General features: G+C 42.6%; 1 protein-coding gene and 1 long non-coding RNA gene across 3 annotated transcripts; one reads left to right on the top strand and one right to left on the bottom strand.

Annotated features, from left to right (window-relative positions):
• Positions 1-15,680: 15,680 nt before the first annotated feature.
• On the bottom strand, positions 15,681-99,485 carry TBC1D9 (TBC1 domain family member 9). 2 transcript variants are annotated; one of them, XM_030564487.1, is made up of 22 exons: positions 99,309-99,485; positions 98,296-98,552; positions 81,556-81,666; positions 65,448-65,566; positions 62,863-63,091; positions 61,549-61,810; positions 60,374-60,581; positions 55,875-56,081; positions 53,548-53,718; positions 52,808-52,958; positions 48,575-48,789; positions 38,837-38,954; positions 37,483-37,768; positions 35,755-35,884; positions 31,931-32,029; positions 31,749-31,817; positions 29,973-30,213; positions 28,930-28,995; positions 25,947-26,033; positions 23,993-24,067; positions 23,766-23,866; positions 15,681-17,898 (listed from the first exon to the last, which is right to left on the bottom strand). In XM_030564487.1, exons 2-22 carry the CDS (start codon positions 98,420-98,422, stop codon positions 17,173-17,175), a joined length of 3,798 nt encoding a protein of 1,265 aa, XP_030420347.1. In that variant the 5' UTR covers positions 98,423-98,552; positions 99,309-99,485; the 3' UTR covers positions 15,681-17,172. The 2 variants fall into 2 exon arrangements, with proteins under 2 accessions (XP_030420347.1, XP_030420346.1); XM_030564486.1 differs by having other exon boundaries at positions 98,296-99,485.
• On the top strand, positions 83,558-101,560 carry LOC115652467. Its single transcript, XR_004000655.1, has 3 exons — positions 83,558-83,691; positions 99,266-99,272; positions 101,550-101,560. It is a non-coding gene; the product is annotated as an uncharacterized LOC115652467 (long non-coding RNA).
• Positions 101,561-116,983: the final 15,423 nt, after the last annotated feature.

Below are 116,983 nucleotides of genomic sequence, written 5' to 3'. Positions count from 1 at the left end.
CAAAGCATCCCTAAAATTAAAATTTTGGTTAAAGTTCTGTTGCTTTTATAATACTGCTTTATAGTACTCTCAATTACTATATGTATTTGACCATTCTTAGAAATATAACACAAATTTTTCCAACTTTTCTCCCTTACAGCATATTTTAAGGGACATTGTCAAGTAAAGTTTGGCCTTAAAGTAACATTTGCAAAAAGCCAATTTTTTCAAATGAAATTTAAGACCAACACAAGTGCTTGTATTTTAAATTTTCCATAGAACCTATTTAACAAACTTGCCACTACACTTTTTAAACATGGTGTTACTCCATGAGAAAGTTAAACTGAAGTTAACTAGAAGCTCACCAACAAAGAAAGGTGAAAATCTGTATTCTGGGGTAAGAAATTAAAGTAAACAATTTAATTGGGGAAGGGGGGAAGACACACGAGCTATTTTAAGTCTGCTTTAATAGCCTAAGGTGATGGTAACACTAAGGATATTTATTTTAAAAGTGCAGTTTAAGGTTGCGTATTCCACTTAAAATGTCAGTGTTGAAAGATGGGATCAGTTGCAGATCATTTGTGCAGACTTACCGTTTTAAACTGGAATTGCTAGGTAGAAACTTCTCATTAAGGTATGTCTTCATTTTTCTATGCTACTGCTGTTTCTGATAAACCAATATGGAGGATCATTGGGATGTACACTGCTCAAGCATGCTAGAGGAAACAAGCTAATGTAATATTTCCATGCACTGACATGCTTGGTTTCAGTCTCTGAACAAATGCACAGTTCTCAATTCTTCATATTACTCCAGCTCTTGCCTAATTGAAGAAGTCTGTTTTCAATAAATGTTCTATAAAACGTCAGTCTAAACTTTTGTTAAGATGTATTGTGATGAGAACGTTTTCTGTTTTAGTTGGAGGAGGTTTGCATCCTGTACCTCTGAAAATATTATTAATGTGATGAAAATGTAGTTCTTTTTTCACATCATAGTCACATTCTTATGGTCTATAATATAGCCTGAAATGGCATTTCATGTCCTGCCAATTTATGGCACTATCTGTTACTGGAAGCAGTAGACAGTAGGAAAGTTGGGCAGTAACTTCTCTGCTGTGCAATGAGATTACTCTGTACTAATAGAAATGTCAACATTGCCCAGTATAAAGCAATAATGTCAACTGTGATGTCAGTATGTTGGACACAAGTGTTAGAATGATAATAAATAAAGAACAAAATCTCTAGACATTCGCAGTGGCAAGATATGCATATTGCTTTGTAAGAGCTTTCTTTCCAGTTTGTCTTGTTTTCTCCTCACTGTTAGCTTGTAGCCAGTTCAAATCGAAGCTATAGTTGGTTGTCTTTCCCTAATGTTTTATATTGGTTACCTCTATGAGTGAGACCTAGTCTTAGCATTGCCTTAAGGCCATTCATACCAGTATTCCTTCAGTCATGGGACTTGATTTACATTTGTTTGTTTACCACACCTCTATGCCAGGCAATTTCATTTGCTGGTGTTTTCAACAATGTAGCTCCTTGGATTTAAGATGAAAAGTTACATTAGAAACCGGACAAATGTGGTCCATATCACAAATACAGCTGGCTCTAACTGGTGCCTGTGCTGGCAGTCTCAGCAGAGAGACCAAGAAACAATAGGCATTCAAACTAAAATACTCTCACACCAAAGTAATTCTTTCAAGTCAGGGATACGGAACTCCCTAGCTATTGAAGGAGATTCTTCATACACCTCCCCCTCTTCTGAGGAAATGGATCAAAACACTTTTTCCTCCTCACCATCTAAGGGAAGAAGCCTCCATCTATGCTTTTAGGAGGGGGCTGATTCAAACAATCTCGCATGGGGGAAATGTTTAGGTCACTGTCCTAGAGAGGGCTTCCTCCTAGATCTCCATGTGCTTCATGGCAGAGCACAGATGCAACAGGCACAGAGCAGGAGACCCAAAAAGGCTCTTTGGGGCAGGGCCTGTTTGTTCTGTGCATGTATGACTCTCAACAAGGGGCTCCTGATTCATGACTGGAGCTGCTAGTTGCTATGATGATACAAATAAACAATGAGCAAACATCAGCAAAAATGAGGAGAAACTGCCCAGCAGTAGCCACTAAAGAGACCAGTAGAGATCAGAGGGTGTGAAGCAAGCACTCCAGCTACTTGGTTACCTCAGACTGCCCTGCACAATCATTTGACATGTTGTTCTGCCAGACTTAGCAACAGTGGCCCTGGTAGTGGGTAGCAGTGCTCTACTTGCTTATGTACCTAACAAACTCCGTTTGAGTATTGTTTCTGATATTCAGCTGCCCAGGACAGCTTCTGAAAAAGTCTCTTTTCAAAGGCCAAGTACAGAAGTTATCACACTGGGGACTGAGAAAATCCTTTTGTGAGCTGGAGGAGATACTTTGGGTAGGCAGCTCCATCTTTGGAAGGAGTGTGTTTTTAAAAAAGTGCCATTAAATGCACCTCTGACACCTACCTGTCAAACAACTGCACCCTGTGTGAGTAGGTTTCTCTTCACTTCATATTCTACAAGAGGCTTAGCAATGAATCATGACAATGTGTGCATTAGCAGGCTACAGTTGCGCCTCTCAAATGTGTTGAGACACACAAGGCTGAAATGAACAAAGTAATGGATATCATATTAGAAAACTTCCAAATGATTTTTTTTTAAGATGGTAAGTGAAATATCAGGACTTCCCTCATCATGACAGCAATTTTCATGGAGGTTAAGGTTTGGATTGTCTTTGAGTGTCTGTCCATGTGGATTCCACCCTTCATATGCCCCACGGGCAGAAGACTGAAATCTTAACCAGCAGTGTCCATCCCTCCCTGTCCTGCCCAAGGGCGGACAGAGTAACCCCATCCATCATTCAGGTCCTTACTGCCTGTGGCGGTGAGATGGATCAACCTCAGTGTCCTTTGAGCTCTCTAGAAGTTCTTGTTACATCGTGTGATAATGTAGGTAGTTTTCTTTTGATACTTTTTTTCCCAGAGGGCTAAAGGTAAGTGCTTTAGTATCAGGGCTACCATCCCTTTGTCTGAATCTACAAATCACATTTCAAAACCTGCCCATCCTGCAATGCAGCTACATCTTTTAATGACTGACATGCCAAGTGGGCAGGCCATGTCCGTGAAAAATGTGTAGTTCATAAATCATTCTCAAAATGTACTCAAAAACTTTGAGGCATGCTTACAATTAATTTTGATAGAGAAGTAGATAAAGGAATTTGACTCAGTTCTTTCAAGGAAGAAATCTCCTATTTCTCCTCAAGACCACAGTTCACTAGTGCTTTGTCCTCTTGAGAGGTTACTCCAGGCTTCTGAGGGAGAAAGACCTCATGCAGCTTCTAAAGTCCCTAAGCATAATTGGTGTGCCCTTGGAGCAGTCAATGCCCCTGCTGTCGGAGGAAGAATATAGCACTGCTCAAAGCCTAGCACTTGGCATCAATCCGTGTGTCTGATGCATTCTAAAAAGAAGTCTGACTCATCAGTCTCTGAACAGTAGAAGTATTAGCTGAGTCAAGTGGCACCATGTGCTGCTTCTGCTCTGGCTCCACACTGATTAAAATTGGTCACTGATCTTCTATATCATCTGGTACTACATCAACAACTTTGATAGAGTCTGGGGAAAAGAGATCTGCATCAGAACCACTTCATTCGATGCAATACACCTTCTACTAGTGACTACTTTTTACAATTTACAGGGATTTGAGAATCACTCCAGAGCTTGAATCACCAATCCTAGATGTGTCTCCATTGTCAGTGGCCTCAAAGCCTGATTTGGTAGCAGAACCAGATATTTTTAAATTGGGGATTTCTGGTAGATCTGTTAGCAACCAACAAGAACAAGAAATGTCTCAAGTTTTGCTTTCAAATTTTGAATTAGGGCCCCATATCAGTCGCCTTTCTGATTCCTGGAGCAATCACCTGATGTATGCTTTCTACCTTTTCTCTTAATTCATGGCATCTTTCAGAAGGCAAGTCAAGACAACGCACAACTACTTTTCATAGTTCTAACTTGGTCACTTCAGTTCTGGTTCTTAGATCTGCTGCCTCTGAGTCAACCATTCATCAAACTTTCAGGACATAATTTCACAGAACCAGTGTCTAGTTCTTCATCTGGATCTTTCCTCTCTACATCTGACAGCTTGGATGCTGACTGGCTGCTGTGGATAGAAATTCTGCAGAGGTTCAGAATATTCATATCAGAATATAATCCCTCCACCAGACTGACTACTAATAAGTGAGAAGCTTTCTCCCTTTGGGTTACTCAGTGTCACCTTTATCTGGAGGAGACTTCCATTCTTGATATTTTGACTATTTATTGTCTTCTAAGCCCTCTCGTCTGTCATTTAGTTTAGGGAGAGTTCACTTGGCAGCATGGTCTGCCTATCACACCCTGCTGCATACATCCTAGAAGTGTTATCACTAAGGCTAAGATTTTGTCATGGATATTTTTAGTAAAGGTCACGGGCAAGACACAGGCAATAAACAATAAATCATGGGAGTCTTGCTGCCCAGGGCTGGGGTTGATGCTGAGCCCCACCACTACTATAGTTAAGGCATATTTCTCAGTGTTGCCATAACAACCCATGTTGCAAGACCTCTTACTGTAAAAAGAACAGGAGTACTTGTGGCACCTTAGAGACTAACATTTATTTGAGCATAAGCTTTTGTGGGCTACAGCCCACGTCATCAGATGCATAGAATGGAACATATAGTAAGAAGATTATATATGTACCCTTCTGCCCCTCTGGGTTGGCAGCAACAAGGGCCGGGTTCAGTATCCAGGGGTTTCGTTTCAGTAACACAATGCCAAACCAGTTCAAGCCCCCACCCAGTGACCTGGGAAGTCTTACACACACCCCTAGGTGCCTCAAGAGGCAATACTTCCCTCTCGCAGCACAGAGTCCTGGTATAGTAGAACAGGTTTAATTACATGAGATAAACAACAAGCATATAAATTGGGAAAACACCTTAACTAGAGTTCATAGATCAAACCGTGAGCAAAGACCCACCCCAGGAATTGGGCCGGGTCCTTTTCCCTGGGCTCTTGAGTCCAGCAACCCCCAAATCACCCACAGTCCCAAAAGACCCACATCCAAAAGTCTCTGTCCTGGGTCAGTGCTGCCCCAAAGTTTGAGAGTCTATCTGCAGACGTCCCTCCCCCCAGCCTGGGTAGAAGGGGCACCTTACATGGTCCAGGGCCAACTGCCCTGCCTCTCCGTGGGTTCTGCTTCCGCCTTCTCCACGAACTGTTCCGCTTACCAGCCACTCCGCTCTGCTCCTCCAGCCGTCCTCACAAACTGCTTCGCTCCACTCCACCAGCCACTCTGCTTCACCAGCTGTCCCGTGAGCTGCTCCAGCTGTCCCCGCAAACTGCTCGGCTCCGCTCGCATCTGTGGGCTGCTCCAGCCCTCCCCACAAACTGCTCCACACCACTCTGCCAGCTGCTCTGTTCCGCAGTATAGCTTCAGGCTCCCCCACTAGTTAGCACAGTACTCAGTGCTCTCAACTCAGTAATTCCAGCTCTTTAGTGATTTCAACTCTTAGTGATCTCAGCTTATAGTAGGGGAGCCCCAGTGCTAGTGCACCATTAGCCCAAAGTGAGTTCAGCTCAGTAACCTGTATCTAGATTCTTAAGGGAATAAAAAATCAACTCTGACATTCCAGTGGAGAGAGGAGTGGGTGGAACTGGTGCTTCTGGCTCCACAAGGAGACTACACAACCAGACACAGATACCTTCCCCAGCCTCTCTCAATTCACTGGGTTGTGGAACCCTGGCCCTTGTCTAGCAGTACCACCCCCACTGAGGCTGAGTCATTTCTGTCACAAAGCAGTCCCACAACTCGGCAGCCTGCGATGGGGTAGGTGTTCCTATTCAAATACACTCTCTGAAATTCTTTCCCCCAGATGTCAGGGTAGAGCTCATCCTGACTCTGCTTACATATATACATATACATACATACATATATACATACATACAGAGAACATAAAAAGTGGAAGTAGCCATACCAACTGTAAGAGGCTAATTAAGAGGAGCTAGAATCAGCAGGAGAAAAAAAAAAACACCTTTTGTAGTGATAATCAAGATGGCCCATTTTAGATAGTTGACAAGAGGTCTGAGGATACTTAACAAGGGGAAACAGATTCAATATGTGTAATGACCCAGCCACTGGCAGTCTCTAGTCAACCCAAGTTATGTATCTAGTTTGCATATTAATTCAAGCTCAGCAGTTTCTTGTTGGAATCTGTTTTGAAGCTTTTCTGTTGCAAAATTGCTATCTTTAGTCTGTTACTGAGTGACCAGAGAGGTTGAAGTGTTCTCCTACTGGTTTTTGAATGTTATGATTCTGATGTCAGATTTTGGTCCATTTATTCTTTTGCGTAGAGACCGTTTGGTTTGGCCAATGTACATAGCAGAGGGGCATTTTTTCTCCTGCTGATTATAGCTCACCTTAATTAGCCTCTTACAATTGGTATGGCTACTTCGACTTTTTCATGTCCTCTGTATGTGGTATATATATGTATATATATCTCTCTTACTATATGTTCCATTCTATGCATCTGATGAAGTGAGCTGAAGCTTGTGATTATGACATCAGACTGGGACACAGGAGATTTGGATCGCTGACTCCAACAGATTACTCACGTGAATAATGCTAAGCACTGCATAAGTGTTTGCAGGATTAGGGAACTCCAGTTCCCTATATATAAAATGAAGATAACATTTCCTTTCTCCCACCCTTTGTATTCTTGCCTGCTTAGGCTTAGCCAGCATCATGACAGAATTTCTGAAAAACCTTGGTCAAACCTGGCTGCAACTGGCTGACATGCTTCCTTACTGAATGGATACCCTTGGCCAAGCGTCCAAAGTTGGCAATAGGCAAAGGCCACTGCCATCCTGAAACCAGAGAAAGCAGCTGACAATCTGAAAAATTACTAGCGGATATCAATACTATGCATACCGTACAAGGTCTTGGAAGGAATGATATACCAAAGACTTATACCATCTTTGAGGACTACATCTCCAAAGAGAAATCCAGGTTTAGGCTGGGATAAAGCACCTGCAATAAGGCATTGCACTGACTACCTACATCAAAGCTAGCTTTCAATGCTAGCTCAAAACAGCAATGACCTTTATGGACCTGTCCTTGGCATATGACTTGGTTTGGCCGGACGGCCTGCTTCTAAAAGTGTTGAAAATAGCATGTTGTGGAAGAACCCACTGCACCCACTGACAGTTATGCTCACCAATTGCAAATTTCTGTAGATCTAACAGACCTAGCCTACTGAACAATGGGCTCCCACAGGGATCCATCTCATCACCATCATTCTTTAATATTTATATCAATGACATGCCATCGACTAGTCATGAAAATTTGGATACTCAGATGATCTCATGCTCGCCATCCAAGCAAGCACTTTAGCCAAGTGGAATGAATCCTCTCAGAAAAACTGAAAAAACTGGAGTACTACTATTGGTTATGCAACTCTAACTGAATCCTCAAAAAACAGCTGTCCTCTGCGTTCCACTGAGGAACCTGCACAGAAGAGCTTGAATGTCACCTTTGAAACCAACATCACGCATGAAGATTCCTGAAATATATTGGAGTGTGGTTCTGGATTTGTAGCCTCATGTACTGTCAACATCTGATGAAGACTGCTGCCAAGATAAAGACTATGAACAACATAATCCACAAACTAGCCAGATCCGGTTGAATAGCAGATGCTCATGCCTTGTGGACAACTACCTCATCCCTCATCTTCTCAGCAGCTGAATATTGCATGCTGGTATCTGCAGGTAGTGTACATACAAAACGTCTTGTTGTGCAATTTAACACTGTTATGAGAATTGTCACGAGTGCTGAAGTCAACACTGACAGCCTGACTTCCTGTCCTGGTGCATATCTTACCACCATCTCCAGGGAGAGGCACATGTATATCCTGGAACATTTTAAATAGTTTCAATATGAATCTCTCAATTAGCAAAGGCCTCAAAAAGTTGGGCACAGCTAACCCTCTAGAAACCATATAGGCCCCATTTCCCCAAACAACCTCCTGTTCCTTTCCCCCTTACCTTATCCTCTTGCTGAGTAGCTTGCAATTCTCCATTTTCAGGGAACAGCAGCAGACCCATTCTCCTCTCTAGCATCTCCAAAGGAGATTCTGCTGTTATCTGCTTCTCCAGGGTCCAAATTATTATTTTCTCCAGTGTCTGATAGCTGATGAAAATAGTGGCATAGATTCAGTCTTTGGTCTGAGGACCCTCCTGCCAGATGCCTTGTGTGTTTTCCCTTGTGTTCAGCTTTCCAGCTGTCCATAGCCCTCAATCTAAGGAGAAAGAGGCAACTCAGGTGCACTGAGCCTATCTCAGAATGCTTTCTCCTGAGGGGTGGGGCTGTGACTGCTCTCTTCTCTCAAGTGGCCCCACCTCCTTCTCAAGAATAGCTGAGAAATCACGGAAAACCAGGATATGGAGTGGAAAGAAAGTTCCAGAATGTTTGTGTCATTCTCCTTCCTGCTTCGTCAGTACTGTCCAGGTTGCGAATGGCAGACCACTAAACTAGTTCTTATACTCAGTCTTTTAACTGCCTGTTTCTCTTTCATATATCCTAAGACTGTTGGCAACTATGCACCACTGCAGTGCACAATGTAGTTTCCAGCTAGGCCAAACCCTACATCTCTTAAAAGTTCCAGAGCATTGTATGAGTATTTTGCTTAATATAAATTTATGACAGGAGTATGATAATAATGGTGTTAGTGTTGATATGCAATGGCCTGGGATTCTGTTTTTTTAAATAAAAATTTACAAAGAAAGTGCCCTTTCAGAAGTCCAACTGATGATCAGTAATTATTAAAGGATATAAAAAAGCTAGCGAAGAAAATGCTCTATTTCTCAGTAGTTGGTTATGGAGTAACTGTAATCTCAAAAGACCTGCCTGTGTTCTAATGACAACAGTAAAAGGACAATGGTAGGAACTACAAAGTGCGTGCTAAGATATAACAGGACATGAGGAGGCAGTTCTTAAATGTGACCTGAAATGAAAAAAAAAATTGAGCTTGTGCCCTCTTTGGCACCTTTATGATATATCTTTTATAAAACAGAAATAAATGCAGTTTGATTGCTGTCACACATCAGTACCTTCAGCTTCCCATACTGTTCTGAAGCTGTATGAGAGAGTATGGGAAGCTGGCTTTCTAGTGTTGAGGATTAGGTCCCCCTTCTTCCCAACTTCACTTAATAAAAACAAACCTTGTATCATCATGTCCAAGACAACCCCCGCCAACGGTCACCACCAGCCACGTCAGACGTAGGATCTTCCTCAAAAACAGCTATTAAGGAATCTGTTCATAAAAATCCACAAAAAAGCAGCCTCACTCTTCACCACAGCGAGATTCACCCTAAAAAAAAGCATCTCCGACCGCAAAGTCTGCCACAGCACTGACGGCACCAAGAGTGCTAGATTGCAAGGCACTGGGAACGTCTGGTACAGAGATGTCCTGAGGAGCTAAAGACCAGGTGCTGTCTAGCTCTCATGCAGGTGCATGTATCAAAGCCAAGCCTCCTAGCTGGCACTGGTGGAGTCTAAGAAACCCAGGCACCAGACAGCACAATGGCGCCACCTGCTGCGCTGATACAATGGCAAGTCTGCAGCACCAGCAGCCCTCACTCTGATTCCCAGCCTGAGGTGGACCTCCTGATTACTTCAACTCTAGGGACTCCGCTTTTCGGCACTGACAGCACTCCAGCCAGACTAGGACCAAGCCTGGCTACTACCCCTGCTGGCTCAGATCATCCTATTTCTAGCAATGAGGAGGAGGAAGAGGAGACAGGGATTACACCCTCGCCATTCCTTACCCAAACGTGGACCCCTCGTGGCACCAAACATCTCTGGATGGAAGAGGCAGGCAGGCTCCATAATGGGTGCCACTTTCCATGACCCTCCCACCAAGCTGGGCCTACTGGGACCCATGGCATTATACAGGACCCAGAACATCAGCCCCCCAACCTACCCATGTCCAGAACAATGCAATCGCCTTTGTCACCTGCCCCAGCTTCCCCAGAAATGCCGGAGGAGGTAGAAGAACCTGAGGATGCACCTGGGGGGTGATACTCTCCCACCTATCCACATTTCCTCTTTGTCACCAGATAACAATAATGTCGCCACCTCCACATCTAGAGATGACTTCCAATTCTTTCAGGATCTGTTAAACGGGTAGCTAACTCCCTTGACATGTCATTGGCAGAGCTACCAGAGACACAGCATAAACTAACATATTTCCAAGCTTCTCCATCAGTTAAAGTTGCAATACCCATTAAGGAATCTGCAAAAATTGTCTGGCAGACACCAGCCACAGCTCCACCTTCTATAAGAGATCCGACAAGAAGTACTATGTACCAGCTAAGGGGACTGAGTTATTTTTCACCCACTCTACCTCACCCAAAACTCATGTGTGGTAGAAGCTGTTAACAAAGGGGGAAGCACATCAGTTGAGAACCACCCCTTACGATAGAGACTGGAAAAAGCCAGACCTTTTCGAAAGGAAAGCCTACTCATCGGCTATCCTCCAATTCTGCATAGCCAATTACTTGGCCTTACTAGCGAAATACACACGTTTTCTCAGATGTCAACCTTTATTAAACATCGTTTTGGAGTGTTGGTCAAGGACACGAGAACCCCACATTCTCCAATCCCAGACTTACATCTGTTAGGGAACCCCCCCCCCAATCCTTTAGGCCTGAGCAAAAGTTATAAAAGCACCACTAAGCTTGCAGGCCTAAGGCTATTAAGCACAGCTATAAAGCAACAGCTAAGCTTGTTTATCCTGTACAAAGGGCATACATGTGGTCCAGGGCCCCAACTAAGAGGAACTGGAATTGGATAGAGGGGAACCAGGAGATCTGTTAAGTTACAACAGCTGAGCCTGCTGTCGGGACTACAGAAAAGGTGCTAGAACGGTCAAACCGCAGACTTGACTGGCAAAGACAATAACAGGAAAAGCCATAGATGGAAAATTGGGGTTTCGCCATAGATGGAGAATTAATTGGTCAGCTTGCTTGTTATCAACATTATATTCCAAATAAGGCAAATAATGTGTAACCAGCATGCTATGTTTTACGGTTTTAACCTTTATAAGCATGGTAGAATTTGTAAAAAGCAGAGCAGCCTGCCTCTTGCGTGGGGTCTATGCTGTCTCTCCCTGCATATATGCTTGTCTGAAATGAAGGTGCCTCAGGCTGTCTGATCTAAAATCAACCGTGTGGTCGATTTTCCACAACACATCCAATCTCCAGCCCATTTGGAAACCACCTGTCACCATTCTACCCAGTCTGGAAACCCATTACTCAGACAAATGGGTCCTGGAAATTACCCAGAAGCACTACTCCATCCCCTCTCTCTCTATTCCACCTATCCACCCCCCGGCCCCATCCCTCCTTCAGGGAACCCACTCACACACCTGCCAGAGCACGAAATGTACCATCTCCTACAATTAGGTGCTGTGGAACCCGTACCACCTCAGCATAGGGGCAGAGGGTTTATTCACATTACTTTCACACTCAGAAGAAACAGGTGGGTGGAGGCCCATTCTCAACTTGTGAAACTGAACAAGTTCGTGAGAACACAATGTTTCGAGACGGTGACTCTTAACATCCATAATTATGGCATTGGAGAAAGGAATTGGCTCTCCGGCCCTCGACCTGCAGGACACTTACTTTCATGTTACCATTCCCCTGGCACACAGGTGGTTCCTGTGATTCACTCTAGGGAACCTGCATTACCAGTACAGAGTGCTTCCCTTCAGCCTGTCCACTGCCCCAAGGGTGTTTTCCAAAGTTCTCGCCATCACAGCAGCATACTTTCGCAGTCAGGATGTGATCATCTTTTCCTACTTAGATGACTGCCTTCTAAAAGCACCAACATACCAGGCAGCAATCGACACCACTCACACCACTATAACCCTGTTTACAGACCTACTGTAATTAACATTCAGAAATCCGCTCTGACACCCCCCCAACAGTGAACTGTACAGGGGCACACCTTGACTGTATCACAGCAACAGCAGGACTGCCCCACCGCTTTCTTACCTTAACAAATCTAATTACAATAGTCAAAGTCAGCCCACAAACATCCGCCAGAGCGTGCCTACAACTCCTGGGGCACATGGCGGCTATGATTTTCGTCGTGAAACATGCCAGGCTCCACATGAGATGCCTACAGGCCTGGCTGCACTGTCTATATTCCACACAGGCAGTCGCTCAACAGACGTCTTGAAATGCTCAGCAGGGTAAAGGACTCACTCACTTGGTAAGCAGAGCATACAAACATTTGCTCAAGTGTCCCCTTCCAACAAAAACCTCCAACTATAATGATTACCATAGATGCATCTCTGGTGAGATGGGGGGCATACTTCTGTGACAATACCATCCAAGGCACTGGTCCCCAGCGGAGTCTAATTTTCACATAAATCTGCTGGAGTTATGGGCAGTCTGAAATGCCTGCCATCACTTTTTCTCTCTAATCTGCAACAGGACAGTCCAGATTCTCACAGACAACTTGACAACTATTTTTATATAAATCGCCAAGGAGGGGCCCGGCCCTATCCACTCTGTGCAGAAGTGGTCTGCCTCTGGCAATGGTGCATCTTCAACAACATAGACATCATGGCATCCTACCTGCCCAGATGCCAAAATACCACAGCAGACCAACTAAGCAGGAACTTTTCACAAACCCACGAGTGGAGATGGATCCTGGAATATTAAAAACTATATTAAAACAATGAGCATTCCCCTCAGTAGCTCTCTTTGCAATGGTCCACAATTCCAAGTGCCCTCAATACTGCTTCTGGGCTGGAATGGGATATGACTCTCTGGGAGATACCTTCCTTGTGAAATGGGAGGCCTCACTGCTGTATGTCTTCCCCCTCTATTGAGCTGTGTCTTTCACAAGATCAAGCAAGACAAATCCAAGATCAGCCCCATTGCACAATATGGCCCAGCAAACATGGTTTCCATACCTAAAACAGATGGCTGTGAGACCACCACGAACCCTTCCCCATGTGCCTTATCCGCTGACACAGGACGCCTCCATTACCCCAAGATTTCAAAACTATCTCAAGGCCTGGCTAATCCATGGATGACAGGACTCGAGACAGACTATTCCAAGGAAGTACAAGACATACTACTGAACATTAAAGACATACATGCACAAGTGGAAACAATTCTGTACTTGGTGCCAGGACAAGCAGATTATTCCATAGTCGGTCCCACTACCCATAATCCTCAGTTACATACTGACACTCAAAAAATCAGGCCTAGCTACTAGCTCGCTCAGATAGCACCTACCAGTCATCACCTCCTTACACTCTAAGATGGACGGAGTCACCATCTTCACTCACCTGCTCACTAAATACTTCCTCAAGGTCACAGAGAACATGTATCCCACACTACAGGATCCAACTCCCATGTGGGATCTCAATCTCATTTTCCATGCCCTCATGGACAAACTCTTTGAACCACTAGCAGCCTGCTTGTTGTTGAACCTATTCATGAAGGTTGCCTTCCTAGTACCTATCACATCAGCAAGAATGGTGGGAGAGCTGGGTGCCCTAATGGCACATCCACCAGTGTTCCCTCTAATTTTTCCTGTGCATGTGCAGAATGAATTGTTACGTGCACCAATATGGAGATGATGTGTCGCACATCATCTCCATATTGGTGCACATAACAAAATTAATGTGGTGGGGCCGAGGGGTTCGGAGTGTGGGAGGAGGGGATCAGGGCTGGGAGAGAGGAATGGGGGTGTCTGTCTGATGGCTCTGAGGTTGGGACAGGGATGAGGGGTTTGGGATGCAGGCTGCCTGGGGGCAACCGTGGAGAGAGAGAACGCCCCCCCCCCCGCTCGCTCTCCCCTCAGCAGCACCTGGGCTTGGGGGGAGAGAGGTGCTTCTCTCCCGGCCATGGCAAGTCCATGGTGGGTCTGGGGTGGGGCGCCTCTTCCCTAGAAACGGCAAATCCAGGGCAGGTCTGTGCTGGGGCCAGCGGGGAGGGGTGCCTGTCCCTGCCACAACAGGACCATGCTGGGGGTGGCGGGGAGAGGCGCCTGTCCCTGCCACAGCAGGTCTGTGCTGGGGGAGAGGTGCTTCCCCGCCACAGTCCCTGAGCCCCTGCGTGGGGCTCAATAGGCGGCTGCGCAGCTTAGAGGGAACTTAGACACCCATCTTATACCACATTCTTCAAAGATCCTGTTTCCAATGCCAGCTTTGTGTTGTGAGAGAGACCCGGGCACATGTCTATCTACAGTGTGCTAGGCTGCAGCCCCTCTTCCGGCTCATCTGGAACCTCTTGTTGAGTTTCTGGCTGCACTTTTCCCTGCACATTTTTATATATGCTCACCCCATCCGTGGCCCCATGAAGTCACGGGACCACCTCGTCAACCTCCTCCTAGCCATGGCCAGAGTGGCCATTTATAACACCAGGGACAGGCGGTTGGCTGAAGGGGTGAGGGCCTGCGACAGTGGGGCCTGTTTTTGTTCTTTCATCCGTTCACGCATCCAGGCAGAGTTCCTCTGGGCAGCATCTGGTTCCTTGGATGCTTTTGAGGAGGTCCTGTCTGGGGTTTGCTGCTCAAGTGTCCCCTTGTGGTTCCCTAGTTTTGGCCCTTTGACCCCCACACCTGTTCCTGTTTTTTTTCTTCATTGTCCCCCAACTTTGGTTGAGTTCTGGGCTAAATAGCTCCTCCTCAGGCTGGGGGAGGGGCCTTTCTCGGTGGTTGGGCTTACATCCACCCACTTCCCAACTTCCAGTAGGACCACCCTTCCAGGGCTCCTCATGGATCCATGAGCACGGGCGTGTACCTGGTACAGTTTATCCTCTTCCCAATGTCTGTCTCTTTTGTGGCGTGAGGGAGACCCTGGCACACACCTACCTTGAGTGCGCCAGGTTGCAGACCCTCTTCTGGTTCCTCCTGGACCTCCTGTGGTTTTGGCTGCACTCCACCCCCCCGATATATGGACATCCCATCCATGGCCCCACAAAGTCATAGGACCGCCTCTTCAACTTCCTCTTAGCCACGGCTAAAGTGACCATCTCTAACACCAGGGAGAGGATGTTGGCTGTGGGGGTTTTCTGCGACTGTGGGGCCTATTTCCATTCCACTTTCCGCTCCCATATCTGGGCAGAGTTCCTCTGTGCGGCATCTGCTGGCTTCCTTGACACCTTCGAGGAGCAGTGGGTGCTGTCTGGGGCTCTCTACTCAGTGTCCCCTTCAGGTTCCTTATTTTTGACCCTCACACTTGTCCTTGTTGTTTTCTTTGTTGTCTCCCATACTTGTGTCCTGGACTCAGTGGATCCTCCACATGGGCTGGGGGAAGAGTCCTTCAGCTGTGGGTGGGCTTGCGCCCACTTCCCGGAACCCAACAGGACTGTCGGGGCTGCCTTTGTCACAATACAGTAATGTCTATTTCACAATGCATATGCATACTTGTTCTGCTAACATTATAACTTTGGCAAGTCAGCTTATCTGTACCTTTTAAACAAAAAAAATCATCTTTTTTGTAATTTAAATAGAAGAGTGCATATCAAATTGTGCCTTAGAAATATACAGCAAAAAAATCACATCTATAAAATCAATCATATTTAAAAAAAAAAAACCACAATAATTCTAGCTAAGTTCAAACACAACAGGGAAAATGTTTAATGACATTCTGTAAAGTGAGAAACTTCTGCTGAATGACTGTTACATCACAGCATATTCCTGTTACAAACACACAAATATTGAATAAAATGAAGTCATGAAACAATTGACATTTTGTGTTCTGAAATCATTAGTTAGAGATCCCAAGTCATTTGCTTCATGGAATTTCCACTGCACAGCTGTGTAAAAATACAATCAGCTAATTTTCCATTTAGCATGGGTTTAATAGTTAAAAAAGAACCACATTCTTTGCAGAGTGTATTTTATTTGTTCACATTTATCTGTGGTTAAAGACCACATTGACAGTTTTTAAATGATTCTTTTAAAACAAATAAATTAAACAGCAGCTTTGGGTATCAAAATATGGAACAGTTACATGGACATAATGTACAGTAGTATAAAAGAAACCCAACAGTTTTCTGGTGAAAAGATTTTGAAGACAGCAAATAAAATGTAGGCATGTCGGAATGATCCTGAACTAAATAACTGAATTAGAAAACAGTTAGCAACATAAAAAAAATCTTGAATATTTGTATAAAAAAGCAAGGATTCAAAGTGCAGGTGCTCCAGCTTTCATTTTAACATATTCAGTAAATTGATACAGGATAATATTCATATTATATAGAGTGACAGTGTTCTCAATAAGACTTTAAAACATTCAGTTACATTATCTTGCAGATTTTTTTCAGTTTACATTATTTCTACTTTCCAGTGCTGTAAATGAAGACATATGCAATGCAGGTTTTTCATTTCTTACATTACTGAGGATATATTATTAGGTTGGTGGTAAAGGTTAGTTTTGCGAGCTGAATAATATTAACTACGCTGCAGATCCAGTTATAGAAGTACTTTTTATATTTAATGTTTAAAAACATCTTTTCCGCTTTAAAAAAGGGATACTCCCAATCTGTTGAGAAACCAGTCTATAACTTTCTTAAGCAAAGAAAGGCAGGTCCCAGGAAATATCTCGAGAGGATGTCTTTTATATATTTAAAAAACACAAAATCAAAGCATTCATTAAAACCATTAGTCTCAAAAGAAAAACAGATATCCCCCAGGGATGCTGCATGGCATTTACTTTTCTTTCAGGTCCTATACAGATTGAGTGTCCCCTTTAAATTTTAGAGATCTCCCATTTCTTGTCAAGAATCAGGCCTTTTTGATAGGTCTGTTTTTAAAACGTACACAAATATCTGTCATTCCATTTAGAGTTACGAATTGAGAACTAATCTTTACCATTTTTACACTGACAGCAGGGTTAATAATACACACATTTCACTGACAATTGTATTTTTTCTGTATGTTGAATAAAAGGTGCATTCTTGTAACATTTCTCACAAAAGGTGATTACAATTCAGGGGAGTTATGTCTGCACCCCACTATTTTCACTTTAGTGAAAGCTACCATGTTTAAAATACCAGGACCTGTGTCAGGTACTAATAAATATGTAATAAAAAATCTAAAATAAAAGACTCCCTGACTGCCCTTTCATCCCGACATAGTAGCAATCTCATAGTCACTTGTGGACGTTACTGGCTTGCCCATCATTCGTATGTTCTTTGCATTAGTAATTCTAGCCATCATGGACACAGGCTTGTCAAAGTACCTCACCAGCGCTGGTTCAGTCAAGAGAGAGGCTAAAAATTGCTCAAAGGTGATGGCCCAGTCTCTGTCAATGCTAGTGCTTCTACGCAGAGAAGTGTTGTGGCTGCTTTGCACCAAAACCGTATCTTCACCTATGTCCTCACAGTGGAGCTTTTCCTCCTCGTGCGAGCCTGCACTCAGTACTGAATAGGAGGACATGGAGCTGTCATCTTTAGTATCATCATCAGAAATAAGCATGGAAGAACAAGCTCCATTGTCCCTGGGAGAAGAGTCTTCAAGCTTAATGTCTTCCATCTGTACACTCAATACGTTATCAGGGCAAACTGTCTCCTCCTCATTAGCAATGAGGCTGGCTTGAAAGGATTCACGCTGGTCAAAATCATACTGCTGGCTCCCCTTCTTCTGAAACAACATACTCTGAATAGCTTTGCTGCAGTTGTTACTGCTACTGTCTGTACTGTTTGGGGGCTGAACAGTGAAGAGCTTACCAACCTCACCAATCTCCAAAAGCAAACTTGTCACAGCAGCAGTGGCATGGTATAGATCTTGTTCATTGGGGTCTTCACTGAACATGTTATACATTGTCTTGCACAGTTGAATAAATTGCCCCTAAGTGTAGAGGATAGAATTAATTTTAATTAAAGGAATTCCAGCAAATATAGTCTTTGAGATTTGGGTATAAATCAGTTTAAAGAAATGTGTGTGGGACACTGGGGATCAAGTAGTTCATATGATGAAGTCAGAAGTAGTCTAGATATTTTAGAATATTTTCTAGTATTCAAGAAAATTATGTATTTCTCTAAGATGCTTCCACCAAATTGCTGGATTGAATTATTCTCCACCTCCCAGGCTAGTACAGGTTCCCCTGCCTTAGCCTTAAGCGACTGTGGTGGAGAGTCAGTGCTTCTGGTTGCTCACAATTACCCTTCTGACCAGAAAATAGTGGCCCCAATCTTAGTTCTCATCAAGCCATAAAGGAGAGAATTAAAAGTAGAGCATGTGTCCTACAGGATTCCAACAACATGAAGGTGTGGAGTGTCAGGGTTGCTAAAAATCAATAAATTATAAATATTAAAAATAATTTTAAAAAAATCAGATTTTTTTTAATTTAAATCTGTTGTTAAATTTAAATTAAATACTTTAAAAAAAAATAGTCAAACCACTGAGCTGGTGGAAGTTCTTGGCTAACCACCTGGAACTAGAATTTTCTGAAGTGCTAAACCAGTTTTGACAGTGATTGCCTCTTCTGCAGATGCAGAGAATTTTCTTCATTTTAATTTATTCAAGTAGTTCAACTCAATTCAATGTCTAGTTCACTGGAAGTTCAGAAATTGATTTTCTGAAAAAAAAGGAAAAGCTTTTCCCTTTACCAATCTATGAATAAAAACAAGGTGTGAGAGGATGAGATCTACTAGTTCTAAAAATCTTAAAGGACATTGTGACCAGAAACTTCAGTTCAATCACTAACTAAAGATAAAACTTTGTTTTCATTAATTAAACAAAACTATATTAAATATGGTGGATACATAAGGACAGAAAAGTAAGTTTATCAAAACATGCTTTGCATTTAAAATTACTGGTTATTAAACAATTTTAAAATGCTGTTTTAGGGCATTTTTAAACAATTCGAATTTCCATCCAAATGCAGCTTGACATAATACATGAGTACAAAATTAACCATCTAATAAATAACAAAAGCATCATTCACCATTTTGTAACATAAAAAAAGGAAAAATTAAGAATCTGATTTAAATGTGTTGTTTACCCAGGGTTTTTAGAACCACAGCAGGGGTAACTTAACTGTTTCACTCCATGAGGTGTCAGGAATAAATCAATGGGACCACACCAATTCCATCTGATAAATGATTAATGCAAGTAAGCATGCTGTATCTAAAACTGCAGTTTATTAGACTTAAGCACACACAAACATAAGCAATAGGTTTAGAACATTCCAGATATTTACCTAACATCTGGAACAGTACTGACCAATTAACAGCGGGTATGCAAGGGCCAGTTGCTCACCCACCGGGGAGAAAAAGTGTTAGGAAAAAACTCTCTCAAGATGGCTTCAGAGGACTGCTTCAAAATACACCATATTAGCTAGTCTTTTATAACCAACTTCTATAAAACACATCTCATGTAAAAGCAGCAAAGAATCGTGTAGCACCTTATAGACTAACAGACGTTTTGGAGCATGAGCTTTTGTGGGTGAATACCCACTTCGTCAGATGCATGTAGTGGAAATTTCCAGGGGCAGGTATATATATGCAAGCAAGCTAGAGATAATGAGGTTAGTTCAATCAGGGAGGATGAGGCCCTGTTCTAGCAGTTGAGGTGTGAAAACCAAGGGAGGAGAAACTGGTTCTGTAGTTGGCAAGCCATTCACAGTCTTTGTTTAATCCTGAGCTGATGGTGTCAAATTTACAGATGAACTGAAGCTCAGCAGTTTCTCTTTGAAGTCTAGTCCTGAAGTTTTTTTGCTGCAGGATGGCCACCTTAAGGTCTGGGAAATCAGTGGTGTCACGGAGATAGCTGGGAGTTATTCTATCTACTACCCAAGATCCACAAACCCGGAAATCCTGGATGCCCCATCATCTCGGGCATTGGCACTCTCACTGAAGGATTGTCTGGATATGTGGACTTTCTACTCAGACCCTATGCCACCAGCACTCCCAGCTATCTCCGTGACACCACTGATTTCCTGAGGAAACTACAATGCATTGGTGACCTTCCAGAAAACACCATCGTAGCCACCATGGATGTAGAGGCTCTTTACACAAACATCCCACAAACAGATGGAATACAAGCGGTCAGGAACAGTATCCCTGATGATGCCACAGCACAACTGGCGGCTGAGCTCTGTGCCTTTATCCTCACACACAACTATTTCAAATTTGATGACAATATATATCTCCAGATCAGTGGCACCGCTATGGGCACCCGCATGGCCCCACAATATGCCAGTATTTTTATGGCCGACCTGGAACAACGCTTCCTCAGCTCTCGTCCACTCACGCCCCTTCTCTACCTACGCTACATTGATGACATCTTCATCATCTGGACCTATGGGAAGGAGACTCTGGAAAAATTCCACCACGATTTCAACAGCTTGCACTCTACCATCAACCTCAGCCTGGACCAATCTACACGGGAAGTCCACTTCCTAGACACTACGGTGCAAATAAGTGATGGTCACATTACCACCACCCTATACCGAAAATCTACCGACTGCTATGCCTACCTTCATACCTCCAGCTTCCATCCCGGGCACATCACACGATCCATTGTCTACAGCCAAGCACTGAGGTACAATCGCATCTGCTCTAACCCCTCAGACAGAGACCAACACCTACAAAATCTCCACCAAGCATTCTCAAAACTACAATACCTGCATGAGGAAATAAGGAAACAGATCAACAGAGCCAGACATGTACCCAGAAGCCTCCTACTGCAAGACAAACCCAAGAAAGAAACCAACAGGACTCCACTGGCCATCACATACAGTCCCCAGCTAAAACCCCTCCAATGCATCATCAGGGATCTACAACCCATCCTGGACAATGACCCCACACTTTCACAGGCCTTGGGTGGCAGGCCAGTCCTCACCCACAGACAACCTGCCAACCTGAAACATATCCTCACCAGTAACTGCACATCGCACCATAGTAACTCTAGCTCAGGAACCAATCCATGCAACAAACTTCGATGCCAACTCTGCCCACATATCTACACCAATGACACCATCACAGGACCTAACCAGATAAGCCACACCATCACTGGTTCATTCACCTGCACGTCCATCAATGTAATATACGCCATCATATGCCAGCAATGCCCCTCTGCTATGTATATTGGCCAAACTGGACAGTCTCTACGGAAAAGGATAAACGGACACAAATCAGATATTAGGAATGGCAATATACAAAAACCTGTAGGAGAACACTTCAACCTCCCAGACCTTAAGGTGGCCATCCTGCAGCAAAAAGACTTCAGGACTAGACTTCAAAGAGAAACTGCTGAGCTTCAGTTCATCTGCAAATTTGACACCACCAGCTCAGGATTAAACAAAGACTGTGAATGGCTTGCCAACTACAGAACCAGTTTCTCCTCCCTTGGTTTTCACACCTCAACTGCTAGAACAGGGCCTCATGCTCCCTGATTGAACAAACCTCATTAATCTCTAACTTGCTTGCATATATATACCTGCCCCTGGAGATTTCCACTACATGCATCTGACGAAGTGGGTATTCACCCACAAAAGCTCATGCTCCAAAACGTCTGTTAGTCTATAAGGTGCCACAGGATTCTTTGCTGCTATAAAACACATAGGTCATAATGACCCCTACTAAATCATCACTTTTCCTAACTTTTAGCAAACTTCTATATCAAAAGCGCCCTTCTATCCACCAAGGTTTTCAGTCTCACTTGTTGACTTGCTTTTCCCCTCCTCCCCTCAGGGCCGGCTCTACTGTTTTTGCCACCCCAAGCAGCACGCTGTATTGCCAACGCAGACAGAATAGGCAGTCTGTGCGCCGTTAGGGCGGCTCACGCGTTTCTGCGGCGCGGCAATTCAACGGCAGCTTCTTTCTTCAGCTGGAAGACAGAAGCTGCGCCGCCGTGGACAGATGAACATAGAAGCTGCCACCGAATTGCCACCACCACGAAAATGTGCAAGCTGCCCTAACAGCACATGGACTGCCTCCGCCGTCCGCGGTGGCAGTTTGGCATGCTGGTTGGGGGCAAAAACACACAGACTGCCACCTCAAGCACCTGCTTGGGATGCTGGTGCCTGGAGCCGGCCCTGCCTCCCATTCAGATTAGCAGAAACGGCCAGCTAGTTTTGACCTTGCCTCTAAAAGCTTGCTTTTCAATTAACCCTTAACTACATGGTGTTCTATTTTATTAATTCATGGTGGCTGAATGCACATATGGTTGCAGTTGGCTTGATCACATACTAGGGTACACACACTGTTACTGTGGATCTGAGGGGTGTTTTAGGTCACATAAGTGCTTAAATAAATGTGTATAGATGTAGAGTATTTTTCTGGTTAGCAAAAGGAAGCACCAAATTTAGTGTAAAGACCATACTTAATTGCAAATCAACCCATATTTTAATAGTTACCAATGAGAATCATCTTTTAGGAAAGTAACTAAGAAAGTACCAGGTTTCCTGCTTGCTGGTTTAAATCATGATTTAAATTGGTGATTTTAATCACTTTGATTTGAAATTTAAATCGATCTTCCGTTGATTGAAAATGGTAATCCAGATAAACAGAGTTTCAGTCTTCAAAACAAAGTACTCAGACATGGAGGTAAGAAATATATTGCATAAGATAGTCTGAAGAGGGAATAACTAGAATTAATAGGATGAAAAGAAGTAGTATTTAGGCTATATGAGTGTGTGTACACTGCAGCTGGGACCATGCTTCCCACTGTGGGTAGACAGACATGCGCTAGCTCTGCTTGCGCTAGCCTGCTACCAACAGCGGCATGTATGTGGTGGCATGGGTGGTGGCTAGGCCTAGCTGCCTGAATCCATATTCAAGGTGTTGGGCAGGCTTGTACTTGGGCAGCTAGCTCATGTCACTGCCTGTGCCGCTGAGGCCACGTTGCTATTTCAGCACACTAGCTCAATCAGAGATAGCATGTGTCTATCTGCACTGGGAAGCATGTTCCCAGCTGTAGTGTAGACATACCTTTAGACTGTGGAATCCTCTCCCAATGGAAATGGCAGAAGTCTCATCTCTTTAAAAAATTAAACATGGATTGGACAAAAACACAGGACAATTTACTATAGAGAATAATCCTTCACTGCCCACTCATGAAAGGAACAGCTGCCCAACAAGGCTATGTCTACACGTAAAACACTATAGCGGCATAACTGCAACTGTGCCTTTTAGCGCTTCAATGTAGACGCTACGTCTCTTTTATAGACCTAGTGCCGTGTACACCGTGGATTACGTCACCTTAACTGCACCACTCAGGGTGTGGATTTTTCATACACCTAAGCAACACAGATAACTTAATTTTCTAGTGTAGGCCAGGCCATAGTCTTTACAATCTCTAACTTCTGTGGGTCTAAGGAATAAAACAGTCAACCAGTTTTTCCCCTCACAAGAATCTGTCAATAGGACACAGAGGATCATTATTTTTGAATTTCTGGAACTGGCACTCTCCTTCCAAAGCATTTTTTTTTTTAAATTCCACAGATATACATGAATGATGTACCATTTATTTTTAACTCCCAACAGAAGTTCGGATGGCCTCATACTGAATATCACCAACCTGCGCACTTTCTTCCCCCCATTCCTCACCCCAAAACAGCCATTCTAATATTTGCAATATTTTTAAATCAAGTTGTCATATGAACCTGCAATTTGAATACTAATATTTGATCAACCTACTATATAAGCCAAAATGAATATGGCCAAACTTCTGGCATTTATGAAAAATAACTAAATGTCAACAGAATTTACCTGATTCAGTCTGGGTAAATCCTTCGCATTCTTTGCTTTGGATTTATTCTCTTGACTCCACATTCTTAGGTAGTTTCGATTTTCTTGTGAGTTTTTCTTACCTAATGTCAGTGAATTGGCCAGAAAAGAGGAAGACAAAGTCTATCATGAGGTCCTGCATTAGCATTTATTCTTTCTTCAAAAGAATTCATCTTTCAAGCAGTAAAATATACAGAGAAAATATGTACCTTTGTCTGGTTTCAGGCTCACTGAAACAAACCCATCATCTGCCGCTTGTTTGTTCCTGCTGTCAATGCCAACAACTATTGGGAAGTATTTACAAAACGAGAGATTTAGTGTAGTTTCAGATACGCATGTGTACTGTATTCATGTTTACAGAGCAAAACAAAGTAGAATAAGCAAAAAGTTTTACATTTATGAAAGGACATAGTCAAGAACGAGAGGACTAAACTATGACCAATTTTTTGCTTATTTTTACATCTGCTTCCATGTAATTAATAAAATAAAGACATGTACAAGGGCCATCTTTGTGTACAATATAATGCCCAGGGCCAAGATTAAGGAATCCACCAAATAAATATCACTACCATCTGCTTACAGTGATATCCATATGATAGTACATTTATAATGTACACCTAATTGCTTCTCATACACACTGTCCACTAAGCAATCTCCCAGGAGACCACTTCTAACATTCCAATGAATCATCAGCTACAGTTTCAAACAACCTTCAGAAAAAAAATGTTTTCTTCTTTTCCCCAAAACTACAGAAACCCACTGTGCATGAGGGGCAATGTTCAGTCCTCAGAAACAGTGACATGTAACCTCCAATATCTCCAGGCGCTTCAGGGTTGGAACCAGAAGCTTTAAGCCACTGGAAAGCAGAGATTCTCTGCTTCCTAATGAGGGACACAGAAAGCTTCAGACTTCAGAAGTTGTTGTATTATAATGTATTAAAAATATATTTTAAGTAGATTTGAGAGGTTTCTTATTATAGCTTCTCTCTTCATCCAAGCCTGTACAGGGGTACACACTATATTTCATAGATTCCCAGGCCAAAATGGACAATTATGATCACCTAATCTCACCTCCTGTGTAACACAAGAGACAGGACTTCCCCAAAATAATTCCTAGAGCAGATCTGTTAGAAAAACATCTAATCTTGGTTTAAAAAATGGTTAGCGATATAGAATCCACCACAACCCTTAGTGAATTGTTCCAATGGGTAATTGCTCTCATTGATAAAAATGTACGCCTTATTTACAGTCTGAATTGGTCTAGCTTCGACTTCCAGCCATTTCATAAGCTTTTTTTTAGGCAGAGGATTTAAAATTTAATAGTGACAAAGGATGAACTTTTAAAAGTTCTCGGCATTAGCCTAAGTCAGCTCCTATTGACTTCACTGAAATCTCCACTCAAAGCATCTAAAGACCGATTAAAACACTGCCAAAATGGTTTATCTGTAAAATACGATGCATATGCAGATTAAAGAACGCATTTTATGTTATGAAATTTTGAAGACCCTAATATCTGCAGCTGCTGTTCCATCTTCAGCCCCACTCTTCCAAACGCATTGGGTGCTGAAGCCACTGGAACCAAATAAATAAGATCTGCAGGCTGGCAGTGGACCCCTTCCACAACACACACGGGATGCACAGGCACTATGCTCATGTTTATCCCCAATCAGCCCTTGTGAAGGTTCTGCACACCATGGAGAGATTATACCCTATAGCCAGATTCAGCCTCTCTCTCTCTCTCTCAGAGGGTACTGTCCATATGCATCATGAATTGTTTTGCCACTTTTGTCAATTCTTACTAACACATTTAAACAAGATTCTACTCCCTTCACAGCCCAACACACTCATGTTGATCCTCCACAAAGTCATACATGCTGAACTTGTGACATACCATCACCACCACACTGATGGCATTACCCCAAGAGGAATTCTTCATTATAGCATCTAAGGAAGGCCTTATTGAAAACACAGACATCTTCACAGATATCACAGATAACAAACACTAGTCATATACATTTCTTTTTACATAAAATATTTTATTTCTTCATTTTAATCCAATGAGAAAGTAGCCATTTAAAAGAAAGGTTATTAGTGTTAACCAATATTTAGGGTCTTAAAACAATGAAAAGACAAGATAATGCTCTTGCAGAGAAAAGTCACCCACCATGTGTATACTCTGGTGTGATGTCTTCAAAAAAGTATTGAGTTGCTTCAAAAGCAGAATCTGGCTCTTCTTGCTCAGGGGATGGATCTGTGTGATGAAAGAAAGAAATGACTGTGTTTTTAATAAAAAAATTTAAAAAATAAAGTAAATTTGTGTCAGGGTAGAGTTTCACATTTTAGAAGCGTAGTACCACATAATGAGGATATCCAAACTTGAGAAGGTTAGTAAAAAAAGCACTCAACCCCCTTATGTTTCAGAGAGAAGCCAACCACTACCTGATGTGGTTAGGAAGAAACTACTTCTGTGGGCAGATTATTTCATAACTGTCCACTACACAGATTTCTTGTACCTCTTCCTGAAGATTCTGGTACTGGTCACTCACTGGAAAGACATGCACTAAATGCATCATTGGCCTGAGTCACTAGGATGTTTCCGACCTATGTACCCTCAAAATCAAAGCACTTGTCGGCTGTACAGGGTCTTACACAGGAGATCCCTGTGGTCTTAGGGAAGGAATTGTCCTCTTCTTTAGGGTCCAGAGCAGTTTCTCTGAGCAGGTACTTCAGCCCGTAAGTGGTATGAGTGGCTGCTGTTATTCCCTGCCCTCTATGGGGGATTTGACCCATTGATTCAGAGTAATGGATCTTTGTCCCTCCCCTTCCTGCACTACACTGCTGTCATAAGAGAGCTATTCCAAAACACTACTCTGTGGCTCACAATGGTATGGATTCCTTGCACCCAATCCCACTTCCCCACCTCTCTAGTCACCACAGCAGAGTACGACTGTGGCAGTTCTGTTGTGTTTAAGGGATTCCATCTTTCGTTCTAATAAGTTCTTCCTGGGAGAAAAACCGAATGCTTTGCTTAATATCCTAACTTGTATTGTGCATCTGAAACTATTTCTGCATCAAAGGTTTGGCTTGTGCGCATGTGAAGTGAGCTTCTCAATCCTGGAGCAGTTGGGAGATGAGCTAGGTACCTCACTGAGGGATAAGACACCTCTCAGTTCATCACTTGGATAGAGGGCAATCCTCTCTCTTCAGTGGATACACGTTACTGGCATTGAGCCAGACTGCCTGCCCTTAGTTTGAGCCTGGCATGTGTATTAGGAAAACTGAGAGATGCAAGTTTGACTCCCACACCCACAAAAGCTTTTAGACTTATACTCACACCACTGATCCATCTAAACTGGTGTCACTTAGAGCCCCAAGAGACGGATCAGTTGGGCTATGCTCTATCTTCTTAGAGGACTTACCTGTCCTCCTCTTTGCTGCTTTTTTTTGATCGGTTCCCAGCAAACAGGGATAAAGGGAGTCAAGCAGGGGGGAAAGAGAGAGTCGGGGTGCACAGTAGGCTCACCCCAGTCCCATACTGCACACTGGGAGGATCCAGTCACAGAGTGTTGGGGTTCTTAGGATTGGCTTGTTTTGAAATGGGATTAGCTTGGTTTTTGGCTTATTGTGAAAGTCGGGTTGCTTATTTACCACATAAAAGTTGGCACCTGTGCTCCTGACTAGTAAGCAGCTGTTTATTTAGACTTTCCTGTATTCTCTCAGAGCCTTACTTGGCCCTTCATCCGTAAACTTTTCTTACTCTATTCATAGAATCGGAAATGGAAGGGACCTCGAGGGGTCATCTAGTCCAGTCCCCAGCCCTCATGGCTGGACTAAGAATTATCTAGACCATTTCCAACAGGTGTTTGTCAAACTTACTCGTAAAAATCTCCAATGATGGAGATTCCACAACCTCCCTAAGCAATTTATTCCAGTGCTTAACCCCCTGAACAGTTCGGAAGTTTTTCCTAATGTCCAACCTAAACCTCCCTTGCTGCAATTTAAGCCCATTGCTTCTTGTCCTATCCTCAGAGGTTAAGAAAAACAATTTTTCTTCCTCCTCCTTGTACAACCTTTTACATACTTGAAAACTGTTACCATGTCCCCTCTCAGTCTTCTCTTTTCCAGACTAAACAAACCCAGTTTTTTCAATTTTCCCTCAGAGGTCATGTTTTCTAGACCTTTAATCATTTCTGTCACTCCTCTCTGGACTCTCTCCAATTTGTCCACATCCTTCCTGAAATGTGGCACCCGGAATTGGACACAATGCTACAGTTGAGGCCTAATCAGCGTAGAGTAGAGTGGAAGAATTACTTTGTGTGTCTTGCTTACAACACTCCTGCTAATATATCCCAAAAGGATGCTCGCCTTTTTGTGGCAGCATTATTCTTTACATGTGTGTGAATTCTAAGCACAGAGTTAACTCCTTGCTTGCTGGAAACAAAGGACGGCCTCCATAGCCTATCACAGGCTGGAAAGGCAAACCAAGTGCTCCCACTTTCATAGCTACCAGGACTTCAGCCTTATGGTTAGTTTGATTTGATTTGTAGTTCAATAAAAATGTGTCCTAAATAATTTGAGCAACTAATGAGTATCTTCATTCAAGCTTGCCCCAGAGGCAGTACTTATTAGAGACGAAGGGCTCCTTAAGTATCCTGCTGCACTCATGCATCTTCAGGAAGGCACTTATGCATATGCGTAACTTTGACCACATGCAGCCAATGGGACTATTTGCATGCTTAAACTTATGCACAGGCTTAGGTACCTTGCTGACCTGGCTTCAGACAGGACTAGTTTCTTTGATGCGATACCCATAGTAAGTCAGTGGAGTTACACTACCCAACTTGATGAGCACAACAGCAGCCACTAACACCTCGGAAAACAAGCAAATGTCTATAAAAATGGCCCATTTATGATGAGCAGAGCAGAAGACTGAAGTGTGCATGAAGATCTCCTGGACTCATGGTGAGGGGAGGACAGAAGCTCTTCTGTTTGACTGCTGCATGTACTTAGTATCTAAAGGAAATTTCACTCTATTTTTAGCTGGGAAACCAGAAGTCTTTTTAATTGGGAAAATGGAGAGTAAGTAACTATATTCCAATTTTCTCTTTTGCCTGAAAAATCAGCTATTTTAAATGTCTTTTACTCACCAGGTAATACATGCATTTTATAGAGCAGCTTCAGTTTCTCTGTAAGATCTCCATGACATGCTGTACCTAAACAAGATCCCATTGAACATGTTAGTATTATTAGCAGCTTCTTAAGAGATTTACAAACATTTATGAATTAAGCTTTTAATAGGAAAACTGAAACAGAGAAAAGTTAAGTGACTTGCTTAAGATCACAGAGGGATTCTACTCTGTGGTAGAACTAGGAAAAGAACACAGACCACCTGACTCTGAGTGGTTTAAACACTAACTCACTTCTTTACTAGAAGAGTGTTTACATTTGCAGCTCTCAAAAATAGTCATCATCACATTACTACATTGATGGCCATAGGGTTTTCTGTTTAAGAATAACTTTTTTGTGTGAGCCTCAACTGCACAAACTGTGGCCAAATAAAGAGATCATAGGATTTAGCTCAATTAGATGTTTGCTAGAAAAGACCCAGGAAAACAAGATCATGATCAAAGAGTAACCAAGGGATAAAAGTAGTCTCTGCTATTATGTTAACCTCAATCGAAATGTTCTTTGGCTTGCAGAAAAACGAGTAATATGAAATTCAAGTACTCTATGGCAGTTCACTAGATGTTGGAATTATTTTATTAGAAAAATATTTAGATATTCTATATTATGTATCTTTAGAAAATTAGATAATTTCATTTAGGTGGAGCTTTATTTTACATTACAGCTGACTAGGAAAACCTAATGCCATTAAGTAGAATTAAACAGCAAATATTTCTTGGCAAATATCAACGAGTGCAATCTACTGGAAGCATAAAACCAAAAATGCAGAAAGATTTTTGGACAGAATACCAAGCCAGCCTGAACCTTTTCCTCTTTGGAAACCAATGTTAGTGACATCATATTATTATTCTAACTATAATTTTAATGTTTGTAACTCTCTAAACTCCATTTGTTTATATTAAACTAGTGCCAGTCACAGTCAGTATAACATCAGGATTTCTGACAGGCTGGCTCACCCTGAGTAACCCTGAGTATTTCTCAGGTTAATTCATTAAATTCTCCTTACTTAGCCCAGAGACAAATTCACGGAAGTTGATTAGAGAATCTCCATTTCCATCCAAAAGTCTGAATAAGCGTGCAGCTAGCACATCTGAGTGAGTCCCACATGCCCAAGGAAAGAGAAGCGCAAACATTCCCTTGAACTGCTCAAAATCAATCCGGTACTGCTCCAGATACGGCAGGCTGGGGTCGTGGCGGTCAAATGCATTGCTGTTCCCTCCCCAGTAGCAGCTCGTCAGATGTTCTGCCTGAAGAGAAGGCAAATGCTGCAAGATTGCCACCATTTCTGTAAACAGCTCAACAATATCACCAACACAGAAATAAATACATTTAAAACAACATCATCTGAGTTTAGCAGGTTCATTTCTGACGAGCATTGGCATTTCTTACAAAAAAAGAAAAGAATGCTTCATGAAACAGAAAAGAATTCAGCTCTGCTCCCCAGGAAAAAAAAATAGTAAACATTTTTTTGGTCAAAGAAGCAAGCAGATGTGACTCAAATATATATATACACAGATCTGATACGCTCAATCTTGTTTTTTCACAACTATGTATTGTTTCACGTTAGTAAAGTGGCTGATTACAAGATACCTGTCAAAACAGAATTTTGCTGTCTTTAGGTTAAACATTTACTTGGCATTTGCAGAAATACTTGCTTTATTTTAGTGCTTAATCCTGCTCCTACTGAAGTCAATAAGGGCTTTCAAATTGTTTTCATGGGGGGCAGAAGCAAGGAAATAGGGCCTGATCATGCAGTGTGATCCTGGACTCCTTCACTCTTTCGCAATCTCACCAATTTCACAGTCCTGAGAATACTCAGGGGCAAGGATACAGTCTAGAGAATCATATTGCACGATTGGGACTGTAGTTAAGTATTGAGACTAGTTACAGGAGATTCAAAGAGAAAATACATCCCTTTACCAGAATATTTAAGAAACTCAATCCTGGCCAATCAAGAGAAGACAACCTACTGCAGTGTGTGTCACTCACAGACTGAGCAATGATAAGGCATTTTAACCGCAAGGATAATTAACAATTGAAACAACATACGGCGAGATATGGTGGATTCCCTTGAAGTCTGTAGGATCAAGACTGAACATCTTTCTAAAGGATATACTATAGTTTAACCAGAATTTATGACCTGAGGCAGCAATTACTGCATGAAATTCTATGGCCTGTGGTATGCAGGAAGTCAGATCATAATGGTCCCTTCTGGCTTTGAAATCTATGACTCTATTCTTACTTCTCCCCAGCTTTTACTTACTATTAGAACACTACTTCAAGAGAGCCTCTGGGCAGCAAGACAAACTACAGAAGATTCAGTATAAATTAAAACCATCAATTGTAGCAGGTAGCAAGTACCATGTGACGTAAAGTTACGAGCTATCCAAAATTTAGCATAAAGAAGATATTTGGGGGCCAGATTTTCAGAACTATGCCCACAAATCAGGTAGACGGACAAAGAAGTTTTTGGAAGCTGGCTGAAACTGTGACTCAGGATTTTGTCTTTTCCTTACTTTTCTACTAACTGATGTCCTCAGGATAATACATTTTTTCTAATCAAATTAGTTAGCAAAATAATTATTTCTTTAGTTTTTAAAAATGGCTCTTTTGTATTTTCAATGATATCTAGTTGCAAATTCCAGTTTATGACAAGGCACACGACAACACCAAATAACTCACAAATTTAGATCAATTCATTAGCAGACAGCAGTTTTCATGTCAAATCTAAATGTTTATTTTTCCTGCATGCACATGATCTTATCTTGACTACAAGCTTTACCTTGAAAAGAGCGTAGAGTTCCTCCAGTTCATCAATAGTAAAAGAAGTCTCAGTCACAATGGTTCGCACCTTTGGAAATGTAACATTAACAATTAAAAACTTCCTATATATGTGCCATGTGAAAGATATTTTTATTTCAGAAATCAATTGATCTTAGCAAGCATGTTTTTCCAAGGACCTACCACATTGCGCTTAGTGGTGTCTTCCAGAGTCTGGATCACCTTCAGTCTTTGCTTAAATCTCATCTGTTCAATCAGATCTGCTCGTATACTTCCAAATTTCTAAAAAGGAGGACAAAATGGATCCTTTCAATTGTGCGCTAGTACCTGGAATACTTTGTTTTCTATTTATGCATAAAAAATAAAAAACCCAAACAATTCATTCTGTAAGTGTTCAGAAATGATGTAAGATGAGTATCTCAGACAAACATTGAGTGACATTAAAGACATTTTTCTAAACATATTACTTGCAAATAACTGAATTTTCAGGAATTTATTACTAGATTTTCTTTCCTCCACTATTTCATTTCCATTTGTCTCCCAAGCACTTCAGAAGGGATATAAACCCTCATGTTTTAGGGCATAATGCTCATCAGTTAGAAGTTCGCTTAGGAAGAAACTTCCCCTATAGGCAGGTTACTCCATAGCTATTAACGCAGGATTTCTTTCGATTTCCTCTGAAACATTTGTTATTTGCCGCTGTTGGAGACAGGATATTGGGCTACATGGGTCACTGGCTTGATCCGAGACAGCAGTTCGTATATTATCAAACAACTGTCTAAATCCAAATGTGAGAAATGAAATTCATACTATGGCTAAAAATTTCAAGAGTGCTTAGATGACTTAAAAACTTAAGTGCCATTTTCAAAAGTTAATACCTATCTACCTCTTTTATGGGACTCTGCATCTGAAGAGAGCAATGTGCTTTACAAAGGGGGTGAGTTTCATTATAGTCCCATTTGACAAGTGGGGAAACCAAGGCACAGACTGGTGAAGTGACTTGCCCAAGGTCACTCACCTGGTCAGTGGCAGAGAAAGGATAGACCCAAGATCTCCTGAATCCTAGTCCAGTGCTCTATCCACTAGACCAAAGTTCTCTCCTCAACATATGCATAACTTCCAAAGTACATTAATATGCTACACCTGCATGCCAGGTGAAAGAAAGTGAGGGCAAAAATATAATACTGAGAACATCGTTCAGTGGACCTACAGCACTGGCTCATGCTCTCACATCCATGAACCTCTGTCGCACAGATTTGTTTCTATGCACTTTCAATAGAGATTTTCCCCAACATGAACATCTTTGTAATATGTCCTTAGAAGAAACCCAGGGCCAGCTTTTAGCACAAGAAATAAAGCCAGCCATCTAGGGTGCCACACATAAAAGTCATGGAGGAGCCTGCTGCTGCCAGTGGATCAGATTGTGATATGCATTCCAGAGTGAGGACGTGGGGGGTATCAACTTAATACATTCTTAGGCAATCAACTAATGTCAAGCTGTGACATTCCTGTATCATCTGTACATCTATAAATCATGTTAGAAGTAGCAGGATGTTTTCCCTGCTTTATTTGTTAATTTTCCAATTACAGTTGGAAACCTTTTGAAAAACAGACAGTTAAGGAGCCTGGTTAAACAGTTACAAGTATTTTTAAACACAAAAGTGCAGGTGAAAGTATGGAAATCTTTAAAAAAAAAAAAGTCAAGAGTGAAATTTTCAAAAGCACCCAGTGAATGTGGAACCTAGGTCCCATTTTAAAAAAATGACAGGCATTTGGGAGCTAAAGTCCCAGTTTAAATCAATGAGTCCTAAGTCACTTTTGAAAATGGGACTTTAGGCAATTTTGGAAATGCTACCCCAGCTCTTTAATTGTGCAACAAGTTTGCAGGATTGCAATTCCTTTTACAGTAATGCAGAGTAATACCAAACACTGTGGATTGTGACTTTATTATGGGATCAGATAAAACGACATGCTGGATTTATTAAAACACAAAACATCTTCAATAATAGCAAAGAAAATCATTGGCAAAATAAAAAGCATTTGTTCATATTTTAAGTGCAAAGTCCCTCTGTAAAAACCCAAACACACCAAAATACCCCAAACCTACAATGGTACAATGTTCTATTCCTGTGTCATACACCATGCTCGGGCATTAGTTCAATACTGATTCAGGAAAGAGTTCTACCCACTGAATTGTCAGCACTATTTCCTGCAGCACCTGAGTTTTCACTAGAGGTTTCTTGTCCAAGTGTTCAACCCTCCTTAGCTTATGGGATTGGATAGGATCACAGCACAGTGTGGTAAATGGCTAAATATTATGCTTCAGTTAATAGTACTCCCTCACTGAGTTTTCAGATTCATCATTCCCTCCTCCCTTCCCCCAAGACAAGTGTCATGGGATAGTTGTTCAGATAGAGCTTGCCTTCCTTCTGGAACAAAAAGCATATCATATCCCTTATGCCAAAGCAGAAACAGTCACATTTCACAGTACATCTCGTTATTTTTATACAGCTTTTAATAAAGGGCAAGTGACAAGGGTTACATTGTTATCCATGTGCCTATGACAAGCTAAAATACTAAAAATGCAGTAAATAAATGTTAGCCCAATGGCAGCTGGAGATTTCCCAATATTTACAACAAATTTGTCTCTCTTATATTTATACCAAGCCCAATGCAATGGGTCCCCAATCCCAATTGGGTACAACAAACTTAGGGCCAGAAACGTAAGAGTCACAGAATAACAGAGGGCCCTCATTATCTCTTGAAAAACGTGGCAGTTTAATTCCAGGAAATAACACCATCAAAACATATATACTGCAAGCTGATTTAACAGCCTACATTCAAATAGAGTACAAGTAAAAAAGATGCACGGTTATCTCTGGTATATTCCACTGACTTCAGTGCCATTACACTAGGGATACATTTGGCCTCGTTCCTGTAAGTTTCTATTCAACTAGAAAGAGCTACGAACTTTTGTACTACGTATGCCCACAAAAGACAGATTGTGGCTATGCATGAGGCCAGTTTATTCATCTAAATATACTCAAGGCCATAACAGCTTTCTTAAATGGTGTTGGATTCAAAACAAGGCAAAAATGGGATGGCAGCTTTACATAAATGTCTACCCCTCCACTGCCAGTTTGTATTCTTACCCCATCCTCACAACCCTCAGATTTAATTCACCCTCAATGTGGAATTCACTATTGCTAAAGCCGGCAGCAGATTTCTGATGCCTTTTACATAGCTCAAAAAGTAATTTTTTCTTCCAGAGACGTGGAGGACATAGGGAAAAAATCTGAAATACTTGTCGGGGTTTTAAATGGCTAGGATCATCTTACATTTTGATTTAAAATATCAATTAGTTCTCCATGGCACACGGAAGAAAAGAACCAATGAATTTCCCATAAAGGAGAGTTTGCGCTCCTCTTGTTGGTCCGGAATTTGAAATCAGCATTTAAAAGTTAAGTGTCAGGGATATTTTCTGTTTTATTGTGTAAAATTTAATTTAAAGGATTAGACAAAAATCCTTAGTTTTTTGATATGCAAAGTTTAGTCCATTTTTTCTTGGACTTTACTATGCACTTTATGAACATTGACTAGTTATTCTGTTATTGGGGTTTTTGCCAGAAGTTTTCCAACTTTGAGTTATTTATGCCGATGTCAAAATTAGAACTAGTTGGAAAAAATGACAGAACCATTTTCTGTTGGAAAATTCTGTTTCAACATTTTGGGAACATAAACATGGATTTTTTGTTCTGAAACAATTTTTGTGTTTCATTTTTTAAAATTTTGTATGACATTACATGTTATAACATAAAATAAGTCTACATCAAAATGAAATACTTTGATTGATCCAAAACAATAATGTTCAGAATTCTCCTTTGGAGAACTTGCAAATTTTCAGGTTTTGCTCTCATTCAAAATAAAGCCAGATTTCAATATCTCAAAATCCTTCATGAAACAGAATTGTTGTCCTGAAGGCAGTTCTAGTCAAAATCCTAAATTACCTCATAGGAAGTTCTGATGAGTCTGAAAATATCCACCTCAGGATAAGGCTCTACATCATCGCTGAGTAGTGAGTGAAGGTGAGGGATTGGTGGCAAAGTACTGTCCTTATTAGTCACACTGTCCAAATACCTCAATGGGAGAGAAGAAAAAAATCTAAATGAGAAAAGTTGGGACACCTTTTTTCTGAGGATCAGTAGCAGTTACATATAGACTGACTTTACATACGTACGATCAGACCACTCTATTATTCCGTTATTTGGACAAAGAGACCTATTTTGCCAATTTGTAACATTCCACTTCTCGCCAGAGCTGCATTAGTTGTTAACCTAAATCACATTTATTAAGATATATATAAAATCCATCTGATCACAGTAAGATGTCCACAATTTGCCAATGATTCCCTAAATAGAGTCTTGAAATAATTTTTCTGAGCCGTCTTACACAAATAAAGATGTGTGGGGCACTATTCACCTCATTCCTGTTGGAACAAGGGATGGTGTACTTGATTCTCAATACCCCATGTCTCTCTCATTCCCCAAAACCTGGCTGAAAAGAGTATCAAGAGCATCCTTCCTGCTAGTGTAGCTGCTGTAAAACACCGTGCAGCCACAAAAACCTTCCTTTCATAACTCCTCAGCAAGGGTTGGGGTTTAGTTCTGAGAGGAGAGATGAGATGGCCAGGGCTGCTTTTTTTTTTTTCGTTGTTGTTGAATACCAAGTTAATTAAAAAACCAGCACACAACATACCACCACTCATGCCTGGCTATAAATTACCCCGAGCCTCACTTTAATTTTTTTTTTTTTTTTAAAAAGAACCTGATTCAGCAGCACCTTGAAATCTAAACATTGACACAAAATGTCACGAAATCAAATGAATCATTCTAAATCACATATAGTCTTAGTTCAGAATGAATGACTCATCCAGGTCTACCAACCTGCCTCGTGTTTTTATCCCTTCATGAGCCTTTCTAGATCTATTGCATTCTCTGGCAAGTCTATTTCCAACAATAGTTACCCTGGAATTCAGGTATTTTTCCTACTTGCTCTTAAAAGTTAACAGTCAGAAGATGAAGTAAAAAATTCTAGATATCCAACCAAGACTTGCTGAAGATCCCTGTAAGACAGGTTCAGAAGGATATTCTAGAAACTAGAAAGGACAAAAAAAATTTTTGTTGAGCCTGGCTAATAGGAACAGTTGTGCATAATTGAGGGTAACACTCCTAATTGCTTCACCTTTGTAGGCTTTTAAAGTGGCTGTCATTTTCTGAAACTTTGTCCCCCTAGGGGTATATCTACACTGCAGCAGCACAGATACAATGCTGCATCTGCATCTGTAGTGCTGTCATACAGATACTTCCTACATCAATGCAAGGGTTTTTTCCATCAATGTAGTTAATCCACATCTCGATGAGGCAGTACATCTTCCACTGACCTGAGTCTACAGTGAGGGTTAGGTCAATCTAAACACATCACACAAGGCACAAAATTTTTCAATGCCCTGAGCGATGTAGCTAGGTCGATCTACTTTTTAGGAGAATACCAGGCCTAGATAAGTAGATATGGTCACCCAGAAATATATGAAAAGCCTTTTTTGACGAAGGCACACATAGCTCCTGTTACAGACAAAAAGGACTGCAAGCATCTAAAAGACATCATCAACTTCTGTCTGTAAATAACTTAAATGCACTAAAACCAGAAGCAGAGCTTTGGTTTTGTTCAATAAATACCTTCCCAGAACTGTCATTGCTTCTCCATCATCTTTACAGTTCAGCAGCTTGTCCACATTAGCATCCAGCACAGCAAGAGCTAATTGGAATATCACCTTTATTCCTTCATAGAAGAAACAATCCACAACCACCACAGCACTTTCAAATGGCATTACACTGAGGAAAAGCGTGAGGAACCAAGACAGCGAAATGGTGGAGATAACACCCAAGTCCTGCATGCAGTCATAAAGCTGTGGAACATAATCCCGGGCCAGCTCTTCAAAAACACCTTGATCCACCAGAGCTCCTATTGGAAATAAGTAACATTGGGCACACATGAATTTAGGATCAAATGAATACACATTTATACCCTTCTGGGAAAAATATTGTAAGAACAGTCTCCAAGATGCTTATATGCATTTCCTTACCACTAAAGGACAGATTCTTCCCTTTGATTAAATTGTGATATGCACCAAAAAAATCAAAACACTGTTATACAGAAAACAAATGTGTAAAAAACACAGAGCCTAGAAAAAGCAAACAGGGTTTTTTCTTGTTCTGAAACCTAACCATTGGCACTTGTAGATAAGTTACCCACCATTAATGGATGAATTCTACTTCTCAGCATCACAGGAGAGGTGGTAGGAGAGGGATAGGAAGGAGAAGATTTTTTTTTTATTATTATTTTTAATTCAAATTTTGTGGTTGTAAAAAGTTCCCTGTGATGGCACAGAAAGCTGAAGAGCTTCTACAGAACACGCACACCACACAGGCAACAGCAAACACAAGCATCTCCACACCACTACCTCTAGGATTAAGTGGGTAAGCTCAGTCTTCGGTGCCTTTGCTAGCAAGGGGATGTAACACTGATTTTTGTGATGGAAGTGGATTGAAAGCACCAACTCATTTCACACAAGCCAACAGTCAGTCATTGGACAGAAAAGGCTTTCAGTTATTAATGTCCTTTCAAACCAACAGCCTAGGAGGTGAGTGGCAATACAACCTTCTCTTGTAACCTGCCCAACCCTGGCTCTCACCAACATTCCTTTGGTAATTATATTATATCCTCTTTTCTCCACACTTAAAATTCTAGCCTCCCACTTCCTTCTGATCTCTTTAACCTACATCAAGTCAAGTCGAGTCCATTGTAGAATTCTGTTTTACCTCAAGCAGGTGAAGAACTAACACTGAGCAGAATATCTACTTAGGTAGCAGCTTCGAAACTTCAGAATTATCCATTTCGTTCTCTAATATGTTTGCAACAGTTCACATATCATCAGTGCTGACCATTTGATTATTTCAGCATAAAAAAATTAACAGAACAGGCTTCTGGATATTTAAGGACTTTTTAGAAAAAACAATCCCCTTAACATACCAACAACTCTTGTATTGTAGTAGTCTGGCAGCATGCGTTCACACAAAGCCACAAGTAGCCAGAAAGCTTCCTCCTCTTTTGCATACAGAAGTAGTACTGAAGTGACAATATTCATGGCCTACAAGAATGAAAAAATAAATCACTAGATATATCATTTCTAAATTCTCTTGTCATATTTAGTGCTATAAAGTCTGAACAGATAAGAATTTATCCTAGGTCACAAATTAGCCATGGATCTACTCTGAAGAAATGTCACTTAAAAATGATTATATGTTCTGCTATATTCAGCAGTCCACATTCTTCTGTAAGTATAGCAAACAATGTTTTCCAAATGTTCCTAATGAGAAGTTTCTTCAAACCATCTGAAAAAAATCAAGATTTTGGATGTTATTGCTTCTTTGCACAATCAGTTTATTATTCATTCTTCAAGGGTTCAACTGTGCCTCTCAGTTGAACTGAGGGAGGTGCATTCTCTCAAGGGGAACTGCTGAAGGAATTGTGCCTCATTCAGTCACAATGCCTCTTGGAGCTCTGGGGAGTGTAGCTTCTACACCATTCTTTGCAAGAATGCATTCTGCACACCCCAGACCTTCTGCCAGTGCAAAACAAAAACAAAAAACTAACGGAAGTCATGCCCTCCTTTGATGAGGCAAATGTTTGTGGTGATGCCAATCTTGAGCAGCCTTGAGAACAATGGAGCAAAAGGACTGTAAGTGTGCCCAGTCTCTGTGTGTGGAAGGAGGGAGACAGGGGCAAGCTCCCTTGTGACCTATTTCCTCCATCTTACATAAATGGCCGGCACAATGTTGCTCTATGTTTGTTTGCTCTTGGTCATTTTAAGAGTTTGCCTAATCCTTTGTCAAGGCCAGAAGACCTGAAAAAATGACCTGCCTTGAAAATATATCCATGTCAGAGTTTGAATCTTGAGGAACAGATTCATTATTTTAAACCCTAACTCAAATAGGAGAGATGACAGATGGTGGACAGGTACAGTATTAGATTGTTTTCTGTGAGTGTCCCAGAAGAAAACATTTTTAAAGTTATTTTATTACATTTTAAGCCCCCCAAAATGAAAGTTAAATATTTTAAAAACACTAATTTAGTTCTCAGGTAAAAACTAAAATTCAGATTCAGACCCATTTTCAAGATCTGTCAATTCATACACACCGATCCCTTCCCAACACCCACCAATACTTCATTATGATGCTATCACACACTATCCTCTTCTCTTTAGTCTTGTTTACTATTTATATAAGCATTTCGAGTTTGGATACTTGCTATAACTGTCACTGTCTTTGAAAGAATAAAAAGTACTTTAATACCATGACCCAGGACAACTTATAATTTCACTCCTGACTGTGGGGATCAGGGTTACAAGTGCGTTCCTGTTGCTACCATTCCGGTGTTCATTGTCCTACCTTCCTTTTTTTTTCTCTTTAACTAAAAAAAAAAAAAGATACTTCAAGTAATGTTGAGTGATTTATTCTTTATGAATTAATGATGATGGTTAGAATACTTTGCATCTCCCTGTAGTGGGGTGAGCACCTGCTCCAGCCCTGCAGAGGGCTGAGGCTGGGGCAGGGAGCAAAACCCTGGCTGATTGGGGGAAGAGGCTGCAGCTGGGGCCATGCCCCAAACAGACCAACTGGGCCTTATAAGAAGGCCAGGGCAGCCAGAAGCTTAGGACTCTCTCTCTCTCTGCTTGTAGAGAGAGAAGGTCCTGGCTGCCAGGGAGCTTAGCAGGGTACTGGGAGTGGAGCAGGGCTGGGAGAAGGCTAGAGGAGCTGGGGAGCTCCAGCCTAGAAAACCCCCAGGCTGCGGGCCTAAGACCAGTAGCAGGGCTGCAGAGGGGCAGCCCAGCTATAGAGAGAGGCAGCAGGTCCAACCCAACCTTGTCTGTGATGAGTCGCATATACTGCAGTCTACTCCAGGGAGTGGGGCTAGATGGTGACTGGCAGCAGCCTTACACTGAGATGAGTTGGGGTTAGTGGGTGGGGGTTCCCATGGGTGGGGAGACCCACAGTGTGGGGGTACTGCCAGGTGGGGCAGCAACCTGGAGAAAGGCACCAGGGTCCTGGGAGCGACACCGGGGCCAGCGGTAAGGCAGATCCCCAGCCTGCAGGGGGTGCTCCAAGATGCTGGAAGAGCTAATTCCCATGGACGAACAGCAGGAGGCGTTGCAGGGTTGAGTCCACTCTACGCTCCCTCTGCATTTTTCATTCAGGGACACTGAAGTGCTTTACTGAAGTGATTGATTAAACCTCACAACACTCTTGTAAAATCAACAAGTATTATTCCCATTTTGCAATCAGGAAAGCTAAGGCACAGCGATATAAAAGGTGACTGCTCAAAGTTACTCATAAGTGAGAGAGCTGGGAGCAGAACCCAGAACTCCTGCCTCCCAGTCGTGTACTCTAACAATTGTAACCAGATGATGCTTCCAGCCTTTAACGAGAAACTGCTACTCAACCTTAGCTACAGCAGAGCCCACTCTCTGCTATAATTGCTTATGTGACACGTTGTTTTCACCTTAGCACTGCTTGCAACCATGGCAAAAAGAAGGTTTTGGAAGGTTTTGATGCAACTAATATATGAAGGAACATTTGAAGTATAAGTAGATTTTCCTTGAAATGGAATGCAAAGTTTCTTACTGATCATTTTCTGTTAGCAACTTCTCTCTGAATTCATTACTCATGGGCCAATGCCCCTTACATGTGGAGTTTGGAGGCAGTCCAATGTTGTGTTGGAGGCTCTGAGACTAAACTCTGCCCTTCTGCTTAGGCTACCAAGAGAGCTCCACAGCTGCAGATACACTCCAGCAACCAATTGTTAGTGTTAAGTTAACTTGATACACTATATTAATTTAACCTTAAGACAATATATGTATGAGTATCCCTTTGGAGAAAATTTACAGTTTATATTTTTCATTTACAAGACCACCAGGGTGGCTTGAATTCAGAGAGAAGCTGCTAACAGAAAGAAAATTGTCATGTAAGAAGTTTCTCATTTTGTTACACACACAGCTTCTCTCCTCATTCATTACCCATGGGAAGTAGTGAACAGTGAATCCCAGAAATAAGGACAGAGTTTAATTATTATAGTAGCATAACAGCCAGGAATGAAAGTTCCCTCCACAGAAAGCAAGAGCTTTATAAACTAAGAAGTTATGAGGAAACCAGCCCAGTAGCACCTTCCTACCAAAAGATGCATTTGCAGAGGAATGGAAATTTACTTTGCAAATCTTCCTTAGGCTCATACACTTTCTCCCTCTCCCCTCCAGTGCCTCTAGGAATTTCTGTTAATAGTCTCCTAGATGCCTAGCATTCCAGTAGGATTTTTACATCTTGGCTGCAGCAACCCTGAGTCCCTAAGGCCTTGGCATTTTGGACAGAATAAGATGAACAGGGTAGAACTGGCATATGTAATCTATATAACAGAGATGAATCTTCAGAGCTCTAGGAATGCTCATTTATGTCACAATCTTCGAAGGGGTACAACCAAATGATGGGAGAACTATTTGTCAGGAATTGTGGAAAGAGGAGTTTACCTTGAGCAGAAAGGTTTCTGGAGCTGTAAGAATATTTTTTCCCGTATGAAAAAGGCAATGTGATTCTTGTATGGATATGGGAATTAATTCCAAAACTTGCTCTTTTGAGGTAATGGTGACTAGAAAGGCCAGCCACAGACTTGTCTAAACTTGTCAGTGTGATTAAACTTGGCAACTGATATTCAAATAGAAGATCCAATGTAGTTGGCTACAAGGCTGGTATCCACATTTCTATGGTGTTTGGTTGCGGGACTCCAACCAAATCTCCTGGAAACAAACTCTATAGTGTAGCTGAGATCACCAGACCTTTGGAATTATCATCATATTTGTATTACAGAAGCCTCCAGAGATCAGGGTCTATTGTGCTGGGCAATGTACAAAGAGGCAGTCCCTGCCCCAAACAGCTTCCTGTTTCCCCTCACACCTGAAATGTAAATTTGACCAGATAAATGAAAGCAATATCCTGGCTGAGTTCTCTTTGAACACCAAACTGTATCAGAGGTTAAAGGAGAATCCATGTTGAACTACACTTCTCTTCTGATGCTCAGGCTATTAGCTGTAGATGTTCCTAGTCTGAATGAAGGAGTCCTAGCTTCAGAAGATCTGGTGTTTTTTATAGGTACAATGTGGGGGTCTTGGCTATCTAGCAAGTCCAAAGTGCCTTCTGGGCTGGTGGAATATTAGGAGGAGGACCCAATCTCTCCCTTTTTCTCTTTTCTGTCTGCTTTATGTAAGCTGTCTGGAAAGGCAGCAGATTCTTCTTTTCCCAGGCCTTAATTTCCATTGCCAAGGAGCAGCTTTGATCCCTGCTTTCAGAAGGGATATAAACACTTCTGACTCAATTCTAAGCCAATCTCTGATGGGAAGTAAGGAGACTTCCTCTGCGAATACTATAATTGCCTGCTATGTGGTTTCTTGCACCTGACTGGTCACTGTCACAGACAGGATACTGGACTTGATGGATCACTGGTCTGACCCCATATGTCCACATGACCATGCTTGTGCATTTTGCCTTGTCTTTTTTAAATTAAAAAGGCACATCCTGATAGAGATGTCGAAATTAACTGAAAAGATATGTATGATGAGATTTTGGAAATCTGTCTTCCAAGTGTGCTTGCTTCCATATGAGTACGCGAGAGTCTAGAGTGAAAGTTGGGTTGGCTTTCAGCATGTTGTTAGAAATTACCTGTCCACAAAGAGGCATTGGATGTTATTTGAGAATGACATTTAACTTTGCATTGCCTCAAGTGCATGGTTCTAAGTCCTCAGAAGGAATTTAAGCAGGTGCATTTTGAGAATCCCACTCAGGGGATGAAGCTGATGCACAGCACTCTAACCTTTGGGAAAAAACTGGCTACTGATGACCTTTCAGGAAATTATGGATGCAATGAAGTTTTGGATCTTTGCAAATCTTTACCATTATGATAAAATTACAGCCAGGACCATGACCTCTTGGAGAAAAATTCTCTGCATTGGGATCAAAAGCTCCTCTGGATTTTCAAGAGTTAGTGGCAATTCTTCCTTTAGGAATAGGTCTGTTTCTCTGGATGTGGAACTGATTGGTATGTTGCCTATGCATGGGTATAGATGCATTACATACAACTTGTGCCTACCACCAGCCACTTAAGATTCTGGGTGCAGAAGGTGGATCAGAAGGAAGAGTCCTGCACAGGAATTCTGAGCTCTCATACACAAATGCTCCTTGTCATGCTGAAAACTTTGTCAGTTTGAAGGAAAATTGATCTAGGTTTCTTTGAAAGCATCTTCTCCAGATTCTTCCCTCTGCCAGGGTAACAATCCTTTCCTGGATACCCCTGGTGTTAGAAACAACCAATAGTCGCTAATGCTGGTTTCAACAGTGAGGGCTGAGGCCTGTCCGCAATCTCAGGTACTAATTTCTCTAACATTTCCACCAATAGCTCCTCTGCACAACATATCCTTTTAGGACAAGCAACAGCAATCCAGGGATGTAACAAGGCTCTCTTGTAGCCACCTAGTTAAAATCCACTGCTTAGCACAAATCACAGGACAGAACCTGCGACGTCTTACTCCTAGCAAGGCTGCAGCTTGAAGGGCTTTCTTTGGGTTGCTGGGGTGTGCATACCCAGCGACTTGAGTGCGGCCCTCGAGTCCTTGAGGCTATGCAGATTTGCATCCGTCTGTTCCGAAAAGAGCCTGGACCCTTCGAAGGGAAGGTCCTGGAGCAAGTTCTGGACCTCAGGTAGCAGACCTGACTCCTGTAGCCACTCTGAGCGTCGCATGACCACACCAGATGCGATAGTCCTGGCCGCTGCATTCGCTGAATCCAAGGACTCCCGGAGAGAGGTCTTCACTGCGGCCTTGCCTTCGTCCACCAGTGCCGTAAACTCCTGTTGGGAACCCTGCAGGAGGTTGTCCTTAAAACTCCCCCACTGCCGCCCAGGAGTTGAAGTTTTGTCTGTTGAGGATGGCCTGTTGATTAGCAATCCTCAACTGGAGGCCCCCTGAGGAATACACCTTCCTGTCAAATAGGTCCAGGCACTTCGCTTCCTTGGTCTTAGGGGCCGGGGCCCACTGCCCATGGTGCGCTCTCTCATTTACTGCCAAGACTACCAGGGAACGTGGACTTGGGTGGCAAAACAAGAAGTCGTACCCCCTTTGACAGGACGAAGTACTTGCACTCCACAACCTTGGCTGTTGGAGCACTGGAGGCCGGGGTCTGCCATCTAGTCTTGTGGTTCGATTATGTGCTCTTAATAAGCGGAAGCGCTATTCTGGATGGACCCTCTTGGAGCAGGAGGACCCTCTGAGCCTAAGTCTCCTCGGCCTGCAACTCCAAGTTATGAGCAACCTTGCGCAGCAGCTCGACTGGGACCAACACCAGCAGCGATGCTGGGAGGATGTCCTTGAAAGGCGCACCATTGCCAGCTTTCCCCTCAACAGCACTGCAGGCCCGGGTACCAGAGGATTCTCCCTGATCGGTTGTTGGCGGTGAGATTCCTCCCAAATGAGGTCCTTTGAGGCCTCAAGGGTGTCAGGCATGGAGGGTTGACGTGGAGGCTCTCTCAAGCCTGTTGTCGTCACTGAGTTCACTTAGGGCTGGACTCAGAGGGACTCGTGGCACCAGTGCTGGCACCAGTACAATGTCCATCCGGCTCTTTCCGATGCCCGGGCCCTTAGATGGGGCCGGTCTCCTTTGTGGGGAACGTCCGTGCCCTTCTTTTGGTTTGGCCTTGGGTCGCACAGGGGAGGCTAAGCGGTGCCTGGGCCTACTTTTCTCCGAAACCGATGGCTAGCGGTGCTTATCCGGCACCAAGTCTCTTGCCGACTCCGGGACACTCTGCACCAAGGAGGCTGGAGCCAGCGTCAGGTCCTCCAGGCTCAATGGCTGCAGCGCAGCCTCCATCAACAACTGCTTCAAGCAAAAGTTTCTTTCTTTCTTTGCTCTAAGCTTAAACGCCTTGCAAATCTTACACCTCTCTGTTTGGTGTGCTTCCCCAGGCAACATAGACAGGAGTAGTGGGGGTCACTAACCAGCACGGGGTTGTGGCACATGATGCAAGCCTTAAACCCCTGGGCCTGTGGCATGCCCCACGGCCCGGGGCGGGTGCTGGAAGCCTCCAAGCACCTAATCTATTAAGTGTCCACAACAATACAATGCTAACGAACTGACAGCAGCTAAGTACTCTAAAGCTAAGGGACTGCTTCTCGTAGGAGAGCAAGAGGTTGTTCCAACGTTGTCATGGGCGGTAAGAAGGAACTGGAGCGGGTCGGGCCAGTGAGGGTATATAAGCAAGGCGCAGTGGTGCCGCTCAGGTGGGGGCCCCGCCGGCCCACCGGGTACCACTAAGGGAAAAGTTTCCAACACTCATGCACATGGTGCACGTACACCTAATGTGGAATGGATGTGAACAAGCACTCGAAGAAGAACAGGCTCCTTTTGAACATGGGAAGAGATTTCTCAGTTACACCTCTGTAATCCCCTTGTGGTGCAGGGGGATGTGGAATCCTCATGTGCCTCTGCTCTGGTCACAGACTCGGGCCTGGTCTACACTAGGGGCAGGGAATCGATCTAAGATACGCAACTTCAGCTACGAGATAGATCAATCGCTACCCGCCGATTCGGTGGGTAACGTAGACCTACCGTGAGTGACATGCTCCTAAGGCTTTAATGCAGAGCCAGCTCAGGGAGCGGGAAGGAGATACACACCCCTTTCCCTGGCAGAGCAAGAGCTATTGCTGATGATCAGAAGGCACAATTCCCATTCTGCTGCTGTCTAAAATCTGAATTCTTTCCCTGGCACAGGGAGGGTTCTTGGGCTGAAAGTCAGAAAGTCCAGGCACAATTTCCATTAGTCTTCAGCCTGAGGCAGAGCTGCACAGGATGAACAGGCTTCTCTGCATGCCTAGACATGCTGAAGAGTGTGGGAGAGGCAGTGGGAATGATACAGAGCTCTGTGATCCTACGAGACAAGCCCTAGCAAACACTCCCTCAGGGGACAAAGCAAAGGACAAGGGGTCCTACCTCCGATTTTCACCTCATTTGTTCATTAACAATACTAATCGCTACCTTGCAAAGGACACTTGCTTTTGCTTCTTGGGAGTTTCTGGGGTTTGCAAGACTTACCCCAGAGTGTCATGAGAATTACTATTCACAGTGGGAGGAAAAGCCCCTCCTTCTTTCCCTAGGGAGCTGCAGGGTGGGGAACTCTGGATCTTTTCAGGGTTTTTCCCCCTTGCAGCCTAGCTCTGTTGGTGTGACCAACCCCCTGAGCTGGCCAGATAGGGTGACCAGACAGCAAGAGTGAAAAATCACAACAGCGGGTAGGGGGGTGGTAATAGGAGTCTATATAAGAGAAAGACCTAAAAATCAGGACTGTCCCTATAAAATTGGGACATCTGGTCATCCTGTGGCCAGATAGCTTCCTCCTTGTCCTTAGATGCTCTCCTCCAAAGTTCAGAAGCGAATGATTGGTCTTTTCTGCATTGGAGTCATGGCTTCTCAGGATAAGATGGGAACCTGACATGCTAGTCTGATTCTGAGCCCCATGCCCTAGCACTGCAAAGGTACGCTGGCTGGCCAGGCATTATTCACCCTCCATACAAGCTATAAGTGCTGCCTCACAAAGGGAACACTGATTAGATTTAAGCCAGGTGTTTGCAAGACAGCTTTGCCATGTCTGAGTAGGGGCAGAGGAGTCCATCAGGGAGGTGCTGCAATGGCAGATCCAGGTGGTAGGAACCACAATGCTGCTATTTATCTAATCCAGGGGAAGCGGAGGAAGAATGTAAGTCACAACTGCCTGAAAACAAAACAAAGTAAAGGTTTTAAGACAAAAAGGTCTGGAGAAACTGAACCACCTATTTGTTCCACTTTTGGAAGCAGAAAATCTGTTGGTTGTCCTGAGCTGAAGGGCAGAGTTTAATCCTGGAATCTCCAGCAAGAACACTGGACTGCCACTGAATTCCACTGGTGGGGGCATTAGCCCATGAGTACTGAACAAGGAGAGAAGCTGTGCAACAGGCAAAAATGTTACTTTCAGAAGCCTCATAATACTCCTTATTAAGAGTTCATTGACTTTTTTTTAATATTATTTTAATTAGATGCACTTGGGGACAGATCTTTAGTCATCCTTACACTGGCCACTATATCTATGGGCACACAAAACTGCACATACAAACCAGTATGCACAAGCAATTAGTTCCTCTGGTACCTGAGATTGCAAACAGTTATGCATAGACTCTTGTGCAGAGTCCAACTGATGCTAAGAGAACTCTGTAGATCTTGGGTTCTCAACCTGGGGGTCGTGACTCCTCTGAGGGTCACAAGACTATTACATGGGGAGTCACAAGCTGTCAGCCTCCACCCCTAAACCCTGCTTCTCCTCCAGCATTTATAATAGAGTTAAATATAAAACATGTGTTTTAATTTGGGGGGGGGAGGGGGAATCATACTCAGAGGCTTGCTGTGTGAAAGGGGTCACCAATGCAAAAGTTTGAGAACCAACCACTTATAGATGCAGGAGCCTGTACTAATGCAACTCTTTGCAGGTCAGGGCTTTGTGCAAACAAATCAGGAACCTAAATGTTCAGGTCCATGATCAAATATAGCAACTGTATACATTAGCATGCAGCCACTGATTGAAAAAACAACACAATAGACAGGAATGGGAATTCTAGATCTTGAAAGGCTGGCAAGACATTTCAATTACCTGACAATATCCTATGTTTGGATTTCTAAAAGCATAAGCCGTTAATACTCTCCTCAGGGCAGCAATGCCCATCTCATTCTGGAATGCAGGGTGCTCTGGGAGAGAACGGTGCAAATCTCTCTCAATCTCTTCTGTGGCAAGGTTATACTTCCCCATAGATTTCTCCACGAGGTCCTCATAATAGCCAGGGTGGGTGGCCATCTCATTAATGGCTCCTAGGATGAGGAGAGAGCAACACCAATGAAGTAGGATACTGAAGTAAGGGCTAACAGACATACACCTCTACCCCGATATAATGCAACCCAATATAACACAAATTCTGATATAATGCGGTGAAGCATTGCTCTGGGGGGGGGGGGAGGGCTGCGCACTCTGGCGGATCAAAGCAGGTTCGATATAACGCAGTTTCACCTAAAACATGGTAAGATTTTTTGGCTCCGGAGGACAGTGTTATATTGAGGTAGAGCTGTAATATAGTCATAATATTTTCTTTTGTTCCTTAGTTCAGACATCTTGAATGGAAATTTTAAAATAGAAACAAAGATTGAAAATACATTTAAAATGTTATAATTTTAAAGAGGATAAAATTGGCCTGGCACTCATAAAAATACCAGCTGGTAGCCTTTTCCTTTGGGTACATTTTAAAAAGCAGTTTCACATAATGATAAAATAAAAGTCAGAAATAAACCCTTTCCTTTTGTGGGGAGGAAACGCTGAGCATGCTGAACCACAGTGGAGCTTTAACAGCTGCCACCACCACCACCAGTGTCCCTCCACAGATTGGGAACGATCTGTTGCTACTTGTAGCACAGCTAGCCTATTGGCTGGCACCCTGTTCACATGCTGACCGCCATGATAACACCACGCATGTCCATCTCTAAGTCATTTACAGAATAGCTGCTGGTTCTATACAGCTTTTCATCTTCAGAGCAATTTTTAAAACATCCGTCAGTCAATCCTCACAGCATCCCTGTAAGCACATAGTATTATCCTTATTTTAAGGACAGAAAAAAAGAAGCAGAGAAGTTAACTACAGCTACAGAAAGAGTAAGTGCTGGAGCCAGGACTAGAACTCAGGAGATCCAGATTTGCAGCCCTGTGTTCAAACCATTAGACCACACCTTTCTCAACCAAAAAGTCTCTATTTAAAACAACACCAACCTTTTTTCTGTCCAGTATACCTGCTCCCTATTCAGGGCAAATATCTCTACCTGTAGGTCAGTTTTAATTAGTTATGAAACATGGCTAAGGTCTGACCTACTTCAAAAACTAGAACCACATGTGAAACAAGTTTAGGGGACCACTGTGTTGGCACCAGGAGACCAGGCATAGATGTATCTTAGCATACACAGGGACTTACTGTCCAGAGTTTTTCCCTTAATGTGAATTATTTCCCCTTTTCATTTTAACCCATTTAACCTTGTTTTAACTCTGGTAACTAGTGCATGTTAGGCTAACTATCTTCCCACAGTTGAATTGTTCCCCAGACACTAATGGACATCTTTGCTCACCCACGGGCTACGCTGTCAATCTGTCGAGAGAGAGAGAGATGCATCACATTTATATAAACTGGGAAAATTGTAGATATCCTATCCAAAGAGATCAAATCTGCACAGATTGTATCAACCAGCTTTTTTTGACCACACTTTAGCTATAATACAAATGATCATCCCTTTACAACCACTGTGATAGCTGTTTAATATATGTTTGAGGGGTTCTATATTTTAAACTACAAATTAATTTTACACAAGCAAAGTACAAACTTGAAAAACTGATAGACAACAAGCAACTGTTGAAGGATAAAAGGTCAAGTGGCTGATTGATGTTCAAACTACATGTCGAAGTTTGAATTGGCAAGTGTACTTTAACTGTCTATGCAAATTGGAATAGCCATCTAGAAGTTAAGGCAGCTGAACATAAGAACAGCCATACTGGGTCAAAACAAAAGGTCCAACTAGTCCAGTATCCTGTCTTTTGAGAGTGGCCAATGCCAAGAGCCCCAGAGGGAATGTACAGAAGGGGTAATCATCAAGTGATCTGTTCCCTGTCACCTATTCCCAGGTTCCAGCAAACAGAGGCTAGGGACACCATCCCTGCCCATCTTGGCTCCATGAACTTATCTAGTTCTTTTTTGAACAGTACCGGCCTTTTCAACATCCTCTGACAAGGAGTTCCACAGGCTGACTGTGCATTGTGAGAAAAAAATACTTCCTTTTGTTTTAAATCTGCTGCCTATTAATTTCATTTGGTGACTCCTAGTTCTTGTGTTATGAGGAATAAATAACACTTCCTTATTTATTTTCTCCACACCAGTCATGATTTTATAGACCCCTTTAGCTGTCTGTTTTCCAAGCTGAAAAGTCCCAGTCTTACTAATCTCTCCCATACAGAAGCTGTTCCATACCCCTAATCATTTTGTTGCCTTTTTCTGAACCTTTTCCAATTCCAATATAAACCTAAGTGTGACTGCAATAGGTACTTCTATTAATCCAACAGGATCAGTTTATTTTAGGAAGGACTAATGATAAATAAAAAGGAATTTCCTCCAAGAAAATATAGCTGAATGAACCCCATGATAAAGTAACATGATGATGACAATGAACTTTGACCAGTATAGATTACCCCTGGTAAAGGGAGGAGTGATGTGGCAAAGTGGAGCTCTGTTCAGGGGTGTTGGAACAATTTTTAGAATGGGGGAGCTGAGAGCCATTGAACCAAATTGTAAACCCTGTATATAATGGAAACCACTTCAAGGCAGGTGTGAGACAGCCGCACCAGCTCCTGTGGCTCTGCTACGCATGATCCTCCAGTTGCAGGAGTAAGGTTCCCTCCGAGGGACCTTATGCCAGTGGTTTAAGTCAGAGATGCCCCTGTGGAGCCCCAACTTCACTTGACCATACAGCCCTGAGATAAGGAGCTGCAACTGGCTCCCTGCAGCACCCCATTCTCTCCCCACCACTTCCATCTAACTGCAGCTTAGATGGAATGGAGAATCAAGCCCTTGACATACAGTGGTTTAATAATTTAAAGTATCATCCATTTTTAAGTGCATAAAGATTGTCTGGCCTACAGGACAGAACAAAGGGCCAGGAGCTTGGAATTCATGACTTCCAATCTCTGCTCTGCCAACAATTCATTGAGAAACCTTGGGCAAATCATTTAATCTCTTCATATTGGCTTCCCTATCTGCAAAGTGAGAACAAGGTACTAAGGAATATAGTTATTATACAGCATGTTCCAGCTGCAAAGCACAAAATATTAGTACTCATTATCAAGGGTAAGATTTTGTCATGGAGGTCACAGAATTCATGGATTCCATGACTTTCAGAGACCTCGGAGAGATTTTCTGCTTCAGCCCCGGGCCCTGGGGCAGTGGAGCTGAAGCTGTCCGCCGCTGCGAGCCCGGGAGCTCTGAACAGTCATAGGCGACAGGGGCCCTGGAATTCTGAGCTCCTGCAGGTGGTGGGGGTCTTTCAACTCTCAGTCACCATGGCCAACGGGAGCCACAGAGCTCCAAGCTACGTGCCACAGAGCTGTCAGCTGCCATCACGGGCAGCAGGGGCTGGAGCTTTTAGTCTCTCCCTCCCCCCCGCCTATTTTTAGTAATAATCACAGACAGGTCATGGGCTTCTATAAATTTCTGTTTATTGCCTGCAACTTGTCCATTACTTTTATCAAAAATAACCATGACAAAATCTTAACCACACTCATATTTGAGTGACAGAATCAAGACACCCTCACAAGTTAACCTGGTCAAAATGTACAAACCACATGACAGTTTCATTGGGTCCAGGCTCAGCGAATACCTTGTTTATAACATTTCTCTAAAGAGACCTGTAACTTCATTTTTTTGACCGGCTCTTATCAAATATGCTCCTCTACTTGCTGAGAGTTTTTAAGTTTTCACTTCTGAGGCCTCAAACCGTCAAGGCATGGACTGGTATCATTTTGTGTGGCACGGGGTACACTGGGCCAGATTTTCAAAGGTATTTAGGTGCCTATAGATGCAGGTAAGCACCTAGGGGGATTTTCAAAAGCACCTAAATCAGGTCAGGAATGTAACTGCCACTGACTTCAATGAGAGTTAGCTACCTAACCTGCTTTAGGTGCTTTAGAAAATCCTACTAGGTGCCTCCCTGTGTCTTTAGGCACCTAAATACCTTTGAAAATTCAGCCGTCATCTCTCATACATCTAGCTCATCACCTACGACAAGGTTCTAAACTGGAACCCACCTGAAAGCAGCAGCCAAAGTTCCCCTCTCATGATTTCTGGAATGCCTTTCAGCACAAGGTCTCTTGTTTTCTCTGTCCGATACATGCAGACACCCTGACCATACTCAGCAAAGTGAATCTTCCAGGCTTGTTCTTTCAGAAACTCTTTTGCCTAAAAATAAATAAGTTCTGAGAAAGTGTAGTAGCATTTTTGACGCATTAACTGTTAGAAGAAAAAAAGCAAAGTGCCCAAGCCCCATAACTAACTTTAATTATTAGGAGTAGGAGGAAGGAAGTAGTCTAGCTATAACCTGATTCTCTTATTTCAGTGTGTTGCTCTCTCACGTTTCTTATTTCTCCCCAGCACATCTTGCTATAATGAATCTTGAAAATAGGTACAAAAGCAAAAGCCACAAGAAAATACTATATAACAAACTACACAACATGCTATTAGTTCTTTACGAGTTATGGAAAGGATGTCCTGAAGTTATCCCCTAATCTTAAATACATTATCACTGCATGAAATGCTTTTTGAGTTTTGGCATGTTTTATGGGGAAATTCTGCTACTAAAGTACTAGCAGTTTATTTTCTGAAAGATACCATCTCTGCAGGTGGTTGACAGTGCAAACTCTTTGTGGTCAGCAATAGGTAAAAGTTAAAACAACTCCTTCTGGAATGTTAACTTCAAAAAAAAATTCATTTTAAAACCAAAACACTTTTCTAATCTGGCATAGTTTACAAAAACAGGAGCGAGATCTACCAATTTGGGGTTGAACTCCTCAGGTGACCGCCGTCGATACATTGTCATTAAAGCCTGTGTTGCTGTTGGAATACTGTTGCCATTGAGATTGAACTGTCGCTCTCCATCTGCTTCAAAGCAGAGACTTCTTTGAGGGCTGGAGGAAACTATACTACTTGGTCTTGAATACACCTGCAAAAACCAACAGACACGAGCTGTTCATTGATGGGAGAGGGAGAATTTTGCTTGTACTGCACAAAAATTATTGCATCCTAAGAGCCAACTCAGTTTGAGGAAATCAAACCTCCAAGGTACAGCTCAAGGGTAAGCATCTGGCAGCAGAAATTAAACTAATTTCAACAATGAGATTAATTTTTAGTTTTCCAATCAAATCAGTTCTAAGCATTTACTTCACCACACCAAAAAACTAACCATACAATTAAGCTGGTTTTAATTTTTCAGTGACTAAGACTATATATTTGAAGTTGCAGGGCTATGGTGGTTAAAAATTATGCACACAAAGAGATTCTACATAAATTTCTGCAGACAGTAAAATGACTCATCTAACAGGATGATTTGCACCACGGTATAGAAATATCCCATTACAATAGAATTTTCTCTCTCTCTCTCTCTCTCTCTCTCTTTCCTTCTCTTTTGTTTTTATTAAAAAAAGAGAGGACTTTCACAATGGCCAAGATTTTAAAATGTTATTAGTAACTCTGAATGTCTCCAGGCACCAGCATCCCAAGCAGATGCTTGGGGCAGCAATCTACAAGGGGCGGCAGTCCCTGTGTTTTTGCCCCTCAGCAGCACGCCGAACTGCCGCTGCGGACGGTGAGGGAAGTCCATGTGCCATTAGGGCAGCTCGCACATTTCCACGGCAGCGGCCATTCAGCGGCAGCTTCTATGTTCAGCTGTCTGCGGTGGTGCAGCTTCTGTCTTCTGGCTGAAGACAGAAGCTGCCGCCGAATTGCCACCACTGGGGAAACGCGCATGCCGCCCTAACGACACACAGACTGCCCTCACCGTCCACAGCGGCAATTCGGCGCGCTGCTTGGGGGCAAAAACAGTAGAGCCAGCTCTGGCGGCCAGCAGTGGAGGCTGCAGAGCCCAGCATAATACCCTTGCCATAGCCAGTTGCAAGCATCCGGCTCCTGCCAAGCCATCCCCAGCGGGCCGAGCAGGGCCCGTGAAGATAGGAGTGCAGACACTCCACATGCACCAGCGCTGGGCCGCAGCTCAGTCAGAAGAGTGTCGGGGTCCCGTGTAACTCGGGCAGAGCCTGTGGGCAGCCGGCTGCGGCCAACCCACGGCAGCCTCGAAGAGTAACAGGTCAGCCCAGCCTGGGCACGGCTGGAGGGAGAGGCGGCCCCATGGGCAGCCTGGGCCTGACGAGAGGAGGACATGTGTTACTCCCTGTAGCTTCCCCTGGGGGCCGGGTACCACTCCTTGCCCCATTCCAGGCCAGCCCTTCCTGAAGCCGGAACATTCCTCCAGCGGCCAGGCACGCCGGTCGGACGAGTTGCAATGACACCGAGCAGGTGGGGTCGGGGGTTTCTGAGAGTTTGTCGCGGGGAGCTCGGTCATGGCAGGTCAGTGGTGTGCGCTGGGATCCACGCGTTGCCCCGCTAAGCGCGCCAGCCAACCTGGGAGAATGAGGGCGCATGGGTGGCAGGAGCAGGTCGGGACCAAGGGGAAAGTAAAGTCACGCACATGAAGCCCTAATGGCACACGGACTGCCCCCGCTGTCCACGGCAGCAATTCAGCACGCCGCTTGGGGCGGTGAAAACAGTAGAGCCGGCCCTGGTCAGGGACAGGGGTGTGGATAGGGGTCGGGGCAGTCGGGGGACAGGAAGTGGGGGGTGGTTGGATAAGGGATGGGGTCACTGGGAAGGGTGGTTAGGGGAGGGGGTTCCGGGAGGGGGCCAGGAGTTCTGGAGGTGGGCAGTCAGGTGGCGGAGCAGATGGGGGTGGGGGCCAGGCTGTTTGGGAAGGCACAGCCTTCCCTACCTGGCCCTCCATACAGTTTTGCAAGCCCGATGTGGCCCTCGGGCCAGAAAGTTTGCCCACTCCTGCTCTAATGACACACAACTGCTAATGCCATTGTCAAGGAGACAGTTGGCAAATTGAGATTTTTTTTCCAGGTTTAACCCTAAAAATAGATACCCCAGTCATAATGTTTCAATCTGTAAACTAAAGATATGAGGGGCTTAGCAGAAATGACTTAAGTCTTTATAAGCATTAGTCTTTAATACAGAAACGTCAAGAAAAATGTCTCACACATGGACAAAGAAACTACAGTTAAATTCCCTTCGGACACTGAAATTAATTACATTTTTTCCACACACCTCATCATCAGAACTGTTGTAACTCCCAGCAATCTCTTTTTCAGAATATGTTTTTGGAGTAGTTTGTAGAAGGAAGTCAGAGATCCTTTGCACAAGAAAGTCTCTATCCTTCAAGTTGGCAAAGAGGAATGTCATTTTGTTTTTAGTGCTGATGGATAATGGGCTGGGCAATACACTAGAGCTGTCTGCCTTTTCCACTACCGACACCTAGGGAGAAACAATAACCACTGGTCATGGCTTTTCAACATTAGCTTGATATGCACCATTTTCAGAGTTGAATCTTAGGGATTATCTTTAGAATCAATGCAGCAGTTTCTAGTACACCTTTTTTCTTTTTTGCAATTTTTATAGACAAAATGGGCATCATCATACATCACTACTCCTCCTGGAAAACAAGCATCTATACGGAAACAAAGATCTCTACATTGAAAACAGAAATTGACGAGAAGCCTTGGTGTAGATGAATAACCATCTTTTCCAACACAACCCCCTTGCTTTCATGAAACAACTTTGTGAGCTTTAGATCATCACACATTAGTTTATTATATCATTCTTGATTTTAAATAGGTTTTAAGTACAACCACATTTCCACAGTATGTGTCCAATGAGCTCCCTAGAGGCCACACAACGCTCTCCTACTCACAAAGCTAAGTACAGAGTGTGCCCCTTTTTTCCTTACTACTAGACTCAGCAAGGTTTCAGCAGATCACAGCGTAAGCTGTCCCTTTGATAGTTCAGCCAGGGCTGCTTTATTATGCTAGCTCTGTGCAGATGTGCATTTTTAAAAATAGGTTGTCAATTTTTGTCAACTGGAGATTTAGCTGAACACCAAATTCGTTACCTAGAACATACACGGACATTCAAAGTCAAGGTCTGGAGGCAAGAGTTGGCTAATCCTCTGAGCACATACAATACAGTACACATGGCATATTAAACTGAAAAATGGAAACTTTTTTTGCTTTAATGGCAAATAAACATGTCTTAGAATCTACCTCTAGTTTATTGCTGACAATAAATGCAGAAGTGCTTAAAGAACTATTTACAATTTGTAAACACTAGATCATTGGACCAGATCCAGACATCTATTCCAAGGACTTCTTTCCACAAAATCAAGGAACCTGCATTAAGTGGGGGAAACTTTCCCCATCTCATCCTCTCTCCCCAGGAATCTCTTCAAAATCTGGAGAGGAGTCAGCTGCTTTTTCCTGGAAGGATTTTGTTTGGCTTTCTGTTATTAATTATGTAATCACTAATCAAACTCCACCCTGTATGCAGTATTGAGAGCAAAACCTACAAAGCACAGCTTAATATTTCACCAGGCTTCTGGAAACGTAAATCACAATATAGAACTCCCACTGATAAATTATACACGAGCTATAAATGTGTGATGTATGTTCTATGCACTACTGATTATGCAGTTAAAAAACAAAATCAATCAAGTTCACAGAAAGACCTCTTCTCCAGAGGATACAGCACAGCTCTAAGTGCTTTTAACCATCACTTTTATACCATGGATCAGAATCTTCTAGGTAATAAAAACTGCATTAGGCATGTCAAGATAAGAGAGAGCACATTTTGGTTTACCAAGTTTTTTTTTAAGTAGCAATCCATGATCAGACATTAGCACAATACCTTAATGTTTCCTTAGTTAAAAGGCTAGATAATTTGTTTTTCATTTAACATCTCTTCTAAAGTTGTATTCAAAGACCGCAATACATAGCTCAGTCCCAAAATATTTCCCATCTTCCTCCCCAACCAACTTCCTTCTGTTTTCCAATGAACTATAAACCAGCTCTTTATTAATGCAAAAGAGCCTCATTAACAATATATTTAAGTTAATTAAAGAGAAATATTCCTGTATTGCTTTTCCGTTCCACTTAAAGAGCTGTCTGAGGGCATTCAACACAGAGGAAGCCCAGATAAACACAGCGACAGACTGGATGTGTTATAGCCAGGATGCTGTAGCATCAGCAGAAACCACACAGACATGTTTCCTTCTTAATGCCAGCAGACACCCACCTACTCCCCTCTCCAAGTGCAGGCTCACGCCCGCCTAAAGCACTGGTCCTTGAGAATGTGGCTGCTGACAGGAGTGAGTGGTATACTCAGGAAATGAAAATTATACTTTCTGACCACTGCTACAGGACACATGCTTCTAAAGATTACTGGGCCTGAATGCCTTTGTGCCTATCTGCAAAGGTGTTTCTTTGCTCTAGTAAGTCACAAAAGGCTGGAACTTAGGGCCTGATCCAAAGCCACATGAAGTCAATAGAAAGTCTCCCACTAACTTCAAAGGGCTTTAGATCAGGCTCTTAAAGTGCTGGAAACACCTAGTTTATTATTGTTTTCAATGTCATAATTACTCAACAATAAACCTCAACAGTTTACACAAAACTTTAAATAGTTAATATGTATTCCCTCAGCTGATTCCTCTGAGAGGCCATCTGAATCCAATGCTGATAGTGCAGCTACAGCTGCTGCTATCAGAAACAACTCCCAGTTCCACATTCAAAAGAAACTACAGGGCTTCACAAAGGTATATGGATTTTATACCTACACCCCCAAGGTATTTTCTCCACTTAACTTCATTAGCACAGTTCATTGCTCCTCTCAAATTCTCTGCTAACAGAGTACTGTGAATTTAAGGTCTGATTGTGAACCACCAGGATTTAAAAACACTACTACACACCACTGAGAAGCTGGATTTTGAAGTTTCCAGTGAAACAGCATTTGTTTTTTTCTTAGTGATCTGTGAAAAATAGTACCTTAAAATAATCCGTAGTTTTTCAGATTAGGCAAAAATATAGGTCATTTCTCATATGGTCCAGGATGCATTCAGCATTCCAAGCATCCTGGGCCAGCCTGCCCTGGCTACACAGCAAGTTACACTCTTACTTCCAAGTTAAGTCACCATTTTAAACAAACTTCCACATCCCAAACGGCATGCAAGTCATACAGTTTTCTCCCCATCACAACACAGTTACACAAAATTTTTAATTACAATATGGTTAAATTACTTTTATTATTAGGATAATTTTAAGTTCATATTAAAATATAAAGGTTGCAGCTATCAATCAAAAGTATTCTGTAACAGTTTATTTTAAAAACAAATGCCTCAATGCAGATTTCAAATTGTAGGCTACCATATTTAAAACTAAAAGACAGTGCAGCAATTATGCAAATAGGAAACTAACAAAAAATTGATTGTCACACATATGAACACCCCCTCACCAAAAAAAATACCAACTGATGCTATCCTTTATAGGAAGCAATTCACTGTGTTATCATTTGTTCAAAATTGGCCAGGCTGGCCCAGGATGCTATTAAACATTTCTGTTTAAAACTGACATCAAATCTTACCATTTGACAATATTTTTATTGAAATGTGCGCCCTTGGTCACCTCTAAAGAAGTTTAATCCCCCACTCGGCTGGAAGGGAAAAAAAAACATGCTGTGGCCCTTGAGTATAAAGAATATAAACCAGGGAAAAATAGAGGAATCCTGAGGGTTGGAAGGAAGAATAGGAACGAGTCCCTGTGAATCACAGTGAATCATCCTTCCGCTTAGGAAGGAACAATCAGTTTCACACATACAGAATGGGAAGAGACTGTCTAGGAAGGAGTATGGCAGAAAGAGATCTAGGGGTCATAGTAGACCACAAGCTTAATATGAGTCAATAGTGTGATACTGTTGCAAAAAAAGCAAACGTGATTCTGGGATGCATTAACAGGTGTGTTGTAAACAAGACACGAGAAGTCATTCTTCCGCTTTACTCTGCGCTGGTTAGGCCTCAACTGGAGTATTGTGTCCAGTTCTGGGCACCGCATTTCAAGAAAGATGTGGAGAAATTGGAGAGGGTCCAGAGAAGAGCAACAAGAATGATTAAAGGTCTTGAGAACATGACCTATGAAGGAAGGCTGAAGGAATTGGGTTTGTTTAGCTTGGAAAAGAGAAGACTGAGAGGGGACATGATAGCAGTTTTCAGGTATCTAAAAGGGTGTCATCAGGAGGAGGGAGAAAACTTGTTCACCTTAGCCTCCAATGATAGAACAAGAAGCAATGGGCTTAAACTGCAGCAAGGGAGATTTAGGTTGGACATTAGGAAAAAGTTCCTAACTGTCAGGGTAGTTAAACACTGGAATAGATTGCCTAGGGAAGTTGTGGAATCTCCATCTCTGGAGATATTTAAGAGTAGGTTAGATAAATGTCTATTAGGGATGATCTAGACAGTATTTGGTCCTGCCATGAGGGCAGGGGACTGGACTCGATGACCTCTCGAGGTCCCTTCCAGTCCTAGAGTCTATGAGTCTATAGTAGTGTGAGCATAAAACTAAAGTTGCTACTGAACTGGTGCTACTTTGCTGACAACACTACAGTGATGTGACAACAGGACAAAGGGATTAAACAGCTTCCCAGCATAATGAAAATTTATGCTAGAATCCATCTTAAAAGTAGGTAAGTAAAACAATTTACTATAGATATTCAGAAATGACACTCACCTCTCGAAGGGGGATAATGAGGCTACATAAGTTCTCCTCCTTACTAGTAAAGCAGATGTAATTTGTAGAAACAAACATCTGACCCAAAATGTGCATTTTATTAAATGGAGTCCACAAGGTGCAATCTGTGTGTCCATCTAATTTCTCATCTTTGGGAAGTCGGAATAGCGCACGGTATCTCTCACTCTTGGCTCTAGCATCAAGATCCCTAAAGACAGTGTTTTAAGATACACAATATTTACATAAAAATACATTTCAGACATGTCTTTCTAGGTCACATAGTAAGTATATATTTGGAACCCATTAATTTACGTAGCTGTACACAAATGTGAAAAAAATCATTAGGAAAGTTATTGCTATGAGACAGCTTTATTAATATCTTGGTACTGGTACAGCGTTGGAATTTCTTAATAGTCTATAGATCATAGTAGGTCTTTCTAATATGCTACATATATTCTACCACTATTTAACACTAGGGAGTAGTTTTTTTAAAGAAAATTAGAGTGATACAATACACCTCAAATGTAACAAAAGAAATGCAACTAAAATATATTCAAAAAGTAAAAACATATATAATATATTCAAAATATAAAAATAATTAATTAACAAGAAGCAATTCAGCTACCGTGCAATAATACCAGTAGAGAGAAATACTTTCTGTATTGTACTTGGCACTTTTGACTTTTCTTTTGGCTCTGTTTTATTGTAAGATGCAACAGAGAGTTACAAGCAATAAGTTCTGGATAGGACCAATTAACTAGTCACATCTTTTTGCCAGTTATAGGACTAAATACACACAAATGGGTCCGATTCTCATTTACGTTAAGTCCCCTTTACATGGCATTGGCAGAGCAAAAGGGCCTGAAAGTGGGTATGCATTGTAAGGCCCCTTTAAATTGTCATAGCCTTTTAAATGGTACTCAACATATAAGAGAATCTGGCTCAAATGTTCTATTTTTATTTTTGTAACATGCCCTAGGCAGATTTTTCCATACCCATCTTCAATGGCAGACCAAACAATAACGTTTAAGTTACTTGCCATCTCTCACTACCACTGCAAAACAATACTGCATCTTGAATTAAAAACATTGGGATATTATCAGAAAACTTCTAGACAAAATTTGGAAGTAAAAGGGTATATGAGGTCCTAATGATTAGAAGTCAGTGTTACCTACCGTTTCAGTGCAGATACTTTTTTGGGGGATTTCTTTTTCAGTTTTGGTAATGACTTGTCTTGTTCAAATCCTTCGTTATCCAAGAGCTGTCTCATAGCTATGTTGGCAAGCTGCTCCATTAATTTGAATGTCTCATTGATATTGAGGAATACCGAAAAGTAGTGTTCACTTGACCTTGTGCTCACTTTGATCATGTCAGGAAAAAGCAGTGTAGCATTCTTCTCGAGCTGAGTGATATCAACCCAGCGGATCACTAACTTTGCTGAACAAAGAAAACAGAAAAGATTCAGCACAAGAATGAATCATGAAAACAGTTGGCAAACAAAAGCATTTTTCCTCCTATGCGTGAGAGAGAGGGCATTAGTTCACCAATTTGATATTTTGTGTGTCATATAATGAATACAGATTGGATTTCTTACCCATTGGCAAGGTGGAAGAACAGCACAAGCAGAGCAGCCAACTTGGCAAAGCAAAAAAGATAAATTTGGCCTCCTTGTTACCTAAAGTAATTATGTTTCAGTGTAATTTATTTATATACGAAATATTACACACAGACACGTGCACCATCATAGTGAGGGAGCATGAAGGCCAAATTTATCTCTTTCTTTGCCAAGATGTCTGCCCAGACTCTGATCTCCCTCTGCCCCACTATGGGGTCAGCAAATGCAATCTGGGCACACCAAATGGGCTGCCTACTGCACTGCCTCTAACATCCACAGAACCATGATTTTCAAAAAGTTTGTGAAAGGCCTTACTTTAATGACGATTCAGGGTACCAATAACTATGACAAAAATAGAGTCAATTTATAAAAAGACCTTAGGGATATTCATAGAAGTCTGCATGTAGACAGCATCTCTTTCCATGGAAGCAACTGTTTGTCAATCATTCAGTTTCAATTGTTAGACTGCTTTATTTTAGGATTACATATGAGGTAAAAATGACATTCGTTGTAATAAGCTATGATGGATATGTATTTGTGGGCAGAGTGCTAGTGAAGCAGTCAAAGGCACAGGGTGGATGCAATTTATCATGAGGCTCTTCAACCGATCCCACAGATTCCACTATGTATATGATTTTTATATATTCATGAATCACAGAAGTATCACAACAGTGCTGAATTCTCTGTGTACCTGAACTACACCACTGGTGTGGTCCAGAAAGTTAGCTCCCTAGAGCAGGGATTATGTTTATTTAAATTTTTGCACAGGACACAGCACTCTGTCAGTGTCTAATAAATTAACAATAATAAACTGCAGCAGATTTCCTATCCATCCTTAGATGACCAGACTGACCTGCCACTGTTAGAAACATACCTTCTCTTCCCATGAGAAAGGAATAAAAGCAAAGGTGGTTAATGCTGAGGTACATCCAGCCCTGACGGGGGACCTTCCCCTTCCAATAACTACAGGAGTAGTAGTTCACCAGTTTCTCTTCCTCTGGCATCCCAAACAGCTTGTGGAACTTCACTATGGCTTCCTTAAACTTTTCTGTGTCATCGTCTTCTTTGATACCATTGATTTTGTTATACTCTGCGATAATGCCCTGAAGAGGAAGAAAACATTAAGGATGTTCGCCACCAAAAGGTACTTGACACCTTTATTAGACATTACACTTTGAGTTTAAATGCAATAACCAGTTATTTTGTTATCAGAGAAGTCAGTTTCCCTAACCCTTAACTTTTCAGAATGTACTACCCACCTTCTGCTCATCCAGTTATCTTCTTTCCTACAAGCCAGACTTTCCGATGACTTTACCTCTTACCTTGCTTAGGTCCCAGATAACTAATCAAGCACACTCCATTTCTCAATAGCAATACCCCCACTATTACACTAGTAAAGAGGTTAGGAGGAGTCACTGCAACTTGCCAAAAAAAGTTCACAAATATTGCATCGTTATTTCTTCCACCAAATTTTGGTGAAAAATTGTAGAAAAACTTAATTTTGGAAGAATGTCAACCAATTCTAGTGAGTGCAGAGAGATTAGGTAAAAGAGACAAATGTTACTTTGATTGTAAGCTCTTTGGGGCAGGGATTGTCTTTCTATTCTTGTTTGTACAGCCAGGGGCAGCTCTGTTTTTTGCTGCCCCAAGCATGGCAATCAGGAGGATTTGGCGGCGTTTTTGCGGGTCATCTGCCAGTCCTACACCTTCGGCGTACCCGCTGCCGAAGCTGCGGGACCGGCAGACCTCCCACAGGCATGTCACCGAAGGCTACCTGACTGCTGCCCTCACAGTGACCAGCACGCCACCCCCCACTGCATGCCGCCCCAGGCACGCGCTTGTTGCACTGGTGCCTGGAGCCGCCCCTGTGTAAAGCACCCAGCACGATGAGTTCCAGGTCCATGACTAGGGCTCCTAGATGCTATGGTAATACAAACAGCAACATTTTCTTTTCCTATAGCGTTCTACTTCCAAAACAAGGAGCAAGGCAAGAGGTATGGTTATCTCCAAGAAAACACCTGGTCTTCTTCTGATTATCCCAACAGAATATGGGAAACACCACATGCTATTCATTCACAGTGTGGTGAGGGGATCAAAAACATAATGAAGAGCGCAGTTCAGATGCTGGTAGAGCTATACACTGGTTGAGAACAGGCTAATGGCAGCCCTGAAAGTGCTTTCCGATTGTCTTGTTTTAAGCCACTAAATCTACCTCAAATAGCACCAATACACTTGATAGGACACCCATGTCCTCTTCCCCATCCCATTCAAGGCACAAATATTGTTTGAGTAAATAGGAATGGACTTTCATTGGAGCAGAGGAGTTTTATTCTAAATAAAAACAAAATCAGTCAGAAACCCCACCATTGCTACTTTTAGTTACAAAAAATAACTTATGACCCTTCTTAATAGGTGTTAAATGAAAGGCTAGTACTTGGTATCTGAAAGCACAGAACATTTCCTGTTTACTAACTGAACTATTAGAACATGAAGAAAAAAACTAATAATCTATAACATACCCCTTCTTTAACTTAAAGTTAAAAGGGAAAGTGATTTCATCCCTTCAAGTTAGTGTAGACTACTTTGGCGAGCATAGTGAGGGTGGTGGAGCATTTGCTGTGCAAACATTCAGTTATGCAGCAGTTTAAGTAGTAACACTCTTCTTAAAGCTGTATTTGATACAATAGCTGTCTCATGGAAATAGGTATTTTAATGCTACAGGTTTAAACTATTTATAAAAGGGGTCTATTGTATTTATTTCTGATCTGCTACTGAAATTTACTGAAGTACAGTTGGGTTTTTAAGAGGTGTAATTATTACATGAGAGGTTAAAGAATGGAATCAGATGGAGCCAACAGGTTTCATCTACACACAGTTTATGTACCAGTATAAATATTTTGCTTAGAAGTGAGATTCTGTGCGGCGATAACTACAGTGGTAACCAGCACCTATATTTCAGTATGTTATTTTTCTAAGTTTCTGTATGTAATAAGAGACAAACATTATTCCTTCTAGACAGAGACAGAATTATCAGTTGTTTTAAGTGCTTAATGTTATATAGGTCAGCAACATTAATAAACCAGTACATTTATTTTCAAATATTCATAACACATTTTTTAAATATCAAGGCATGAGTGAAACAGAAATTTTTTGGACCTAAAACCAGCCAAAACATTTTTTTCTTCAATCTACTTTAGATATTGAATTAGAAACAGAGGAGAGGATAGATGAAGTGGGGACTCTCACATATAATTATTTTGATTATAGTGATATAGATATTTATGCTCCAGCAATTTTCCCTAATCTAGATATGCACTTGTACAATATTATTCGGAATGTTGCTTCCCTTTCAAGGAACACAGTGGTGTATAGATCACTGGGTGAGATGCGATGAGACATTACAGTTCTACAGTGGCATTTATAATCAACAACAGTTTCTACATATATATAATATGCTACCTGTATTTTTCCTCTGACAAATGTGTTTATGTCATTTTCATTTTCAAAGATTGAAAGAGTTTGCAACAGATTCTGTTCAAGCCATTCCCAGTGTTCAGTGATTTCCTTCCTTGAACAACCTGCACGAAAGAACAAAGTAAATAATTCTCTGATGTCTTAAAATTTGTTCATCATGATTCCCAAAAACGAACAAGATTTAAACAAATTCTTTCACACAATGAAACAAATGTCATAACCTCAGTAAATTGAAAAATTCTCCCCTAACCCTCAATTTCACTACTAATGATTGGTGGCAACTCCCAAGATCATCCTATGTTAAGCAGAACCCACATGGGTTATTTTAAAACTTTTCTGTATCAGTACTTAGTTTAAAGATCAATGAAGAATAAAACATTAAAAATCCTAAACATAAGGACCCTAATGTGTTTGTGGAATTGTAAATGACATGCTAATGAGGTCTAATTACAGACAGTGGTGACTGCATTTGTTAGGAGCACAAACCAAGAGATAATTGTACATTATACAAATAGTTCTTGACTGAGGTAAATCCTAATATAGGATATAGTTACCGAACTTCAAGATCAAAATCATGTTTGAAACAGGCAATCACTGGAATTTGTCAACTGTATCTCAGACCATAAAAGAAAGAAATTTTCCAAACTTCAGATGGGAGAATATATTCATCAAAAGAATATGATTTTTGACAGCACTCTAAATGGAAGCACATCTTTTGTAAGGCTGTCACTTTTAAAGTGAAAGCAGAGAGAGACAATATTGGGCTTGGTTTCTAGGGAGCCAAACAAGATTTCTGCCATGGAGAAACACATACACTTACATTCTGTAAATGTATACAGGGCTAGAAAGAAGGAACTTTTCATAGATCAGGCACTGAATATGCAATGTTTTACTTCTGTTTTCTCTGCTGTAAGCTTCCACTACACACCACTTTTGCTGTCTCTAGCTAGAACTGCTTTTGACTGTTACACAGTATTTTCAGGAATAGTGATGCTTGTGCTGTCAAAGTCTCTCTGTCTTGATATGGAAGGCAGGAATAAATCCATGAGTACTAGTTTTAGGCACCAAGACGCCTTCATAGGAATGGCAGGATTTTTGTACAGACAATGGCTTAGGCAGTCATGGGTAGCCTAAACCTACAACACCATGGTAACAAATTGTTATAAGCATGCTGCTGTCATGCCCCCATCCACACTGGAGCTCTATCTGGCTGTGATAAGCAATACAGTTATTTGGGCATAAATGCAGAGATTCATAGCACCACAGCTCACTGCATCACTCTATGCTCTTCTTCACAGGTGTTGTGGGGCAAGTTGTCTCCCAGCTGTAGGGATTATGAGAGGAAATGGTCTAAACCCTGGTAATTTTCATCCTGGCAAGACCCAGGATGGTATGGTGATGTGCTGTTATATGCAAAGGCATCAATCCTGCTCAGTCTAATAACAGACAGATGCCATTTTTTAAGGATGTTTCTTTTTTGTACCTCTGAAGAAGCTGCTGCCAAGGGACAGTAGTGGGTGTCTCAGGGTAGGCCTACACTGCAATGTAAATCCAGGGTTAGCAGAATATGAGTTAGTAGATCCTGAGTTTGTTAACATAGGACTTGAGCATCTCCACTCATTTGTAACCCCAGGTTAGGAATTGTTGAACCCTGGTCCCACCCTGGGGCTCTAGTATCTACACTGCATTATGCGGGTCTGAGTCCAACTACCCATATCCCAGACTCCCTAGCACCTTCCCAAAATGTGGCTGCTCTGGCTCATTGTGGTGCAGTGTGGGAAAGTTTGACTGTCCAGAGGACAAAGGAAATCAGCCCACAGGATTATGGAATACTTTTGGCGAACTCCCAGAACAGGAGTCCAATGTGGCAGCATCTACACTGCATAATATCAGAGCTTGAATCCTGGGTCCTGGTTTACTCAGACTCAGACCCTCCACCCCTGTGGAGTCCTGTGACCAATCCCTGAGTTACTGTGATTTGTTTGTAGATGGAGGTGGGGTTCATTTTGAGCCTGAGTTCGAATCCTGAGCTTACACTGCAGTCTACATAACCTTAGAGACTGCTTTTGGCCTGTGCAAGGTGAAGCCAATGGTTTACCAGCAGAAGCACAACAAGAGAAAGGAACCATGGGCGGGACGGAGGTAGGGACCAAGCACGTGTCTCTCACAGAAGATCACAGCTTTCTGCTTCCAGATCTGAACTACAAGCACCCACTGGTGTGACCACAATGAGATGGCAACATTGGGGATGACCAGCAGTAGGTCCAGAACTTTCACATGGGAAAGCCTCACTCCTGAAGCAGAGTACCCAGATGAGTGAGCCAGTCATGCTCCAGAAACATGCTGCTATTGCCCTGTGGAAGCTGGCAACCCCAGATTGTACTAGATTTGTTGTTAATCAGTTAGAGGTAGGCAAATCCACAGTGGACGCAGTGGTCATAGAGGACTGCAAGGCAATTAATGCTGTGCTATCTTCCAGGTTGATAAAAATTGGAAATATTTCTAAAGTAAGTGTGGGTTTTGAATGGATGGGCACTAACTGTGTTGTGCACTAACTGACCCACGTAGACCCTCTGGGAACAACTAAAAGTTCCCTAGCTTGCGTTAACATGCATTTGGGAACTTTCATGGCATGCCAGCAGGGTCTACTTGAGCCAGTTAGCACAACATGTTGGTGTGCATTAGAATTCATACCCCTTTTGTGTGTATTGTGTAGACAGGTCCTAAGTCATCTATTTCTCATTTGTGGCTCATCAGATTTCAGGTTATTTTCATTGCTTCTGTAGAGAGTTTCCTACCAAATCCTCACCTCACACCCCTCCATCTCATTTTTACATTACTTTGTTGCCAATATCTCATGCTTTACTCCTCAAAACATTAACAGTGTGCCACAACTCTGTATGAGAAATTAAAGCAAAATAAACAGCAATCCCACCAACCTCAATAACCATTTCAATATAATTCTGGGTGTTTAATGAGAATCTTTTTCATTTGTTTCTCTTACACTCCTTGCGGAGACCTATTTGAGAACTCAGAAGATGGGAGGTAATTAAAGTGCCACCTGGCAGTAAACTCAAACACGGGCAGACGAGATCATGAGAGACACTATCCTAATCTCATAGCCCAAATTGTTTACCTAGTGAGATGGATCGGTTATTCTACCCACAATTCACATTTGATGTTGAATAGAATATTTGATGTTGGGTAGAATTAATGAGCAGAATGTGCTAACAACACACCTTTTATCATAGTCTAGATCAGTGGTTTTCAAATTGCAGGTCACGATCCACGACTGGGTGGCCCAATTTAAGGCACTGGGTCACAGCAGCTCTGGTTAGCACCGCCAACCAGGCCATTAAAAGTCCAGCTGGCGGTGCTGCCCGTCAAAGGCAGGCTAGTCCCTACCTGTTCTGACACAGCGCTGTACCCTGGAAGCAGCCAGCAGCAGGTCCAGCTCCTAAGCAGGGGGGCTATGGGGCCGGCCAATGGGAGCTGGGGGGTGGTGCCTGTGGGCAACAGCCGTGCCCCTCCATCTAGGAGCCAGACCTAGCTGGCTGCTTCCAGGGTGCAGTGCGGTTCGCAGTGCCAGGAGAGGCAGGAAGCCTGCCTGAGTAATCCCATTGCGCCATTGACTGGGAGCCTCTAGAGGCAAGCCCACGTCCCAACCCTGTGCTCCAATCCCCTGCCCCAACCTGCAGCCCCTTCCTGTACCCCAAACCCTTCATCCCTGGCCCCACACCAGAACCTGCATCCCCCGTCCTGACCCCTTCTTGCAACCCAATCCCCAGCCCTGAGCCCCCTAAACCCGGAGCCCCCTCCTACACCCTAAATCCCTCATCCCCAGCTCCGTTGGGTCGCAGGCATGAACAATTTTCTTCAACTGGGTCACCAGAAAAAAAGTTTGAAAACCACTGGTCTAGAACAGAGGTCTCCAACCTTTTAATGCACAAGATCACTTTTTGAATTTAAGTGCAAGCCAGGATCTACCCCGCCCCCTCCCTGAAGCTGTGCCCCATTCACTCCATCCCTCCTCCCTCTGTCACTTGTTATCCCCCCCACCCTCACTCACTTCACTAGTCTGGGGCCAAGTGGTTTGGAGTGTGGGACTGAGCCTGGGGCAGGGGTTGGGATGCAGGAGAGGTGAGGGGTTCAAGCTCTGGGAGGGAGTTCAGGTGCAGGAGGTGGCTCTAGGCAGGGGTTCAGTGTTGAGGTGCTGGCTCTGGGAGGAGCGTCAGGGCAAGGGGCTTGCTGCTCCTGCCTGCACGCACTGCCCCACTGCCCCCACAGCTCCCATTGGCTGGGAACAGGAACTGCAGCCAATGGGAGCTGTGGGGGTGGTGGGGGCACACTGGCTGCTTCCGGGAGTGGCACGGTGCCAAGACAGGCAGGAAGCCTGCCTTAGTCCCCTGAACTTTTAGTGACTAGAGATCATGATTGACAGGCGAATGCTCCAGGATCGACCAATCGATCATGATCTACGGGCTGGTGACCACTGGTCTAGAAAATCTTATTCTACATTTGGTTTTAAAACATATTAGCGATCACATATTAAAACCATGACTTTTTGTGCCATAGACAAGCTCTGGACCAGCCAAGCATATGTTAAAGTATGCACTTCCTTGTATACACTAGACTTTAAGGTAACACATTCCAACACACCTTTAAATCCTAGTCAAGACAAACACTTAAAATAAAACCAGTGCAACTTTTTATAAAGAATGAGGCAACAGGGAAGAGAGGATGTTAGAAGATAAAGGGGTGTCATAAACAGATAGCTAAGGGTTAATGTCTCTTTCACCGGAAGCACCTGACAAGAGGACCAATCAGGAAACCGAATTTTTTCAACTTTGGGTGGAGGGAAGTTTGTGTCTGAGTCTTTGTTTTCTGTCTGCCTGCTTTCTCTGAGCTTTGGAGAAGTAGTTTCTATTTTTTAATCTTCTGTTTCTAAGTGTAAGGACAAAGAGATCAGATAGTAAGTTATATGGTTTCTTTTCTTTGGTATTTGCATGAATATAAGTGCTGGAGTGCTTTGATTTGTATTCTTTTTGAATAAGGCTGTTTATTCAATATTCTTTTAAGCAATTGACCCTGTATTGTGTCACCTTAATACAGAGAGACCATTTGTATGTATTTTTCTTTCTTTTTATATAAAGCTTTCTTTTAAGACCTGTTGGAGTTTTTCTTTACTTCAGGGAAATTGAGTCTGTACTCACCAGGGAATTGGTGGGAGGAAGAAATCAGGGGAGATCTGTGTGTGTGTTGGATTTGCTAGCCTGATTTTGCATTCCCTCTGGGGGAATAGGAAAGTGCTTTTTGTTTCCAGGACTGGGAACAGAGAGGGGGAGTCACTCTGTGTAGTTTCACAGAGGTTGTGTCTGTGTATCTCTCCAGGAGCACCTGGAGGGGAGAAGGGAAAAAGGATTATTTCCCTTTGTTGTGAGACTCAAGGGATTTGGGTCTTGGGGTCCCCAGGGAAGGTTTTTCAGGGGGACCAGAGTGCCCCAAAACACTCTAATTTTTTGGGTGGTGGCAGCAAGTACCAGGTCCAAGCTGGTAGCTAAGCTTGGAGGTTTTCATGCTAACCCCCATATTTTGGACGCTAAGGTCCAAATCTGGGACTAAGGTTATGACAAGGGGACAATAGCTACTGTGCATAGAACAGAGACTATCAATCACACTTCCCCTCCCCAAGGCGGTACACTTGATCACACATTACATGGCTGAAATGTGGATATAATCTCAGCCACTACGCTTGATATGCTAATGAATTCTGTCACATCTTCAACATCAGCACAGTTTGCAAAGTATGACTGACTGGGATATAAGGGGAAGGGTGAGGACACAAGAAAGAACTATACACTTGAAAACTAAAAGGGACATTTCCATGGGTCCGTACATACTGCAAAGAAAAAAAAGAAAAGCAGCAGCCTGCGGCAGTGAGTCTCACAGTCTAAAGATTCGGGCTCATGCTCTGGCGCTAAGAATATCAATGTAGCTGTTCCTGCTCAGGCTGGAGCTTGGGCAGGGACATCTACACTGTTATTTTTAGCACCGCAGAGTAAGCCTGAGTCTGTATACTGGGGCTCTGAAACTTGTTGTCTAGGCTTTTTTGTTTTTGAAGTGCAAACATACTCTGTAACAGTTTGAGAGTTTTCATGCATGAGGAAATTTACTAGCAGAACTATACCTGCACAGTTATACCACTACTGTTACTCTGGCATAACCCCCCACATGAGCACTGCTATTCTGCCATTAACGTGCTTTAAGCTTCTCTAGCAAAATTATCAATAACATCTGTTTTGAGCCTGTTCAACAGAGAGGACTCTGACCCTCACAGTCAGTTTCAGATAAGAAACAGTGATTTTACAGAAAGTTGCATTATATGAATCCATGTTAACAAGCCCCCATTACAGAGCTCAACAGCTTCAAACAGAACCAGCTAGCATGTGATTGTAGACAAGATCATTGGGTTTCTCCCCACCTGTGAAAATGTTATGCTGCTGAATAAGTAAGCCAGGAACCAAACATGTGATTTCCACAGCTCTGTAAAACTATTCATAGAAGCCAAGGATTAATACATTATGGAAGGCAAATGAGGCTATAATAAGTTTCAGTAAAAATGGGAGAGTACAAGTGCCAAATAATCAGTGGCACGCTTGTAAGAGAACAGTAAAGAACAACTGTGCAATCAGAGATGGAGTTACACAGCTAAACACTGCAAAATCCTTTGTGCCATGTGTGACGGGTTCAGTCACAAAGATCCCCTTGGGACTGTCACCTGATGTGCTGAAATTACCTCTGAGTCTATTTTTTCTGCCAGTTTGGGCCTTCAGAACCCTGCCTTGTTGAGCCAGTTACGCTAATCTGCTGCAACACAGACCCAGGGTCTGACCCACATCCCTAAAGCTGCAGACTTAACTGAAAACAGCTTAGCAAGAGCTTCTGGTTCTAGCATCCAGATACCCAGCTCCCAATGGGATTCAAACCCTAAATAAACCCATTTTACTCTGTATAAAGCTTACACAGAGTAAACTCATAAAATTGTCCACCCTCTATAATACTGATAGAGAGATATACACAGCTGTTTGCTCCCCCACATATTACTTACTTACTACGGGTTAATTAAGAAGCAAAGTGATTTTATTAAGTAAAAAAAATCAGGATTTAAGTGGTGCCAAGTAATAACAGACAGAACAAAGTAAGTTACCAAGCACAATAAAACAAAACACGCAAGTCTAAGCTTAATACATTAAGAAACTGATTACAGTTAAAAATCTCACACTCAGAGATGTTCCAATAAGCTTCTTTCACAGCCTGGACTCCTTCCTTCCAGGAGACTTGATCCCCAGTCTTCCCTTAAAACCTGATCCACAGGTGAAGGGTATGGCATTTCAGATGCATTCTTCACCCTCCTCCTGGGGAAAAGCCTCTGTACAAAAAGTGAGCAGACTCTCCTGTCCCCCCTCACTTTCCATCTGGACTTCCCTCTCTCGGATCCCCTCTGCGGCAGACACTCCTGTCTCCCCCAAAAGGGAGGTGATCCTGGTCCAGCTAGGGGCTCACAGCTACCAGCTATGACAGACTCTTCACTGGCCAGCAAAATCCCTCCCTCTTCTTTCACTGAAGTTGGGCTTGCTTCCAGCTACAGAGTCCTTGGGGTCTGTTCCCACCGCAGCAGTCACCAGCACCCCAACTTTCATCTCCAGGATACATGTCTCTGTGCACCCCAGGGCAAGACCTGTCCCCTGCTGACCTGCAACTTCCTTGCAGTCAGCAGCTGGGACGGCCTCCCTGTTACAAGGTGGAACATTCCCACCAGGGAGATGATTATAGGACAGGAACTGGCTTTATCCAGCCCTTCCCGCAGGGACCTGCCTTGAGCCCCAGGGCTACAGGAACTGGTTATGACCATCCCTGCTCTCAAAGCATCATTTTTCACTGCTACAAAGGAATTAAAGAGACGCTCTCCTATTCCCCCTCCAGCACATATGATTTTAGCCTCCCCTCTGGGGCTTTTAGCACAAGATTCCTTCTTGCTGCTAACAAACCCTGGGACAGATTCTGCCACATCAAAGAAAATCACTCCCCAGTAGAAACAGTGCAAAATTGTGTGCCACTGCTACAACTTTCAATTCAGACTGCAAATCACCAGTTTCCATGTGCACCTTAGCAAAAGGTGCAAGGACTCTAACCTCCCACCAATTCTAATTCTGTCATTTTCCCTGGTAACACAACCTTCTCATGGATTAAGTCCCTACTGACCACAGAAATTTCTACACCAGTCTCTCTCCATCCTTGGAGCACTTTGCCATTAAGTTTAACAGCGTACATATGCTCACTGCTTGGTTGTGTAGAAGCAACCTTTACAAATCCTGTGTGGAAAGGGGCAGCAGCCTGGGATACTCCTGTGAATGGAGAAGCAGCAGCTTCATGTGTTACCTGCTGTCTGTTCCCACTCAGCCAAGGACATTTATTCCTCAGGTGCTCAGTGGATTTACAATGATAGCACCTTTTGGGCTCCTCTACTTGTACAGATTTGGGATGAGTAACAAGGGAAGGGGGAGGAGAATGCCCAGCCTCCTTTTTCCCAGGGGTAAAACGGTGATTCTGCTTTCCACCAACCCTGTACCCCTTTGCCAATGGTATATGTTTAATTGCAGTTTGTGACTGTTCGTAAGAGTCTGCAAATTAAGCTAATTCCTCCACTGCATTCATCTTTTTGTCCCACAAATACTGTTTTACACCATCACTGCACATATTCAGGAACTGTTCCTGAGTAATTAAATTATATGTTTCTTCCAAGCTTGTAACACCTTTTCCCCCTCACCTACTTGTCTAACAAATCTCTCATTTTATTTACATAAATCACATTACACAATCCAAATCCCCTCTTAAGACTACTGAATTTAACCCAGTAGGTTTCAAGTGTAATCTGAAACTGTTTCAAAACCAGTTCCTTAAATTTACCATAGTTTGAAGCATCAATAGACTTCTTATTGAATATGTCCAGAGCTTTCCCAGTCAATCAATTTTGCAACTAAAGTGGTCATTTTTTGAACTTCAAGAATCGCACGGAGAGTGCACAGTCTCTCAAAGGTGATGCAATATTTGACAATATCACTGGATTCATCAGACTGCGGAAATAACCGCTCCCATTTGTGGATTTTTGGAGAAGTGGAGCCAGCTGCTGAAGGGTTTTGTCTCTTCCACTCCATTACAGTCAGTTCACGCTTCTGGGTCTCAATCTGGGCCTGCATTTCTCAGTCTTTTAATCACAGTGCTCTTTTGTGAGCAGCTTCCTCCCTGACTGCCTCTGCCTCCACAGCCCTTCTGTGCACAGTCTCCTCCCTGGCTACCTCTGCTTCTTTGAGCCTTATTTGAAACTTCCGGTCCTTTGCCTTCTCCTCCACTTCCAGTCTGGCCAGCTCTAGTTCTGTAGCAGCCTCACTGGTAGTCACTTTCCTGCTTTCTTGTGCTTATTTCCCTCACCCAAAATAAACAAACAGAAAATAAACCAGTAACCACTTTGTCTGTTCTCCAGCCACCATATTCAAAACTCACTTAAAATAACTACCAGTGTCGCAAAGCAATCAGCTGTGCACAGATCCTGCTCAACTATGCTACTGTGACGGGTTCGGTCACAGAGACCCCTTGAGACTGTCACCTGATGTGCTGAGACTACCTCTAAGGCCGTTCTCTCTACCAGTTTGGGTCTTCAGAACCGTGCCTTGTCGAGCCAGACATACAAGCCTGCTGCTGGGCCCAGACTTGAAAGAAGTTTAGTCTGTGAAAGAAGCTTATTGGGACACCTCTAAGGGTGAAATTTACCTGTATTCAGTTTTGATACACAGATAGCCAATTTCAGTGCAGCACAGATAAAGAATTTGCACTCAGGAAGATAGATTTTACTTCTCTTTATAGGCCATATTATTCTCTTTAAGGGGTCAGACTTGAGCTACTACAGTCATTTAACAAAAACAACTTGCAAATCAGTTAGACATACAAAATCTAAAATTAGCTGAAATTCAAGATGCAATCAATAAAAAAAACTAAGGCCAATAGGTACATTTTCTAATACCTCCATTGTTAAACTTGTTATATTTTCCTAACTAGGAATACAAATTCTAAGGATTCAAAATAAAATAAGAGTATTTGTTAATCCAATTAAAAATGTGAATTAAGTAACTATCTATAGAAGCAACTGGAAAACCTGTTCTTTTTCTTAATGTGTGAGCAGTGTTATGGTCTTTGAAGAAGTGCTGTACTCGTTAGTTTTGTGACATAGGTTCTTGTGGGGAGGAGGAAGACATAAGCAGCAGGAAAGTATGCTCTCCGCCTCAGTCTCCCCTTTTAGGGAGAATTTTGGGGACAGCTTTGCTTCCTGGGAACCAAGCATTGGTGTTCAAGCTGAGAAAAGAGGGGCTTATTTGTATGGTGTTTGTGACCACCTATGCTCAAGGAGCACTATATTAGTGTAAACATGTTACAGTAAGAAAATGCCCTTCCTCCACATCACTGTTTTTTCCTCCCATTGGAAACCAACCTGCATGACCCCACCATCTGCTACAGCATGATGGAGGAGATGATAGTAAAAAAAAAAAACAACAACTAGTAGGTTAAATGAGAATTCCAAAAAGTCTTTTGTACTAACAGGGGTGTGTGTGTGTGTAAGTAATCAACAGCTGATAAGCTGAAACCCTCTTTCAGTTACAATTACCATCAAATGCTGCAAGAATATCTGGATAAAAGTTATACAAAAACTCCAGATCGGATTCAGAGCATGACATAGTGTTGAGATTACCCTGGTCAGAATCATGAATCAACTATTTCTAAGGATAGACAGGGAGCACCTTTTATTAGATCTATTGGCAACATTTAATAAGGTGGTTTTCTACACCTTGTTTTACTACCACTCATACAATACTGAAGTAGTTTAGGTCAGATCCAATGGAGAGATATGAGTCAGTGATGGTGGATGAACACTCATTGGCCTGTACAGGACCTGGGTATGGATCCTGCTCTCCAAGAGTTGGGTTTTCAGTCCAATGTTCTTTAATAGCTATGTGGTACTGAGATTTGGTATTGGATTACAAGAAGGAGGCCAAAAATGACCCCAGCAACAAAAAAGTATATCAACTGGTTTAGGAAGGAAGTGTGAAGAGAATAAGACTTCCCCAAGTCTCTCTCAGGGCATGGCTACACGTGCAGATGTAGAGCGCTGGGAGTTAAACCTGCCTTTGTAGAGCGCAGTAGGGAAAGCACTGCAGTCTGTCCATACTGACCACTGCAAGCGCACTGGCGTGGCCACATTTGCAGCGGCATTGGGAGCCGTGCATTATGGGCAGCTATCCCACAGAGCACCTCTTCCCATTCTGGTGCTGTGGCTTATAGGAAGGAGGCGTGGAGTGCGGGGCATTTTGGGTCCTGTCCCAACGCCCCATGATGTTTCTTCCGTCCACAGTTGGAGCCATCTTTCAACCTTTTTTACACTGTGCACTCTGTCTTCCCTTTCGGTCTGTGGGAATGGAACCCCAGCTGCGGGAATGGAGCCTGAACTGCTGAGGAGTATGCTGACTAGTCTCGCCAGCACGTCACGTTGGGCAGTCGAATCATTCCTTATGATCCAAAGTGACAGCGAGGGCTTCGACAATATCAACTCGAGTAACACATACGACACGAGTTTGCTTATAGCATTCACGGACATGCTCACCATTGTGGAATGCTGCTTTTGAGCTTGGGAAACAAGCACTGAGTGGTGGGATCACATCGTCATGCACATCTGGGATGAGAAGTGGTGGCTGCAGAACTTTCGAATGAGAAAAGCCACTTTCATGGGTCCGTGTGAGGAGATCACCGCCACCCTGCAGTGCAAGGACATGAGACTGAGAGCTGCCCCGATGGTGGAGAAGCAGGTGGCTATTGCAATCTGGAAGTTGGCAACTCCAGACAGCTACCGATTGGTGGCTGACCAGTTTGGAGTGGGAAAGTCGACCGTTGGAATCGTACTGATGCAAATTTGCAAGGCCATTAATTCCATCCTGCTAAGAAGAACCGTGACTCTGGTTAACGTGCATGATGTTGTGGCTGACTTTGCACAAATGAGTTTCCCTAACTGTGGAAGGGCAATAGATGGCATGCATATTCCAATACTGGCACCTCCTCATGTAGCCTCCGAGTACGTTAATTGAATGGAGTATTTCTCGATGTTTCTCCAGGTGCTTGTGGATCACCATGGATGTTTCATGGGCATTAACGCAGGCTGGCCTGGAAAGGTGCATGATGCACGTATCTGTCAGAACACTGCCCTGTTCAGGAAGCTGCAAGCCGGGACTTTTTTTCCAGACCAGAAGATCACCGTAAAGGAAGTCGAAATGCCTATTGTGATCCTTGGAGACCCTGCCTACCCCTTAATGCTGTGGCTCATGAAACCTTACACGGGGACCCTTTACCCTTTACAGCAGTAAGGAGTGGTTCAACAACAGGCTGAGCTAGTGCAGAATGACCGTGGAGCATGCCTTTGGTCGTTTAAAGGGTTGCCAGTGCTCTCTGTATGGGAAGCTGGAGCTGGCCGATGACAGCATCCCCGTGGTTATATCCATGTGCTGTACCCTCCATAACATTTGTGAAGTGAAGGGTGAAAGCTTCACTCAGGCATGGATCTCAGAGGTTCAACACCTGGAGGCTGAATTTGAACAGCCAGAGAGCAGGGCTATTAGAGGGGCTGCGAGAATTAGGGATGCCCTGATGGAGCAATTTGAGGCTGAAAGCCACCAGTAATGTCTGGGGCCCTGCATGGGAGTGAAGTGCAGTGGTTCCAACGCTAGTAGGCATCTGTGTTTGCTACACTGACCTGTGCCTGTTTCTTTTCTGGGCTAAGGTATCCTTTCCTTTATGCAATAATAAAGAATGTTTTCAAAGCCAAAAAATCCATTTATTGAAAAGAAAATCCATTTATTGAAAAGACGCACAACTGCTTGGGAAACAAAAGGCAAGAGGGTGGGGGTGGGGAACGGTACAATCAGAGATTTGGGTATGTCCTGTACAGTGCTGTACAGTGAGTGCTGCACTTCAGGATGGCTATACTGCATGGTGACGAGGGTTGAGTGCAGTGGGTAAGGGTTGTAGTTTACAGGGGTGTGTGGTGAAGCTACAGGTGCAGTGGAAAGAACCCAGCTGTTGAAGGAAAGAACCCAGATGTTGGGGGAAGTGGGTTGGAGGTGACATGGGGGCACAAGGGAAAGAGTTTTGGATCAAGGGTTGGGGGGGGCAGAGGGGTGGTAATGATCCGCCTGCATTGCTACGAGCGCTTGTATCAAGTCCGCTTGGCGCTCCACGATGCTTAGCAGCTGTTCCATGCTTTGGTACCAGTGATCTGCATTCTGCTGGCAGACCTTCCTTTCACTCTCCCGCCACTCCTGCACTTTTTGATTTTCATTACTTGAATGCTGCATTACTTCATGCAACATGTCTTCCTTGCTTCTACGCAGCCTCTTTCTGATTCTTTGGCGTCAGCCGGTGATAACACGGACGGCTGAGATCTCAAGGTTGCATCTGTAAAGGCAAAATGCAACAATTAACAGAGGCAACGTTGTTCATACCAGACAGAGCAATGATTCCCGCATACTGAAGGGCAAGCACAATAGCATAATTTCCCCGTCTCAAAGTGAGTGCACATAACCCATGGAAGCCCCAAAATGGTAAATAGGCAGAGGGTCAAGCGTGACCGATTGTTTCACGGTTGTACTGTCCTCTGGGTTTCTGTGCTTTGGGGAGCAGCAGGGGGCCCCTATACTGAACACTGTCCCCACATTTTCCATAGGAGTTCATTCTGGAAGATATCTCGCTGCTGAGGGTGACCTGGAAAGCAAGGGAGGGTCTTCTACTGCAATGCGGCTTCTGCCCTGGCCCATATGCATCTTGCCTCTATGCAGCAATGGTCCTCCCACCGCCATGGCACAGTGGCGCGGATAAGTTAGCCTGACTTGGACAAGGATCACAGTGGCTCTCCCGAGAAACCTGCGCAAGAGCATTGCCCAAGTTCTGTATGAGACCTTTGCAGTAATCAGCCTCAGTGATTTCTTCAATGTGAGAGTGCACATCAATGCCCCATTTTGCATCTAGGCATGCATGCAGCCCTAACCCTTCTCCCCCCAAGAGCCCGCACCGAATAACCTCCTTCCCAAAATAAAACCCGCTTACCGGGAACCACCTCTGGTGTTTGTCCTTCCCCAAGCACCGGCCACCGTGACTGGCTACCTTCCTCCTGGCCTGAAAACAGCTCCTGGCTGCATGCATCTAGGGATTCTGGGGTGTCTTCCTCCGCCTCAGTACCCTTGCTCCTGCTTTGCTCCTCCTGCCTTGTTGTACTGGGCTCTGAAGTGTCCATGGCGGTCCCTGGAGTGGAGGTGGGGTCGCTCCCAAGTATCTCATCCAGCTCTTTGTAGAAATGGCAGGTCGTGGGGGCAGCACCGGAGCGGTGGTTTGCCTTGTGGGCTTTGTGGTAGGCATTCCACAGCACCTTCATTTTAATCCTGCACTGCAGTGCGTCCCGGTCATGGCCCCTTTCCATCATGTCCCTTGATATCTGCCTAAAGGTATCATAATTCCTACAGCTGGAGCGCAGCTGGGACTGGACAGCTTCCGCCCCCTAAACACTGATGAGGTCCAGCACCTTGCCATTGCTCCATACTGGGGCTTGCCTGGAGCATGGAGGCATGGTCACCTGGAAAGATTCGCTGAGAGCACTCCACGCCTGACTGAGCAAACAGGATGGGATTTTTCAAAATTCCCAGAGGATTTAAAGGGCAGGTCTGATGGTTGTCACCTGAGGACAGGGCAGTAGAGTTCAAAGTGATGACCAGAGTGGCTAGCACAGGCATTGTGGGACAGTTCTGGAGGCCGATCAGAGTGCATTAACAAACCAGGGCGTCCACACTGGCGCCGTGGCGCTCCAGCAGAGGTGCAGTAAACTTTACTTCACTCGCTGAGGTGGAGTACCAGCAGCGCTGTAGCCATGGAGTCGGAACGCTCTACGTGCCTTACCAGTGAGAACGGGTAGCGAGCTAGTGCACCAAGGGCTCTTTTATTGTGCTGTAACGCGCAAGTATAGCCAAGGCCTCGGTTTTTGATAGAGACTATTCAGAGACAGCCAGAAAAGTCTAGGTGTGGTCATTAAACAAGGACTGATTTACGAAACATCATCAGCAATGGTTAAGGATACTTCTTACCATATTAAGGCCTGGTCTACACTAGAAAATTAAGTCGGCTTAACGACATCAGTCAGACGTGTGAAAAACCCATATCACGAGGTAATTAAACCGACCTAACCCTCAGTGCAGACAGCACTAGGTTAACTGAAGAATTCTTCCATCAGCCTACCTACTGCCTCTCCCAGATGTTGATTACCTATGCCAATGATAGAAACCCTCCTGTCGGCATACGTAGTGTCTACACTGAAGTGCTACAGCAATGCAGCTGTGCCACTGTCGCATTTCAAGTGTGGACAAGCCCCGAACATGTCACCAGCCGGCAAACTTCCCTCTCAAATTGTGATCTAGGAACCAGTATGCAGTATTATAGGATTAGTATTGCCATTACTGAATTATACAATGTGCTCTATATTCAGATGCTACTATTATAGTCAGGTGTGGTCAAACAGATTCACTATTTATTTGCTGCTTCGTATTTCATACTGCAGGCCTTAGAATTATGTTTACAAAATGTTATTCCTGCTGAAAATCCTAGATATAAAACTTTTAGATAATGTTTTCACCTCTTAGCTCAGAGAGACGAGCAATCTCATCAAAAACTCTAATGACAGAAGAAATGTTTTGCGGTAGGTCCTAAATTTTGAAAAATCCAACCTCAAAAATGCTTAAAAGTTAATCACATCTATTTAACAGTGCTTCATGCACATACATTATGTGGCTCGCTGATTTCGTAAGTACTTCCTCCATCAACAGACTTTCAGTTCCAGTTGATTGATAAAGTATCACAAAATGACTGCACTTAGATAGCAGTGACATTCCATTTGTTACATGGCACATGCCCCACCAACACCAAAATCATTCTGTTTCAGTGTATTTGTTCTTACCACAGGCAATAGTCCAATAAACCAAGGAGTCTGGCGCCTGGTAGAGGATTCGGTATGGTGCTACCCTAGCACTGGAGTCCAGCACAACATCAAGAGTACCCACTAGGAGACCTGTGGAACAGGAAATTCTGTTGGTGAATGTGGCCTGTTGCATATTAAATTACTACATGACCGATCATTTTTGCCAACAGGTAAAAGATCTATAATCAAAATAGATTTCAGCTTTTACACGAGTTGATATTAGTTTAAAAGAGAAAACATGCTAAAGAAGAATAATTTTTTGTTTTTGTTTGTTTGTTTAAGAAAAAGCACATTTTAAAACAGTTCACGTTCTTTAGGCATTTCCTTAAGATACACTGAACACCCCACAAAAGTTCAAATTTGGAATTTCAGGTAGGAAAAGAATAATCCAAAGATTTCATCTACTACACAAATCATCTACTACAGTCTCTGGAATGGCTGTTGAAAACAAGCTTGGCCATGACTATACTTCGGGCTATATAACTGTGGTGTAGATGTTCAAGGTGGGAGGATCTCAGAACCAGGCAGCAGCCCGAGTTTGAACATCTACACTGCAATTAACAATCCCTTAGCCCAAGCCCCATGAGCCCCCATCAGCCAGCACAGGTCAGTGTCTAATTGCAGTATCAGACATACCCATACAGTAAAACTCTTTTCAGCAGCAAAGAGGAGAACTAACTAAGAACCTCTGGACATGTCAAGGAAACCATTGAAGAGACATTAACACTTGTGTATCAAGTTCCACTGTATGTCTCCTTGCCCTTAGGGTAGCTAATGATCTTCTAATTCAGGGGTTTTAAGAAGATATTCTGTAAAGGAAATACAAAAGCAAAACACAAAACAACAAATGGAGGGATGTTTTTTATATTCTTGATTACGTATAAAGAAGACATGGAAGATTTCCCCACCCTCCATAAGTTGGACTTCACCTGGTTTTGCTAGATGTTTTGAGGACGGAGAAGAGGGTGTCTCAAAGAGTACTATTGTGAGCGCTCTTGCACTATTGCCAAAGAAGGGTAATGTACCTTTATCAATGGCATCCTTTCTCCAGGTATTCAATAGATACTGCAATTAAACGAGTCAAAACAAAAACAAAAAAAAGCTCCAAAATTTGAATGCATTGACTAACATTCTCTTCCCCTTTTCAGTTGCTCATATTCAGTTTTGTAATGTCATAATTGTACTACTTCTCCATTGTGCTGTCTTTCCTGGTAGACAAAACTGGAATTTCTAATATGAAAAAAAGAAAAGAACCCTTTCCTCACCCTTCCTCTTTTTGGGGACTGTCAGGGTTCCTTCCCCACTCTGAACTCTGGGGTACAGATGTGGTGTCCTGCATGAAAGACCCCCTAAACTTATTTTTACCAGCTTAGGTTAAAAACTTCCCCAAGGCACAAATTCCTTCCTTGCCTTAGTATCGCTGCCACAGCCAAGTGATTTAAACAAACATTCAGGGAGGGCCACATGGAGCCCTACCTTCCCCAAATATCCCCCCAAGCTCCTACACCTCCTTTCCTGGGGAGGCGTGAGAATAATATCCTCACCAGTTGGTACAGGTGAGCACAAACCCAAACCCTTGGATCTTTAAGAACAATGAAAAATTAATTGGGTTCTTAAAAGAAGAATTTTAATTAAAGAAAAGGTAAAATAATCACCTCTGTATAATCAGGATAGTAAATACTTTACAGAATAACAAAAGACACAAAAAACACGAGGATTTCCCCTCCAGGCAAAACGCTAAAGTTACAAAAACAGGGATAAAGCTCCCTCTTAGCACAGGGAAAACTCACAAGCTAAAATAAAAGGTAATCTAACGCATTTCTTTTCTGCTATTACGTACTATTTCTGCAACACTAGATGCTTAGTTCAGATATAGCTTAGGGAGATATATTTTCCCCTGCCCTGTTTCCCAGCTGGCTCTGAGAGACACAGATAAAAAAAACTTTCCCTCACAGATTTGGAAGTACCTTCTTCGCTTATTGGTCCTTTTGGTCAGGTGCCCCACCTCCTCATCTGAGCTTCTTAACCCTTTATAGGTAAAAGAAGAATTGACCCTTTATAGGGTAAAAAGGGATTTTATGCTACCCTTAGCTGTACGCTTATGACAGGGACAAAGTATCCTTTCGGGCTCTCTTTAAACATCAGAAAGATACAAAGAGCACAAACTGATTGTTTCCCCTTTCGAGTTGCTTTTAAGTCCAAATGTCAATTAACATTGGAATTATCCCACCAACAGTCAACCTAGAGCAATTAGGCGGCTTTCGTTTGATGTATTTCAAACAAACTCATTTATAGTACTTCCTGGGTCAGATTGGTTGGGAGGTAATCTCCTCCCGTTGCATTAATGTCCATCAGCCACCTTTTGTGTCTAAGGAGTCTCAATTATCATGCTGAAGACAGACCTGAATATGTTACCAGAACTTTGGCAGGCAGTGCTACAAGGATGTATGCCTATAATAGAAGCTGAATAGAAAACAAGAGATACTTTCTATTAAACAAGAGATACTACACATTAACTGGACAAGTTGGCCTCATTTGACATATCTTAAGTCTAACCTCTGATTTGACTTTTTGACAACTACTGTTTGTTGACCAGATGGCTTCCCCAAACATTCTATAAATACTCCTAGATAAGTTTTCACTCCATTCAAAAACCAATCGGCAAGAATAATTTAAAATTGTTCCTTTAAAATGTGCATGATCTTGCAACTCATCTACATTAAACAATTTTGCCATTACAAGGCCCTGATCCAGTAAAGCACTTAATCACATGCTTAGTTTTAGGCATATGCGTAGTCCCTTACAACTTTAAAAGGTAAGCATGCGTTTAAGTGTTTTAATGGACCGAGGTACAGGGCAATGTTTTCTACAAAAGTGAACTGCAAAGGAGCTTTTGCTCTGTATTTGCATTAAATGTGTTGCAAGAGTTACACTCAAGCTTCTTCATGCTTTGCAACTCCATGCATTTGCAGACAGTATTACAAATGCAAGTCATGGGGCAACAGCCAAATAAATTATTTGTAGGCCATGTGTGCTCTCACAGTGATAAGCAGCACCATCAAAACTCCTGATTTGGGCTGCAAATTTCCACCTTCATGCAATTCAAAATTTCTCTATTTCTTTCCTGCTGCTGTACTTCCAAAATTGATATGATGTGGTCCTGAGGATTCTGCCACCACCTCTGCAAGTATGTCACTGCAGAAAACTAGGACAGAGAGAGCTCAGGACACTGGAGGCAGCACAAACCCATTGGCCTGCTCAGCGGTGTCAAGTCAGGAAAATATCTCCCTCCCTAACTCATTCTCACTGAGCTGTTGGCGACTGGGGAAAGGAGAATAAAAGTTATGGTGTAGGGGTGTCCAATCCTTTTTAACTGGAGAAACAGATTGCAGAGATGTTACTGCTGGTGAGGCTAGGGGAAAGAATATTCATAACACTCCACAAAAACCCAGATTTCAGTTAATCTCTTTTTTTCCATATCTTCACTCTTTACATGTAATTTATGGCTATGACTTACTTTATTTATAAAACTGAACACAGTATTTTGATAGCAAGAAACGTTGCTTAGAAATTTGTTTTTTAAAAAATAATGTGTTTATTCATATTTTATGAAGCCAATTAATATTGCCTATTCAAATCTTACAATTACCCTTGAAGGCTGTCCTTTAGGAACTGCTCCAGTTTACACCATAAGTCAGTTTCTTTTGTGCAGGCAGGTGATGCAAGCAGAATGAAATAATAGCTGTTTAAATCAGAACAGAAGTGATTGTATTAATTGTTATTAAAAAAAAAGGTCTATTTTAACCATCTCCCAGTTTATTAACTCATGACAGAGCAAGTACATTCTGCTACACATTAGCAATGAATAGATTTAAGAGATCAAATGAAAAGATGTAATTGAAAAAAAAAAATTAAAAATATACTTCTTAATTCACCATTTACCCAAAATAATGTATTACCCAAATCATGGTTACATCCTCTTGCATGAGTTAACCCTTGAATTACACAGCCATTTTTATATCCACGAAAAAAATGGACAAACATGACTACTGTTTGGACTTTTCTACAGTATTTCAGAATGTTGTATGTTAATAGCAATCTTACAACAAAATAAAAATATTTCGAGTTTCACAGTACTAAAGACCTATTAGACCTTATTCAGATGACTAGTTCTTGTTGTGAGCAAGAATTATTCAAGTGAGTAGGGGTTTTTAGGATTAGCCCCATAGTAACTAAAATGAGGGCCCTGATCCCGCAAGCACTCATTCAGGTGAGTAATTTAATGCACAGAAGTAATCCCATTAGAGACAGCTGTTTACAGGATCAGAGCCTGAAATACTACACAGATTCTGCAAATTACTCTGCGTAGGCAGACTGCACTTGCATGAAACCCCATTCATTGTAGTTGTTAGTCTGCCTGGAGCTACTTGTGGGTCAGAGCCCTACTTAGCAGTACAGGATATTATCAACTTCCAAACAAACATATAAAACCACACACTCTCTCTCCTAAGTATTTTAAACTACTATTGTTAAAAGTAACTTCTAAAATAACTACATATGAAAGTTTTAGAGGAAAAACATGTTTCTCTTTTTTCAGTTTACTTTTTGCTCTTGACAACATGCCACAGTCATCTTTGAATGTTTGCGCCCTGGACAATGTTTCTACTCCCCATTTTTTTCCTTTCTTTAAGTATATTCAGTAATTACAGTTTTCAGTAAAAATAGCTTCTGACGATTTCGGTGCAGCAATTGTTTTAACAAAGCATATTTAGATCTCCCATGAGTAAACAATTATATTCCATCTAGGCAAGTTTTTAATATAGTCCTATGAAGTAATCCTCCATTTGTATGGTTTTATGAAAACTTTATATTTGAAGATGCACACGGGCACACACAATCTTCTGGCTCCCACTCCGTTTGAGAGCAACCACATCCATATGAGCGGAGACTTGTACTTGCACAGAGCCCCTTAGACAAAGAGGGCTTCATGTGGGGTAGAAGGAAGGTCTGATTGCAAGATCAGAGACTTGGACTATATGACAACTTTTTTTGTTGTTATCTAAAACAGGTTAGACCCTGTCACCTGGGTGATGAAGTACAGTAACCCTTCAACCTTAATGTCATTGCATGATACAGCAACAGCTGCCTATTACACAAGCTATTTGTCAAAAAGTTGAGGACAACAGCAGACTGCGAAACTTCCAGTTCAACTTGAAAGTTTTAAATTTTAGTGATTTTTTGGAATTTTCCATTCAATCCCAATGATCCATTACTCCCACAACATTCAGTATAATAGGCAACCTGCACTAAGAAAAACTGACTCTTATTGAAGACATACCGATCTGCCATGACTGATTTCTCAACAAATATGTTCACTGCGGCCTTGCTGAGCCACCATGGTCAACTGCCAGAGTTACACCTATAGAGGAGTCACTTCAGGACTACGCAAAACTCTTCTTAATTTGCATAATTTTACACGTGGCCTACCAAAATCTCACATTTTTCTCTTAGCATTTATTTTAAAAATTTCTATCAATTATATTATTAAAAAAAGAAGTAACTCTACGAAGAATTATAGCCACAGTGTACAATCCTCAGGTCATCTTCAGTCAGAGATTTATTTTTTTCTATTGCAGTTTAGCATGTAAATCTTTAAGACATAAGAGCAACTCCAGCACTACGTGTTGTATCAACTAAATTCCAACAGAACAAAGATTTAGCCAGATTGTGACGCTCCCTCCATCACATTGGTGAGCTGCTACCCACTGACTTCAGCAGACCTACTCACAGAACCACTCGCTTCTATGACTGGGGAGGGAGAGGAAGTGTCCCAAACTGGCCCTAGGAGAGCATGCAAAATCAGGTCACTTAATTTTTCAAAACATTCGTATTACTTTTCAGTGTGATGTTTTAAATACTAAATAAAAGATGTACAATTCAATGGCCTCCCAACACATGAAGTATGTTGATGGTCCCCTTCCCTTTCCACTATACAGCGTGAGCCCATAATGGGTACTTCTGTAAACAGTAATCATTAAAGAGCCTGTCAAAGTTCAGGACAGCTGCACCTGTATTTCCCTCTCCATGGTCCAGCAAGGGCACCCACTTTTAGTCTTCTGCCCCTCCCCTCCCCGCCATCACCTCTCTTGGGCAGAGATTCACATCTCGCTCCCTCTGATTGGGTTTTTTCAGGCTGCACAGTTCCATGCCTTCGCTGTAGCAGTGAACCAGAATGCCTAGACAGGCCAACTTCAGTGTTTTGCTTTCTCTTCAGAGACTATAAGCAGTGTAATTACCCATAGTTTCAAGTTACCAAATAGCACTAAGCAAGCACATTTATCAAGCTGAAAGCATTAGAGAGAAAACGTTAAAAACGGTAAAAGAACCTACATGCATGTTAATAAGACTACCAGAGATCACCCACCCAACTCCAACAAGGGCTCTGGTCAGCGAACAATACATCAAACCCCACAAAGGGGTTATTTTGTCGTGACAAGTTCATAACAGCTTTATCTCAGTACAAGCATGCTCAGGAATGAGTTAGGGCTAGTCTACACTGGCAATGCTTTAACATGGCTTGTGTGGTCAAGGCAAATGCTGGGAGAGAGCTCTCCCAGTGCTCTAAAAAACCCACCTCCACAAGGGGCACAGCTACCAGCACTGGTGCACTGTCTACACTGGCACTTTACAGCAACAAAACTTGCTGCGCTCAGGGGGGAGTTTTTTCATAACTCTGAGCGAGAAAGTTGCAGCGCTGTAAACTGCTAGTGTAGACAAGCCCTATGTCTTTCCTTTATATAGCTTTGGCCTTTGATCTTCAGATTCCAGGAACAGATAATCAGCAGAAAAGGGGCCCCTCCTCAGGGCACAGCTTCAAAAGGCTGGGTAACCTGTATAACTGGAAGTGGGACTTTGCACTCACCTCCCCCTAGAGATTTTGCCAGCAAAAACACTTTACACTGTTTTTCCAAGTCCATTCTTGTCTGACCCATTATTCAATACAGTCCTTTGAAGTTCACACTTCCAGTGCTCAAAATAATACATTACCTTTGCATTCAATACAATGGACTCCAACGATACTTAAACATAATTCAGTAAGACTTTTCAGGGCAATTTCCTGCAATAGCCCTATCTGTCACACTCCCAGTACAGTTGTTAAAGACGTAGGAAGCTCTACCAAAGAGGCTAAGGATCATGTAGGTCTGCAGAATTAACTACTTTGTAACACCTAGAGGCAATCTTTGATGAAGCTACGTTGATTTACACCATGACCTGGCCCTAAGAATTAAATTTTGTACAGCTGTAATAGGTTGTGAAAAGAGTTGTCCTAAAGCTTGGATATCATTAGCTAGGTTATAAAAGTACTGACTCACAACAAAAACAAAATAGCAAAGATGTTGAGTATGTGAAGGTAATTTTATTTTCCTTAATCACCACAATGAATCATTATTTTCCCCTACTTTTGCAAGGCAGTCCTCGTGGTTGATTAGGTAATCTACTCACTCATTTATTTTTATTACAGGAAGAGGTCCAATGACATACCTGTCAAAGCCCAGTGTAAACAACATTCAAAACTCCAGAGTTAATATCATGAATCCAATCTTATTTACCTTACTCGTGTGAGTAGTTCTAGGGACTTCAGTAATGACACTAGATCAGTGGTTTTCAACCAAGGGTACATGTATCCCTGGGTGCATGCAGACGTCATGCAGGGGGTACATCAACTCATCTAGATATGTGCCTAGTTTTACAACAGGCTACGTCAAAAGCACTAGCAAAGTAAATACAAACTAAAATATCATACAATGACTTGTTATACTGCTCTGTATACATTCACTGAAATGTAAGCACAATATTTACATTCCAATTGATTTTATAATTATACGGTAAAATGAGAAAGTAGGCAATTTTTCAATAACAGCGTGCTGTGACACTTTTGTATGTTTATGTCTGATTTTGTAAGCAAGTCGTTTTAAAGTGAGGTGGTACTTGGGGGCATGCAAGACAAATCAAAATTCTGAAAGGGGTATAGTAGTTTGGAAAGGTTGAGAGCCACTGCACTAGATTAATACATTGATGCCATTCTCAGAAAATTAAACAAACTTCTACTAGCTGGAAAACCGAACATTCTAGTCTGACAAATAGTGCTGACAGAGTGGTTTAAAAGCAACATTCTGGGAAGAAACCCAGCCCCTGCCACCTTCAACTTTTGAGAAGCAAGGAAGGTGCTGGAATTTCTACCAGGGTGCCATTCCCACATTCTGCTTGGAGAGGAAGCGTCTCAGCAACTGGCTAGGTAACTGATAGATATGAAGATTCTGTTTGAAGAGGACTATGTTAATGGGAACAAGGAATCTTTCAGTTCGCACCTGCAGCATCCACAGGTGCACTTTGGTGCACGGGGCCATTCACACCCCCTAGTCCAAAGCCTGGGGCAGTGCAGACAATCCCTTATAAGGAAGAAACCCTTAGATTAGCAATACCTATGTCTTCATTAGCCACGTTAAAGCGCTGCTATGGCAGAGCTTAACGTGGCTGTGTAGTCGCATCACCAGCCATTGGGTGAGAGCTCTCCCACCTCCACAAAGGGAGTAGCTGCCAGCACTTGTGCACTGTCTACACTGCCACTCTACAGCACTGAAACTTGCAGCACTTTTTCACACCCCTGAGCGAGAAAGTTGCAGCACTGTAAAGTGGCACAGTAGACAAAGCCCAATGGTTTGCCTAGAAGGGAACATTTTACCAGTAATTATACATTTAACTTGAATCCCTTCCCAAGCAACATCAACTAAGCCAAAAAAAATATATCAATACCAGAATAAAAGAGTTCACATGGGGGGTTATATAGATTTACCTTAGATTATACAAAACCAAAACAAACTACCCTCTCATACACAACACATCTTCTAATGTAGACAAGATCTAATTCCCCCCTCAACCTTCTGTTTTTAAGTCTTCTACCCATGTGAATACTTTCAGTGCCTGCCTCTGACACTGTTCATATCTTTTTCCCAAGCAGTCATAATATGAAATTGACATGGCTCAGTTTATTTGATGACCGCAGGCTTCTGAATATCCAAAATATTAGACCTAAGTCTAATTATTTTCACTCTGTTACTGTTTGGCAAAGCTACTACTAAGCAGCACTGGAGATGTCTGGCTGCAAACTGAGGAAGACAAAACTGAATTTATGTATATGACTGTCGTTGTCAATGCTAGTAACATTTTTAAATGTATAAAAATGTTAATATTTTAAAATACCACTTGTTTCCCCAGTGTAGACAAACCCAGAATGTGTATGCACACAATAATTGTAGATGCCTTTAAAATTATATCAAAAGGGTGTAAGAAGGTCTGGTGGTCTTTCCACTAAGCCCCCAAGTGTCTCCATTTAACAGACTCTGATGGAGACATTAAGTCATGAATGATACATTAGAAGTATATGGCTCCCAGAAGAAAATCAAACAGACCTGCTAAGTTTTTTTTCCCCCTTTTAAATAAGAAGTGGAAAGAGATTGGGTGGAGGGAGTGAAGACAGAATAGGGCAGAAGAGGGAATATTAGTCTGGGTGTGTGAAAGGTTACGTCTGATTAAAATCAAGGTTCCAATACCTAAAGACACTCATGCCTCAAGAAAATAAATGGTGATCTACATATATGCCATGTTATTTGCACAAATTGTAACTGTATTATTTCATTTCAAGTTACATAAAGCATGTGTTCTTCACTGAAAACTATGTACCTACTGAGTTCCTAGCAGTTTGCACTAAACAGGAATGAAAAAACAAGGGCAAAATCTGCAAAAGAATGAAACACCTTTCATAGAGTGAGGTGACAAATTGGATTAAAGGGTGATTTTTCAAATAAAGGTTTGTAAACAATGCTTTCCTCAACCACAAGAAATCCTTTAGCTGTACTTGACAGGAAACTGAATTCCTTCTCCAAACTTGGGGTAACAATGTCTCGGCATAACATCAACAGACCACATAATGGTACTGTGCAGGGTAACAATGACACTTTCATTTCATGTCACTTAACTTGGCATTCACCAACAAGAACCAGTCAACCAGTCTCTTTCCATTCCTCCTTTCCAATATAACAGCGACAATCCTCATTCCCCACCACAAAGAACGATTTGGTGAGAACAGACAATGTTACACCAGCAAATCAGCCATCTGATGTCTACCAATTAAGTACTAGAAAGATCTTTGGCAACATTTTCTGGACTTACAGTATTACTTCACAACTTTCAGCGAGTGCTTTCATACATGGTGATCCAGCTGACAGCATAAATACTTCATTTACAAAACAATTCATACCACAGACATGACACTTGAAAATAAACACAAAAATCTGCTACTTGCCTAGGTATCCAAACATACTTTAACAAGTGGTCACTTTAAAAAAAACCAAACAAAAAGCAACCACATTTCATATCAAGCTACCATATCTTTAGCAAAAGGAATATGCTTCTTTTTTTGTTTACACAAATCAGTCATAGAAACCACAACCCCTGACTTTCTGTGCACTTTATACAAATGTGTTTGTTTTCATTACTAATTAGAAGTGCCCAACACTATTTCCCTATTATATTCTCTCCAAAATAAATCTAACAAGCTTTGCTATAGAAGCTGATATCCAGAGACTTCTCTTTAATCTATTTGTTGTGTTAAAAATTAAGCACATTTTAAGAAAAAAAAAACCAACAACAACAAAATCTGGTTATTTCATTTATAAATGCCTAAGACATGCACAGGAATATTATACCAAGGACTGAGCTCTGTGTCATCATGGGGAAGATCCAAGTTCTATCTCATCTCTCAATCTCCCACTGCCCAAGGGTGAAAATCCCATACAGACACTTGACCCTCACAGGGAAGGAGCACTTTGTGTTGCCCAACCACAGGCAATTTGTATCCAACTAGTTCTGGCCAAAGATCTCTTAGGTCAAGAGAACTGGTTGCTGTCAAATTGGGAGAGGAATGGAAATCTGAAGTGTAGAAAAACAGAAGACGTCATAGGGATATGGGGGATCCCTACAACCATGGAGGAACATAATACAATAGAAGTATTTGCCATATTGATAAACAGAGAGAAGATCAAACTCCATGTCTGACGGTCAGATACTTCATAAGATATACAGGAACAGCTTGCAAGCCTAGTGCAAAAAGTGACATGTTAATCAAACACTGATTTTTTTTTTAAACCACAAAAATAAGCTTTTAGTTTTATCCTGAAAAATTAATGAAGTGATTCAAGATAAAAGGGTGAGTTTACAGAAAGTGGCTATTAAAACCCAATTTGCCAAAAGCCATGTCCATTTTTCCCCCCTCTTATTGAAATCAAAAATCCCAACAACTCATATCTTCTGTTAGGGCTTGCCTGAAAAAGAACACTGCAGTAGTATCATGTAAACTGATCTTTAAACCAATATAGTTACACTGGTACAAAAAGCTATGTGGGCACTCTGATTTTAGTATATGAGTGCATAAGAGCAATTTGAACTAAACCAAAATAATCAGCTTAAGCTAGTTATTTATTATTTGTACTGTGGTAGCTTGCAAGAGCCCCAGTCCTTGACCATGGCCCACTGTTCTAGTCACTGTGGATATGCCTAACAGCAGCATAACACCTGCAGCTGGCCTGGGTCAGCTGACTCAGGCTTGTGGGGTTTGGGCTGTGGAGCTATAATATTGCAGTGCAGACACCTGGACATGGGCTGGAGCCCAGGCTCTAAGGGTATATCTACACCGCAGTTAAAAACCCATGTCTGACCCAGGTCAGCTGACTCAGGCTTGCAAGGCTTGGCCTAAGGAACCGTTTAATTGCAGTGTAGACATTTGGACTCGAGCTGGAGCCAGACTGAAAAGTCCACATGGCAATTACACAGCCCCTTAGGCCACATCCCATGAGCCCGAGTCAGCCGATCCAGGCCAGCCCTGGGTGTCTAACTGCAATGTAAACATACTCTTTGCTAAAATGTAACAAAAAATGTGATCCCTGTCCTAAAGAACTTACAATACAAGTACCAAGCTAAACCAAAATAAGCCACTCATACCAAAATGAGAGTATCAAATAGGAGTTTGCCTACAGTTAACATTCACACCTTTAGTTATACTGGTGAAACTTTCTTGTGTTAACAAGTTCTTCTAACTATTTCGCAAGTCAATTGCCTTTTAAAACCCGAGGCAAAACTCCCTCATGTGCCAGTACTGGGGGAAACAGGTCAGCAGAAGTCATCACAAGAAGGAAAAACAACAAATTTTTGCATCTTCAGGACACACTTCTGGGATAAACTGAGTCTCCTTTTTTGCGCAAAGAATGCTGATAACTCTACATGGTGAAAACCTTATATACACGATATTTTCAGTTGTCTAAGTATGAATGATTTGTTTTCCCCCAAGGATCACCTCAAATTTTACAGACTGTTACATGATGCTGTATCCACTGATGGACTATACTTTAGGGCATGTAAATAGATAATCTAACCAATCTAAATTTCAGTATTGTGTCACTGCAAACAGAATTATGAATGAAAGAAAATATTTCTTCAAGTAGTATCATCCTGCTAATTCCACTTGCATGTTTCTTTAAACAGGAACAGATAACTGCTCTGAGAGTACAGTACTATAGTCACAATTTCCAGGATTTCTAAGGGATCAACCTAAATGTGATCAATTTGTCAAGATACATCTCCCTGTTGACTCTGTAAAGTTTCAGTGGAGACAAGGTGGGTGAAGTGATATTTTTTACTGGAGCAACTTCTGTTGGAAAGGGACACAAGCTTTCGAGCTTACACAGAGCTTTTCTTCGGGTAGTTTCAGTAGTTTTATACTCTTAGATAAGGAGACACTTAGGTCTCTAAAAGCACATTTTTCAGAGTATTTCAGTCAGCTTTACCCAAATATATGACAAAGTGAAGTGGTGCCAAGAGTTCGCTCAAGATACATACACTAGAAAAGTTTGATTTCCCCCTTGATGCGTTCTAGATTGCAAACACTAAATTATACTATAAATTCGTTGGAGTAAAGACTGTCATCTTCCTGAGCGGATATACTACACCAGTCACACTGGGATCTTGTTTCTGACTGAAAATTGTGGGCATTATCACTAATACTAATGATTTTATGAAGGCTATTTCTATACACTATGCATAATTGTTTAGGTACAATCCTATCAGCAAGCAGTATCCATATCTCCTCATGGAACAGGCTGCAAAAACATTTCTTGCTAAACAAAAAAAAAAAAAAAATCAAAAGCCTAGAGAGAATAATATTTCATGTGTGAAAAACTGCAAGCAGTAAAGGAAAGATTTAGTTATTTATTACCATTACCACATTCCCAGGTGAAGTGCAATTCAAGGCAGGGTGCATATACAAACATACATGAACAGCAGTTTACAATATATATATATATATATATATATATATATATATATATATGGGACTGTATAGAACAGTTTGTCATAGGACAATATACACTACATACTGTTTATTATATACACTGGAGTTCACATGGGCCACTTAATGGCATAAATCTCAAGAATCAAAACTCCAGAACAAAGGGAACATTAACTTCTCTGAGTTATTTCTGAACTTCAGTTTCCTATCCGATAATGTGGGCCTACTGAGAGAAGATGATGCAATAGCCTGGTTTACTCCAAAAGAATAGAACAGTCCTACCCCTACTCAAAGATGTAAGTATAAACTCACAAGAATACATTTTCAGAAGCGGACTCTAAATCTGTACAGTTATAGCACCACCCACAACACTGCATACACAATTGTACATATATACAGAATCCTTGATATGCATGCATGAGGCATTTTTTCGGTAGACCAGATGAGAATAAGCCCCCAAATGTTAGCAATAACTGTTCCTCTGATTGAAAAGATATTACAGTAACGCCTCACAAAGTCATCCCGGTTAACGTTGTTTCTTGTTTCATTGCTGAACAATTAGGGAACATGCTCGCTTAAAGTGGTGTACTGCTCCCTTCTAACGTTGTTTGGCAGCCGCCTGCTTTGTCTACTGCTTGCAGGAAAAGCAGCCCATTGCAGCTAGCTGCTGGGGGCTTGGAATCAGGGTGGATTGGCAGCCCCCCTATCAGCTCCCCGCTCCCCTAAGTTACCTGTGCAGCAGCTGCCCAGCAGGCTAGCAACTGCAGCTGTCCCTCCCCCCACTGCCATGTGCTGTTCCTGCCCTCTACCTTGGAGCTGGTCCCTGAGATTCCTGCTTGTTGAGTGGGGAGGAGGGAAGGAAGAGGGGGGTAATGTCAGGGTGTCCCCCTTCCCCTTGTCCTGCACCCTGCTTACCCCATCTTCCATAGAGCGGGGGGACACACCAGGGCTCAGAACTGAGGGAGCTTGCAGCAAGTTGATCTAATTAACAAGGCAGTGTACTTAAATGAAAAATGTGCATATCTCTCTCCATTCCTGCTGCCTTGGAGAGAGAGAGAGTTAACCCTTGAGGGCTCAGCCAATTACTAGTTCATCATTTAGCAGTAAGGGAAATATCCCACCCTCTGACTCCTCCACCTCAGCTAAGTTTCACAATCATCATCACTGTGTACTAGTACTAAATTGTTTGTTTAAAACTTATACTGTGTGTGTACGCGCATGTGTCTTTCGTCTGGTGAAAAAAAATTCCCTGGAACCTAACCCTCTCATTTACACTAATTCTTATGGGGAAATTGGATTTGCTTAACATCATTTTGCTTAAAGTTGCATTTTTCAGGAACACAACTACAATGTTACGAGGAGTTACTGTACATTATTAGGATAATGGACAGAATCGTAAGAAGCAATCATGCAATCCATGGGATTAGAATATGTGATGAATTCTTTGGCAAGTTTATGAGTAGCAGACTTCTGAGAGGAGAGAGAGTCATTTAAGATGGATTTGTCACTCATTTCCATGAAAGGAAATACCAGCAGCCAATATGGAGTGACTACTGATAACTTACCCTGGCCACAGAGAAGCAGTATTTCAGCCACTCTTTATGAAGAAAATAGGTAGGTTCAGGGGGGCTGGAACAATTGGTATAGCGGGGGTGCTGAGAGCCATTGAACCAAACTATAAAACCCTGTATATGATAGAAACCACTTCAAGCCAGGGAGTGAGGCAGCACCCCCCAGACCTCCATCAGCACCCTAGTTCCAGCACCTATGAGTAGGTTCATCAACGTACAATGCTGATGGGTGAAGAATGAATAAATAGCCCTGAGATTGTCACTACAATTGGAAAATCACCCTGCAAAGGCACTTATTAGATTGTAAATTATTTTCAAGCAAGGACAACATACCAGGCCCAAATAAAAAGGGAATTCTCTAATAAAGCTACATAGAGCCTAGCACCAAAAATGCAAGCACTCCACAATATGCATTTTGAAGAGTTTAGAGAAACTGTTTCAGCATACATGGATTAAGCAAAAAAAAACAATACACAAACAAAAAAACCTTATTCTTTTAAGTTTCACTTATTCAGAGATTTGTATTGATTCAGGAAGAACAGTTGGTACTAAAATTGAGTTGAGTTCTACATTCCCAATCATGTATTATTTTAATCTACAAAAATTCATAATTTTCAAGGCATATATACACACACAAACACACACACACACACACACAGAGGTAGGGCAGTGTTGAATCCGAATATTAAAGGTATATATTACATAACATTTAAATAAATACTATCTGGGTGAGATGATCCCAGTAATGTAAAGCTTTCAATGATGATGGTACTTTATACTGGCCAAAATATACTAAATATTTAGAGAACTCATATAATCATAATATGAAGAGATACTCTTGAAAACATATACATTATCTAGGACATCCCAAAAGGGACATACAGTAGAGATTCAAAAGCAAAACCGCTCCCTTACTGCCAGATATGTATGACTAGTTTTTTTTAGATGAATATGTACTAATAGAAAAGCAAGCTCATCAAAATACAAGAATGTCTTCAAATTGCACATGAATGTATCAAGAGATCAAAGACTATTATTCTGTTTTCTAGCTAATCTTATACAATTACAGATATTGTGAAGTACTAGGGAAACCTTTACAGTATTTACAAATTAAAGACAAAATTATTTTAATACTATCTTAATACTACAGCACTCTGCTGTCAAGTAGTAATCCTCAATGACTCCACTGGAATAACATTTTCCCTGGCAGAGAGATAAGAACTCCTGGGAATGTGGTGAAAAATAGTTATAACTCTCTAATCACAAAACCTGATGACTACATTTCCCCCCTCCCACATACCATTATTTTAATTCACACAGCTCCCCTCATCTGAATCCACCCTCTCTCCCTTGACACAGCTACTATCTTACTGATACTGATGTGGGAAATGATTATCCTCTGACAAATCATTCACTAAACAATAACCTAACAGCAGCAGCATTGGATATGACTCCTGGAATTAAATAAGCGATGATAAAGCCAAATAGAAGACAGGAGAGGATCTGGTGTAGCTGTAGTCAGGAGCACTGCATGAGAGAAAAGGCAGTCAGGATTTTCCCTGTTACCTGTATCAGACAGAGGCACTGCCTAGGTGGGGCACGCTTCTGTTCTAAATACAGTCATTATTATACCAAAGTGCCAGATGCTGAGCTCAAATAAAATTAAGATTGGGCGGCCAAATCAGCTAAAGCCCAAGTAGGCTTGAAATGCAATGTGTGGCTATAAAGAGGAGCACTCTTCTCCCTTACCAGCCAGTCCGCCGCCGCCTCCATCTCCTCCATGCCCCTTTCTCCTCTGCAGGATGAAGTAAGGGTTGGCCCTCTCCGTGACCCACAGGGCGTTTGCCAGCAGCACCTCCCCGGGGTTCACCCACATGCTCCCGGCAGAGACAAAGGGCAGCTTGCTCTGGCTGGTTTTGAAGGTTTAAATCATTCACGGAGCGGTGGGGTGGGGCCAGGAGGATGCTGGCGAAACGCAGGTCACATTAACGCGCCGTCCGACCCAGCTGAGAGACAACAAAGCCCCAGATAGAGCGAGCGAGCCACAGGATGGAAAGGAAGCAGCGGCCTCTCCGTGACTCCCCACTGCCTGCCCACCCCCCAGAGCTCGGCCGGCAGCTCCCGATCAGCGCTGTTACAATCCTAGAGCAAAGGCGGCGGCAGCAGGATCAGCAACGCAGCGATGAGAACAGCAGTGACATCAGCACCAGCGGCCGCGGAGCCCAGCCGTGCTGCCTCCCCTCGCCCAGCCCTGCCTGCGCCATGCACCAGGCACCCTCGCGGGCAGCAGCGCCCGGGGAAGGCTCTGATTGCAGAAGTGGCGGGCACCCTCCCCACCCGCAATAAAAGGACAGGCTCAGAGCAGACTCGTACACAGTGGGCACAGCACCACAGATGCTACTCTAATCCCCCGGGCACACCCCCAGTCTCACAACATACACAGGGCGCGCCAGCCAATAAGCCTGGACTGGGTTGCACAAGAATCCCGAGACAGCCCGTCAGATGTCGGACGGCTGAACGGCCCCAGCACGCTCAGCTAGCTGGGAGGAGCACTCAGACCTCCGCGGATCCTTTAGGGGACACGCAGCGCCCTCTCCAACCCACCCTGCTCATGCATTAACTTCATTGCATTAACAATACCAAGCGGCGTATTCGTTGCTGCGAAAGTAGGCAGGTGACAGAGCGAGCGCCCCACCCAAGCAGCGCAGCTCCCTTTGAGCACACTCGTCGCACATGCACCCTCCCCAAACCCAGGCACGCACCCAGAGGTGCCCTGGGCAAGGCTCCGCAGAAAAGCACTACGCCCCCTCCCCCCTCGCGGACTGCATTAATGCTCAGGAGCAGGCGCCATGCACAGGCGCGCGACGAGCTACTCGCAGTGTTAAACGGGCCCCCGCCACCCCGAACCGCCCCTCGCGCGCTGGAGAGAGGCGCGCGCTGCGGGCGCCCGGCTGCTCCTGCGGGAAGGACGGGCACGGCGCCTCCCGCGGCACCTGCCTACCGCCCGCGCGCGCCCCCTCTCTGCCCCGACGCAGTGGCGTCTCTGGCCGCAAAAAGTGCGTCAAGGTTCTAAATGGGCGGAGCGGACGCAGCAGCGACCAGCCCAACATTCTATTATAGGCGTGTCTTGCTTCCTGCAAGTCCAAGCGCCAGTCACGCAGCGCACCTGTCCTTGTACCCAGCAGCCGGGGAGACTTCGCTCGCTCCAGTCCGCTCCTGCTTGCGGACAAAAGCCCGCTGAGAAGCACTAGGAAATTTCTCCCAAATGTAGCTCACGTTCCCCTCCCCCTGTTGCTCCGTCCGCTCTCTGGCGTGCTGAGTGTGGAACTGGCTCCACAACACTCAGGGAACTCAACACAACAGCAGTTCCTACAGCAGCCGCCACTAGCTTTGTAGCAGATTGGGGGCACTTGAGTTGTACATTGCATTGGAACCAGGACCCCATGTATCACTGATCTGTTTGTGTTGGGCTACAAGATTGGAGGGATGAACACTTTACCTTTTCCTCCAGCTGCTGCAAAGAGGAATTGAAAAAAACTGAGATTTGTCCTCTTAGTGAAAACCCAAGGTTTCCCCCTCTGCCGTGTGGGGGGGAGGGGGGAAGAAATGACATGAAATAAAGTTTTTGCCTTACTGATGAGTAAAATAAAAGGATAAACGAGCCCCAATTAGGCAGGAGTGGTTAAGCAGGTCTGTCAAACAAGGGAATGGATGGTTAGCACAAATTTACATATAAGTAGTAAACAAGATCCTTGAGACAGCAAGAGGGAGCCAAGGCAAATCTGCATTTCACTATACACAGGCGATAAGAAATAATACAGGGGCATGTTCACCCCCCCAGACTCCACATCACCACCCTTACTGTTTGAATAAACTTTGCTGTGAGGGGCAATCCTCAGAAAAATTCCCTTCAAATGAGGACTGGACTACAAAGGTGAGGAGCAAAAAACCCCAGGTATTCTGCTATCGCTACAGCTCACATTCCTGAGTGCAATCCAGACTAATAAGGGTGCAATCCATTCCTGTGTGCAATCCAGGCGAATGTGTCATTACTTGCCTTGCAACCTTGAGTGCCTCACAATGCTTTGCTACTGTAGCCCCCACCAGGGCCTCTCACAATCAGCCTTCCAATATGCAAGTAACACCCTAAGCATCCGTGTATAGCTGCAGCCTGCTAGCCGTTCTCTGGATTCAACCAGCCATGATTACCACTTGCAGGGTGACCCCAACACACGCCCATGCTCAAATTTCCCAAAAACATATGCTTTGCACTGTCCAGTCCTCTCCTACGATGACCCGCCATTATTCCTGCCATGATATCTTTCTCAAGGTTATTTCAATCTCTATGCCTGAGGCAACCAAAGTACATATGTTGCCCTTGTTGGTTTCTGACAGCAGAGTCCACTTTTCACCAATAATATTTCTCATATAAGTGTTTTGCAAAAGGAGCTGTTATTTCCTCCAGTACAGTTAGCAGTTATCTTGGAACTGACACATTCTGAAACCTAAAAATGCTGCCTTATTTTAAAAGTTCTGAAAAGATAAATGTGAAAATTAGTTATAACTTTACAACATACCAGTAATATCATATGATGAAATTCTGGACTAGGACAAAATTATTATTCAGTTGCAATTGAATAATAATATATAGCAATTTCCTGAAACATCCTGGACAAACTTTATTGAATTAAATTTAAGTATCTGAGGATCTCATTGTATTTAAAATGCTAATATGTATTTGTTATTATGGCACTGTATGGATCTTGTCTAGGAGACATGACTAATGTAAGTCTTGGAAAGTGTTATTGGTTTCATAGGATTCTTTTAAACAATGGATTCAGAGAAGAACGTTGAGTAGGTTTCCCAGGAAATACTTAGCATGAGGGGTATGCAAATGCTTTTATCTTACCTTACTTTCAGAATAAATGTGCTTGCTTAGAAATGGCTGTGTGGTAAGTTATAACTGTGGGAAATTACATTGTTTATAGTTGCTGAAGAGAAAGCAAACCACAGAGCAGGTCTTTTTATGCAGTCTTGCCTGCTGCAAATAACACAGGGTACGTATGAACTATGCAGCCTAGAAAACCCTGGTCAGAAGAGAGTGAGACACAGTGTCTCTGCCCAAGACAGATAACACCTGGGGAATTGGAAGTCTAAGAGTAGGTTCCCTTGGTGGACTAATGAGAAGGAATACAGGTGCAATTGCCATGAACCGTGATAGCAAGTACAAAAGAAAACTACTATTTCAAAATTCACTTAATAAAACATAAGAAACTTTCAGATAAAATATCCTTTGCTGAAAAGACTTTTCCAATTTAATGATTCAGGCATGGTCTATACTAGAAAATTAGGTCAGTTTATCTACATTGGTGAAAAATCCACACCCCTGAGCCATGTTGGTAAACCAATCTAAAGTCCCTATGTAGACAGCACTAAGTTGACTGAAGAATTCTTCCATCAACCGAGCTACCGCCTCTTGGGGAGAGGATTACCTACATCGACAACAGGAGAATCTCTCCCATCAGCATAAGTAGTGTCTACACTGAGGCACTACACTGGCGCAGCTGTGCCGCTGTAGCATTTTAAATGTAGACAAGTTCTCTACAAGTGTAGACACACTCATTCAGAATTAAAGCAGCCTTAATTTGGTTTAATTTAATTCACTTCCAAAGTTAAATAAAACTAGACCAAATGAAGATCATTTCAATTCTGAATGAGAGTATCTACACTGGGGTTTAATGTGGTTTAAACTATAAGTAAATTTAGGGTCCCAATCCTCCAGAAAGTATTTACCTTTATGCACATGAGAAAGTCCACTGACAGCAGTGGGACTACTCAGGTCCATAAAGTTAACTATGTACACAACTGTTTGCCTAAAGCCCCTCATCTTGAAAAACACGTAAGCCTATATTTAACTTGAAATATGTGAGCAGTCCTGATGATTTCAGGAGGACTATTCAATGCTTTGAGATTTAGAATGACATGTTTCAACATGAGGACTACATGTTAAACATGATAACCCTCATACTAAGAATTAGCTACACAGGGAATTACATATACAAAAATACCCTACTTTGCTCAGAAACACTAAGTCTCATTGTGCTGTCCTCTTCCTGAAATCCCAGGAAAATAGATGTGCTTAAGGGTTAACAGCTTTACACTATTTCAAACCATGGGTAGGAAGTAAGTTCCACAGTCAAAGGCTGCTAATGAGCCTGCAGTTCCCTCCTGCTCCAGCATCTCTGCTGATTGACATTCTAACATTGTAGTGTAAGGATATAGCGGGAGAAAGAAGAGTCAGCCTCTGAAGGAAGAAAGAAAAAGGAAAGACAGGGAAGTAGTTGCTGGGAAGTAGCCAGGGGTGGGGTTGACTGTAGAGCAAAAAGAAATGGGGAGGATGAGGAAGCAATCACGGACAGGTAATGGTGGACTTCCGTATTGTATGTTTTTCTTATAAATATCTACCTTTCCTATTTACATTTCTGGGGGATTTTTTAAAAAACAGCGATAGACCTTTGAGAGGACATCTCTCCCTCCCTCCATTCCCAGGCCTTACCAATTTGTTTTTTACTAGTCAAAAGCACAAACACTCTTTGCCTAAGTAAGCTATGTTTATGTAGCACTTTTAAAATTGAGTTTAAATTTACATTTTCAATAGCAGGATTTCAAAGCACTTTATGAGAAAGAACCAAACTTCACCACACTCCTGTGAGTAGGTGTTACAGTCCTTATTTTATAGATGAGTAAACTGAGGCATACAAGGATTACATTATTTTCCCAAGGTCACAAAGCAAATCAGTGGTAAGGCTGGGAATATGACTTTGAGGCATGTCTACACTGGAAAAAAACACCCCACAGCAGCGAGTCTCAGGCCCTGGTTCAACTGACTTGGACTCATGCTACAGAGCTAAAAAATAGTGTAGATGTTTCAGGCTGGAGCTGGGACTCCAAGACCTGTCGAGGGAAATTGTACTGCCTGCAGCAACCTGCTTCCTTTGTAATGGTGACTCCCTCTCATTCACTAGTTCTTGCTGGCAGTGTTGCATTAAAATCTTCTAACTTTCTAAAGGCATTGCATCAGGAGGTCTATTTTAGCTGAACTCTTTTAAAAAGATCAGTATCATGTATATGACAGGGAGCTGAAATGTAGAAGATAGAATCCAATTGTCCGTCTGTCCCTACAGAACATTTTCATTCCTATCAACTTTAGAACAACTAAACTGACTATGAGCTTTCAGACTGGATCAGGAGCCCGTCTCTCTACCACATTTACTGACAGGATTTAATAAAACAATTTTATATTCAGTGACACCCACTTCTAAATTAATTAGGTTGAATGTGTTTAAATAAGCCACTTTCAAATGTGTCTCCTGCTCTGAGAGAATGTTTTCTGGGCTGGTTTTTACTTAGAATTTGCCAGTGAGCTTCAGCAGTCTTAGGGTCAGCATCACTTGTTACATGTTGATAAAGATCAGGGCCCATATTTCCTATTCACTATTATGATGAATCACCATAATTACTTCTCATTATTGTTAATTATTTTACAATTGTAAAATATTGTTTATTATTGCATGACCCTTTGCAGGTGCACGTGACAGGTTTTTGTCCTAGGAAATTTACAACCTAAAGGCCAGATTGTGGCTTGTCTTGCATGCTGGCACAAAGGAGCAAAGGGAAGTAAGGTGCCCCTTACTCCCTTGCCACCAGTGTGCTGTACCACCATGTCCGGCAAAAGGGGGAGAAGCAGGCTCTGCTGTGCTGCAACGTCCCCCCCACCCGTCCCCCTGCACAGATGGGATAGAGTGGATGGAGCCTTGACTCTGCATCTCAGTTGCACCCAAAAGCAAAGCTCCACATATATTTAGGACTGTATGCTGTGACAAGTATAGATTCAGTACAGTTCACTTCCTCCTCAGAGCAGTAGGGAAACTGAAAGGACACTTTGACTCCCTGAGTCACAATTCCCCCTTTGGGCAGCTCCAGAGGCAGAGCAGCAACACTCTTCCCCTTGCTACAGGCTGGACTGCAAACTAACTGTCTAGCTCTGAATTAGATTAACACAGTGACAGAGGACAATAATCAAATGGAGGGGTAACAGAGGACGGGTTACAACAGTGAAAGATCATAACATTTTAATCTTCTGTATGAATCTTCTTAACCTTCGTTGGGATGTTCTTTTCAATTTTAATACATTAAGGCAAAATATCTTAAAGGATTCAAATGTCTGCTTCTCACGGAAATTGGGAAACAAGTGTCCTTAGGTGGCTTTGAAAATCTCGTCTTAAGTGACTATACTATGTTTTGAGGATGGTACCAAAAAAGTGAGGTCTGAGGTAGAGGGCAAGGGAAGGTGGGTGAGTGTGTTCAGTGATGGAAAACTGACCAAAAGGAGTAAGCATTAAGGACAGCATGATTGCTCTGTGTGCAGGGTCAAGCAGAATAATTCAGGCATAGGAGCAGCATGGGAGAAGGTATGAACATAAGAACAGCCATACTGGGTCAGACCAAAGGTCCATCTAGCCCAGTATCTTCTCTTCCAACGGTGGCCAATGCCAGATGCCCCAGAGGGAGTGAACAGGTAATCATCAAATGATCCATCCCCTGTCGCCCATTCCCAGCTTCTGGCAAACAGAGGGTAGGGACACCATCCCTGCCCATCCTGGCTAATAGCCATTGATGAACCTATCCTCCATGAATTTATCTAGCTCTTTTTTGAACCCTGTTATAGTACTGGCCTTCACAACATCCTCTGGCAAGGAGTTCCACAGGTTGACTGTGTGTTGTGTGAAAAAATACTTTTTGTTTGTTTTAAACCTGCTCCATATTAATTTCATTTGGTGACCCCCTAGTTCTTGTGTTATGAGAAGGAGTAAATAACACTTCCATATTTACTTTCTCCATACCAGTCATGATTTTATAGACCTATATCATATTCCTCCTTAGGTATCTTTTTCCCAAGCTGAAAATCTCAGTCTTAATCTCTCCTCATATGGCAGCCATTCCACAATTCTAATAATTTTTGTTGCCTTTTTCTGAACCCTTTCCAATTCCAATATATCTTTTCTGAGATGAGGCGACCACATCTGCATGCAGTATTCAAGATGTGAGCATACTATGGATTTATATAGAGGCAATATTATATTTTCTGTCTTATTATCTATCCCTTTTTAAATGATACCCAGCATTCTGTTCGCTTTTTTGACTGCTGCTGCACATTGAGTGGATGTTTTCAGAGAGCTATCCACAATGACTCCATGATCTCTTTCTTGAGCAGTAACAGCTAATTTAGACCCCATCATTTTATATGTATAGCTGGATTATGTTTTCCAATGTGCATTACTTTGCATTTATCAACACTGAATTTCATCTGCCATGAATTTCATGAAGCTACTGGTGGGATGAGGGAAAGAATGGAGCATCAAATCATGCCCCACTGGCAAAGTATAGCAAAGGGGTATAACAAGACAAGAAATGAGATGACATTGGGGTAGAGTGGTGAAGGGCCTTTTTTTCGGTGAGGATGAGTCTGAACAAGTTATAGAATGAAATCAGATGCCAATGGGCAGGGCTGGCTCTAGCAATTTCGCTGCCCCAAGCACGGTGGCATGCCGTGGGGGGTGCTCTGCTGCTCGCCGGTCCCACGGCTCCGGTGGATCTCCTGCAGGCGTGCCTGCGGATACTCCACCGGAGCCGCAGGACCAGCGGACCCTCCGCAGGCACGCCTGCAGGAGGTCCACCGGAGCCGCCTGCCGCCCTCCTGGCAACCAGCAGAGCGTCCCCCGCGGCATGCCGCCCCAAGCACACGCTTGGCGCACTGTGGCCTGGAGCTGGCCCTGCCAATGGGAAAAGAGAAAGGCGGTATCAACATGCCTCAAAAAGGGCAGCTAGCTGGATATCTAGGAGAGATCAGAGAGACAGCTGCCTGCAGAGGCAAGACTGACTCAAGTGGGTCAAGAATGGAGATTCAAATGTTAGCCATCAGCCCAGAAAAGGTAACTTAATTCCTGGGAGTGCACGAAGATACCCAGGGATGGCATGTGAAGGGACAAGAGAAGGGAAGATGAGAGAAGACTCTTTTTAAAATTGACACTATTTCCACTCCAATGTTTAAAAGATGAAAGACTGAGGGTCTCATCTAGGTCTGTCTTTTACTTTGTAAACTCTTCACAACAGTAAGGAATCTGGTGGCACCTTAAAGACTAACAGATTTATTTGGGCAAAAGCTTTTGTGGGTAAAAAGCCTCACTTCTTCATAACAGTGACTATCTTCAATTTTTGGGTTTTATGCAGTGCCAAGCACACAGTCAGCATTTAAATAATAGTTATGGGCCATATTCCATCAGTTTCAGGCAAAACTCCTCAGTGATTTCAATGAGAATTTAGTGTTGGTATGACTCTGATATGGTACAATAATTTTAACCCTAAATTTCTCACAAATTATCTTGTGGTGCATTTCATTTTGCCTATTGTCTCTCTGTAAGTGCCTTTTAGACATCTCAGCTTGTTTGCAAAAGGCAGATATAGGCCATGGATGCTAAACATAGCCCTCCTGTAACTCTGTGGAAGTCAGTGGAGTAACATCAAAGATGAATTTTGCTCTATGAGATTAAAACATTAATGATTCATCATGCATCAGCTGACCTCTGAAGTGGAATTAAAAGGAACTTCCTACGTGGAGTCAATAGCCTGAAGGAAACAGTTGATTATACCTTGTAATGCTGATAAAATTTATTTAATCTGAGCTCCTGCATTAGGAACAACAAACTATTAACAATTTATCTGGCTGGTTATTGCAAGAATACAGACAACACCAAGATGAACTGAAATAGAATGTTTAAAAGAAAATAGTCTCCTAAAATTGCTCTATCAATTCCATCCAAATTCCTTGTAAAATACTCTACAAGATTTTATAATTTTCAAAATAATCCATGTGAGCAAGTTTTAATAGGTTGATTCCTGTAGCCTTACGAATAGAGTCCTACCAAATTCACAGTACATTTTGGTCAATTTAACGGTCATAGGATTTTAAAAATAATTAATTTCATGATTCCAGATATTTAAATCTGAAATTTCACACTGTTGTAACTGTAGGGGTCCTGACCCAAAAGGAGGTAATGGGGAGGGGGAATGTTTGCAAGGTTATTGTAGGGGTCATGGGCAGCTGAAAACGGCAGCTGCTAGCTAGGAGTCCATCTCTGAAGGCAGCGCCACCACCAGCAGCAGCGCAAAACTAAGGATGGCATAATATGGTATTGCTACCCTTACTTCTGCGCTGCTGCTTACAGAGCTGGGCCCTTGGCCAGCAGCTGCCATTTTCCAGCCACCCAGCTCTGAAGGCAGCATAGAAGTAAGGGTGGCAATACCATGATCCCCCTACAATAACCTTGCAACCCCCCGACTCTCCCTTTTGGGTTGGGAGCCTCAGTTTGAGAAATGCTCGTCTCCCCCATGAAAATTGTATAGTATAGGGTAAAAGCCCACAAGACCAGATTTCATGTGGAAGAGCAGATTTCACAGTCCATGATGCATTTTTCATTGTCATGAATTTGGCAGGGGCCTAATTAAGAAGCATTGGAACTATTTAGGAAGGGTCATGGTGGATTCACCATCACTGGCAATTTTTAAATCAAGACTGGATGTTTTACAATATATTCCAGTTCAAAAGGAATTATTTTGGGAAAGTTTTATGGCCTCTGATATATAGGTCAGATGCGATGACCACAGTGGTTCTTTCTAGCCTTGGAATCTATGAAACCAGAGAAATTAATTGGCTTATACTCATTTCCAAATGAACCCTGTAAATAAGTTATCAATGTTTGACTGAAGAATGTTGTGATATCATCTATGAACATGCAACACACACTAAAAAGGAAGAATGAGCTGGTGTTTCTGATTTCTTCCCTTTCCAGACATGACCATGATCCTCACCCTGAGCCTCCTAGTAGTTTGGGACACTTGGTTTCCCCCTCCCTCTGATTCTCAGCTGCCTCCAAGTACCAGGAAAAGTGTTTGATATGGATATTCGCTTAATTCAGTAACAAAACTGATATCAGCCACTCTTAAACCAACATAAGAGCTCCCACATAAGGGGGTTGTGCCGATGTAACTAAATAGTGTGGAACCCAATTTAATTAAATCACAGCAATTTCAGGGTGTAGATCAAGCTTGAGAGTGACTGAGGGAACACATTACCAGCATCCCCGTTTACATTGTGATAGATGTAGCTTTGCAACAGATACATATAGAAATTGCAATATTGTAAATGAAAGGTTGGAACTGGCAGAGTAGTCCAGAGTGCACCAAAAATTTCATAATGGAATCTGTGACTACTATTATTCTTGTGCCCATAATTTCCTCTTGCTCTCACTGTTGATATAGAATTCTATTGCTCTGAATAGTTCAGAGGGACCCCTGATGATCTGCCCCATGTAAATTATCTCAGCAACAACCTGACAGTCCCAGCTCCTCCTTAGTGAGACCAACAACCTCTATACTTGCGGGGCTATGTAGGGAGAAGGTGGTGCAATGATGTCACAGGGAGCTCCGCTTTATTATGCTCTGGCAGAAATCTTAGAAGGCCCCCCCAAAGACTTCAGAGTGATTTTTCAGTTCATTATAACCATCTTCCCCGTCGCTCCACTCAACCTAGCTACACCCCTACTCTACACATTAAGGACTATTCACCATGTCTAAAAAGTTTCAGATTGATTGGCAGTTTTTTCCTCTAGCTTTCACTAGAGAAGTATAATTATAATTTTTTTCCCCAAATGAGAAGTGTTTGATTTTCCCATCTCTGCGGACCTCAAAAATAGGTAAGTGGAATTTCTTCAAATTTCCTTCCACCTAAAAGAGGCTGCTGTGAGAGTTTCAGCTCAGAAGAAAATGTTTTTTGGAACATTATAAACATCTGAAAACATGTATTTACCAAGCCAACTAGTTTGCAGCCTGATCCATACTGCAGTGTTCACTATCACTATAATTATACACCTCTACCTCGATATAATGCTGTCCTCGGGAGCAAAAAAAACAAAACCTTACCGCGTTATAGGTGAAACTGCGTTATATTTAACTTGCTTTCATCTGCCAGAGTGCGCAGCCCTCCCCCACCCCCAAGCACTGCTTCACCGCATTATATCCAAATTCATGTTATATCGGGTCATGTTATATTGGAGTAGAGATGTACTATGAAACATAAACTGATTTACTTGGAAATTCAGGCTGGACTCAACAATAACATTTCTAGAATTTGTTGAGTTACCGAAAATAATTCTCCCAGCGAAAAGCTTCTCTCTACTCACTGATCCTGGTGCAGCATAACAAACATAGATGGCAATTGTGGAAGGGGCACAGTAAAGCTGTGCGGCAACCAGAATTCCCTCTGTGTGAAAAATTTGAAGATTTCATCATTTGTTTTTGTTCCTAATCAGGATGAAAACAATTTTTAAAAAACTTTTTTCCACTAACTGGAATTTTTGTTTTGATTTTGACTTTTTAAAATAAATACAATTAAAAAAAAATTCAAAATGAAGACATTTCAAGACAAAAAATTGGAACATTCCCTTCCAAAAATGTTGAAATATAACAACATCAAAACATCATTGAAAGGATTTGTTGTGTTTTTTAAACAAAATTGTGTCAAAAAAATCAAAATGTTCCCACAGAAGTTCTGTTGGAAAATTTTTCATCACCTCTAGGGAGCAGAATTTCTTAGACATTTGCCTCAAAACCATTCTACAGACAGACATCTCTGCCCTCAATCCAGGACAGAGTATAGTAAGGGCAGAATCAATGAGGCATTAGTCTGAGTGGAGTGCTTGCCTCCTAATTTGGTGGATTTTGAACAGGAAATCTGTGTTGGAGTTGAATCTTCTGGAAAAGTCCTGTGGGATTTAATAGGGATCAGCAGGGTTTATGTTTTACAGAGACAACAGGCCCTTTTTGCACAATGTTAATGTCAGAGTTCTCTTTCTGTTATCATGCTAGGAATTATGGCCAATCTTTGCTCACTTGAGCACCTAAAGTGAAATACCTAAATTTATATGTAAGGCCCCAAAGAGACTGATTTTTACACAGCTGCTATTGTCTTCAGCTGGAGCCATGTATCCTCAGAACCTCTGGAAGTCAAGACACTTATGTTGGACCCTATATATGGGTTTAGATGCTTAATTTTAGGCACCCAAATTTGGAATTTTGTGAACACTTGTTTGACGAATTATGGACCAAATCCTCAGCCGGTGTAAGTCTGTGTAGGTCCAATGGGGGAGAGGGGAATCAGAGAAGAGAAAGAGAGAAAAAAAAACACATTTAACAAATAGTATAAGCATTAATTAAAAATAAAATGTAGCATTTGTTATAGAATCATAGACTTTAAGGTCAGAAGGGACGATTATGATCATCTAATCTGACCTCCTGTACAGTGCAGGCGCCACAGAATCTCACCCGCCCACTTCTGTATCAAACCTGTGTCTGAGTCATTGTAGTCCTCAAATCATGGTTTAAAGACTTCAAGATGCAGAGAATCCTCCAGCAAGTGACCCATGCCCCACATTGCAGAAGATGGTGAAAAACCCCCAGGCCTTCTGGCAATCTGCCCTGGAGGAAAATTCCTTCCCAGCCCCATAAATTGCGATCAGCTAAACCCTGAGCATGTGGGCAAGACTCACCAGCCACACACCCAGGAAAGAATTATCTGTAGTAGCTCAGATCCCACCCCATCTAACATTCCATCACAAGCCATTGGGCATATTTACTGCTAGCAGTCAAAGACAAATTAATTGCCAAAATTAGGCTATCCCATCAAACCATCCCCTCCATAAATTTATCAAGATTAGTCTTGAAGCCAGATATGTCTTTTGCCCCCACTACTCCCCTTGGAAGGCTGTTCCGGAACTTCACTCCTCTCTGATGGTTAGAAACCATCTAATTTCAAGTCTAAACTTCCTGATGGCCAGTTTACATCCATTTGTTCTTGTGTCCACATTAGTACTGAGCTTAAATAATTCCTCTCCCTCCCCAATATTTATTCCTCTGATATATTTATAGAGAGAGCAATCATATTTCCCCTCAGCCTTCTTTTGGTTAGACTAAACAAGCCAAGCTCTTTGAGTCTCCTTTCATAAGACAGGTTTTCCATTCCTCGGATCATCCTAGTAGCCCTTCTCTGAACCTGTTTCAGTTTGAATTCATCCTTCTTAAACATGGGAGACCAGAACTGCACACAGTATTCCAGATGGAGGTCTCACCAGTGCCTTGTATAACGGTACTAACACCTCCTTATCTCTACTGGAAATACTTCACCTGATGCATCCCAGGACCTCATTAGCTTTTTTCACGGCCATATCACATTGGTGGCTCATAGTCATCCTGTGATCAACCAATACTCCAAGGTCCTTCTCCTCCTCTGTTACTTCCAACTGATGCCTCCCCAGCTTATAACAATAGTTCTTGTTATTAATCCCTAAATGCATGACCTTGCAGTTTTCACTATTAAATTTCATCCTTTTACTATTACTCCAGTTTACAAGGTCTTTCAGATCTTCCTGTATGATATCCCGGTCCTTCTGTGTACTGGCAATACCTCCCAGCTTTGTGTCATCTGCAAACTTTATTAGCACATTCCCAGTTTTTGTGCCAAGGGTTGTAAAGAATAAACTGAACAGCAGTCAGTATAAAAAGAGGAACAATTCACAGTTTAGATTTTAAGGGAAGTTGGCAAAAAATGTACTGTACATGCTTTCACATGAAAGCAATGCTGCACAATACTAAGTTGTGACACAGTTTAGGGAAACTCATGTCTTGCTGTTTTGTTTATTTAAAAAATAATCAAGAATCTTTACATTCCTAGGAACAAAGCATTTTGCAAACAGAAAGGTCAAAGGTCAGGGCTAAGCAGCAAAGAGATTTGAGAATCTGAGTCATTGTCATTCTTGATGTAAATCCATTGAAGCCAAGAGAGTTACAACCGGGTTACATTTAACCCTGTGATTTTAAAGAAAGTCCTGTTTGAAAGGTTAACAATAAGTTGTTTGCACAATGTTCGGTGTGCCATGGAGTCTTGTCCCTGAGTAGGGGGTTGTTCAGAGCTGCAATCCCAGTGACGTAATTCCTCCTTGTATCCTTTATAGTAAGGCACTAGGAGGGAGCAGTTCCTGTACTCATATACAAACTGTGATTATCACTGGCCCTTGTGCAGAGATGTGTATTTGCATGAACAAAGTTGCACCAATTCAAGGGGCAGCCACGATCTAGTCCATACAATGTAGTCCAACTAACACCACCGAACAGAAGTGGATTTACCTGTATATGAAAATATGAGAAGAAATTGGGGGCAAAGAACTAACAGAACGATGAATTTGTAATTAGAAAGCAGAGTCTGATCAATTTGATTTGGGATAAATCAAACCACTTTGAAATATAAAATATCTATTTGAAAGAGCCTGCAGAGCCTGCACTAGTAGTGGGAGAACCTCACTGACCGCTGAAATCACTGAGAGCTGGCTTAAGTGGTGGGACCTCAAGATGTGGCATCGCTGAGGTTGCAGCAGAAAGGCAGCCAGAGCTGCAGAGTGAACAAAGGGAAACAGTCTTTTGATTGTCCTTTCACCCTTCGACGATTAATTTTTAAGCCATTCCCTGGTGTCTGGCATCTCCCCACTCTCAGCCACGCTGAATGCAGAAGCTGGAAGAAGCACAATGGCTGAAGGATCCACTCTGGCAGTTGCCCAAGTAAAATGCCATGTCCCCTTGCAGTGGAGAGGCAAGTAGCTTGTGGTATTGATTGGAAAGTTCAGAGAACAAAATAAAGTTGCTGTCTCTTTCTTTCCCTTTCACCACTGTTTGCTGGACATAGAGGCTGGATTTTCTGGAGATGGAAGGAGAGGGGTTGGGTGGGAGCGGGATTATTAGTGGTTCACTTCACCTCTTCCATGTAAACTCCATTTGTTAGAGTAGAATATTGTCAGCTTCCTGTGAAATTGCCTCCCAGTTCTGTAAGCATATTTCAGCAAATTTCAGGTGCTGCAGAAATTCCAGCTGGTTCTTGAAGTTCAATGACGGTGAACCTTCATAGCTGGTCCACCTTCATAGCTGACTAAACCCCTCCAGTCAGTGATATGGAGAGCAGTGACCATTAGCAGAAACATCTCTCTGGCACACATTGCTGGTTCGCCTCCACAGGACTGGAGAAACACCTCTCTTTTCCATTCTGGTAAGTTGAAAACCTGTGTGTTCTCCAGATGATGGACAGCTTTTAAAGAAGAAATTGATAACTGGCAACATAACCCCTGGAAGGAACTGAACCCCCCCAACCAAGTGCCCCCAGAGACACTGTAGACGTTATATATTTTTAAAAAACACCACTACAAGTGTCTTACTATTATTAGCCTCTGGTCCTTCCTCAAGGGCTGCAAAAGTTGTCTGAAAACTAGGGACAGTGTAGTAGTCGCAGTCCTAAATGCTAAAAAGTATCACTATTGTAGCCCTCTGCAGCACAGTGATGTTATGTAGGGGGATTTCTTAGCTTCTTTGAAAGTAAAAAAAAAAAAAATACAACTCCCCGTGTCTTTGAATTGGTAGGACCTTTGGCTGCCAAGAGGGAAACCATTCCAATGGGAAGAAAAGAGCAGCATCCCAGTAGAGGCAGATGGAGGACAACTCTGGAGATCCTGCCCATTGTTATGGGCTGGAGGGACCAGGAGCAGTTTGAATCCCTCAGGGCTCAGGAGGATTGGGCTCCTCAGCAGATGAACTGGCACCACACCCTTTTCCTGCTACTCCTCCTCCAGCTGCTGCCCTGGTGCTGCTGAGGCAGAGGATCTAACCCACAAGGGACTGGGAGGAACCTGCAGGATTCCTGGGACAACACTCTCTGCTGGGACTCAAAACCCCTTCAACGGGAAACCTCCTGAGCATACAAGCAGGGAATGATGAGCCCCCCAGACAGTTCCTGAAGCCCAGCCTGTGTTTGGCCCTCAAATGTCTCACCAGAGACATCCTCAGTTGTCCCGTTGGGCAGTTCCTCCTGTCAGGGTGAGCGGGAGGGCAAGAAGATGGGCTCAGAGACATTGTTTGCACATTGCTCAGGGAGTCAGACCCACTGTGTTTTCATTTGCAGTTCCTTTAAAACAAACAAACAAAAAAAAACCCCTTCACTTTCAGTTACATGCATCACTTTTAATAAATATTACATTTCCTTGACTTGTGTATGGACCCTTCTTCCTGTCTTCCAGGACATTTTCATCAGGTGCAACATAAGGCCCTATGATTCAGAGCACACGACTTTGATTTATATAACTCTCTGGTGCTGTAAGACTGCAAAGAATTTTCTGTCCCTCCCTTGCCCATTTAACCCTGTCCTCCCAGATTCATAAATATCCGGATTCTAAAGCATACACTGGGGGGATGGGGAAATGAAATGTGTGTGGAATGCACTGGTAGTTTTAACAGCCACAGATGTCGCAGCACAGAAAAAGGAACTTTTTGGCTTGGTTCATGTACAGAACAAGGAAGCACAATTAAAGTAACAGTAAAGACATTAGACACTGAACAGTGATTGAGGCCATGTCTACACTCAGACCTTACAGCGGCACAGCTGTACTGCTGCAGCTGCGCTGATGTAAGGTCTCCCACGTAGCCACTCTATGTTGACAGATGAGAGCTCCCCCTAATGGCATAATTAAACCATCCCCAACAAGCAGCGGTAGCTATGTCGGTGGGAGATGTTCTCCCACCGACACAGTGCTGTCCTCACCAGTGCTTCCGACAATGAAACTTATGTTGGTCAGGGGTGTGCTTTTTTCCACGCCCCTGACCGATAAAAGTTTTAACCAACCAAAAGTGCTAGTGTTGACATAGCTTTAATGGCCCCCCACCATTCCCTACCCCCACCAAACTTTGGGCCTGGATGTAGTCACATACAATAGCTGATAAATGCTGTTATCACTACTATAGTGAACAGTGAAAAGAAATAATTTCTGAAGCCCCTCCTAAGCCTTTAAAGAACTATCTTGAAGGTCATTTAAAACAGAGTGACCCCTACAACGTAGTCTTGAAAACAGGTGTTAACACAAAAACAGCACACAATGATGGCAACAGAACTAGGCTGACAACCTTTGTAGCACAAATGCAAGCCCTAAGGTGGTGGTGCCCTGTCACAATTGTCAGTAGTTACATAAACAAATGGCTTATTATAGTTACCAAAACATCAGCTACAGAAAAGTACGGTTGCACACAAGTAAGTGCCAATGTTCTCTCTTACGCTTTTCCAGCAGCTGCATAGGGTGTGATGGTAACCCCTGGCACAGGCAGAAATCACCTTTTGCTTCCCCACTGTTGCAGGATGTGTGCACATATGGCATCCTGGATTTCCCTTGCCCACTGGGAACCAAGACCAATGTACATATGGGTGGGATCCAACTGCCTGGACAGGCAGTATAAGCCAGTCCTGTCTTGTGCCCACTCAGTATGGAGGTACTCCCCTTTACCCTCACACACATGGTGAAAGGCACAGCAGGCCATGCTGATGTGAATGGTGTTGTTCACATTGGGATTCTGATGGGTGTGGAAACATCACTAATGAACTTTCCACCCACTAGTGGACTCCACAATCATTCTGCAGCTACTCAGTTTGTAATTGAGTTCCCTTTTTCCTGGGACATTGATACTGAGGTACAGTTTTATGAGCCAAGTGAGGAGTGGAGGCTCCCAAAATAACTGTTGGCACAAACACACCAGAGAGAACCATGTAGGATCTGTGGAATGGAATAAAGTCCCTACTTCCACCTGAAATATAATCCTGATCTCATCAGTACCTTGGTATTACAAACCTTTCATATATTTCCAATGTATGTGATTATGAACCTGCCTCTGTGGCCCACCAAGCCTTGCAGAATGACTGAATAGTAACCTTTTCAGTTCACATACTCACTTGCCCCAATGTCATGGGGGGACTGACATTAATTTTACATCAGATTGTAATGTACATGCAAAGTAGTTTCTGCCCTTGCGCTCTAGGCACAACGCCAGTGCTGCTGTCAAGGTTGTGTTCACTTTCTGTCTGCTCATAGCCACAAGCCTCTCTCTCCCCTACCACTTCCTCTAAGGAACCGTCTTTTTCTAGGGTGGTTTTATTCTGGTTTAGGTTTCAGCAAGTGCATGGCAAGCTAGTAAGCTACAGAGTCAAACCCCTGGCTTGCCACACACTCACTCACTATGCAGAGTATCAGAGGGGTAGCCGTGTTAGTCTGGATCTGTAAAAAGAGACAAAGAGTCCTGTGGCATTTTATAGACTAACAGACATATTGGAGCATGAGCTTTCGTGGGTGAATACCCACTTCATCAGATGCATGTCACTATGTAGACAAGCCCTCAGTTGCAGGACCCCTTCCTGTTACTTCCAGCACTTGCTATACTGGACCACTGCTGTAAGGAACCTATTACT

The sequence above is a fragment of the Gopherus evgoodei genome, chromosome 5 (assembly GCF_007399415.2).
Source record: "Gopherus evgoodei ecotype Sinaloan lineage chromosome 5, rGopEvg1_v1.p, whole genome shotgun sequence".
Lineage (NCBI taxonomy): Eukaryota > Metazoa > Chordata > Testudines > Testudinidae > Gopherus > Gopherus evgoodei.
This window is presented reverse-complemented; position numbering and strand designations above follow the sequence as displayed.

Coding starts and splice junctions, on each gene's coding strand:
- TBC1D9 (XM_030564486.1), bottom strand. CDS start 98,422: ATGTGGGTGAACCCCGGGGAGGTGCTGCTGGCAAACGCCCTGTGGGTC. Junction 38,955..48,574: donor CAAACATAGGATATTGTCAG/GTAATTGAAATG, acceptor TCATTCTTGTAG/GCCATGAATATTGTCACTTC. Junction 37,769..38,836: donor CTACAATACAAGAGTTGTTG/GTATGTTAAGGG, acceptor TATTTCCAATAG/GAGCTCTGGTGGATCAAGGT.